Source organism: Hylobates moloch, unplaced genomic scaffold, assembly GCF_009828535.3.
Source record: "Hylobates moloch isolate HMO894 unplaced genomic scaffold, HMol_V3 SCAFFOLD_3, whole genome shotgun sequence".
NCBI lineage: Eukaryota > Metazoa > Chordata > Mammalia > Primates > Hylobatidae > Hylobates > Hylobates moloch.
The window spans coordinates 139,510,769-139,640,848 of NW_026652278.1; the positions used below are offsets into that span (position 1 = coordinate 139,510,769).

The following is a 130,080-nucleotide window of genomic DNA, read 5'->3' on the forward strand; positions in this document are numbered from 1 at the left end:
GATCACTTTCCAATCTTCTTTCTTCTTAATTGACTCATCTTTTAGTCAACCAATGACAGAGATAATGTAGATCATTGCATGCTGATCTGAAGTTATTAGCAAAACTATTTTGGTCAGCCCAAATTGTATGAATTGCTAAGTCATTTGACTGTCATCCTAGAAAAAAGTGTTCAGTCCAAACTGGACAAGGCTTAGGAATTCAGTGAGTTTAATAACTCACTTTATTTGGCAATAAGCTAATCTTTTTCTTTTTCTTTTTTTTTTTTTTTGAGACAGAGTCTCTCTGCGATGCCCAGGCGGGAGTGCAATGGCACAATTTCGGCTCACAGCAACCTCCGCTTCCCGGGTTCAAGCACTTCTCCTGCCTTAGCCTACCGAGTAGCTGGGATTACAGGCATGCGCCACCATGCCCGGCTAATTTTCTATTTTTAGTAGAGACAGGGTTTCTCCGTGTTGGCCAGGCTGGTTTCAAACTCCCAACCTCAGGTGATCTGCCCGCCTCGGCCTCCCAAAATTGCTGGGATTATAGATGTGAGCCACCGTGCCTGGCCCAATATGCTGATATTTAACCTAGAAATAATAGTGAAGTGTTTCATATATACTGATGTATCAGGTATGGATAAAGCTCCTGTGAAAAGAGACTCTCCAAAAACTACAGAGGCTCAAATAGGAAAAGTTGAATTCTATACCACATAAAGTTGAGATAAATGAATGTGGGCCAGAGTGGGTAGGTGTTTCTGCTACATGAGGTCGTTCTCTTGTCTTTTTCTTTCTTTCTTTTTCTCTTTCTTTCTTTCTTTTTTCTTTCCTTCCTTCCTTCCTTCTCTTTTTCTCTTTCTTTCTTTCTTTCTCTCTCTCTTTCTTTCTTTGTTTCTCTTCTCTCCTTCCTTCCTTCCTTCCTCCCTCCGTCCCTCCCTCCCTCCCTCCCTCCATCCCTCCTTCTCTCCTCTCCTCTCTTCTCCTCTCCTCTCCTCTTCTCTTTTCATTTCTTTTGTTTTCTTTTTTTCACTCCTTGCAGAACTCACAGTCTAATACATGAGGTCTTTAGGAAGCCAGGTTCCTTGTTGCTCCCCAGTTTCATAGAGTAATGTCTTTATCTGTATGGTGGAGGCTGCCTTGCCAGCTCCATGGCCACAGTTTTCTATTAAAAAGCAAAACCTTGACTTGGTAATTTGCATTCATTAGTTTTGCTTACATAGCATTAGCCAGAGCAAACCTCAAGAAAGGTTAATTTGGCCATGTTCCCTAATAAAACTAGAATTCTACGATAAAAATAAAAAGGCAAGCATAAATACAGGAGGGCAATTAATGGCTTTTGCCATAAGTGCTGACCAGCTCCACTGGGCAGATAGGTTTGAACCATGGCATAAGATCTAATATTATAGCTAAGGAGAGGTGTAAGAAATGATGAGTGGAGGGCGGGATGCATTCAGGGACTTCAATGCAGTCACTGGGATCTGGATTTACAATCTCAAAATCAAGGGAGGCCATCATTTGCAATAAACAGAGGTGGTGGAATCAGGTAGCTAAATATTCTGGTGAAGATGAGCTGATCTTTCACTGAGCCACATGTTAAGTTTGCAGGACAGGCTAGATTCAATTAGTGGTTTTCTAAAGTGAGAAGAAACATACTCGATTCAAACCAATCTCAAAAAATAATCAGTGAAAGATAACAAGAATTTCAGCTATACGAGATTGATCGGCAGGGTTTGAAATGCAAGAAATACTATTCCATAAAGAGCCAAAAAAATCCACAGATTTTAATCTACACCTGTCACAGGGAGCAAGCGAGTATTTGGGCCTCTGACTGAGTGTATGTTAGCACAGGGGAGAGTGTGCAGGAGGTTACAGTTTCCTTTAGTGTGCCTGCTGCAACACCATCGCACAAGATTAGGGGAGGGCTGCTGTACAGTTGGTCAGTACTAGAACAGCCAGACTCTGTGCTTACAGTCAGTGTCTATTCTCATTGGCTGACACCCATATCTGGCCAGTCAGTGCCACCATACATGGTATTAAACACTGTCAACATTACCCCAGCTTCCATGGGCTGTTCAGAATGTTCTTGAGAGATGTCTGGACCACAAATGGCCAAGGAAAGATTCCTAAGAAAAAAACTAGTAGTTTCTTCCCAAGATGCAAAAACTTGACCATTAGAATGGATACAAAGGAGAAAGAAAGAGACAACACCCAGATTTATTTGTCAACCCCTGTTTGAGAGAAGTGTGAAAGGTCTGCAGAAAGCATACCCTATTCTGCCATTTTGGGTTTATATGCTATCCAGGATTTACTGGCCTTCCTGGAATTTTGGTGACTAATTCCACATTTCCCATACATTCCAAATGCAGTATATCTACTTTACTTGCAGAATGCCAAACACTGATATAGGTTACAAAGGAAGTTATGAACTTCCTACTCTGGAGGAATTTAAAAGTAGGATTTTCTTTGCCTGGGACAGCAAGGAGAAGAATGTGTAAGAAGAGTGATGGAGTAAGGTGTCTATCCATTTGGTTAGCCTTTTAAATAATTACTTTGCACAGAGGAAATGAGATCAGGAAGAAAGAAAGGGCCAATATAGCCGATAAATTGGTGGGCAGTAAAGTACATTGGAACTTGGACATTTTTTGAAAAGTTGCCTGTGTGTCATATACCAGGTATCAGATAAAAGAAGAAACCCAGCAGTGTTTGTCTTTTATAGTAGAAGTAAAGTATGAAGGTTAAAAGCATAGACCCTGGAGCCAGACTTGGCCTGGGTTTGGATCCCAGTTCTGCCACTGAGTAGCTGTGTGACTATGGGTCAATTACTTAAACTTTGTGCCTCAACCTCATCATCTGCAAAATCAGATAACACGGTTTTTACCTCATAAGGTTATTATGGAGATTAACAACCTATATAATGGCTGGCTTATAGTAAACAGTGTTAGCTATGATATTTTAAATATACTGTTAGTCCTAAACCATTTGCTCCGACAGCAGTACACTTTCCTATTCTCCATTCACTTGGCATCTGACCTTATCAATAATTTCTCCTATTTTTTTGTATTTTCTTTATTGGGTTATTTGGTATTCTGGGCTATCTGCCTGGCTTCCTCTCACTAACATTCAGACATATCCTCTTTTGATGTCTCAACCCACCCATTGCAAAACATGCTACTCTTATGGCACAGTTTCATTCCCTCAGTGTTCCATGACATGAACTTGACTTCGACTTTTAGATAGTATTTATAGGGTTCTTTTGCTATTTGAAGAAGTAAACTCTTAGATGGTGTGAAACAGACAATGCTGTGGGTTAACCAAATTTGACTTCATTTTCCTCTTTTTGGGCACACAGGATGGCTACATGTTTCACCCTCCCTTGCATTTAGGTTGGGTCCAAATGATTGAGTCTAGATCCTGGTGTTTTGGTGGAAGCGATGTGTTCTACTTCCTGGACTGGTCATAACCCACCCCCGTCCCGAATGATTGTCCAAGCTGTTTTCCCTTGTCATGAATGCCTGGGAGGCCTCATGTTTAGAATGGCAGCATCACAGTCTGAAATGGGATTGTACTCCTGCATCACCTCTTGGGGAAAAGCTACCAAAGACAGTTGCCTGCATTGCACTGGACTGGGATGTGAGTCAGAAATAAATCTTTACTGTGTGCACCCCGTGAGACATTGGGGTTTATATGTTAATGCATTGCCCTGATTAATTTACATGATACAGAATAATAAAATGGGGACAGAATGTAAGTCTATAGTAAGAGTATTATAGTGAAGTTCGAATGTATTTCTACTAGGCAACTATTACTGAACACATTATGGAGTGTCAAGTAGCTGAGCAGCGTGTCGTGGAGAAAAGAATATGGACTGTAGAATCCCACAGAACCAGATTCAAATTCTGTTCCAAATATGTATAAGCTTTGACTTTCATATGTTCTGCCTCTAGAATCCAAATAATAATTTCTAATAGTATTATTGGATAAGTCAACTAAGACCCATTAGGTAAACTCTTCCATCTCTGTGCACTTCCCAGTACCCCAATATTTCTAATCCAGTGTTTAATTTCCAATCCAGATTCTACATTCTCAACTACTTTTTAGAAGTTTTACTTCATAGGAGCATGGAACTAAAGTCTTGAAAACAAAGGGTAGTAATTTGGTCCAGAAAAAGTACCCATATCCTTAATTTGTGCCCAAATGAAAGAAAATCATTATAAAATTTTATGTGTTGAAAACAGTACTTAGTAGAGAACAATTTTCCCTCTATTTAGTGCATTATTCAGAAAGTTCCCAAGTTAAAAAGCCTATGCCATGCACCACAGCACAATCTTGAAAATATTGTATTTAATTAAAATGGGAATTTCTGAAATGGTTACTATAGCATTTATCTTTCAAAGCCTCACATACAGTTTTTGACCTATAAAATATTTATGAGTTAATTTGCCTTTTCCACATGTTATGGCACACAAGAGCAGCTGAGACCCTGAAATTTCCTTTAACACGAGCTGCCTTTCTTTTAAAAAGCTGTGGTTTTAAGTAGCATATTTCCTCAGTACTTATAGAATAAACTTCTCCTCAGTTTTACTTACCCTGCCAGGAAGAGAAAGAGAGAAAGAGAAGAATCATGACCTTTAATATCATCTTAGTAATAAGAATAATCTCGATTTTAAATTATTGAGGGTGGGCCACTGGCAGAAACTATGCCAACAAAGTTAGAGATACCTAGCGACCACTTAATTGTCAACCTCGCTGTTATACACTCACATACAGTCACCTTCACCACAGTATAAACACAGACTTCAAAGGCACACCTGCAAAAGCTGCCATTGTCACTTGCTGTTTAATATTTAAACAAAGTATTTAGAATTTATGGGATATACTTGGTAGCTTTTTAAATTAAAAAACCAAGTTAACATATGTATTACTTAGTAAATTAACAGATAAATGTGCTTAGCTGCTAACATTTCACATTAGGCAAACAGAGAAAGAGAATTAACAATTCAACAGGTATTGCATTGTAAGTTTACAGACCTTGATTCTACACTGCACAGTAATATTTTTGAAAGATCAGTACTGCAACCAACTAAGCTCTCTGTGGCACAGCTTTCGTTTTATAAAATTAGCAAACTTTTCAATTATCAAATAGATGTCCCTAAAAATTGATAAAGTAGCAATGTGATCTCTCAGTCCTCTTTACCTTTCTGATGCTTGCTCACCATTCCTTCTTTTCTTTTCTCTTTCTTATCATCATCCCAGCCTGTAATATCCCTCAAGGCTCTATCTCAATACCTCAACTTCTCTGCTACTCCCTTAGACCCCTTCCCTGGTAATGTGGACTTGCATTTTAAATAGAGTTTGGCCCTAAAATCATTAAGTAAGGTGAACATTCATATAAATTCAGAAATACCCTGGGGAAAAAAATCCCTTCATTCACTCTTAAAGTATAACATACATGGCTGTTTTTATGTGTCGTATTTGAGGCTTCTATACCATCCAACTCAGCCAGTTTTTCCTCCAGCATTGGAACAGATTGCTGTTTTCTCAGCTAAACACCTGATAAAGTAGTTGGCTTGCATTTGGGGGCCATGTTGTACAAGGAAAAAAATGTATCTTTAAACACTTGAATCACACTCAGCATGGTGAGATGCTCATACTATGAGAGCAATTCAGGAACTGAGACCAACTGAAGGAACATCAGATTCACATCTCCCTTCTCACGCTCCTCTGGGGCATATGCTTTAGGGAACGTGGGACAGAATCACCCACACTATTTACATTCTCTTCTTTCTCTCTCTTCCTGGCAGAGTTAGTATAATTGAGTATGGATGAGAACTTTATTCTATACGTATTGAGGAAATATGCTATTTAAAACCACAACTTAGAAGGGCAGCTCATGTAAAAGGAAGCTTTGAGGTCTCAGGTGCCTTTGTGTGCTGTAACAGAAATTTCCTTTGATAGAATGGAGTGGACGCTTCATAGGTGGAAAACATACAAAGATGAAGAAGACTGCATATCTGGGAGTATGGAGAATGGAGAGAACTGATTTGCTTTATATCATGGTTTTGCAGCCTTGGCTCTATTGACATTTTGGATTGGATAGTCCCTTATTGTGGCTGGCTGTCCTGTGCATCCTGTGCATTGTAGGATGTTAAGCAGCATCCCCGGCTTCAACTCACTAGATGCTTGTAGTAATCTCCCCAAAGTTATGGCAATCAAAAATGTCTCTGGACATTGCCAAATCACCCCTTGTCAGTGTGTGTGTTGGGGGCAGAGGGAGGTATCACCCATGATTGAAAAACACACTCATTATAATAGAGTGAAGAGTTTGAAAGTTTTCAGGGGAAATTCTAAATGGGAGACATGAAAAGGGGATATGGAGTGGGAGTTGGAGCAAGACTGGGCACTATGTTAGGTGAAGGGGCCTTGGAAAATCCTTTAGTCATGGGATGGTTGGAGGCTTATGTAATATATATGTCTAGGCTGGGTGCAGTGGCTCACTCTTGTAATCCCAACACTTTGGGAGGCCAAGGTGGGCAGATCACTTGAGGCCAGGGGTTCAAGACTAGCCTGGGCAACATGGCAAAACCTCGTCTCTACTAAAAATACAAAAATTAGCCAGGTGTGGTGGTGCATGCCTGTAGTCCCAGCTACTAGGGAGGCTGAGGCATGAGAATGGCCTGAACTGGGAGGTGGAAGTTGCCATGAGCCGAGATGGCACCACTGCACGCCAGCCTGGGTGACAGCGAGACTCTGTATAATAAAAAAGAAAAGAAAAAAGGAAAAAAGAAAAAAATATATATATACACAATATATATGTCTAAAATCCCATTTGAAGTTGTTTTCTGTTATATGAACCACCTTCCATTTCTCAAACCTCCAGTCAAGTCTATTGTAAATACTAACATCATATGAGAGCAATTAACCTATGACTATCAAGGAAGAGAATGAGTCCCTGATCTGGGCTGACATGATGTGGAACAGGGACCCACATGGACAGTTTACTTAATTCAGATGAAATGGCGTCTTGGACCCAACTACAACCAACAAGGATGACATAAAAGCCTTTGACTTTCCGTGAGGCATGGACTATGGGTTTGAACATTCTTATCTGGATCTTTGAGGTGTGGAAGCTTCTCAGTGATACCATGAGTGGTTTCATGACTCCATGACTTGTAGCTTCCATAGACCAGGGGTTCCCAAGGGACTGGTACCAGTCCATGGCCTGTTAGGAACCAGGCCACAGAGCAGGAGGTAGGCAGCAGGGGAGCCAGCATTACTATCTGAGCTCCGCCTCCTGCCAGATCACCTGTGGCATTAGATTCTCACAGGAGCATGAACCCTATTGTGAACTGCACATGCGACGGATCCAGGTTGCTTTCTTCTTATGAGGATCTACCTAATGCCTGATAATCTGAGGTGGAAGAGTTTCATCCCGAAACCATCCCCCCACCCCAGAAAAATTGTCTTCAATGAAACCAGTCTCTGGTGCCAAAAAGTTTGGGGACCACTGCCATAGAACATACAGAGCCATCACCAACCCCTGCAAGGGTTAATGTGGGAGGAAAAGAAGATGCTCTTCTCCTCTACCTATATCTCTCATGGGATTAGGATTGGAATTTCTTCCAGAAATGGGAGGTGATCCCTTCTCATTGTGAGGATGATCTTTACTTTGTAAGGTGAATCTGCCCCCAGACACTGCTAATTTTCCTGCTCCTCAAAATCTTGCAGTCTCTTTGACTTTTTCAGCTTAGTTCTTCCTCTATTACCTTATAAACATTGTCCCATAAAGTTGTGTATAAAACATTTAGAACTGTCCCTTTGTCACGCCGCCTGGCCACAGGTATGGCAGGGTTCCACTTCTCTTGGCCCACTCCTCTTTTAGTCCCAGATTCATCCTGTCAAATATGAACTGTTTCCTGAACACATTCTGCTCTTGAGCACTCCCACGCTATTGGCTCAAGCTGCCCCTCTGTATAGAAAGCCTTTCTTTGCCATATCTTCAGGTCTTAATTTGATCTATTCTACTTTAAAATATTGGTCCAGTGATACTATTTCTTTTAGTAAGGTAAACTCTAAACTCACAGAATTTTATTTATGCCTCCTTAAAGGCATTATCATTTTTCTCCATTGTAATAGCTATTTGTGTACATAGTGTACAGAAATAGCTCCTAGACTCAGAGCTGTTTGAAAACAAGAACGATGTCTTAACATAATAATTGGTTCATAACAGCTGTTATGTAGTTGATTTTAATATTTTTCTCCTTTTCTCCAAAAGAATTTAAGGTGGCTTTAAAAGAAGGCACAAAATGTTGGGTAATGACTTAAATTAGAAAAAAAGCGAGGAAAAAATAAGGAAGATATAATAGAAACTTAAGAATAGTAGGTTGTCAGCTGGGCATGCTGTGGCTCATGCCTGCAATCCCAGCACTTTGGGAGGGAGTGGTGGGAGGATCACTTAATACCAGGAGTTCAAGACCAGCCTCAGTATCAGGAAAACCTCATCTCTTAAAAAAAAAAAAAAATTAGTTGGGCATGGTGGTGCATACTTGTAGTCCTAACTACTAGGGAGGGTGAGGTGGAAGGATCGCTCAATCCCAGGAGTTTGAGGCTGCAGTGAACTATGATTATGCCATTGCATGCCAGCCTGGGTGGTAGAGTAATACCCTCTCTCTAAAAGAGAGAAAGAATAGTAGATTGTCAACAAAAAACACTTACTGAAGAAGAAATAAATTTTCCTTATATAAATTTTGTCAGTGGGTCCAATCTTAGAAACAAACTGTAGCTGCTTCCTCATCCACAACTCTTCCCCTAATAGTGATGTCTGGATTTGAGGAAGGGAAAACACAGGGAATAAAGAAGTGGAGTGAGATACTTTTTCACTCTCTATTTTCTGCCTTCCGCAGATCTGGTTGTGCTTTACTTATTGTGTGATCCATTAGGAACTGCTGTCTTTCTCCATGAATTTACCTTCCTGAATACCATGATGCTTTTAGGAATGGGCACTTGGTTCAACCAGGCCAAATAGAATCTTCCTCTTGATTTTTTGGAGCTGAAGAAAGAGGTAAAAGCCTTTTCCCCATGGATAGTGAGCCAGAAATCTGCTGAATCACTCTAGTCCCTGGGTGAAGAAAGCACATTTTCAGGAGAAGAAATTAAAGCCAACCTATACAAAGAAGCAGAGATCAGAAACAGACAATTCTGATAGTATTTGGACCCCTGGTTCTTTTTTCTGAGACCACTCCCAAAGCTTCCTTGCTTTCCAAAGCATATTTGTTAGAGCATCTTCTAGTTCTTATTGGATAAAGTCCAAACTGTTGAGTCTGATAATCTGGCATTTCCAGCACCAGTCAGCCTTATCTTGCTTCTAGCTTCCCAGTCGAGAGTTGCCTTCTCCCAGATGCCATGCTCATTTTCGGTTGTGTGGTTTTCTTGAATGACTTCTTGCCTCCTCTCTCTTAATACTAATTATTACCTTTCTTCAGAGTCTAGTTCAACATCTATCTGCTCTATTAAAGCCCTTCTTGATTGATCTTTTCCTTCTCTGAACTACCATAGCCTTTTTATTCCCAGCTTTTCTACATGGTCTGAAACATGTTTATCTTTCTGCCTTGGTTTCTTTTGCTATGTATTTTGTGTGTAAGATTTTTTTTCGTATGTTTATTTACTTACAAACTTGTACCAGTTATCAGTTATCTTGGGACATAGTACTAACTATAAATGCAATTAAAAGTCTGAGAAGAAAGATAATTGGAGATTGGAAGTCAAATAAGTTTCTTGGAGGAACTCTGTCTCTCGCCAGAATTTGAGAACAAGCAGGATTTGGTAGGTATAGAGGAGAATGGAGGGTGTTTTAGGTGGGAGCAGTGGCATCAAAAAGGACACTGAGATGAGACTCTCATCTGAGATGAGAACAGTTACTTACGCCTTGATTTGTTTACGCATGACCATTTAGGGTAAAGAGTAGAGAAGAATTGAACTGATCTACATAAAAAAGAGAGCAGAATATGAGACTCTTGTAAGCAATCCAGAAGGGAGAAATGAGGACCAGAGTTGGAAGTTTGGGAGAAAGGAGGAGAATGGAGCAGCGAGCACTGGGAGGTTGTGTATAGCCCAATGCGATCATTCTCCATGTTCCCTATACCTCAGGAAATTAAAGCAAACTCATAAAACGCTTGGAGAACATGCCTATTTTATGGAAACTGGTAATAGAGTTTTGACTTGTCAAGGGGGAAAACTGAGGAAACACACATGAATGCACGTGCTGTAGGCAGAGTGGCCATGAAAGATAGTTGCCCTTGGGGATCTGCAGAAAGCATGAGGAGAGTTTCAAGACTTAACTATGTCTAGATTTGGAGGTTCAAGCCAAACGGCAGCATGTCTCAACAATCATCTGGGTTATAAGCGTTTATTCATTTGGTAGTAGGCAAATTACTTTTGCATTCCCATGTTGATGATAAGTCCCATGAGTAGAGTCCATGTTGTCTCTCCTGTCTCAAAGTCTCTCACATTGGGTCAAGCTCAAAGTAACTATATACCTTGTCTCTCCACTTTCCATTGCTTCTCTATATCAATGTTGGGCCGATAACTGGTACAATTTTGCTTTTATCAAGTCGGTTTCCAGATCTATAGAAGAGAAAGAAGGAAAAAGAGGAGAGGGGAAGAGGAGGGCCCTGTAATTGCTCTCTGGATGTTAAACTCCTGATGGTGGCCAGATTCCTCCATTATCTGTCTTCATTCCATTTATCTAACCTCATCTGCTTTTGCCCACATTGTTCTCTTTTCCAGGAATATTGAGTTCTACTCTGTCTACTCACATAGCATGAAGAGTCTCATCTCAGTGTCCTTTTTGATGCTGCTGTTCCCACCTGTAACACCCTCCACTCTCCCCTCTACCTACCAAATCCTGCTTATTCTCAAATTCTAGCGAGAGACGGAGTTCCTCTAAGAAATCTATTTGATTTCCAATCTCCAATTATCTTTCTTCTCAGACTTTTAATTGCATTTATAGTTAGTACTATGTCCAATGACATGCATTATTGTTCTCTTGGTGATTTTATGATGGCCAGTCTTCTCATAATCAGCTTGAGGACTAAAATAGTGACTTGTAGTTTTCATGTAGTAGGTACTTAGTACTTACTCAGTGTTTTCTAAGTCCCTTCCCTAAATGAGTTCATCAAGGACAGGGGCTTTGTTTTGTTTCCCACTCTTCCCCCAAAGCTGGAACTTGCCTGGAAAATTGTGGGTACTCAGTGAATATTTATTGAATGAATTAATGAATGAATAACAGCCTGCCAACCTTTATGAGGTCCAGCAGTGCAGAACAATCTGTTTTCTTTCTCACATATTATTTCAGACTTTTTCATCTCTCCCTTGACTCTATTACAATTCTTTTGTTGAATTTTGCAGCCTTTTAGATAATTTCAAATGCCACTACCTAGCTCCTTCAGTGTGGTACCAGTCAGTCTTAAAGCACGGCACTTATTTCAAATCACATTTGTGCCAAATTTAATCCATTTATACTGAAAGAGAAAACAGGGTAGCCGTGTAGATGCATAGCCTGCTCCTTCATGTCCACACTCCCTTGAGTGTATCACAATACAGAAAACATGGGACTTGGGTATGTATATAGCAAAATGGAATCTCTCTAGAGAGGTACCATTTTCATAAATGGAAATGTTCAATATCATAAAGATATCAATAATCCTCAAATTCATATATAAAAATCTGTTGCAAGTCCTATCAAAATCCCAACAGATAATTTTATTAGTGAAAGTTAATAGATTGATTCCAAAATTCACTTGGAACAGAAGATTGTGAAAAGCCAAGACAGTTTTAAAGAAGAATGAAGGAAAGGCAATTTGGTTTTTCAGATATCAGGATTTATTGTGAAGCCATATTAATTAATTCAAAGTGATGTTAGTGCAGGAATAGCAAACATACTAATTAAACAGAGCAGAGAGCCCAACATACATTTTTATATCTACAGAAGTGACACTACAAATCGGTATAGGGCTGGTGGGCACAGTGGCTTTCCCCGTAATCCCAGCACTTTGGGAGGCAGAGGTGGGAGAATTGCTTGAGCCCGAGCATTTGAGACAAGGCCTGGTAAAGACAGTAAGACTTCGTCTCTACAAAAAATAAAAAAGTTAGCTGAGCATGATGGCATGCATCTGTAGTCCTAGCTATTTGGGAGGCTGATGGGAGGCTAGCTAGATGGGAAGCTTGAGCCAAGGAGTTTGAGACTTCAGTGAGCTATGATCATACCACTGCACTCCAGCCAGGGTGACAGAGCGAGACCCCATTTCTAAACAAAAAAAATTAGCATGGAATAACAGGTTGGAAAAAATTGTGCTATAACAATTGGCTAACTGTATAAAACAAAAGTATATCTACTATATTATATACAAAAATAAAAAATAAATTTCGGATAGATTAATTATGCAAATGTAAGAAGCAGAAACTATAAATACATTCAAGGAAAATACAGATTATTTTCAAGGCTTCAGATAGGGAAACATATTGTAAACAACACAGAAAATGCATAAACCAAGAGAAAAAAGATGAATAAATTTGACTGCATTAAAATTTAAAGCTTATTTATAAAAAGACATCATAAAAAATTAAAAAGCAAGTCACAGACAGAGAAGGTATTTCAACCATATATCTGATGAAGAATGATATCAGGAATATATATATTTTTAAGCTCAATAAGAAAAAGACAAGAATTAAATAGAAAAAAATGGGCAAGGGTATGAATAGGCAATTCACAGAAACAGAAAAATAAATCACCATTTATGTTATTCTCCACTAGTATCCAGAGAACTACAGCATCTAATAAAATTGAGAATACAGATCCCCTATTTTATTGCCATTCTTTTTTTTTTTTTTTCAGAGAGGGAGTCTTGCTCTGTCGCCCAGGCGGGAGTGCAGTGGTGTGATCTCAGCTCACTGCAACCTCTGCCTCCTGGATTCTAGCAATTCTCCTGCTTCAGCCTCCCAGGTAGCTGGGATTATATAGGCACATGCTGCCACGCCCAGCTAATTTTTTGTATTTTTAGTAGAGACAGGGTTTCACCATGTTGCCCAGGCTGGTCTCGAGCTCCTGAGCTCAGGCAATCCACCTGGCTCAGCCTCCCAAAGTGCTAGGATTACAGGCGTGAGCCACTGCGCCTGGCCTGGCATTCTTTTTTAAGGTATATATGTGTATTAGAAAAGCTCTTGTATATGTGAACAAGTAGTTACGTCTCTGGAAGATTGTAATTGTAAAAAATTGGGAAAAACCCAAATTCCCGCTAACAAAGGAATAGATAAATAACTTGTGGTGCTTAAAAAAAAAAAAACAGTTAAAAGTAAACTAATTAGGGCTATATGAGTCTGTATGAATATACCTCAAAAAACATAATTTGAAGAAAGCAAATTGAGTGAATACAGCATTATGCCATTTACATAAAGTTTGAAAACACACAAAACAATATTTTGTATCATTGAAGGACATATGTTGCATAGTATAGCAGACTGGGTTCCCAAAAAAAGTAAGTTCTAAGATAGAGACTATCAAGCAAGAGGTTCTTTAGTGAGTGATTTTGGGAACAACATCTTGTGGAAAGGAGGTGAAGGAGGACTGCACAGAAGGGAGCTTGGGCTGTGACGCAGACCTAACAAAGACCTCAGTCAACCCCTCTATGGGCCTCTGAAACTGGGATTACCCTTCAGGATTGTCTTGGGTTGAGGTGAGAGCCCTTGCCTTTACAGCCCTGCAATGGTGAGTCACTGGATAATAGGAAAATGCATGACCTGGAGGAGGCAGCTCTCCTCTGTCTCTGTGTAATCCCTAGGAACATTCAACACCAATATTCTGTTACTCTCCTAGAAATGTGGTAGCGTTATACTTTCCCATGTCCTTTAAGTTAGAATTGGCCAATGGAATGGGAGCAGAAGTTGCATGGGTCATCTCTAGGTAGAAGCTTTTAATAGTCCAAATGCAATTCTCCAAATTTCCTTCCCACTACCATGGGATCTGTGACATTCTAGGTGGTGGAAGCTCTTCCAGCTGTGTTTCTCAATGAAGATAATGTGGATCAGTGCATTCAGCCATCCTGTAATCAACATGAGGCATGAGCAAAGAGGAAACATTTTCTTTTGTAAATCACTGATATACTGGGGTTATTTGTCACTGCAGCATAACCTACATGTTTGGACTGATACCACCTTTTGATTGCAAATGTCACTTTTACCATCTCTGATTTCTCTTCTTCTTGCCATATGTATTTACTTAACACTCTTTTTTGTCCTGTTCAAAATCAGGATTTCACAAAATGTGTTCTGTAGAAAACTAGTCATGTGAGCTGCTCTCCAAAATCATGGTTTTTATGGTCAACTAAGTAGGAAACCGCATACTTTATCACTCTCTCAGGGATTTATAATTGCTCATTAGCATATTAAATTTCCTAAACACTCTTTCCATTAAAAAACCTGTATTAATTAATCTTAATCTTCCATTTCACAAACTCATTTGACTATAGAATCCTAAAAATAACATCTATTAACATCTGACAGAGAAACACATTTTTGGAAACTATGCCCTAAGCATTCTTCCACTTTCCGTTGCAAATTAAACACATCCAGCGGGTCTACTTGGAAGTGAAGAGAATGGAACTAGGACTTACTTACAATGGGTCCAAGAACTAACAGCCTTTCTACAGGCACAAAATTTCAATAGAATTGACTTATAAAGAAACTATTCAACTGGCTTCAAAATCAATCAACACACATGTAGAATATAGACAATGTGAAACGCAAATATGTATGTTTTGGCTAAGGGGTCCTTAATTACCTAAGGCTGGCAATATGTTTGCAAAGATAACATGCAAACACATAAAAAGCAAAACAATAAAGGTTAGAAAATAACCACTGCCAAATGAGTGAGTATAGACAGAATATTGAGGTTGTCTAAGATCACACAGAGAGTAAAGGCCAGAGTAAGCAGTAACTACGTTCCATATATTGGATCTCAGAATCAAAGATTCACTTAGTCACACATCATTCTTTGATATTATTCTGAATCTCTTGAAGTGTGATGTATAAGAACTTAAATCTTAAGCACAAACAATTAGGATAATTAGCATCTCTGTATATTTCCATCGTGGCATCAGACAACAAAAGGAAACTTGCCAATTTCCCAATCAGGCAAAGTCCAAAAGACGTTTTCCTGCCTGCCTGCCTTATTATTGCAGCAAATTATAGCACCACTTGCTGGCTGAGAAAATGGCTCACTCAGAATGAGGAGGCAGGGCAGACGGCTGCTTGTGCCTTTAGAAAATGTTTGTTGTTTGTTTTGTTTTTTTAAGAATTTAGATAAGAGTTAAAGAATTACTTCTTTCTATTGAAAGCTCTGCATTTTAATAAATTGGAGTGGTGGACAACCTGGAATGGATGGAGCAGAATGTTGCATAATCTCTAATCTCTCCCCTGCTTCTTTTTATATGTTTTGAATGAAGAAAGATCTATTTTAGTTGACAGGAAGAAAAGACAAAAACTTTAAAAAGAACACAAAACTACCAAGGTTTTGTCTTTGCCTGCATGCATAAAAGCTTGAGATTGGAATAAAATTCTTAGTGTAATGTATTAGAGACTCAGAATCCAGATATTTTGGGAGTAGATGGCTCAGCAAAAACACAGATTACTTTTAGACTCAATCTATTATTTATTATTTCAATTTATAAAAAATGCACCCAATGCATCTTCGGGATGAAGAGTTCAAAGTCATTGTGATTGTGTAGTTGGCTTATCTCTCACATATAGAAATCTGCATATTTTATGTTGACTTGAAGTTGTGTTCTTTGAGAGATTGTCATGCCATAAAGACAAAAAATTAATTTTAAAGAATAAAATCACAGTGTCATTGTAGATATATTACTTTTAAGTTATATATCACATAATGATTTCTTGTCAATAGAGGTTTTAGTTAAATTATGAGGAATGGCTGCTGAGATTTGGAGTGAGACATTATTTTTTATCTCTATAGTTAATCATTCCTATTGCCTTGAAGTCAGAATAAAAAAACCCTCCACAGAGTTCAAAGTGGGAACCCCATTATTTATAAAATGAAGTAATTAGGGTTTTTTTATTATCTGTTTACATTAAATTATGATTTCTAACACTTCCCCTTCTTCCTCCCTTTAGTGCTTCCAATTCCCCTCCCTGACCCCACTCTAAAACACTTCATTTTGGTCTGCCAAGTAGACTCAGTTTTCCAGCTTGATAAAAGAGAAAATGGTTATGCTTAGCTCAAAAGATTCTTGTATTATTTTAGTTGGAGATTGATAATGATTCTTTAAAAGTTCTAATTTTGAATCGGAGACTCTCCTTCCTAAAATAATTCATAATGCTGGGAAACAGCATTTCTTATATTAAAATTTAATTTCAAGTGCTACATTTAATTGAAAAAATATTACTTTGAAATCAGTTTCTTGCTTTTCACTTAAAATATACTGCAAGCAGATAAAAAAATTAGGCTGTCTTTAAAAAGCTGTATTATAGATATCTACATACATAAATATTCAAATCTTGAGTCAGGTTTTGTTTTTTACTTGATTTTTTGTTGTTTCTTGTGTAATTATATATATCTGGTGAGTTGCACCTATTTTCAATTAAAGTAGAAGCAATCAAAATCTAGCTATGTACTAAATACATTTTTGTATTGCTCTTTTTATTTTTAAAGGTGAAAAACATTAATACATTCATAAATTCATAAATCAGCATCATTTGGCAAACTTCTTATATTAAACTAGGCAGCATTTAATTATTAAGCTAACTAGTCAAATGAGTGAGATGCTAATTAAAGCCTCAGCAAACAGCCACTCTCCATTCCTGGTTTATAATTCAATGTCCACCAAAAAAGTCAAATAAAGGTCACCATATCACCTCACATCTGAATATTTAGGAAAGGAATCTGCCTGTTCAATCAGCCTCATTAGATCTAAATCTGAATATTTTAAAAAGCATATAAAACAAACAAACAAATATGCTAAAAACTCCATAGACTGAGGTTTCAGAAATGACAAATATATAAGACAAGTTACTTAGAAAAGTACATTTCACGTTTTTGTGCAAAAAGTAAAAGCAAAGCAGTATTTTCAAATAGGTAAATAGGCATTTGTGGTAAATAGAATTTTATTTCTTAAAATGTGTATTATCAACTCAACATTGCTGTAAGGCGTAAATAGGATGAATAAAGCTGTATGGTACAGAAATAGACTCTTAAAATTGAGTTCAAGTTTTATCTTGCTAATCATATGAATGTGAATGAAAATAATTCAAATGCTTAATCTGAACAAACTACTTATCATGGAGAACTTAATGAAATACTGGTTTCAAACAGTTTTTAGGGCATAAACTACAGAATAAAGAACCAAGGATCCTATTACCTATTACAGTGAAGTGTTTCTGAAAGTACTTTACATCTTTCAACCTTCAGTTGATAAAGATGATTGGACCACCTTCCAGAAGGAGGCTGCCTGAGTTCCTATGAGGCTATCCAATTAGAGATTTCAAGAGCCAAATTTATATCATATCAAACGCTGCTGCTACTTTCTCTGCATTGCCTTCAGGAAAGCATAAAGCAACCCACAGGCTATTGTGAAATGCTTAACTGCCCAAAGTATGAGAAATGAGAATTGAAAGGACCAGGTACATTTTCTCTAAGACTTCAACTCTGTATTGTGTTTTTAAAATAGAATTTAATAGGAGTGAAAAATTCGATTAGTCTGTTTCACCTGGTTAATTAAGACAACCTTAGGGTAGAAGGGTTATTTACATTTATTGAATTAATTAGCCTGTGAAACAGTTTTTCAGGGAAGCCAAGCACTATGCTAGGCACATACAATAGCCATGACAGTGAGTTCATGTCCCCTGTGTCCATGCTGTTAGCAATGAGATTTCACAGATCTGTTCATCAAGAAGTGGAATCTATCTCTTCATCCCTTTAATTGGGGTTTACCTCATGATTTGTTTTGACCAATAGAATGTGGCAGAACTGATGATGTGGCAGTACCCAGACTAGCACTTAAGAAATTTCTCATAATATTCTCTTGGGACTCCTTCCTCTGTCACTAGCTAGGGGATAAGACCACAAGGACCAGAACTAAGTCGGCCCAGTTATGCTAACAGAGGCCCCAGACACATTAGAGAGCCCAGCCAAGATCAACAGACCTGACCTAAAGCTGACTTACAGCTAACCACAGGCACATGCAGGAGCCCAGCTGAGATCAGAGCAACTGTCCAGCTGAGCTCAGCCTAAATTGCCAGGAACTAAATAAATAGCTGATACAAGTATATTGTAATCTCATAATACTCCACTGTCCTCAATTAACACTGTGGTACCTGATAGGAGTCAAGAAATTCAAAGCCTGAAGACATGAACACATTAAGCCACATCCCTATATGGACTATCATCTTTCGATTATCTGTTGGACACATTACAAGCCTGTGCCTGAATCAAACTTCATAGTCACTGCCTTTCAGTAACTTTTAAACATTATTTATTATATAAAATCATTTACAGGCCAGGTGCAGTGACTCATACCTGTGGTCCCAGCATTTTTGGAGGCCAGGGCAGGCAGCTCGCTTGAGCCTAGGAGTTAGAGACCAGCCTGGGCAACATGGCGAAACCCCATCTCTACAAAAAATACAAAAATGTTAGACATGGTGGTGCATGCCTGTAGTCCCAGCTACTCAGGAGGCTGAGGTGGGAAGATAAATTGAGTCCAGGAGTTTGAGGCTGCAGTGAACTGTGATAGTGTCACTGCACTCCAGCCCAAGAGATAGAGCCAGAACCTGTCTCAAACCATCCCCCCAAAATTTACATTACTATGTAGAACTATACACAAAGAGTGTTTATGCTTAATTAATTGATTTTTTAAAACTATGAAACAATTTAAAGTTGAGAACCAAATAGAAATGAACCTAACAAGCTTCACATATTCACTAAAAACCAGACAATAGTGCAGGCTTTTGTACAATTAGTGATGTGTGTGTATATGACATTAGGAATGATCATCAATTCTCCCTTCTATCTGGGCATTTCAGATCGGTCAAGGATCATTCTATCAAATTAGAGCTGTGGCCAACAATGAGTAAGGAGATTGAATTGGTAATAAAAGGTTTCACATCAAGGAAAAGACAGGACCTGATGGCTTCACTGCTGAATTTGACCAAACATTTAAATAATTAATACCAATCTTTCTCAAACTTCAAAGCATAATACCAAAGTGTAAGTTATCCCTGGATGCAAGGATGGTTCAACACATGCAAATTAATATATGTGACACAACACACTCACAGAATGAAGGACAAAAACCATATGATCATCTCAATAGATGCAGAAAAAGCATTTGACAAAACTCAGCATCCTTTCAGTATAAAAACTCTCAACAAATTAAGTATAGAATGAATGCAGCTGAACACAATAAAGGCCTTAGATGACAAGCCCACAGCTAACATTATACTCAGTGGTGAAAAGTTGAAGGCTTTTTCTTTAAAGTCAGGAACAAGATAAGGTTGCTCACTCTTGCCACTTCTTTTCACCGTAGTGCTGGAAGTCCTAGCCACAGTAACTAGGCAAGAGAAAGAAATGAGTCATCCAAATCTGAAATGAAGTTAATTTATCTGTTTGCAGACATGATGTTATATACAGAAAACCCTAAAGTCTCCAAGTTACGATTAATAAATGAATTCGGTAAAGCTGCAGGAAAAAAAACAACATACAAAAATAGGTAGTGTTTTAATACACTAACAACGAACTATTGAAAAGGGAAATCAAGAAAGTATCTTATTTACAATAGCTACAAATAAATACTTAAGAATAAATTTAGCCAAGGAGATAAAAGATCTGTACACTGCAAGCTATAAACCATTGATGAAAGAAATTGAAGAAACAACTAAATAGAAAGATATTTTGTGTTCAATGACTGGAAGAATTAATACTGTTAAAATTTCCATACTATCCAAGGCAATATACAGATTCAATCCAATCTGTATCAAAATCCCAATGAAATATTTCACTGAAATAGAAAAAACAATCCTAACATTTGTATGGAATCACAAAAATTCTTGAAGAGCCAGAGCAATCTTAAGCAAAAAGAACAAAGCTGGAGGCATCACACTACTTGATTTCAATATATATTACATAGTTATAGTAATCAAAACAGCATGGGACTGGCATAAAAACAGACACATCAGCCAATGGAACAGAATCAGAGTAGAGAGACCAGAAATAAACCCATGCCATTTACAGTCAGTTCATTTTCGACAAAGATGCCACGAACACACAGTGGAGAAGGAACAGTCTCTTCAATAGACAGTTTTGGAGAAACTGGATATCCACATGCAGAATAATGAAATTAGACCCTTATCTCATACCATGTACAAAAATTAACTCAAAATGGATTAAAACTTAAACATTAGACCTGAAACTATAAAAGTACTAGAAGAAAACAGGAGGAAAGTTCCATAACATTGGTTTTGCATAGGCAACAAAAACAAAAATAGACAAATAGGATCACAGCAAACTAAAAAGCTTCTGCTCTGTGAAGGAAACAACCAACAGAATGAAGAGACAACCTATGGAATGAGAGAAAATATTTCAAACTATGCATCTGATAAGGAGTTAATATCCAAAATATATAAGGTACTCGACTTAGCAGCAAGAAAACAAATAACCTAATTTAAAAATGGGCAAAGAACCTGAACAGAGATTTCTCAAAAGATGTACCAATAGCCAACAAGTATATGAAAAAATGCTCAACATCACTAATTATCAGAGAAATGTAAATTAAATCTACAATAAGCTATCACTTTATGTTAGAATGGCTGTTATCAAAAAATCAGAAGATAACAAGTATTAGGGAGGATGTGGAGAAAAGGGAACTCTTGCATACCATTGGTGGGAATGTAAATTAGTACAAACATTATGGAAAACAGTAAGGAAATTCCTGAAAAAATTAAAAATAGAACTGGCATATGATCCAGCAATTCCACCACTGAGTATATATACAAAGAAAATGACATTAGTATATTGAAGAGATATCTGCACTCCCATATGGATTGTAGCATTATTCCCAATAACAAGATACAGAATCAACCCAAGTGCTGGTAAAGGATGAATGGACTTTTAAAAATGTTATATATATATACACATATATGTACACATATATATATACATATATACATATATACACACATATATACATATATACATATATATATACATACACATATATCACATTGATACACACACAATGGAATGTTTTAAAAGTTTAAAAAATGTTCTATATATAATTTACATATCACATTTATACACACATACACACATACAATAGAATATTATTCAAACTTAAATTTAAAAAAGGAGAAAATCCTGTCATTCATATCAACATGGATGAACCTGAAGGACATTATGCTAAGTGAAATAAAGCACAGTAAGACAAATACCTCGTGATCTCACTTATATGTGGAATCTATAAAATTTGGTTTCTAGATATAGAGAGTAGAATGATGGTTGGGAGAGGAGGGAGAATTGGGGAGATGTTGGTCAAAGGATACACAATTTCAGTTAGGAGAAATAAAGTCAGGAGATTTATTGTACGACATGGTGACTATAGTTGATAACAACGTGTAATGTACTTGAAAATTGCTAAGAGAGCAGATTTTAAACATTCTTACCACACAAAAAATAAATAAGTGAGGTAATGCCTATGTTAATTAGCTGAATTTAGCCATTTCACAATTATGCATGATTCAAAACATCATTTTGTGCGGCATAAATATATACAATTTGTATTTATCAGTTAAAAAATCAACAATGACAAGGCCAGGTGGGGTGGCTCGTGCCTGTAATCCCAGCACTTTGGGAGGCTGAGGCAGGCAGATCACTTGAGGTCAGGAGTTGGAGACCAGCCTAGCCAACATGGTGAATGAAACCCTGTCTCTACTAAAAGTACAAAAATTAGCTGTGGCAGGACAATTGCTTGAACCCAGGAGGCAGAGGTTCCAGTGAGCCTGAGATCACACCACTGCACTCCAGCCTGGGTGACAAAGCGAGACTCCATCTGAAAAAAAAAAAAATCAACAACAAAAGGTAGACACACAAAGTCTCCTCATCCCAAACCATGCACATTATTATAGCTGTAGCCCACTATATATTAATGTCTAAATTCATCATGAGCCATAGAGCAGACAAATGATAGAATTTGGAGTTGGAAGAATCTTCAGGGCTTACTGAATGTAGGGGCAAGAACAGCAACAGTATATAAAGAACCCCATTCTCTTCCTAGCTGTGCCACGCATACCTTCTTTAGCCTAAAATTTTTTATCAGTAAAGTGAGAGTTTGTTTATAAATGCCTTCTTTGTGTTAGAGGGCAATTTAAAAAATTAATTCCTCTCTGCATTCTAAAGGATGGTGAAAAACAGCTGAATTACATAGGACCATAAGTTTTTGAGAAGCCAAGTGGGGAAACAGAAGAAGGAAGATGTCACTAGACAAAAGAAGTCTAGTGGGAGGAATCCGGGGAATTTTCTTTTGCATGCTGTGTGTGTGCCCATAAGCCTTGCCATTCTTTGGGAGTTAGAATATTGGGACAGGTTGGGAAGGTACCAGGGAGGTATTGCAAAGTACAACTAAGTCCATCTAAGGGATCTAATATGCACCAGGAGTGAGAAGAGAAGCTGTCCATAAAAGGCCAGTTATCTTTGGGTTCAATGAGATTCTTGGCGTGTCTCAAAATCTCTGGCTGTGAAAGCTATCCCTGCTTCATAGCACTTATCTTAAATAATAGCTTGCTTTTTTTCTAAATTCTCTCAGAATTTTTGATGAGCCATTTGGAACCTGACTGATATATATCTCCGTGCTATATATAAAGAAAGTATTTGTCCAAAAGAAAAAAAAAATCACACAAACAGGACTATAAAAACGACACTCAATTAAAAAAAACTGCTTGAAAGAGCAGTTTTCAAACACCTTAAATACTTTAAAACATGATTTTATCAATTTTCCTTCATGAAATACATTAAAGTTATGACCAATCATCTAAAATGATGTGTCTATATGTTTTTTCTAATTGTGCACAAAGATAATTGGAAGACATGTCCTTTTTAATGTGTAAATTATAACAAGATTTAGGGAAGTTGGCTAATAATATAGCAGGCTGATTAGATGAATTAGTAAATTAACCCAAGCTGTTACTGTACATATGTAAGTCCTCTGAGATAGGAATTTTTAATTGATTCCTCAAGGGTGCTTGTTAAAGTGGCAAGATGGTTGCTTGACTGTTCATGTAAATAATGAAAAAAGAAACTAACATAAAAAAAGGAGCCAGTTAACCTCCATACTGGTGGTAATGAACTTCATACAGATGCCACAATCACTGAATATCAAAGTTCCAGTTGAAATGCAAGCCCAGATAATTTCATTTGCTCTCTTCCTGCTCCCCTTCCAACTCTCTCCATCTCCAGTCTCATCCATCAGCAAGGGCAGACCCCTCTTGTCACATACCTGTGCCCACACTCCAGTCCCCTCCAGCTCAGTTGTCCTCTTTGCCTCTATCATATATTAGGGATTTGTGCATCATTCTAATGCTCATATCCTATTTCCCCTATAAAGTGCTAAATACATTGAAGTTTCATGTAGTGTCATGTAGTAGAAAGGGAATGGGATTTCATCTGCCTGAGCTGGGTTCAAATCCTAACTACTCAATTTTATAAATGTGCAACTTATGGAAAGTGACTTAACTAGAGTCCATGTTTCCTCATTTGTAATTTGAAGATATAATACCTATTTTGCATGGTTGCTGTGGGAATTTAAGATGATGTAGATAAAGCTCCCAGGATTTAGCACTTCATTAGTAGTGAAAATTATTTTCTTTGTCTGTGTCCTTTTATTGAAATCCAGCTTTACTTCAAGTGACACTGCTTCCACCACAACACTCTGACTGTTGCTCCTATATTTTGGCTTCTGTTTTAAATTTTAAAAATTAAAAAAGAAAACTTTTATTTTAGGTTCAGAGGTACATGTGTAGGTTTGTTATAGGGTAAATTGCCATGTCGTGGGGGCTGGTGTACAGATTATTTTGTCATTCAGGTGATAAGCATAGTACCCGATAGGCAGGTTTTCAATCCTCACGCCCCCGTCTCTCTCCACTCTCAGGTGAGCTCTGGAGTTTGTTGTTTCTTCTTTGTGTCCATGTGTACAAAAGGTTTAGCCCCCACTTATAAGTAAGAACATGTGGTATTTGGTTTTCTTTTCCTGTTTTAGTTCACTTAGGACAATGGCCTCCAGCTCCATCTATGTTGCTGCAAAGGACATTATCTTGCTCTTTTTTATGGCTGTGTAGTATTCCATGGTGTGTATATACCACATTTTCTTTATCTAGTCTGCCAGCAAAAAACAAATAACCTAATTAAAAAGTGGGCAAAAGACACGAACACTTTTCAAAGGAAGAGACACATGTGACCAACAAGCATATGAAAAAATGCTCAATATCACTAAATCATTAGAGAAATGCAAATCAAAACCAAATGAGGGCTGGGCATGGTGGCTCATGCCTGTAATAACAGCACTTTGGGAGGCTGAGGCGGGCAGACCACCCGAGATCAGGAGTTCGAGACCAGCCTGGCCAACATGACGAAATCCTTTCTCTACTAAAAATACAAAAATTAACTGGGCATGATGGTGCATGCCTGTAATCCAAGCTACTCAGGAGGCTGAGGCAGGAGAACCACTAGAACCCAGGAGGCAGAGGTTGCAGTGAGCCAAGATTGCACCACTGCACTCTAGCCTGGGTGACAGAGTGGAACTCCATCTCAAAAAAACCCAGAAAAACAAAAACCAAATGAGATACCATCTTGCACTAGTCAGAATGGATATTATTTTGGCTTCTTAAAGAGGACTTAGCACTATCCTGGTTCCCCAAAACTGCTTTCTGACAATTTTATGTAGTTTTCATCTAAAATGAAGTTTCCTGGACACTTGCATCTTTTACTTTCAAACACAAACATTTATGCAATTATTCTTTTATTTAATCCTTACAAGGATTCCAGGTGGTAGGGAGGGCCCATGTTATTATCTCCATGATATATTCAAGTTCTCGTTACTGTCACCCCTGGGTCATTTCTTCTTAACCGTAAGGACTTTGGAGCTTGGCTCATAGCTTCTCTCTATTCTAGCATCTACTGTCAACTTTAGTGACATCATGATATTTACTGATGAGCCATCAAATGGCCTGCCCTTACACGGACATTTACCTCCATTTCATTTTACCAATTCCATTTACAGAAGTATATTTTGGACTTTTGGATCACTTTTAACTGCTCCTCTGAAAATCTGAATTTTGAATTGACTCTCTCTGCCGGCAACCTTGTATTTTTCTCTTCTCAAACTTTTCCGTTTCCATAAAACCTGTTCTTCTGCCTCAGGACACAGTCCTCCTTCTTGAATCCTTCCTAGTCCACTTCATTTCTTCCATAACCAGCCTGAATTTCCAGCATGTCTTTGTTCTTTCATTCGTTCACTTGTTCATTCATTTATTCCACATTTGTTGAGTGTATTTTGTGTGTCAGACACTGTGGTAGGAACTGTACTAGGCTCTCACCTCAGTCCAGAAGCAGCTCAGGGCAGGCTGGTCAGTCAGTTCTTTCATCATACCCTCTGACACTTTTGGACTCTTTTCTTTCCTTTGTTCCTAGCAGGCAAACTATCTGATTTATTTCTTTCTTTCCCTGTTCTTAGACCCTCTGGCTCTAATCGTCTCTAGGGAACATCTTGTCTCCTTCTGACTCCTTGCCCGAGCTGAGCCTTCAGTGCAAATCTAATTACTCATATATCCCGGACAGTCCTCTTTCTCTGCAGCCTCCGTTATTCCAAAGCTTTACCTTCTCTTCAAACCTGTGGGCACCCTCCACATTCCAGCTCTCCGAGTGGGTGACCCAGCCTGGCTTTACTAAGAAAACAAAGACCATCAGTTATGAACTCCCTCAGTATCCCTCACTGGTTGTCTAGACTTCTTCCATATTATTCTCCTGTTATTTTCCCCTCCACACCAAAAGGTAAGATCAATGCTATGGTCGGACTGTGTTCTTCAAAATGCATATGTTGAAACTTGATCACAATGTGATATATAGTATTAAGAAGTGGGGCCTTGCCAGCACCTTAATCTTGGACTTTCCAGCTTCCAGACTGTGAGAAATAAATTTATATTATTTATAAATCATCCAGTCTCACGTGTTTTGTTTTAGTGGCAAGAACTGACAAAGACAATAACGCAAGAGAAGACATTGTTTTCACAGGAAGAATCTTCATAGGTTCTTTGGTCCCATCTCCTGACTTCCACCTTGATTTCATATATTATGTGTTCTTTCAATCTTCCATGTTGCTTTCTTCAATAGATTCTTACGCTTAGCCTGCAAATATCTTTGGAGTCTTCTTTTCAGCCTCCCTATTCCTCAAGCTTCCACACAAAATTCCATTAACAATCAGCAATCTTGAGGAAGTTGTCTCCACTCATTGCCTTCAGTAATTTGCCTTTTATTCCTCCAGAACTAACAAAATTGCTTCAATACCTACTAGCCAATTTCCAGTGGCCCTTCAGCCTTCTATTTCCTGGGGACAATTGACCACCTCTTGTGCTTATTCTGACCCAGTCTACTATCTGGCCAGAACTTGGCAAGTAGGAGCTCCAGCAAAAATCCTAGACCTTTTTTTTTCTTTATACCTTTTTCCAGTTTCAATTCTCCACCTCCAAGGTTCTGCATTTACTTGGTGTTTGACCTTTTGCTCCATCTTTGACTTCCAGCCAAAAATTATCACTTCAATCTGATGACAGGTTTGCATTCTCTGGCAAATCTTTGGAACATGCCTACAGCGCCAGACAGGGTTCCAGGCACTGTAACCCTACTCTGTGCCTAGTTAGCATATCTGTTTTCCCTGCGGGGTCTGGTCTGACCTCCTCGGCATAAGTGGGAGTCTTAAAGTCTCACCTCCCTTGGTTTTCATGACACTTTCCTCTCCTGATGCTTTTTATACTCCTCTAACCACTCTTTCAAATATCTTGTGAAATCTCTTCTTTCTTCTCTTCTCACTCTATACTCTTTTCTTGGCAGATCTCATCCACTCCATTGGCTTAAATACCATCTCTACATTGCCAGCTCCCAAATTTATAATTCCAATTTTGAATTTTTTTTTAAGTTCTACATATGTAATGCAAAATGCCCGCTGGATAGCTTCTGTAATTTGGACCTCAAATTCAACATAATTAAAAGCAAATTTATCATCTTTTCCTTCTAATCTATCTTTTCTGTGTTCCCTGTCTCGGTTAATGTTACTTTTAACTGATTGTACCAGGGTTCCCCAACCCTGGGGCCAAGGACCCGTATCAGTCTGTGAAACTTCATCTGTATTTATAGCTGCTCCTGGTTGCTCACATTACTGCCTGTATTAGTCCATTCTCACACTGCTGTAAAGAACTGTCTGAGACAGGGTAATTTATAAAAAGGTTTAATTGACTTACAGTTCTGCATGGCTGGGGAGGCCTCAGGAAACTTACAATCATGGTGGAAGGGGAAGTAGGCACATCTTACACGGCAGCAGGTGAGAGAAAGAGAGAGAGAGTGCGAAGAGAGAAGGACCCTTTATAAAACCATCATATCTTGTGATAACTCACTCACTATCTTGAAAACAGCATGAGGGAATCCACCCCCATGATCCAATCACCTCCCTCCCTTGACATGTAGGGACTGTAGGTCCATCCCTCAACATGTGGGGAATACAATTTGAGATGAGATTTGGGTGGAGAAGAAGAGCCAAACAATATCACTGCCTGAGCTCTGCCTCCTGTCAGATCGGCAGAGGCATTAGGTTCTCACAGGATTGCAAACCCTATTGTGAACTGCACATGTAAGGGATCTAGGTTGCATGCTCCTTATGAGAATCTAATGCCTGATGATGTGTCACTGTCTCCCATCACCCCCAGACAGGACTGTCTAGTTGTATGAAAACAAGCTCAGGGCTCCCACTGATTCTACATTATGGTGAGTTGTATAATTATTTTATTATATATTGCAATGTATTAATAATATAAATAAAATGCACAATAAATGTAATGCACTTGAATCATGTCAAAACCATCCTCCCCCACCCCAGTCTGTGGAAAAATTGTCTTCCATTAAACCAGTCCCTGGTGCCAAAAATGCTGGGGACCACTGGCTTACACCTAACAGCTACTTGAATATTATGGTCCCTTTTATCTGTTTTTGTATCAGTTTCTTCTGATGCAGCCTGAATCCTTCCTTGCATTGTCTCTTGCCTGGACTTTTCCAATAGTCTAATACTTGCCTCCTTCTCACACCAGCTTCCCTCTTCAAGTTATTTTCCACAGGGTACAGAGTTTACCTTCTAATAGATAGTTTTGTTTATGTCACTCCCCAGTTTTAAAATCTTTTCCTGGATTCTGCTGCCTGCAGGGTAAAGTCTAAATTCTTTAACTTGGCACAGAAGCCTCTTCATAATCTTTCCACAACTCAATTTTTATCTTAAGATTCAAAGCTTTGCCTATGTTTTACTACATATGCCAGTTACTTTAGACAACTTGTTGTTTCTGAAATGTCATCTAATATTTTCACATCTAAAGTTCTATGTATGCTTTCTCTTCCGTCTAAGGTGATTTTGCTTTCTTTTCTTCCAATTTAAACCTTAATTCAACGTCCATCTCTGCTACCAGAGCTTCTGGAAAGCCTTTCCTAAAATATTCCATTGTGTTTACATGGCACTTACTTTCCTCTCCTGCACATGTGACTCAGGGAACCAGGTTCCTTCCACCTTGTGGCTCTGCTGTCTCTTGGAGCTCTTAGAGAGTTTCACTAGATTTGCTGCATCTGGTTGGAAGATGAGGAAGGTAAAATGGAGGATCACACGTGGGAGAGTGTTATGGCATATATCACTGCTGCTGACAACCCAGTGACCAGAACTCAGTCATGCAGCTGTAGCTAACTGCAATGGAGGGTGAAAAGAGTAGTCTAGCTGTGCCTGGGAGGGAGAGGGAAATGGTTTAGTGAACAACTAATAAAGGTTTTCTACACTGGCACATGGGAGTTGATTAGTATATGTTTATGAATTGAATGAATACATTATTATAGAATAGGCATTAGCTAAGGTAATTCTATATCAGTGTTCTAGCCTTTCAGATTCCTTACTGGCTTCCGACTTTGTAATTCCAAAAAGAAAAAAATATATACCTTCAGGTTTGCTCAGAAAATTGATTGTACTGCTTGACCAAACATTTTCATTAATAACATTTATTACATATAACTTGTACTGACATTATAAATTCTCAGAGATCGAACACTATCAAAGAACAAAAATAGTGTAATGAAGATCACTTAATGTATGTTCCTCCCAATGATTTACAAATCATTCAGAATTACTTCATGGTTTTGCCAGGCTTCAAAGCCATTAAATTCAAATCCATCCAGTTAACAGTTTCCTGGGAATGACAGACCCTGTGCAAAATGCAATCCTACTGTGTGCAGTAGAAAGAACATTGAGGGTGCTAGTCTGACTGCACTGCTTCCTGACTGGGTGTAACTGGTAAATTACTTAGCAAAAATTTCTTTTAAAATAATGGACTTTTAATGGATGATCTCTTAAGCCTCTGGCAATTTTAACATTCACTACTAGGATTTGTTTGAAACTGCTGGTTAATAGAGGATAGGCTGGTTAATAGGCTAATAGGATGGTAGTCAATAGAGTGTTTACTATTTCTAAGTGAGTTAGGTTAAATTAAATTGTGTTTAGTATTAGAAGCGTGTTAGTCATCTTTAAAGGCCAAGGGAAAGTACTGTCTAAAATTATATGAGGACTTCTTTATTGCTATACTTATAATCTGATGAAAGCACAGCAATTATTGGACCCATTTGCAAAGGCTGTTCCCCTTGCCAGTGTTCATGCGATATCGCATACCTGTCATACTGCTAAATGGTCCACTATGAGAATAGCCAATGGCTTTTGTTATCTTAATAGTATCATATCTCAAGATGCTATCATTGTGAAAGAAATCAGTTTGCTTATTGGCAAAGAGTGCTTTGAAATAATTTGCAGAAGGCTTGTTTAGGGACCATGGAAGTAAGATTGACACTGAGGAAATGTGCATTGCTTCTTGGTGGGATGCAGATTGCCCTGCCTATGGCTCAGCTTATACGTTTTCCTACCATCCTATTCAGTATCAGTAAACGTGGCCTGCTTTCATTTTTTTCTCCAGGTAATGCTCGTGAAGCAGCAAAAGAAGATCCACATTATTCCAGAAATTAATGCCAGTGAAGTCAATAGTGTACACCAAGGTAGCACAATTTCTTTCTGATGGTCCTGAAAATATAGGGGGACTTGGAATTAACACCTCTGATGCAGAAACTAATCTGCCATTCATTTGATGTGCCATGTTGGTCAAATATCTTAAGCCCACACTTCCTGACTTGTTCTTCATGAAATGGGAACAATGCATTCATTTGTTTATTGAGCATCTACTATGTGATAGGTACTCTTTTGGGATTGTAGAAATAGTAGCAAACAAACTAAATTACTACCACCATGGAGTTTATATCCAAGTAGAGAAAGCATACAAAGGCTACATTTTGTCATATGGCAAAAGTGCTACGGGGAAAATTAAAGCACAGTAAGGGAGGTGACGGGGAGACTAGGAGATGGTGTACTATTTTCTTCTGAGTAGTCAAGGGAGAATTCTGAATAGGTAACATTTGAGGGAAAAAATGGGGGAGGAAGCTATGTAGATACCAGAAGAGAGTATGCGTCAAGAAAAAGAGAGAACACATGTAAAAAAACCTGAAAAAATAATAATTTCTTTTTTTCGTCTACATTATAGGGTTGCTGTGAGGATCAAATGAAATAATATATGTGATTTGTATGTAGGTACGTGTGTGTGTGTGTGTGTGTGTGTGTGTGTGTATTTAGAGACAGGGTGTCACTCTGTTGCCCAGGCTGGAGTGCAGTATTATAATCTTAGCACACTGCAGCCCCAAACTTCTGGACTCAATGATCCCTCCACCTCAGCCCTCCTAGTAGCTGGGACTACAGGTACACACCACCATACCCACTTAATTTTTTTAATTGTTTATAGAGACAGGGTCTTGCTATATTGCCCAGGCTGGTCTTGAACTCCTGGCTTCAAGCCATCCTCCCACCTCCTCCTACCAAAGTGCTGGGATTATAGGCATGAGCCACCATGCCGGGCCTGATCTATATATTTTTAAGCATTAAATTCATTTTGCTGCTTTTGTGGTTACTATTTTTATAGCTCATTGTTGCAAAGTGAACTCTTTTATGTCTCATTAAAAGAGAGAAATTCTCTGACAGAGAACTTAAATGATGTGTACCAACTGGCCATCATCTTAAGGTTCAGTAGTGAAAATACACTTTATCTGTACTTTCAGAGCACTTATAAATTACTGGAAGATGTCTGTGTAAATAGAGCACAGTATAAGAGAAAATAACACAAAACAAGTGTCAAGTTGATGCAGCAGTCTAGTGAATCATCTCTGAGATTTGAGAATTCAATGATTCTTATGACATAAGAAAGAGATTTCTCTATTTAGGAATTCTTCTTACATCAGGTTTTCCTCTCCCTGTCTCCTTCTCTTTCCTTTATTTCTTGCTTTCCTGGCTTTTACATACACATTTTGTGATGGTTTAGAAGAAGAACACAAACAGTAAATGGTAGTTGAGAAAGAGGAGCTTATAACATTGGCATGAATATAGCTAAGAACTATTTCTTAATGCTATATTCAAACACTATTAGATAATTACATGACAAGTTAAGTGACAGGCAACTTTTATAATTTTCTCAGATAAACAGGGATGGGGAAATCATGGTTCTTTGCTTCTGTTTCTCTAATATTGGGGAACAGCTGACTTGAGTACGGAAACACACTTGCCATCGATTTGTATTTGTTTTTTGTTCTTTGGTTTGTTTTTGTTTTTGAGGCAAAGTCTCCCTCTGTCACCCTGGCTGGAGTGCAGTGGTACGATCTCAGCTCACTGCAACCTCTGCCTCTGGGGTTCAAGAGATTCTCCTGCCTGAGCTTCCTGAGTAGCTGGGATTACAGGCGTGCACCACCACGCCTGGCAAATTTTTGTATTTTTAGTAGAGACAGGGTTTCCGTATGTAGGCCAGGCTGGTCTTGAACTCCTCGCCTCAGGTAATCTGGCTGCCTCGTGCTGGGATTACAGGGATGAGCCACCGTACCCGGGCTGTATTTGTTTTTAAATACAAGTGGAATAAATATTCAAAATCCTTTGTGAAGTAAGGCAGGGTATATAGAAACATATAAACAACACACTTTGGAAACAGGAAAACAGAACTGAAAGAATGTTTATAAAGGTGCACAATGAAAGAGCAATTCCACAGAGGGCTTGTTTAGATTAGTGAAATACCCATGCCTGGGGTGACATAATGCATGTTTGTGTATATGACTATTATATATTTAAAATATCATTGAAAATTATAAAAAATATTCCCCATCCTGGACAGTAACCCATACCATGATCTGAAAATCAGAACCTCTTTTGTAATGATTTGTAGACAGTAAGTTCTACATTCTTTCATTTATTCATTTATTTGTTACCTTAAGTTCAAGGCCTGCAATGCTTTCTGAGCATCTGCTGTATAACTTTGGGGTCATGGTTTTATAGTGCCTGGGAAAAGAAACAGGGCTAGAGATATAGAGCACTGGGGTTTTAATTGCTTTAGTTGGCAAAAAGAAAAGGATTTCTGTCTGAATTCTCCTAGGTCTCTTTTCTCAAGTTTACACCAAGCGCTACATGCCCTGACCTCCCACCCCCTTTAAATAATTCACAAGAGATTCATGATTTTTAAACACTGGGATGCTTAAGGCACACCTGGGGTGCTTGCTACAAATGCAGTGACCCTGATTCAGTATGTGTGGGGTGCTGCCCGGATTCTGTATTTTAAATAAGGACCCAGATGCTTCTGATGCAGGTGGTCTGTGGACCACACTGGGAGAAACACTGTTAAGACAAATTTACTCAAAGGTAAAGAAGTCTTTAGAGAAACTAAATGTTGAAGTGAGTGGCAAATTGTTGCAGGGTGGTTCTGCTTGAGCAGGAGACCTAGAATCCTGCGAAACTGGTGGAGGCAGAGGAAAGATTTTAGTAAGGAATTTTTATAATATTTTAATAAAGAATTATGAGCTGATTTAGTTAGAAGGAGCTATGGTGGGTATTAGAGAAAAGAACATTGGTTGATAAAGTTAGACGGGCCTTGAAGGCAAGGGGACGATTTCTCCCAGGTAGATATGGGGCCCAGAGGAGGGACATTACTAAGAAATGGTTCTGGTTAGTATAGTGGTACACCAAACTACTCTAAAACTAATTAATAGTTGTTTACAATTGTGCCCATGGATTAGGAATGTGGATTGAGCACATGGGGGCTAGCTAGTCTCTGCTATAGGATATTTGAGACCTCAATTGAGAAGACTCAAAGGCTAGAAGTGACTCAAAGGATGGGGTCTGGAACCATCAGCAAGCACCTTCATTGATGTTCCTGACACCTGGCCTGCACTGATTTGAAAATCAGGACTGACGACTGCAGTGTCCACACACTGGGCTTTCTATGTGGTGTGGCTTCCTCAAAATATGGTGGCCTTGGGGTAGTTGGACTTTTTACATGGTGGCTCAAAGCTCTAAGAGCACGAGTGTTCTGGTGAACAACATGGAAACTGCATTATCATAAGAATTATGGTCTAGTCTCAGAAGTCACACAGCCTCACTTCTGCAATGCTCTATTGGTTGAAGCAGTCGCAAGCCCACCTAGATTCAAGGAGAGGGAAATTAAACACTTCCTGTTGGGATAGTGGCAGTGTCACAAAGAAGAGCACATGGTATGAGGAATATTGTTGTGCCGTCTTTGGGAAATAAAATTTTTTTAGAATTTATAAATTTATATAAATATTTATAAAATTATAATGTTATAGAATTTATAGATTATAGAAGGAATCTGGAGAGTTGAGTGATGGGAAGAATGGGAAAAAATGGATCAATCAATTGTGGAAACTGTATTCAATGCAATACTATACAGCAGTGAAAATGAGTTAACTACCACTACATACATGAATGTGGATGAAGCTTAGAAGAAATACTGTGTGTTGTTAAAAGTTTCAAAAAAGTTTCATGCTACCAGTTTTATAAACTTCAAAATAGTTAAAATAAGCAACACAATTTTATCATTTAGGAATACCTATATATGAGGGGTTTTCAAAAAGTTTTTGGGGCTGGTTTACTCTTTCCAACTACACTTTAAGATAATCCCAGGGAGGATGCTCCTTTAAACAGTTTTTAGCCTGACATCTCTCTCTTAGGCTCCAGGATGATATTAGACTCTTCTATTCTGCTCCATTAGGTCAACCCAACATATCCAAAAACCAAATTCAAGAAATTCCTTCATTATTCCAGTTCCTCAGGTTAGGCCTCTTGCCTCTTCATGATTTCTCCTGAATGTCTGCATCTGTGCTTTCTGTTTTATTCTCATTGTCATAGTCCGGAACAGATCCAGGTTTAGATCCAGGTTTAGACTCTCTTTTAGAGAGTGGCACCATGCTTGGCCAGCGGTCATCTTTTGGTGTGTCAAGTTGGTGAATGCTCATCTGCTTGCTTTCAAGCTTCTAAGATTTTGTTGACATATCTAACATACTGTTGTCTGTGCTCCTATTCTTTAAGCCTTAGGAGCTTTCTCCTTTGTGACCCTGTTAATGTAATTTTGTAGAGTTTTCTAAGCAGGCAGAGGTAAATATATGCATTCAACTTGCCATCTTTAACAAAAAGTACCCATATACCCATATACTGTTTGAAATATTTTACAATATTATTAATGACTGCATAGTAACTCCTGCTCTTCTTCTTCTTAAAATTTTTATTTTTATCTTTTAGTTCCATTTTCCACAAGCTTTTTGAAGTCCCCTTGTATGTGGTATGACCCTTAAGAAAATGCAAGCCAATTAAATAAAGAAAACAAAGTTTGAGATAGTGGTGATCTCTGGGTGATAGGGATGGGAAAATGAAAGAACAGAGAAGAACACACGGGAAATTTGTAGGTTCCAGCAGTGCTCTGTTTTTTAGATGGGGGTGGATTCATGGGTTTTCATCCCATTCTTTATTCATTTACTACTATTTTACACATGTTGCCTGAGTGATTAATTTACTTATTCATTCAACAAATATATATTGAGAGCCTAGTATATGCCTGACACGTGTTAGTCAGTGAGAACTGAACGATGAATAAAATAGTCATGGCTCCTGACTTTATGGAAGGGATTTATGGTAAAGAAATACACAGGAGACGAAACAAATAGGGAATGACACACAGTGAGATAAGTCCTTTTATAGGAGGACAATGGCGGTGAGAGGCACATGTCCCAGACTTGGAAGTCAGGAAAGGTCTCTGTAAGGAACACGCATTTTAATCAAGACGTAAAGGATGAATAAAGAAATAGAAGAGTATGTTCAAGGAAGGATTTGAAGGTGAGAGGGGCCTAACATGTTTGTGGTGTTGAACATAAAAGGTGAGATGGGAAATAAAGATGATTTTGGACAGTTAAATAGGGCCCAAGTCATAAAAGTTCTTGGAAGCTATTTGCATTCATGGGGACTCTCGGTGGCAAGCACCAGAAGCACACCTCAATCAACTCAAAAATATTTTAATCATAAATATGAAGCACCATCTATAGAGCCCTAGGACAGGAGTGGGGCTAGTTCACAGGGACATCTGACCTTGAATACCATCAGCACCTGCTCGTCTTGGTTCGTCCTGTGTATCTGTTTTCTTTCTCTCTGCAGACACCTCTTCTAAGGGTCACATAACAGGAAACATGACCACTGACTCTCTTAGTCCCAAGTCCTAAAATCCAGAAAAAGAGACTTGTCAAATATGACAAGATTAATAACACAGCTGTCATGGAAACCACATAGATAGATGGGAGCAACAGCTTGGGAAGAGATCCGTATCTCTCCGCTAAGAACTGGTATCTTTTCCTAAAAGCAGTAAGAGGATGATAATATAACCTGATTTGCATACTAGAAAGATGGCTTTGTCCAGAGTTTGGAGCATGGTTTGGGGTAAAGGGGTGGTGGTGATAGGGCCAAAGATACGTTGGGAGCTTGCTGCAGATGATAGAGAATGCAGTGTGGGTAGTGGCAGTGGGCCATTGAGGGCATGTGACATTCATTTCATTTATTTTCTACTAGATGTGAGTATTCCAAACTTGTGTCATTGACCATTTTCCCAAAAATTCTGGCACCCAGAAATGAGTGGACAATGTTTCTGTGGTCAATGAGATAGCCTTCTACAGGAGATTAATAATGCAAATTAGCATATCAAAGGATCTAAGAAATTGGTTGTTAAAGAAACAAGTTCAATTTTCTTTGACCCAGTTTCTCACATATACTTGTCAGGTTAGATCTTTCATGCAATATCTATGAACAGCCCACAGAATTATGTCTTCACAGTTTGGAAATACCACGTAGAACAATGAAGAGTAAAGAAAAGATGACTGGGGCTAGTTTACTCTTTCCAACCATGCTTTGAGATAATCCCAGGGAGGATGCTGCTTTAAACAGTCTTTAGCCTGAAATCTGTTTCTTAGGCTTCAGGATGATATTAGACTCTTCTATTCTGCTCCATCAGGTAAACCCAACATACCTAAAAACCAAATTGAAGAGATGCCTTCATTCTTCCAATTCCTCAGGTTAGGCCTCTTCCCTCTTCATGATTCCTCCTGAATGTCTGCATCTGTTCTTTTCATTTTATTCTCATTGTCACAATCAGGGGGTAGATCCAGGTTTAAGGAACTCTCTTTTAGAAAAAATGAAGAAATTATAAATGCAAAACTAGGCATGGAAGTTAATTTTTATTTAGGCTGGGAAAAGGAATCATAGCACACAAACATTATAAACATTACAAAATCCATACAAATAGCACAACATTTTTATTAATTCACTGCCTGATATACCTGAACACCTTGATTTTTCCCCGATACTTCTTTTTTGGGGGGGAGGGGGCTGGGTACTTGTTGATCACCTCTTTGTAAGCAAAGGACTGTGTAATATTTTCTGTAGAAAGAATAGAAAGGCAACCAAGTCTTTCTTCAACTTAATGGATTGACATTTTTAAAAACTATTAATGGTTTAGAAAAGTTTCTTGCATCATCGATTCATTGTTGGTAATGTCATAAAATTGTTATCAAATCTATGAAAAAACTATCAAAAATTTTTTTTCATAATAAGCTGCTTTAGACTTACTGTGAGATGGGATCAAAAGTTTGTGTTCTATAAACCTAGGAATTTTATATATATATATATAAAATGTATATAATGTTATATATATATGACGTTTTATATATATATGTATATTTTTTTGAGACAGAGTCTCTGTTTTCCAGACTGGTGTGCAGTGGTGTGATCAAAACTCACTGCAGCCTCAACTTCACCAGCTCAAGTAATCCTCCTGCCCAAGCCTCCCAAGTAGCTGGGATTACAGGAGCACACCACCATCCCAGGCTAATTTTTGTATTTTTTTGTAGAGACGGGGTTTTGTCGTGTTGCCCAGGCTGGTCTCAAAATCCTGGGCTCAGGCAATCTGCCTGCTTCTGCCTCCCAAAGTACTAGGATCACAGGCATGAACCATTGTGCCCAGACTATACCTGTTTTTTACATTTCCAATATAAACAGAAACAAAGTACAGTGTGTCTATTATTATAATGTGGTTATACAGTTATAATGTATATGCTGCACTGTCTAATATATTCCTAATGGGACAGAACATCTGTTTTGATTAGCTGTCAATGAAAACCAAATCATCCACTTCCAATGTTATACATCTGATGGTTGGAAGAATTTTCCACTGACTTGCTTATGGCTCCATACATTCCAAAATAGTTTTTTGCTTCTATCACCCATTGCCTTTGGGGCCTTGGGGACTTAGGTCATGGTATGTTGCAATACAGCCTGTGCCTCAGCATCTTCTGGGAGTTGGCACTGGGGGTTAGGCATATTTCTGAAGCCATTTCTATATAGGTAAAGATAATAATAACCTAACTCTTCAGGGAAGTGACTGCAATCCACATAAACATACCCCACTAAACCAGAACTAGATCTCTCTCCAACACAAATCCCACTAATCTGATTCCCAGAGTGCTCACTGCCACTCCAGAGCACAAAAAAAGAAAAGTGATATTGAAGGAAGAACTAGGGGTGGAAAGAGACAGTGGTCTTAACCAACTATAACATCTTATTTTTGCAAATTTTACAAACCCATGTGACTCTGAGGGTATGTCTAGGGTTTTTTTCTGAGGCCTTGGAAGGGTCCCATGCAAGTTTCATGATACGTTCATCTTTGGCCACATCTCTGGGATTAGCCCATAGCTTACATCATTGCATTAACCTAATGAATTATCTGGATCAAGTCTTCCCTCTCAAACAGGTTGCATAACTGCTGCAATAATCTTTCCCAAATATTACTTTCACCATGACCTTCTTGGCTTAAACAGTGGACATCCATAGAATAAAGTCTAAATCCCTTAGTCTGATACTCAAGGTGTCTACAATCTGGCTGTAACTTTGGTTTAGAAATTTTTATCCTGTGACTTCCTATACCAATATATATGTATAAAAAAGGAAACAATTGGCCAGGTGTGGTGGCTCACCCCTGTAATCCCAGCACTTTGAGAGGCCGAGGTGGACAGATCATGAGGTCAGGAGATCAAGACCATCCTGGTCAACATGGTGAAACCCCATCTCTACTAAAAGTACAAAAATTAGCTGGGTGTGGTGGTGGGTGCCTTTAATCCCAGCTACTTGGGAGGGTGAGGCAGAATAATCTCTTGAACCAGGGAGTCGGAGGTTGCAGTGAGCCGAGATCGTGCCACTGCACTCCAGCCTGGTGACAGAGCAGGACTCCGTCTCAGAAAAACAAAACAAAACAAAACAAAAGCAAACAATCAGTGGGAACCTATGTACTTACAGGCATTTTCCCAAATGTTAATATTTTAAGTCTTTATAACAACCTTTACACATGAGAGAATGCAGGCTCAGAGATAACAGCTGGAATTGGAAGGCAGATGTGTCTGACTCAGTTGTCTCACTCTTTCTACTGCACTATGTGCTTCTCACTCAGTCCTTCAATTTAGATAAAGTTAAAGCCCCCATTTAAATCCCATCCTTTCCGTGAAGCTTTTCCAAATTACTTCCTCAACTATGGGCCCTTCCCTACTCTGAGCTCTCACAATATTTGATACCTGTATTATTCAGTGGGCATATGTTCAACACTGTCTTGCATTTTTCACTTATTTCACCTTTATGTATCCTAATTCTGTCTCAGTTGCCAGCCCTCTAGGGGAAGACAGAATGGCTGATATTTCCGCACATTGCTTGTAACACCTGGCAAAGTTCCCTACCCCATTTAATAGATAATTCCGAAATGAGTATATTTGTCCACCAGTGGGACCCAGAAGATTAAGATAACAAGAGGAGAGGAGCCACCCTTGGATCCAGAAGATTAAGGACAAAGGAGTGGGGAATAGCCAGCATCTTTGCCTCTTGCTGTTTATTTACCCCATTATTAGATTATTAGGGTGTGGAGAGTTGCCACTGGGGTTTGGTTTTCAATTCTTCTCAGAAGTGCAGCTGCTGATTGACAAGACCTTAGAGAATAGGAAAACAGCGTGAGCACCATTTGGCACTAGCTGCCACAGTGATGTTATTCCCCAAAGCACCACTTTGAGGGGTGACCGACACACCCATCAGCTTTCACAGTCATGACAGAAGAAGACAAAAGAGCTCAATTCCCTGGGGTTCTGAGCGCTTTAACTGCAGAAGTAGTTGAAATTTTCCACATCACTCTGACACTTGTCCAGTGTTCTCAAGTAGTTATAAGTTGGCCTTTCTATCATATTTGTTGTCAGTCTTCATTTTATTTTTTTAAAGGAAAGAATAATTTAATGACTTTATCAGAATTACTGTAAAGATTTCTGGTGCAATTTTAAATTAAAATGCAAATTGTGTTTTTTAAATTATACTTTAAGTTCTGGGGTACATGCGCAGAATGTGCAGGTTTGTTACATAGGTATACATGTGCCATGGTGGTTTGCTGCACCCACCAACCCGTCATCTACACTGGGTATTTCTCATAATGCTATCCCCCCAAGAGGCCCTGGCGTGTGATGTTCCCCTCCCTGTGTCCATGTGTTCTCATTGTTCAACACCCACGTATAAGTGAGAACATGCGATGTTTGGTTTTCTGTTCTTGTGTTAGTTTGCTGAGAATGATGGTTTCCAGATTCATCCATGTCCCCACAAAGGACATGAACTCATCTTTTTTTATGGCTGCAAGTGTTCCATGGTGTATATGTGCCACATTTTCTTAATCCAGTCTATCATTGTTGGACATTTGGGTTGGTTCCCAGTCTTTGCTATTGTGAACAGTGCCGCAGTAAACAGCACTGTTTACTGTGCATGTGTCTTTATAGTAGAATGATTTATAATCCTGTGGGTATATACCCAGTAATGGGATTGCTGGGTCAAATGGTATTTCTAGTTCTAGAACCTTGAGGAATCGCCACACTGTCTTCCACAATGGTTGAACTAATTTACACTCCCATCAACAGTGTAAAAGTGTTCCTATTTCTCCACATCTTCTTCAGCATCTGTTGTTTCCTGACTTTTTAATGATCACCATTCTAACTGGCATGAGATGGTATCTCATTGTGGTTTTGATTTGCATTTCTCTAATTATCAGTGATGATGAGCTTTCTTTCATATGTTTGTTGGCTGCATAAATGTCTTCTTTTGAGAAGTATTTGTTCATATGCTTTGCCACCTTTTCAATGGGGTTGTTTTTTTCTTGTAAATTTGTTTAAGTTCTTTGTAGATTCTGGATATTAGCCCTTTGTCAGATGGATAGATTGCAAACATTTTCTCCCATTGTGTAGGTTGCCTGTTCACTCTGATGATTGTTTCTTTTGCTGTGCAGAAGCTTTTTAGTTTAGTTAGATGCCATTTGTCAATTTTGGCTTTTGTTCTCATTGCTTTTGGTGTTTTGGTCATGAAGTCTCTGCCCATGCCTATGACCTGAAGGGTATTGCCTGAATGGTATTGCCTAGGTTTTCTTCTAGGGTTTTTATGGTTTTAGGTTTTTATGGTTTTTATGGTTTTATGGTTTTAGGGTCTTTAGGTTTTAGGTGTAAGTCTTTAATCCATCTTAATTTTTGTATAAGGTATGAAGAAGGGATCCAGTTTCAGCTTTCTGCATATGGCGAGCCAGTTTTCCCAACACCATTTATTAAGTTTCCCCATTGCTTGCTTTTTTCAGGTTTGTCAAAGATCAGATGATTCTAGATGGGTGGTGGTATTTCTGAGGCCTCTGTTCTGTTCTGTTCAGATATCTATATATCTGTTTTGGTACCAGTACCATGCTGTTTTTGTTACTGTAGCTTTGTGGTATAGTTTGAAGTCAGGTAGCATGATGCCTCCAGCTTTGTTCTTTTTGCTTAGGATTGTCTTGGCTATACAGGCTCTTTCTTGGTTCCATATGAAATTTAAATTAGTTTTTTTCTAATTCTGTGAAGAAAGTCAATGGTAGGTTGATGGTGATAGCACTGAATCTATAAATTACTTTGGGCAGGATGGCCATTTTCACAACGTTGATTTTTTCCCATCCATGAGCATAGAATGTTTTTCCATTTGTTTGTATCCTCTTTTATTTCCTTGAGGGGTGGTTTGTAGTTCTTCTTGAAGAGGTCCTTCACATCCCTTGTAAGTTGTATTTCTAGGTATTTTATTATCTTTGTAGCAACTGTGAATGGGAGTTCACTCATGATTTGGCTCTTTGTTGCACATTGATTTTGTATCCTCAGACTTTGCTGAAGTTGCTTTTTGGCTTAAGGAGATTTTGGGCTGAAACGATGGGGTTTTCTAAATATAAAATCATGTCATCTGCAAACAGTGACAATTTGACTTCCTCTTTTCCTATTTTATACCATTTATTTCTTTACCTTGCCTGATTGCCCTGGCCAGAACTTCCAATACAGATGTCGAATAGGAGTGGTGAGAGAGGGCATCCTTGTCTTATGCCAGTTTTCAAAGGGAATGCTTCCAGTTTTTGCCCATTCAGTATGATATTGGCTGTAGGTTTGTTATAAATAGCTCTTATTATTTTGAGAAATGTTCCACCAATATCTAGTTTATTAAGAGTTTTTAGCATGAAGGGCTGTTGAATTTTGTTGAAGGCCTTTTCTGCATCTATTGAGATAATCATGTGGTTTTTGTCATTGGTTTGGTTTATGTGATGGATTACGTTTATTGATTTGCGTATGTTGAACCAGCCTTGCATCCTAGGGATGAAGCCGATTTGATCATGGTGGATAAGCTTTCTGAAGTGGTGCTGGATTCAGTTTGCCAGTATTTTACTGAGGCTTTTTGCATCGATGTTCATCAGGGATGTCCTGAAGTTTTCTTTTTTTGTTGTGTCTCTGCCAGGTTTTGGTAGCAGGATGATGGTGGCCTCATAAAATGAGCTAGGGAGGATTCCCTCTTTTTCTGTTGTTTGGGATAGTTTCAGAAGGAATGATACCAGCTCCTCATTGTACCTCTGGTAGAAATCGGCTGTGAATCTGTCTGGTCCTGGACTTTTTTTGGTTGTTAGGCTATTAATTGCTGCCTCAATTTCAGAACTAGTTATTGGTCTATTCAGGGATTCGACTTGTTCCTGGTTTAGTCTTGGGAGGGTGTATGTGTCCAGGAATTTGTCCATTTCTTCTAGATTTTCTAGTTTATTTGCATAGAGGTGTTTATAGTATTTTCTGATGGTAGTTTGTATTTTTGTGGGATCAGTGATGATATTCCCTTTATCATTTTTTATTGCATCTATGTGATTCTTCTCTCTTTTCTTCTTCATTTGTCTGGCTAGTGGTCTATTTTGTTGACCTTTTAAAAAAACCAGCTTCTGGATTCGTTGATTTTTTGAAGGGTATTTTGTGTCTCTATCTTTTTCAGTTCTGCTCTTATCTTAGTTATTTCTTCTCTTCTGCTAGCTTTTGAATTTGTTTGCTCTTACTTCTTTAGTTCTTTTAATCTCTCAGCATTTGCTTCTCTGTAAAGGAATTTTTTTTTTTTTTTTTTTTTTTTTGACGGAGTCTCACTCTGTCACCCAGGCTGGAGTGCAGTGGCATGATCTTGGCTCACTGCAACCTCCACCTCCTGGGTTCAAGCGATTCTCTTGCCTCAGCCTCCCAAGTAGCTGGGACTACAGGTGCATGCTACCACACCACCACACCTAGCTAATTTTTTTTGTATTTTTAGTAGAGATAGGATTTCACTGTGTTAGCCAGGATGATCTCGATCTCCTGACCTCGTGATCTGCCCACCTCAGCCTCTCAAAGTGCTGGGATTACAAGCATGAGCCACCCTGCCTGGCCTGTAAAGGAGTTTATTTCTCCTTTGCTTATGAAGCTTAGTTTTGCTAGATATGAAATTCTGGGTTGAAAATTCTTTAAGAATGTTGAACACTGTACCCTACTCTCTTCTGGCTTGTAGGGTTTCTGCAGAGAGATCTGCTGTTATTCTGATGGGCTTCCCTTTGTGGGTAACTTGTCCTTTCTCTCTGGCTGCCCTTAAAATTTTTTCCTTCATTTCAACCTTGTGAATCTGACGATTATGTGTCTTGGGGTTGCTCTTCTCGAGGAATATCTTTGTAGTGTTCTTTGTATTTCGTGAATATGAATGTTGGCCTGTCTTACTAAGTTGGGGAAGTTCTCCTGGATAATATCCTGAAGTGAGTTTTCCAACTTGGTTCCATTCTCCCCGTCACTTTCAGTTACACCAATGAAATGTAGATTTGGTCTTTTCACATACTCCCATATTTCTTGGAGGCTTTGTTCATTCCTTTTCATTCTTTTTTCTCTAATCTTCTCTTCTTGCTATATTCCTTTGAGTTGATCTTCAATCTCTGATATTTTTTCTTCTGCTTGATTGATTCGGCTGTTGATACTTGTTTATGCTTCACAAAGTTCTCGTGTTGTGTTTTTCAGCTTCATCAGGTCATTTATGTTCTTCTCTAAACTGGTTATTCTAGTTAGCAACTCATCTAATCTTTTCTCAAGGTTCTAAGCTTCCTTGCATTGAGTTAGAACATGCTCCTGTAGCTTGGAGGAGTTTGTTATTACCCACCTTCTGAAGCCTACTTCTGTCAATTCATCACACTCATTCTCTGTCCAGTTTTTTTCCCTTGCTGGCGAGCAGTTGTGATCCTTTGGAGGAGAAGAGGTGTTCTGGTTTTTGGAATTTTCAGCCTTTTTGTGTTGGTTTCTCCCCATCTTCGTGGATTTATCTACAGGCGCGTGCACTTGGTCTTTCAAGTCGGTGACCTTTGGGTAGAGTTTTTGAGTGGACTTCCTTTTTGTTGATTTTGATACTATTCCTTTCTGTTTGTTAGTTTTCCTTCTACCAGTCAGGCCCCGCTGCTGCAGGTCTGCTGGAGTTTGCTGGAGGTCCACTCCAGACCCTGTTTGCCTGGGTATCACCAGTGGAGGCTGCAGAACAGCAAGGATTGCTGCCTCTTCCTTCCTCTGGAAGCTTCATCCCAGAGGGGCACCCGCCAGATGCCAGCCAGAGCTCTCCTGTGTGAGATGTCTGTCGCCCCTATTAGGAGGTGCCTCCCAGTCAGGATACATGGGGTCAGGGACCCACTTGAGGAGGCAGTCTGTCCCTTATCAGAGCTCAAATGGTATGCTCAGAGATCTGCTGCTGTATTCAGAACTGCCAGGCTGGGACATTTAAGTCTGCTGACGCTGTACCCACAACCGTCCCTTCCCAGGTGCTCTGTCCCAGGGAGGTGGCAGTTTTATCTATAAGTCTCTGACTAGGGCTGCTGCCTTTTTTCAGAGATGCCCTGCCCACAGAGGAGGAAATCTAGAGAGGCAGTCTGGCCGCATTGGCCTTGCTGGGCTCTGGTGGGCTCCTCTCAGTTTGAACTTCCTGGCAGCTTTGTTTACACTGTGAGGGGAAAACCACCTACTCAAGCCTCAGTAATGGCAGATGCCCCTCTGGGTGAGCTCAGACTGCTGTGCTGGCAGTGAGAATTTCAAGACAGTGGATCTTAGCTTGCTGGGTTTCGTGGGGGTGGGACCCGCTGAGCCAGACCTCTTGGCTCTCTGGCTTCAGCCCCCTTTTCCAGTGGAGTGAACAATTCTGTCTCACTGGCATTCCAGGTGCCACTAGGGTATGAAAAATAATCTTCTGTGGCTAGCTCAGTGTCTGCCCAAATGGCCACCCAGTTTTTTGCAGGAAACCCAGGGCCCTGGTCGTGTAGGCACTGTAGGGAATCTCCTGGTCTGCGGGTTGGGAAGACTATGGCAAAAATGCAGTATCTGGGCCAGAGTGCATGGTACAGTCCCTAACGGCTTCCCTTGGCTAGGAGAGGGAATTCCATGACCCCTAGTACTTCTTGGGTGAGGCATCGTCCCACTCTGCTTCAGCTCACCCTCTGTGTGCTGCACCCACTGTCCAGCCAGTCCTGATGAGATGAACTGGGTACCTCATTTGGAAATGCAGAAATCACTGCCTTCTGTGTTGATCTTTCTGGGAGATGCAGACCAGAGCTGTTCCTATTTGGCCATCTTGCCAGCACCCCCCCCCCCCCCCCCAATTCTTAATTTTTTTGTAAGGAGTCCTAAATTCAATTTTGAAGTTTTTTTTCTTTTTTTTTTTTTTTTATTCATCCACTTTTATTGTTAATGGACACTTGGATTGTTTCCAGTTTTTATTTATTAAGAAAAATATTGTTCATGAGCATTCTTCTACATTTATTTTTGTGCACATATGTACACATTTCTGGAGTATAGGATAGGATTGTTGAGTCATGGTATATTTTCTTTTTAATTTAATTTAATTTTATTATTATTATACTTTAAGTTTTAGGGTACATGTGCACAATGTGCAGGTTTGTTACATATGTATTCATGTGCCATGTTGGTGTGCTGCACCCATTAACTCATCATTTAGCATTAGGTATATCTCCTAATGCTATCCCTCCCCCTTCCCCCCACCCCACAACAGTCCCCAGAGTGTGATGTTCCCCTTCCTGTGTCCATGTGTTCTCATTGTTCAATTCCCACCTATGAGTGAGAACATGCGGTGTTTGGTTTTTTGTCCTTGCGGAATGATGATTTCCAGTTTCATCCATGCCCCTACAAAGGACATGAACTCATCATTTTTTACGGCTGCACAGTATTCCATGGGGTATATGTGCCACATTTTCTTAATCCAGTCTATCAATGTTGGACATTTGGGTTGGTTCCAAGTCTTTGCTATTGTGAATAGTGCCGCAATAAACATACGTGTGCATGTGTCTTTATGAAGTTTTACTTCTTATTTTCAACTTCTATTGTAGAACAATTGAAACATACAAAAATAGAGAGAATAATATAATCAACATGTATTCATCACAATCCTTGAAAATTAACATCCCATGGTCAGTCTTGTTTCATCTTCCCTTTAATTCTCTTCCTGCCCCAGCTCTGAATTATTTTGAAGCAAATTGCAGTAATCACATTATTTCATCCTTTACTTCTTTTAAAAATATGACAGAAGTTTTTGACAAAAGAATCTTAATGTGGGGAAATGTAATGATAACACTTTTAACATGACAGTTTTTAAAAATTATGACATTTGATTTATATTTTATTCAATTTTACAGAAAATAGTTATGCAAAGTATCTTTTTATTATAAGAATCCTGCATGTAGAAGTCCCAAGTAATATCAAAGAACACAGTAATCAGTCTTGTCCATCTTGTTCAAACATTGAGAGCTAGCTAACAGGAATAAGATATATAAGGAATACAAATGTTGACCAGGTGTCTTAGCTAAAGAACATTTTCTACTCTGCCTGTCTAATTCATGTATTTATATTTTCCCAATCCAATTTCTTAGCAACACATTTGCAGAATTTATTTGACTCCAGAATGGCTACTGGATTATTGAGATTTCTTGAAGTGAATAGTTTTGTAGAGCTTTGGATAAAATTAGAACAACAGAGTCATATGAAAGGGGGAAGAATATGTTGTTCGCAAAATTCACATTTCTTCTCATCTACTCTCTCCTGATATCAGCCTTCCTCTTCCTGTGATGAAACTGAGGTTCATTTTGACACTCCTAAGAAACTAAGAACGGAGGGCAGGTGAGGAAAGTAAAACAGAGACAACTTAAAAGACATTGAAAGAGACTGTAATGCAACTCATTCAATGTCTTTATCTCCGTAGTTTATGATGTCTCTCATTGTCTCCTAGAAAGGATTTGTGCTCTCCTCCTGGTTCCTATGATGAGACAGATGTGGAACATTTCATTTTCCTGGGTTGTGTAGACTTCAGCTGTCATCTCTACTGAGTAAGTCAGCCTACAAGGCAGCTCCGTTCAGGTCTTTTGTTATTTTTATTTTTTATAATAGTAAGAAAAAAAATGCTGGATATAAGGAGAAACATGCATTTCTAAACCCCAATGAGGAGAGATTCTCAGGTAGAGGGCTACATGATAAGGGCAACCAGAAGTGGCCAGGCTGGAGGAAGGAGCCACACTCTTTGCTAAATCTGAGAGGGAGGTAAGCAAGTGGTCTGGGAGCTCCAAGAGTAGCAGAAATCTCTGCTGACTTCCTCCCTCTTATCTTCCTAGGGAAGTAGGACCCAAGGTGCCAGGTTCCCACCTCAGCAGAACCTCCACCCACTTTTCAGCCCTGAAGCCATCAGGTGACTTGTACTAGGAGAGTCCACCTGTGATGATGATGACCAGTGAGGGCTAAACACCAGGGGTCTCCCAAATGTTCTCAGCCATATACAAATTTCAGGCTCTACATTGGACCTGGATGAAGAGGGGTGATGGAGCCCCAATAATAACCACAGTTGATTTTTCCACACCCCATTGATCAGATTAAATATAATTTAGAAAAATAACCCATGTGGCATTTTTTAAAACCTGAGATGTAAAATAAAATCCATGACAGCTGTACTGTATACTTTGCATAATTTACTTTCTCAGAGGTTTGGAAGGAATGCTCAGAAATATTTAGAGGAGTTTCTTTCAGTGAGATTACTTATATTTATGATATTGAAGATGTCTTTTTTCAAAGTGTTATGTACTAAATTTCATCTCCCACAGCCCCCTTCCCAAATTCATATATTGAAGCCCCCATCCCCATTGTGACTGTATTTGGAGACAGGGCCTTTAAAGAGGGAATTTAGGTTAAAGAAAGGCCATAAGGGTAGAGCCCCAATTCAGTATGAACTGTCATTGTAAGAGGAGGAAGAAACACCAGAGATTCACTTGCCCAGAGAAAAGGCTATGTGAAGACAGAGTGAGAAGCTGGTCATTTGCAAGGAGAGAAGCGTCAGGAGAAACCAAGCCTGCTGACACCTTGATCTTGGACTTCTAGCCCCTAGAATCGTGAGAAAATACATTTCTGTGGATTAAGCCACCCAGTCTGTGGTACTTTGTTACGGCAGCCCTAGCAGACTAAGACACAGTAGTTAACACTTTCATGTATAGGTCTTTATTCTCTGAAAATCTATAATATTTTACTCTAGTAAAAATTATCTTGCTATGTGGAATTTATGGGCACTCTACTAGCTAAAATCATTCACTTTCTGAAAAGAGTGTTGCAAAGGGCTACAGAACATGCTGGATACCATTGACCAAACTAATTAGAAAACTAATGCTGCTCAAACAGTGACTAAAAATAACAGGGGAGTGGGTGCATATGCAGGATGGGGCCCCACTACTGGAGTTAAAACAGCAAGTACCTTTCCCTGATACCATGGTAATGCAAGCATCATGGTAACCTTTGTTAAAATAAATGTGTTGGGCTCATGCCTGTAATCCCAGCACTTTGGGAGGCTGAGGTGGGTGGATCACTTGAGGTCAGGAGTTCGAGACCAGCCTGGCCAACATGGTGAAGCCCCATCTCTACTAAAAATACAAAAATTAGTCAGGCATGGTGGTGCACATCTGTAATCCCAGCTATTCAGGAGGCTGAGGCAGGAAAATTGCTTGAACCCGGGAGGCGGAGGTTGCAGTGAGCCGAGATCCTGCCACTGCACTCCAGCCTGGGCGACAGAGTGAGGCTCTGTCTCCAGAAAAATAAAAATAAAATAAACAAAATAAAATAAAATAAAAGTGCTGAATACATTTTAGTTTACCAGGGAGATGATATTTATTTATAAAAGTTACTTTCCTACACCCATGTACGCCCCCGTTATAATTCTGCTTGAAATCTTTAAAGAATGAGAGTCAATCTGCTTTATATTCTAGAGGCCTCTAATATTGCTAGTTAAATTTTATATGCTGTCAAAAAATAAGGGAAAGCAAGAAAAACACAAAGACAAGGAATATATATTACTGAACTATAAATTCCTAAAAATCGGGGATTTATTTTTTCCTTGAGATCATCAAACACACTGTTTTGCACATCATTGGCATTTATGATTGGTTTAATGCATTGTAGCTCTGAGACAAAGAAAAGCATACAGCTAATATGACTAGAATAAAGACTAAATTTTGCATACTGCATGAGAAATCAATTGTATCACTTTACAATCATACATTGTGTATGTGTAAAAATATACGAGTAGATTTTAGTTTATTATAGTAATATGCTAACAAAAATCTAGATATTTCTAAATATCTAGACATTTCCAAATACCTATGGTATTATATATTGTGAAGAACAGACATATTATTTTTCCCAATTGGTCACTTTTTATGCAATTTCCTTTTTGTAAAAATATTTGATATATAAATTTGCCTCCTATGTTTAAGAACAATTAAGAACAAACAAGAACAAAGATTAACAGTGTCCAAATTTGTTAAATAGATCAAGCTGGTAATGTGACAATTTCATTTGCAATTTATCATGTTAGTCATTAAAACACACACACAAAAAACCATTAGTTTTACATATCAGACACACATAGGATTCTACCAAAAGTCAGTGAGAGTAGAACAAAAGTATGTGGTTCTATGTTGTTATGACTAAGTGCATGGAAAACTTTCCTTCATTAATCTTCCACTCCACCTCTCTGACACACACCACAAAGTATCCACCACGTGTTAAGGTATAATTGGAACATAGGGCAGGGAATAAAGAACCCGGGAGCCTGGGTACATAGGAGTGACCTACCTTTGAATGCCGCCACACAAGTCCAGTGTGTCTGTGTTGGCTGAGTTTTAGCTGTGCTCTCTGCGGGTTGCGCAACCTAATCATAATAACAATAATAACAACCAAAAGCATTTATTTCGTATAGACAAAACACATAATCTTGTGCTAGGTGATTTAATTCATTATGTTTAATCCTAAGAAAAACTCAGGGCAAAAGCAAAGCCGTGTCTAACTTGGCTTCTGCTCATAAGGAAAAGTCCAGCAATAGGGACTTCCTTAACCAGATGGTGTGAGGACTAGAATTGTCATGGTCATGGATATCATGGATCAACTCAACCATTACCTAAAGTGACTTCCTTGAGGTGATTATGGACCTTAAATGATGACTCTAAATTTGTTATGAGGAGAAATGCTGAGCACTTAGGACAGAGAGAACAGATGTTGAAAAGGATGTAAGCATGATGCAGCATGACACATTCAGGGATACAGCATGAGATAACATGACACATTCAGGGGTATAGCATGAGACAGCATGACACATTCAGCGATATAGCATGAGATAGCATGACACATTGAGGGATATAGCAAGATGTTGCATGACACATTCAGGGACATAGCATGGGATAGCATGACACATTCAGGGATATAGCATGAGGTAGCATGACACATTTCAGGGACATAGCATGATGTAGAATTAAAGGATATAGCATGAGATAGCATGACACATTCAGGGATATAGCATAAGATAGCATGACACATTCAGGGATATAGCATGATGTTGCATGATGCATTTCAGGGATATAGCATGAGATAGCATGACACATTCAGGGCTATAGCATGATGTAGCATGATACATTCAGAGATATAGCATGAGACAGCATGACACATTTCAGGGACACAGCATGATGTAGAATGACACATTCAAGTATATGGCATGAGATAGCATGACACATTCAGGGATATAGCATGGGACAGCATGACACATTCAGGGATATAGCATGAGATATCATGACACAATCAGGGATATAGCATGATGTAGCATGACACATTCAGGGATATAGCATGAGACAGCATGACACATTTCAGGGACATAGCATGATACAGAATGACACATTCAAGTATGTGGCAGGAGATAGCATGACACATTCAGGGATATAGCATGATGTTACATGACACATTTCAGGGATATAGCATGAGATAGTATGACACATTCAGGGATATAGCATGGGATAGCATGACACATTCAGGGATATAGCATAAGATAGCATGACACACTCAGGGATATAGCATGAGATAGCATGACACATTTGAGGGACATAGCATGATGTGGAATGACACATTCAAGGATATAGCATGAGATAGCATGACACATTCAGGGATATAGCATGAGATAGCATGACACAATCAGGGACGAATTCAAGCAAGCCTCAGAGTTTGTCAGATTCCCAGTATATCTCTTTCTTTTTGAAAAGAGAAAACAAAAATAAACACCTCACTAATGTAGTATGTTTTTTAAAAAATTGAATCCTTTCTCTCACCTGTTTGATGTGGTATTATCTTTCTCTGAGGCCTCCAGACGTTCTGGTTTGTAGGACTGTTGGTGGGCAAACTCTTCTGTTCTGTCCCAGAAAGCCTTAGTTAAGGTTTTTATAAATCTGGTATTCTTATTTGAAAGTCTCTTACAGTCTACATTAAAAAAATCAATATTTATACATAAAAAATAAACACAATTAGAGATACTTTTTATTCCTCTATATAGTTAATTTATTTTCATTCTGTAATTTGCACAAGTACTAAAGGATAGTAAACTTTGGTCCCCAATCAGCTTTCTCATTTTTAACAAAACAAGCAAAATGAAATGATACTTTGACTTCTGAGGAAGAAAGAAAACCTTTTTGTGGTTATATGTGTGGATTACTGGTTTTGTTTTCTAAATCCAACAGAGATAGTAGCATCCAGATTTAAACTCTCTAATATTAGCACACTAGCTGGATGTGGTGGCTCATTCCTGTAATTCAGCACTTTGAGATACCAAGGTGGGTGGATCGCTTGAGCTCAGGAGTTCGAGACCAGCCTGGGCAACATGGTAAAACCCCATCTCTAAAAAAAAAAAGAAAAAAAATTAACCAGGTGTGGTGGCATGTGCCTGTGTTCCCAGCTACTCAGGAGGCTGATGTGGGAGGATCACTTGAGCCTGCAAGGTCGATGCTCCAGTGAGCTGAGATCACACAACTGCACTCCAGCCTGGGTGACAGAGTGACAGCCTGTCTCAAAAAAAAAAAAAAATAGTATTAGTACACCATAAATAATGATGTGCATTTAATAAAGAATGTGATGACTCAAAGTTAAAACCAATAATTTTGTTATTCTATATTAGAGAAATGCTCACCTTCATCCTAACTTTCCATATGAACAAACCTCAATAACTGCAATTTTTATGTGAAGTCATACTGTTCCCAAAGCAAGTATAGGTTGGCAAAAGGCTGAAGACAGGAGAGTGGAGACTTGTTTCTTCTGCATGCAATGTGAGCATATCTACTGGTCTTAGACTGAAGCAGTAGGGTACAGTTGCAGCAACTTTGCAGTATTTCGCTTCTTGGAAGAGCAGGTTTTTAGGGCACATGTCCCAGTAAGGAGTGGCTGGTTCAGTTAATTGCATGGGTGAGGTTTTGCCCACAGGATACTTTGTTTTTGACTCATTCTCCTTGGTCTTTAGCATCTTTCTCATCCCCAGAAGGCTCTGCCTGGAAAGAAGGATACTGTAGGAACCACAGTGGACTGTACTTCCACAGTTCTGTTTCACAAAGAGCGTCAAGGTCAGTTTCTAGCTATGAAGTATAGAAGCTGACCTCCCAACCAAGAGGAAGTACTAGCTTTATAATTTGTCCAGGAAACTCTAATCTTAATATCTCAAAGATGTACATGCTTGATAACCTTTTAAACATCAACTAGGTCAATGATGTATTCAGTGGTAACTACTTTGCATGTTTCTACAATGCAATGTGCTTTAAAAATTACTGAATCAATGGAAAGAAAAGATCACTATCATTTAAGGAGAATTTCATATTGTGCCTCAGAATTCAAGACTGATTTGGCCCACAGGGAAAGGTCAACATATGTCCTGATTTCCCTAATAAAGTCTTGAAATGTAGCAAGACTATTAGTTTAAATAAACTTTCACGTAAATACAGTTACCTAGGTTATGCCCCAAAAATTGTGTTTAGTTTTCTTGGCTTAATCAATTTCTTTGCTTCTGCAGTTTATTTGTGGCTCCAACTCTACAAGCTGGAGAATGTATAAGTTATGCTATGGGTTTTTGCTGGGGAAACCAAGTCATTTCCAGAGTCACAACATGGCCTGAGTGATATGGATTCAACAGATACAAGCTACAAAGCACTTTTTGTGTTGTATATAACCATGTGATGCATTTATTGCAGAACTTCCCAGAGTCTTTTGGTCCTAACATGCTGAAAATTGTCTTGCATAGTAAACTGGAGTAAATGGAATAGGGTACACATAGTGAAAGAGCCAGGGGCTCCAGCTTCCCCTTGCTCCTACCCAGAAGCCTGAGGGCTAAGAGCGTTAACTTCTTGGGACACTTATAATCTATTCATAGGCACATGGTTGATTTATTTCAAGCTACTTCAATAGATCATCTGCAGTCCACTAATTGGCCAAGTACTTATCGCCTGCAGTCAATCACCACGTTAGAACTGAAGAGGACCAAAGAAAACATTTGGAGTGACCATTGAATTCACAGATCAGACAACTAAGGGAGAAAGCAGTAACATGATAGAGCAGGGAAGGGAGGGACTTTGGAAAGATAACTACTGTTTCATACATCTATAATCTTAGCCATGCTCTAAGCCACTCGAAGTCTCCATGTCCTCATCTACAAAATAGAGATAATTATACCTATCTTGCTATAATATTTTAAGATTAGAGATAATGTATGTGAGTTGCATACCTAGTACAGTAATGTGATACATAATTAATTGCTAATTTGCTAAGTGACTTTCCCCATGTATAGAGTGAGAGTTCGAGCCTCAATTAAAAATCTGTGCCTAGTTCCCAGTTCAGAGTATTGTTTATCTATTGTGGTATCTTGGATATTTCAAACTATTTTGACCCTTTCCTTCAATGTGCTTGAGGCTACTGATGTTGTAGCTTACCTCTTTAGTGGTTATCAATTGCCTTGCAACTTTATCTCAGCAAGTAAGTCTGGGGAAAAAGAGATTCCCTTGTAATAATCCTAAAAGCAACCAGTATTTGTAGAGCACTTACAGTTACAGCATGCTTTCACAGACTTGAAACCTCTGAATAACCTTGAGGAATTTCTACAGCCTGTGTTTTCAACACCCTTAATATACAGATAAGGCAGCTTCAGTCAGTTGTCTGGCCAAGGCCTACTGAGTCTGTGTGATGAACTCGGAGATCTGCTGTTCTTGATCCTGTGTTTTCATTGCTCTGAGTGTCTCACTGCTGCATCTTGCAGTTGACTGTCGATGGATATGCTGATGGTTCAGACGCCTAACCATACTTATTGGAGCAGGATTTTAAGTGATTAGAAAAGCAGGAATAAGGCATGAAGTGATGGTGGAGAAGGTAGTTAAGAGGTGTGGTGAAAGCAGATGCAGGAAGAAACTGTAGTGCTGGGAGCTAAGAAGTCTTCTCCAGATGTTTTCAAGCCATCCAGCATAATTTTAATTTTCTAAAAAGAATAGTGTGATCTGAGGCCTCTGTAAAGTGGCAGGATGCCACCTAACAGTATCACACTTTACCTCAGGCACGGACCAAGTTTTCTAGTGTTTTGATAAGGTGAAGAAGTATTTTGCTAAGTATTGTTTAGCTCTTAAACTCTAAATAAAGTTGAAGTGAAATATACAAAAAAAGTTGAATTGATCCAGTTCAACTAATAGTGTGATCTAAATTAATATATGTTATAATTATTTGAAGAACTGATTCATCATGTAGGGTTTCTAAGTTTATTTAGCTTGTTTTGAATACAGGAGCTGAAAAAAAATAAGAGGTTAAGATTAGTATTAAAAAGAGATTACATATTAGCTTTGTGAGGCCTAAGAAAACATATGTTGAATTACACCAAAATCAATGTGCAATTAAAAATAGAGGATTAATCCTGTGAATTCTGCCCTCGAATTCTTCAGTAGGAATTGGTACAGACCCCCTCTCTCCTGGAAAGCACGACTTTTTGATCCTTCAACAAATCGCTTGTTCTTGCTAGGTTAATTTTTTCGAGTTATAAGAGGTTGCACTAGTCTTTGGCTTGACATTTTATTTTAAACTTACATTAGTAGAATGGTCTAGGTAACAAATGGTAGAAATAATCTCAATTTATTGCACCTATAATATATATCAAATATTCTCCTGGACTTTGTGTTCAGGTGTGCACATTTTCTCCAATCTACATGACAGAAGTCCACCCGTTATCTGCGGCTTTGCTTTCCAAGGCTTCGGTTACCTGCAGTCAACAATGCTCCAAAATATTAAATGGAATATTCAATTCCAGAAGTAAACAATTCATACATTTTAAATTGCTTGCCATTCTGAGTAGAGTGATGAAATCTCCCACCTGGAATGTGAATAATCCTCTGTCCAGTGTATCCATGCTGTATGTGCCACCTGCCTGCTACTGTAGAGAAAAAAACCCACCACATATGGGGTTTGAGTCTGTCCACGGTTTCAGGCATCCCGTGGGAATGCTGCAATATATTTTCCTCTGGTAAAGGTTAGGGGGAGGATTACTGTACATCCAGGCAAAGTGAGCATTGTAAGTCTCATTTTATATAAGAGGAAACTGAGGCTCAGTTCATTGTGATTGGCTTAGAGTAGAACCCCGCCTTGTCTAACTCAAAAGCCCGTAAAGAAGGATCTTTCACCATTCACATGGTGTAGAGATGTTAACATTCAGGAATCCAGTTTAAATACACAGTTTAAGTACACTCATTTATTCCACAAATACTTACTGAGATTTTATTAAGTTCCAGGTATTGTTATGAAAACTGAGTCTACGTTGATAAACAAAACCAATAGAGGGCCCCTATTCTCATGGAGTTCTCCTATCTTGTGGGGCAGTTACGTAGTTAACTACTCTTGTAAGGAGAAATACATAAATGCCTGTTATTGTAAGTCCTCAAAGTTTACTTTAAGAAAAGAAAAATAATAATTATAAAAAAATTAGAACAGAATGCAGCCATTTGCATTCTTGCATTTTGTCTCTAATGAATGGTTGCAAAGATATTTCTTATAGAGGCATACTTTCAACCCCATCTTCAAAAGATAAAGTCATTCCTCCCCAGTAGACTTAGTCCCTGAAGATTCTTTCTGAATACTCACCAAAAGGCATCTCCTAACTCCCCTGTCTCGGAGTTAGGATCTCTGACTGCAGAAAATAATTACACTGAGAATGAAAAATAGCTAAGATTATTTTCATCTTTGTAATGAAGCCACTTAAAATACTGATTGCATGAGAAACAAAGGTATGCTATTTCCAGGAACTGACTTTTTTATGATTCATATTTCTAACATTGTTATTAGTCAGCAGAGAATTAAACATGATCTCTGAGTGTTTATTTTAAGAAATGCAGACTAATGAAGAGTAACATTTATGTATCTAATTAATAGTTAACATTGCAGTCCCTCCTCAATATATGCTTTCTTTCATTATAAAACATAATTAAACCATCTACTATTTATTGTCCTAGGTACCAACTAATGAGATTTGTGGTACTTAATCTATACTTGATCTCATCTCTCTGGTAGCCTCTCTGCCTTATTCACATTAATTTTGGTTCCAACAGTCACTACAGATTCTTCCATTCATTACTAACCCCAACTTAGCTTGGATGCACCTGTTCGTGTTACAAATGCATCTCAAAGTGAAAGACAATCATACTCAATTTCCACTCTTCCTGAGAGTGAAATATCTGTCAGTCAAGTGGAGAACTTCACTGTGGAATTTTCAGTTTCCTTTAAACTGGGCTTAATGTAACTAGAGTTGCCCAGATGTGCCTGAGAAAGAGTGTCAAAAGGAAAATATCAAAATACAGGCACTAATGAAGCCAAGAATAGTTGCTTATTGTTCTTGACTCTTAGATCCTTTTTTTAATGACATGACAGGCTGACAAGAATTTAAGTGCTTGCCTTTCTTGACAAAGGCTAACTAAGTGTGTTGACATAATTGTGCAAAAATACCTTACTGAAGTGCCAAATACAACAACAAGGTATAAGACCCGATTGATGTTGCATTGACAAATACAATTCAATCTTTCTTAAGATTTGGCAGGTAATAAAAATTATTCCTGAGAGATTTTAGAAATTCACACCGTGTGAGACAAATCTTGCCTTCATTTCACTTGACATTTTCATGTTTTATGCTTAGCTGTCTTTTGGACATCATCTACTGTGGTATCAACTTTCCATTATTTACTCAACTCTTATTGATATTTTTATTCCTCTTTTTACTCTATTTTACTTATAGCCTGAGGTCTGTAGGACTGGAAGGAAACCTCATATTCAGAATTTGCAAAAGAGAAAGGTCATTTAAATAAAACTTTCAATAGCCCAACTTCCTGACTTGCGGGTTGGAAGTTATTCTGCCAACTTTCTCCAAGTACAAGAAGTGACCTCAGATGGTAGAGCCCATTGCCATCACATTAAATAGATGACTCACGCTTTGTGTATTTCCAGGATGGAGAGTTATTTCCTCCTGCGTTGCTTCCCATGTAGGCAGAGCAGAGAGGTCATCTTCTCACTACTCCCTGACTTCAAAGGAAATTATAAATTTCAAAGTAAATATTATGCATGCACATACATATAAAAATTTATTTAGATTTCTGTATCTAGATTTCCATATAAATCTTATCTACATTACTACATATGGAAATTTAAATAAGAAATAGATAATAAAAACTTACCCGGAGACATCTATCTATATCTTGAAATTTTGAAAAAAATTGGCAGTTATTCAATTCACAGTGTAGAAGAACAAATACTGAACTGTAAGTTAGAAAATCTGGTCACTTACTAGTCAAAGGTCCTTGAACAACACATGAAACATCACTAAACCCAGAGTAGTTTACTCATTGATATAATAATGATAATAACTCCTGTCCTATGTACTAGGTTATTGCAATCATAAAATAAAGTAATTATATGTAAAAGTGATTTAAAACCCTTGAAGCCCTCAGCAACAGTAAAGTATTATTTTTTTTTATTATACTTTAAGTTCTGGGATACATGTGCAGAATGTGCAGGTTTGTTACATAGCTATACATATGCCATGGTGGTTTGCTGCACCCATCAACCCATCATCTACATTAGGTATTTCTCCCAGTGTTATCCCTCCCCTAGTGCCCTACCCCGTGACAGGCCCTGGTGTGTGATGTTCCCCTCCCTGTGGCCATGTGTTCTCATTGTTCAACTCCCACCTATGAGTGACAACATGTGGTGTTTGGTTTTCTGTTCTTGTGTTAGTTTGCTGAGAATGATGGTTTCCAGCTTCATTTATGTCCCTGCAAAGGACATGAACTCACGCTTTTTTATGGCTGCATAGTATTCCATGGTGTATATGTGCCACATATTCTTTACCAGTCTGTCTTTGATGGACATTTGGGTTGGTTCCAAGTCTTTGCTATTGTGAACAGTGCTGCAATAAACATACGTGTGCATGTGTCTTTATAGTAGAATGATTTATAATCCTTTGGGTATATACCCAATAATGGGATTGCTGGGTCAAATGGTATTTCTGGTTCTAGATCCTTGAGGAATCGCCACACTGTCTTCCACAATGGTTGATCTAATTTACACTCCCACCAACAGTGCAAAAGCATTTCTATTTCTCCAGATCCTCTCCAGCATCTGTTATTTCCTGACTTTTTGATGATTGCCATTCTAACTGGCTATGGTTTTGATTTGCATTTCTCTAATGACCAGTGATGATGAGCATTTTTTCATGTGTCTGTTGGCTGCATAAATGTCTTCTTTTGAGAAGTATCTGTTCATATCCTTCACCCACTTTTGAATGGGGTTGTCTTTTTCTTGTAAATTTGTTTAAGTTCTTTGTAGATTCTGGATATTAGCCCTTTGTCAGATGGATAGATTGCAAACATTTTCTCCCATTCTATAGGTTGCCTGTTCATTCTGATGATTGTTTCTTTTACTGTGCAGAAGCTTTTTAGTTTCATTAGATGCCATTTGTCAATTTTGGCTTTTGTTCTCATTGCTTTTGGTGTTTTGGTCATGAAGTCTTTGCCCATGCCTATGGCCTGAATGGTATTGCCTAGGTTTTCTTCTAGGGTTTTTATGGTTTTAGGTCTCACATTTAAGTCTTTGATCTATCTTGAGTTAATTTTTGTGTAAGTTGTAAGGAAGGGGTCCGGTTTCAGTTTTCTTGCATATGGCTACCCCATTTTCCCAACACCATTTATTAAACAAGGAATCATTTCCCCATTGCTTGTTTTTGTCAGGTTTGTCAAAGATCAGATGGTTCTAGATGTGTGGCATTACTTCTGAGGCCTCTGTTCTGTTTCATTAGTCTATATATCTGTTTTGGTACCAGTATCATGCTGTTTTGGTTACTGTAGCCATGTAGTATAGTTTGAAGTCAGGTAGCATGATGCCTCCAGCTTTGTTCTTTTTGCTTAAGATTGTCTTGGGTATACAGACTCTTTTTTGGTTCCATATGAAACTTAAAGTAGTTTTTTCTAATTCTGTGAAGAAAGTCAATGGTAGCTTGATGGGGATAGCATTGAATCTATAAATTACTTTGGTCTGGATGGCCATTTTCATGATATTGATTCTTCCTATCCATGAGCATGGAATGTTTTTCCATTTGTTTGTTTCCTGTTTTATTTCCTTGAGCAGTGGTTTGTAGTTCTCCCTGAAGAGGTCCTTCACATCCCTTGTAATTTGTATTCCTAGGTGTTTTATTCTCTTTGTAGCAATTGTGAATGGGAATTCACTCATGATTTGGCTCTCTGTTTGTCTATTATTTGTGTATAGGAATGGTAGTGATTTTTACACATTGATTTTATATCTTGAGAATGTGCTGAAGTTGCTTATTAGCTTAAGGAAGTTTTGAGCTGAGATGATGGGGTTTTGTAAATATACAATCATGTCATCTATAAATAGACACAATTTGACTTCCTCTCTTCCTGAGAGAGGCATCCTTGTGAGAGATGGCATCCTTGTCTGGTGCCAGTTTTCAAAGGGAATACTTCCAGCTTTTGCCCATTCAGTATGATATTGGCTATGGGTTTGTCATAAATAGCTCTTATTATTTTGAGATACACTCCACCAATACCTAATTTATTGAGAGTTTTTGGCATGAAAGGGTGTTGAATTTTATCGAAGGCCTTTTCTTCATCTATTGAGATAATCATGTGGTTTTTGTCATTGGTTTGTTCATGTGATGGATTGTGTTTATTCATTTGCATATGTTGAACCTGCCTTGCATCCCAGGGATGAAGCTGACTTGATCGTGGTGGATAAGCTTTTTGATGTGCTGCTGGATTCAGTTTGCCAGTATTTTATTGAGGATTTTTGCATTGACGTTCATGAGGGATATTATCCTGAAATTTTCTTTTTTGTTGTGTCTCTGCCAGGTTTTGGTATCAAGATGATACTGGCCTCATAAAATGAGTTAGGGAGGAGTCCCTCTTTTTCTAATGTTTAGAATAGTTTCAGAAGGAATTGTACCAACTCCTCTTTGTACCTCTGGTGGAAATCAGCTGTGAATCCATCTGCTCCTGTGATTTTTTTGGTTGGTAGGCTATGAATTACTGCCTCAATTTCAGAACTTGCTATTGGTCTATTCAGGGATTCAACTTCTTCCTGGTTTAGACTTGGGAGGGTGTACGTGTCCAGGAATTTATCCATTTCTTTTAGATTTTCTAGTTTATTTGCATAGAGGTGTTTATAGTATTTTCTGATGGTGGTTTGTATTTCTGTGGGATCAGTGGTGCTATCCCCTTTATCATTTTTATTGTGTCTATTTGATTCTGCTTTCTTTTTTTCTTTATTAGTCTGGCTGGTGGTCTATCTATTTTGTTAATGTTTTCAAAAAACCACCTCCTGGATTTACTGATTTTTTGAAGGGTTTTTTGTGTCTCTATCTCTTTCACTTCTGTTCTGATTGTAGTTATTTCTTGCCTTCTGGTAGCTTTTGAATTTGTTTACTCTCGCTTCTTTAGTTCTTTTCATTGTGATATTAAGGTGTCGATTATAGATCTTTCCTGCTTTCTCCTGTGGGCATTTAGTGCTATAAATTTCCCTCTAAACACTGCTTTAGCTGTGTCCCACAGATTCTGGTACATTGTGTATTTCTTCTCAATGGTTTCAAAGAACTTACTTATTTCTGCCTTAATTTCATTGTTTATCCAGTGGTCATTCAGAAGCAGGTTGTTCAGTTTCCATGTAGTTGTGCAGTTTTGAGTGAGTTTCTTAATCCTGAGTTCTAATTTGATTGCACTGTGGTCTAAGAGACTGCTTGTTATGATTTCCGTTCTTTTGCATTTATTGAGGAGTGTTTTACTTCCAATTATGTGGTCAATTTTAGAATAAGTGTGATGTGGTGTTGACAAGAACGTATACCCTGTTGATTTGGGGTGAAATGTTCTGTAGATGTCTATTAAGTCTGCTTGGTCCAGAGCTGAGTTCAAGTCCTGAATATCCTTGTTAATTTTCTGTCTCGTTGATCTGTCTAATATTGACAGTGGGGTGTAAAGTCTCCCACTATTATTGTGTGGGAGTCTAAGTCTTTTTGTAGGTCTCTAAGAACTTGCTTTATGAATCTGGGTGCTCCTGTATTTGGTGCATATATATTTAGGATTGTTAGCTCTTCTTGTTGCATTGATCCCTTTAACATTATGTAATGCCCTTCTTTGTCTCTTTTTTTCTTTGTTGGTTTAAAGTCTGTTTTATCAGACTAGGATTGCAACACTTGCTTTTTTTTTTTTTTTTCTGCATTCCATTTTATTGGTAAAGCTTCCTCCATCCGTTTATTTTGAGCCTATGTATGTCTTTGCATGTGAGATGGGTCTCCTAAATACAGCACACTGATGAGTCTTGACTCTTGATCCAATTTGCCAGTCTGTGTCTTTTAATTGGGGCATTTAGCATGTTTACATTTAAGGTTAATATTGTTTTGTGTGAATTTGATCCTGTCATGATGCTAGCTGGTTATTTTGCCTGGTAGTTAATGCAGTTTCTTCATGGCGTTGATGGTCTTTACAATTTGGTATGTTTTTGCAGTTGCTGGTACTGGTGTTTCCTTTCTATATTTATTGCTTCCTTCAGAAGCTCTGGTAAGGCAGGCTTGGTGGTGACAAAATCTCTCAGCATTTGCTTTTCTGTAGAAGATTTTATTTCTCCTTCACTTATGAGCTTAGTTTGGCTGGATATGAAATTCTCGGTTGAAAATTCTTTTCTTTAAGAATGTCGAATATTGGTCCCCACTCTCTTCTGGCTTGTAGGGTTTCTGCAGAGAGATCTGCTGGTAGTCTGATGGGCGTCCCTTTGTGGGTAACCTGACCTTTCTCTCTGGCTGCCCTTAACATTTTTTCCTTCATTTCAACCTTGGTGAATTTGATGATTATGTGTTGGGGTTGCCCTTCTCGAGGAGTATCTTTGTGGTGTTCTTTGTATTTTGTGAACATGAATGTTGGCCTGTATTGCTAAGTTGGGATGTTCTCCTGGATAATATCCTGAAGTATGTTTTCCAACTTGGTTCCATTCTTCTCGTCACTCTCAGGCACACCAGTCAAATGTAGGTTTGGTCTTTTCACATAGTCCTATATTTCTTGGAGGCTTTGTTCATTCCTTTTCATTCTTTTTTCTCTAATCTTGTCTTCATGCTTTATTTCATTAAGTTGATCTTCAATCTCTGATATCCTTTCTTCTGCTTGATCAGTTCAGCTATTGATACTTGTGTATGCCTCATGAAGTTTTCATTCTGTGTTTTTCAGCTCCATGAGGTCATTTATGTTCTTCTCTAAACTGGTTATTCTAGTTAGAAATTTGTCTAACCTTTTTTCAAGGTTCTTATCTTCCTTGCATTGGGTTAGAACATGCTCCTTTAGCACACAGGAGTTTGTTATTACCCACCTTCTGAAGCCTACTTCTGCCAGTTCATCAAACTAATTCTCTGTCCAGTTTTCTTCCCTTGCCCTGGAGGAATTGTGATCCTTTGTAGGAGAAGAGGCATTCTGGGTTTTGGAATTATCAGCCTTTTTGAGCTGGTTTAGCCTCATATTCATGGATTTATCTACCTTTGGTCTTCGATGCCGGTGACCTTCAGATGGGGTTTTTGTGTGTGGATGCCCTTTTTGTTGATGCAATGCTGTTCCTTTCTGTTTGTTGGTTTTCCTTCTAACAGTCATGCCCTTCTGCGGCAGTTGTGGAGGAGTTTGCTTGACATCCACTCCAGACAGTGTTTGCTTGGGTATCACCAGCAAAGGCTGCAGAACAGAAAAGATTGCTGTCTGCTCCTTCCTCTGGAAGCTTCATCTGAGAGGGGCACCTACCAGATTCCAGCCGAAGCTCTCCTGTATGAGGTGTCTGTTGACTCCTGTTGGGAGGTGTCTCCTTGTCAGGAGGCACAGGGGTCAGCGAGTGACTTGAGGAGGCAGTCTGACCCTTAGCAGAACTTTAGCACTGTGCTGGGAGATCTGCTGCTGTCTTCAGTGCTGGCAGGCAGGAATGTTTAAGTCTACTGAAGCTGTGCCCACAGCTGCCCCTTCTGCCAGGTGCTCTGTGCCTGGGAGATGGGAGTTTTATCTATAAGCCCCAGACTGCAGCTGCTGCCTTTCTTTCAGAGATGCCCTTCCCAGAGAGGAGGAATCTAGAGAGGCAGTCTGGCTAGTGGCTTTGCTGGGCTGTGGTGGGCTCTGCCTAGTCTGAACTTCCCCTGCAGCTTTGTTTACACTGTGAGGGGAAAACAGCCTACTCAAGCCTCAGTAATGGCAGACGCCCCTCCCCCCATCAAGCCAAGCATCCCAGATTGACTTCAGACTGCTTTGCTGGCAGTGAGAAGTTCAAGCCAGTGGATCTTAGCTTGCTGGGCTCCCTGGGCATGGGATCCACTGAGCTAGACCACCGTGCTTCCTGGCTTCAGCCCCCTTTTCAGGGGAGTGAACGGTTCTGTCTCACTGGTGTTCCAGGCACCACTGGGTATGGAAAAAAACTCATGCCGCTGGCTCAGTGTCTGCCCCAAATGGCCACCCAGTTTTGTGCTTGAAACCCAGGGCCCTGATGGCGTAGGCACCTGAGGGTATCTCCTGGTCTGCAGGTTGAGAAGACCATGAGAAAAGCATAGTATCTTGGCTGGAATGCACTGTTCCTCAGGGCACAGTCCTTCGTGGCTTCCCTTGGCTAGGGGAGGGAGTTCCCCCACTCCTTACCTTTCCCCGGTGATGCAACACCCCACCCTGCTTAGGCTCACCCTCCATGGGCTGCGCTCACTGTCTAACCAGTCCCAATGAGATGAGCCAGGTACCTCAGTGGGAAATGCAGAAATCACCTGTCTTCTCTGTTGATCTTGCTGGGAGCTGCAGACAGGAGATGTTCCTATTTGGCCATTTTGCAGCCACTGGTAAAGTTTTATTATTAAATATGAAAGCTTCTTTTACTTCCCTGCAGTGGTCATAGACTTAGTTTAAGTTCCTTGAGGGTCTCGTCTACAAAATCCTATTGGAAGCCAAAGGAAAACATGATTTTATGTATAACAATATTTGTTTTATCTATAAGATACAGCTACAGGAACAAGAAATGCATTTGGGTGGATAATTATGCATAGAAGAATATTTACAAGTGAGGTTAAAAAAATGTTAGCATTATGCCCTAGTTGAGGGAGGAATTACACATTTCAGGGTGAAAAGCGTGAGCTGCAGAAGATCTCTGTTCGCTGGTGCCAGGACAGCTGTGTGTTTATCTCAGTAGTCTGGCCAACTGGTATCAGCTCTGCTATCACTGATCCCTACCTCTCCCTCTGCTGTTCTCTGAAAGCCATACAGAATCTCAGCATGGACTTATAGCAAACTGTAGTTTGAATCTTCTCCTACCAAATACATTGGCAATCGGAAATGACCAATTAAACCGAACACTGAGGCAGATTAAATCTGAACTGATTTGGGTTCACCCCTTTAAGACATTAGGATTAGTACCTATTTTCATGCCTGTTAGTTCATGCCACACTTGATTCACTAGTAAGCACAAGGCTCTATCTCTTGAAATAACCAGCACACTTTGTGTTCAGTTTTGTTTAGAGCCATTCATCTTAGCTTTCCTTTTTTCCTACATTGGCAAAATAAACCAAGGTATGTTTGATGGTATTTTTACATTTCCATAATCAGCCTGCACAAATGTGCACTGCCTACTGGCGACACTCTCACACCGGATGTTCCCAGATAATCCCAAACACCACCTACAATGATAAATCACATGCCGTTTTTCAGGGCCCAGTTCAGAATGGCCAAGTGCTACTGTGCCTGTTAGTTTGTCCATGGCAGCTGGTTGGTGCTATGTTTACATACTGGTGTGTTTGCTGAAATTCTGCCCAATCTCTGAAGGTGGTGTTTTTTCAATCATAATTTCTAGGTCATATACTATGTATATGTTTAGGGCTTGCAGCAGAGAAGAATTCTTGATATTTTTATAGTTCTGAACTACCTTCTCCAAAATCCAATACTATTTTAGTATTACTCAGTCACCATGTCTCCATTCCAAATATTTTCATGTCTCTTTTTTTGAAAGGAGGTAGCAAAAACATTTCTGTCATAGGTAAGTGTGTAGAGACCACTGGAATAAATATGCGACATTTTCCTGCCAAGATGTGGCATATTAAAAGTTTAATTGAGATTGAATGAAGTCATTTTAAAATGAAGAGAATAGCAGCAAGTAATAAAATTATGGTAGTGTTTTCACACATATTCTGGTATTCATATATTCACAGGTCTACCTTTCACTTGCTGAAAAGGAAAATGGTGACTCTATCTGTGATATATTAATTATATTTATGTTTCCTAGAACCACAAATTCAGGTTCAATTACACTTGGTTAAGTCTTACATCTTTCTTATAAATAATTTATATTTTCAAAAATTTCCTGGTTAGAAGTTTTGCATAACATTTGAAAGATGAACCTCTCTGTTTCATCCATGATTAAAATGCAGTGGAAATTTTCAGAAAGGTTGCATTCCATCTTAATGTTCATGGGTAGAGTTTCTGGAATGCTGCCGAATATCTTAAGAAGTATTTCTTACAAACGTATTTAACCTTATACATTTAGAAGAATTTAGCTTAGTGGCAGTATTAAATATTTAAAAAAATTCTTAGCTATAAAAATGTACCTTTATGCAATACTTGCATTCTTGAAATTTGCCTTTCCACATTTCTAGAAATAGAATATTTTTGAATGACTTAAAACAATTTCAAAAATATATTTTCATACAGATTTATTTTTCAAACATTATAAAAGTAATCTTTCAGAAGGTGATGTCTCTTCTTTGCGGATTTTTCTTCCAAAAGTCTACAATAAATATGAATTGCTTTTGTTATGAGAAAACATTTAATTTCTTATAAATTTTATAAATTTCAAGCAATCTAAATATCAAACACAAGATTAAACTGTTACATCTTCATACAGTGAATTAATATCCAGTAATTATGAGTTTTAATGGCAGAGGCTATTTAATGACACAAAATGTTAATAATATATCACATGATAAAAGCTTATTGCAAAATAGAAAAAAACTGAATTTTGGAAAGAAAACATACAAAGGTACACATAAGTAAAGAAAAAATACACAATGAATTGTTAACTGTAGTTGTCTCAGAGTGGTAGAAAGGTGGATGATTTTGCTCTCTTTAAAACTTTCTAAATTTTCCAAATTTATCTGAGAATTATATATTATTTTACATATAGGAAATACATATTTTAAAATAAAGCAGTATATATGTAGCACTTATATATACATCTTTTTTTTTTTTTTTTCACCCAGGCTGGAGTGCAGTGGCGCAATCTCAGCTCACTGCAACCTCCGCCTTCTGGGTTCAGGTGATTCTCCTGCCTCAGCTTGCCGAGTAGCTGGGACTATAGGCACGCACCACCACACCCAGCTAATTTTTTGTATTTTTAGTACAGACAGGGTTTCACCATGTTGGCCAGGATGGTCTTGATCTCTTGACCTCGTGATCTGCCTGTCTCAGCCCTCCAAAGTGCTGGGATTACAGATGTGAGCCACTGCGCCCAGCCATATACATCTTCAAGAATTCTGTATTTTTGCAGGCATGACAAGGAGAGTGCGGCTGATCCAGGCATTGGGATTCGAACAAGCAAATTCACAGAAGTGTGAAAGAGGACAGCACATTCAGTGAATGGCAAGCAAGTCTATAGTGCTGAAGACGCATATGGGGCTCGATCATATAAGAGGACATGAGCTATGCCAAGAAATTTAGTCTCTACGCAGGGTGACCATACAGACTTGTTTACCTCTGAGAGTCCCACTTTAGTCCTATTATGGCTGTATAATTGTTAATAACACCAAATTATCAAAATTGCCTGGATTCAGATGATAAATTAAGTGGTTACCTTATTTAGCCACTGGGAAACCACTGAAGAGTTATTACCAGGGGATTAACACAGCCAGACTTACATTCTGGAAAGAGATCTTGGCTGCATCCTGAAAAGTGCATTTGGGGGGCTGCAGGACTATAGGAAGGAAGATCAGTTAGGATACTGTTGCACAGTTTATGGGAAATAAGGCAGTAGCAATAGAGTTAGACTAGAGACAAGAAAGAAGATGAATATGGAAGAGCAGGTTTGGACATTCATATAAGATAAGTTTGAGGCATTTTAAGGTAGAAATGAGTTGATGCCATTTGTAGAAGGTTCTAGAGCAGCACTATCCAGTAGAACTTTTGGCATTGATGGAAATGTTTTATGTTTGTTCTGTCCAGTATGGTAACCAGTAGCCACATGTGGCTAGTGAGAACTTCAAATTAAGTTTTAAGTTATATTAAGTATTAATTAACTTAAATTTAACGAATAGCCGTATGTGTCTAGTGGCTTTTGTATTAAACAGCACAGCTCTAGATATTTATCTGCTAGGATATGAGAGAGATCTGGGCTAAAGTGTAATTTTGTGAGGGATCAGTTAGGTGCCAACTTAATAGATGCATTGGCCAGAGGAGCTTGGATATTGAGAAAAGAGCAGGGTACCATATTTAAGGGATTGATAGAGGAGGAGAAGACTGCAAAGAAAGGCTAAAGATTAGTCAAAGGGTTGGGAGAAGGCCTAGGAGAGGAAGCTGGTTTGGTAATCAAAGAGACTGATAGTGTCAAGGAGTGCTTAACAGTGATGAAAGATTTTATGCTGTATGTACTTATCAAGTAAGATGAAGACACTTTGGAAATATTGAAGTAAAGAGATTATAGAGGTAGAATTATATATATATATATATATAATATATATATATATATTTTCATCTTTTAATTGCCATTTAATAGCTCCCCACCACAGCTGCCCTCCATCCTTACCTTTGATGATGACATTTGCAGGCTTCAGGGCAACCAGGGAACAAAGCTGGGGCCTGGCAGCCCCACTACACTGCCAGCTGGGGAGAGCAAGTCACACTTACAAATTATCACAATTAGCCCCTGTACTTGGGGGATCTGCAAATATAAGGAGGTCCCAGCTCCTCATTGTACAGGGGTCTATTTGGCAGTGACCTTTCTCTGGAGATGATATTCCTTCAGCCTGAGGGAATTGATGTTGATGAACCCGGTGGAATCAATTGGCTCATAATCACCCTGCATGTTCATGCTCACCAGCTCCTTGTTGTAGAGAGACAGTGGAGACTCCCAGCTAAGGATGTACACCTGGCCCTTGAGGACAGACACCTGCACTTTCCCTTCCACTCGCTCCTCGGACTTGGCGATGCAGTGGTGGACAAATTCACACTCAGGGCTGTGCCAGAAAGCAGTATACATCAGCTCAGCAAATTTCAAGCTCAGGCCTTGTTTGATTTTGCGCACTTCCCAGTCCATGGTGAAGGCCTCGATATCTAAATAGGTGCGGTAAAGGATGGTGCTTGCTGGGGTCTCGTAGATACCTCGAGACTTCATTCTAATGAAGCGGTTCTCCACGACGTCAGTACGGCCCACACCGTGCTTGCCGGCGACTTGACTCAGGTACATGAAGAGCTCCAAGGAGGTCTGGTGGGTGGTGCCATCCTTAACATTGGTCTTCTTCACGGGGACCCCTTTTTTGAACTCGATCTCGAGAATGTCAGGGACGTTGGGGGCATTGGCCAGGTCCTGGGTCTTTGTGTAGAGACCTGGAGGCGCTTGGTTCCTGGTATTTTGATGGGCTTCAGCATTGACTAAGAGGAGATATTGTAGGTGAAAACTTTTCTCTGAGAGTAAAGTTATACAGACTCTATAAAGGTTGAAACATGAAAACTCAGCCTCATTCTGCCACCTTCTAGCATGCCCAAATCCTTAAGGAACTGCATAGCTGACTTCTTGATGCAGCTATTTTCCTAAGAATTGATGGCTTGTGCCAGCCAGGAAGGAAACCTGCTTCACAGAGGCAAGGAACTGCTTCCCCCCGCCCTCCCTCTTGGTGATGTAAGACAAGAACCTGGAAGTTTGTTCACCATTTCAGTAGGGCAACTGTAGTGAGGGGCCAGCAATGAAAGAAAGGTGGAACCCAAGAAAGGAAGACAGAATCAAAATATCCTCTGCCCTTCCCATCCCCAAATAAGAATAATCATTGAAGCAAAACTTACAGATAAAAGTTTATTTTAGGAACATTAGGACTGGAAAGATGCAAACAGCTCTGTGTTGATCTGTAAACTTTCTTTTGGAGGGAGGGTCAATATGATGTGGTGGAATAAGTAATTGAACTGGATTTCCATTCGGTAGACTTGAGTTCTAGTGTTGTTTCTATTGTTGATAAACTAAGTGACCTCAGTATGCATGCCACTTAATTATTTGGATTACAGTGACTCGTAAAAGTAGATTAGTGTTCAAGTTTATGTTTTTTTAACTTTAAAACTCTATTAGGGTAAAGGCCAAGTTAAAATGATATCTAACATGCTAAAATAAATCTGGATGCATGAAACCCATGCCAAATTTTGTTGACCTGCATGATAAAATTTTATTCACTGTTTCAATGGATGCATTTTAAATGACTTTATAAGAAACCAGTGTTAAAATGGATAGTATGGAGATACAGTTAGTTATGCAAAGAGAAGTAAAATGCATAAGGAATTATTTTCAAATTTTTTTTTAAAGCCACTCCATAAATAATGAGGTTGTTTCCAGGCTGAGAACCTGTATGACAAGTTTCAGTTCAAAGAAACTATTGAAGGTTTCTTAATGGTGCCTGGAGGGGTAGACAGTGTAGTAGGTTAAAGTATGCAATATTTTTAATCTTTGGTTTCAAATTTTATTCCATTTAAAAAAAAAGAAAGAAAAATATTAGTTTTCCAGAGAAACAGAACCAATAGGATATATAGAGAGATACATAAGAGGGGGTTTATTATAGAAATTGGCTCATGGGATTATGGAGGCCAGAGGTCCCATAATTGACTGTCTGCAAGCTGGAGAACCTGGAAAGCTGGTGGTATAATTCAGTCTGAGTCTGAAGGTCTGAGAACCAGGTGAGCCAATGGTGTAAGACTCGGAGTCTGAAGGCTAAAGAACTTGGAGTTCTCATGTCGGAGGGCAGGAGAAAATGGACATCCCAGCTCCAGAAGAGAGAGTGAATTTGCCATTTCTCTACCTTCTGCTTCTATCTGGCTCTCAAAAGACTGGATAATGCTCACCCGTATTGGTGAGGGCAATCTTCCTCACTTGGTCTACTGACTCAAAGTCTCACCTATTCTGGTAACATCCTCACAGATACACACACAAACAATGTTTTACCAGCTATCTAGTTATCCCTTAACCCAGTAAAGTTGGCACAGAAAAAAGATAAAGAAAGAAAGAGAGAGAAAGAGAGAGGCAGAGAGAGAGAGAAAACAGAAAGAAGGAAAGAAGGAAGGAAATTTGGAAAGAAAAGAGAAAAAATGAAAGAAAAAAAGAAAAGAAAAAGGAAGAAAGTAAAGGAAGAACGAAGGGAAAATAAATTAGTTGTGTATTGTTTCAAGAAAAGTTTGGCATGGTAGAACATAATAACTAGAGTTTTAGTACTTAATCCTCCATTAACTGTGTGACCTTGTATAAGTAATTACACATCTCTGGGCTTTTTCTCATCAGATGAGGGATTTGAACCAGAATATTTTTAGAGTCCCTTCCAACTCTACAGTGTTACAACATAGACAGTGTAACTCATATGGCCCCAGACTGTTGATTTGTGTTGTTCAGAAAATGCCAAAAAAAATACAGTTATGTGCCACATAACAACATTTCAGTCAACTATGGATGGCATATATGACAGTGGTCCCATAAGATTACAATGGAGTGGTAAATTTCTATTGCCTACTGATGTCATAGCTGTCATAATGTCATCATGCAACACCTTACTCATGTGTGTAGCGATACTGGTATAAACAAACCTACCATGCTGTCAGTCATATAAAAGTCTAGCACATACAATTATGTACAGTAGATAATTCTTGATAATAATAAACAACCACAGTACTGGTTTATGTATTTACCATGCTTTTTATTGTTATTTTAGAGTATGCTCATTCTACTTATATATAAGAAAAGTTAACTGTAAGACAGCCTCAGGGAGACCCTTCAGGAGACATTCCAGAAGAAGGCATTGTTATCATAGGAGATGACAGCTCCATGCATGCTATTGCCCCCATAGACCTTACAGTGGGACAAGTTGTGCAGGTGGAAGACAGTGATATTCATGATCCTGACCCTGTACAGGCTAGACTTGTGTGTGTTTGTATCTTAGTTTTTTAACAAAAAGTTTAAAAAGTGAAATGAAAAGTTAATACAAAAAAGTCTATAGAATAAGGATGTAAAGAAAGAAAATATTTTCGTATAGCTGTACAATGTGTTTGTGTTTGTTGTTGTTGTTGTTGTTTGAGATGGAATTTCACGCTGTTGCCCAGGCTGGAGTGCAGTGGTGCGGTCTTGGCTGACTGCGACCTCCACCTCCCGGGTTCAGTCGATTCTCCTGCCTCAGCCTCCCGAGTAGTTGGAATTACAGGTGCCTGCCACCATGCCCAGCTAATTTTTTGTATTTTAGTAGAGATGGGGTTTCACCATGTTGGTCAGGCTGGTCTTGAACTCCTGACCTCGTGATCTGCCCACCTTGGCCTCCCAAAGTGCTGGGATTACAAGCATGAGCCACTGTGCCTGGCCCAATGTGTTTGTGTTTTAAGCCAGTGTTATTATGAGAGTTAAAAGTTAAAAAAAATTAGTTTATAAAGTAAAAGAGTTGCAGTAAGCTAAAGTTAATTTTATTGTTGAAGAAAGAACATTAAAAAATAATTTTACTGTAGCCTAAGTGTACAGGGTTTATAAAGTCCACAGTGGTGTAGAGTAATGTCTTAGGCCTTCACATTCACTCGCTGACTCACCCAGGGCAACTTCCAGTCATGCAAGCTCCATTCATAATAAGTGACCTATACAGGCATACCATTTAAAAATTTTTCATCCTGTATTTTTTGCTTTCTCTTTTTTTAAGAAATATATTTGTAGGTTTTTTTGTCCTTCAACTTTTAAGTTTGGGGTACATGTGCAGGATGTGCAGGTTTGTTACATAAGTAAATGTGTGCCATGGTGGTTTGCTGCACAGATCATCCTATCACCTAGGTATTAAGCCCAGCATCCATTAGCTGTTCTTCCATATGCTCTTCCTCCCACAACCCCTCCTCTGAAAGGTCCCACTGTGTGTTGTTCGCCCACATGTGTCTATGTGTTTTCATCATTTAGCTCCCACTTCTAAGTGAGAACATGCGGTGTTCGGTTTTCTGTTCCTGTGTTAGTTGGCTGAGGATAATGACTTCCAGTCCATGAATGTCCCTGGAAAGGACACACTCTCATTCCTTTTTATGGCTGCATAGTATTCCATGGTGTATATGTATCACATTTTCTTTATCCAGTCAATCATTGACAGGCCTTTAGGTTGATTCCATGTCTTTGCTATTGTGAATAGTGCTGCAATGAACATATTTATGCAATGAAAATATTATGTATCTTTGTAATAGAATGATTTATAATCCTTTGGGTATATACGCAGTAATGGGATTGCTGGGTTAAATGGTATTTCTGCCTCTAGGTCTTTGAGAAATCACACTGTTTTCCACAATGGTTGAACTAATTCACACTCCCACCAGCAGTGTGAAAGCATTCCTTTTTCTCCACAGCCTCACAAGCATCTGTTGTTTTTTGACTTTTTAATAGTAGCCATTCTGACTGACGTGAGATGGTATCTTAGTGTGGTTTTGATTTGCATTTCTCTAATGATCAGTGATGTTGAGCTTTTTTTCATGTTTGTTGGCTGCATGTATATCTTCTTTTAAGAAGTGTCTGTTCATGTCCTTTGCCCACATTTTAATGGGGTTGTTTGTTTTTTTCTTGTTTAAGTTCCTTGTAGATTCTGGATATTAGACCTTTGTCAGATGGATAGACTGCAAAAATTTTCTCCCATTCTTTAGGTTGTCTGTTCACTCTAGTGATAAGTTTCATTTGCTGTGCAGAAGCTCTTTAGTTTGATTAGAGTTGATCTGTCAATTTTTGCTTTTGTTGCAACTGTTTTTTGCATTTTCATCATGAGATCTTGCTAATGCTTATGTCCTGAATGGCATTGCCTAGATTTTCTAATAGAGTTTTTATAGTTTTGAGTTTTACATTTAAGTCTTTAATCCATCTGCGTTAATTTTTGTATAAAGCATAAAGAAGGGGTCCAGCTTCAATTTTTGCATATGGTGAGCCAGCTCTCCCAGCACCATTTATTAAATGGGGAGTCCTTTCCCCATTGCTTGTTTTTGTCAGGTTTGTCAAAGATCAGATGGTTGTCGGCATGTGGTCTTATTTCTGAGTTCTCTATTCTCTTCCATTGGTCTATGTGTCTGTTTTTGGTTACTGCAGCCTTGTGGTATAGTTTGAAGTCAGGTAGCATGATGCCTCCAGCTTTTTGCTTAAGATTGTCTTAGCTATTGGGGCTTCTATTTGGTTCCATATAAATCTTAACATACATTTTTCTAATTCTTTGAAGAATGTCAATGGTAATTTAATGGGAATAGCATTGAATCTATAAATTACTTTGGGCAGTATGACCATTTTCATGATATTGATTCTTCCTGTCTATGAGCATGGGATGTTTCTCCATTTGTTTGTGTCCTCTCTGATTTCTTTGAGCAGCAGTTTGTAGTTCTCCTTGAAGAGGTCCTTCACTTACCTTGTTAACTGTATTCCTAGGTATTTTATTCGTTTGTAGCAATTGTGAATGGGAGTTTGTTCATGATTTGGCTCTCTGCATGCCTGTTGTTGGTGGATAGGAATGCTAACAATTTTTGCACACTGATTTTGTATCCTGAGAATTTGCTGAAGTTGCTTATTAGCTTAAGAAGCTTTTGAGCTGAGACAATGGGGTTTTCTAGATATAGGATCATGTCATCTGCAAACAAAGATAGTCTGACTTCCTCTCTTCCTATTTGAATATGCTTTGTTTCTTTCTCTTGGCTGACTGCCCTGGCCAGAACTTCCAGTACTATGTTGAAGAGGAGTGGTGAGAGAGGGCATCCTTGTCTTGTGCTGGTTTTCAAGGGATATGCTTCCTGCTTTTTCCCATTCGGTACAGTATTGGCTGTGGGTTTGCCATATATGGCTCTTATTATTTTGAGGTATGTTCCTTCAATATCCAGTTCATTGAGTTTTTAACATGAAGTGATGTTGAATTTTATCGAAGGCCTTTTGTGCATCTATTGAGATAATCATGTGGTTTTTGCCTTTAGTTCTGTTTATGTGATGAATCACATTTATTGTTTTGCATATGCTGAACCAACCTTGCATCTCAGGGATGAAGCTAACTTGATCGTGGTGGATAAGCTTTTTGATGTGCTGCTGGATTTGGTTTGCCTACTGGCAATAAAGTACTTTCATTGAGGATTTTTGCATTAATGTTCATCATCAATCAAAGATATTGGCCTGAAGTTTTCTTTTTTGTTGTATCTCTGCCAAGTTTTGATATCAGGATGATTCTGTCCTCATAGAATGAGTTAGGGAGGAGTCCCTCCTTTTCAAGTTTTTAGAATAGGTTCTGTGGAAATTGTACCAACTTTTCTTTGTACCTCTGGTAGAATTCAGCTGTGAGTCCATGTGGTCCTGGGCTTTTTTTTTGGTTGGTAGGCTGTTTAATACTGCCTCAATTTTAGAGCTCATTATTGGTCTATTCAGGGATTCAATTTCTTCCTGGTTCAGTCTTGGGAGGTTGTATGTGTCCAGGAATTTACCATTTCTTCTAGATTTTCTAGTTTATGTGCATAGAGGCATTTATAGTATTCTCTGATGGTTGTTTGTATTTCTGTGGGGTCAGTGGTGATATCTCCCTTATCATTTTTGATTGTGTTTATTTGACTCTTCTCTCTTTCTTCTTTGTTAGTCAAGCTAGCAGTCTATCTATTTTGTTAATTTTTTCAAAAAACCAGCTCCTGGATTTGTTGATTTTTTTGAAGACTTTTTAACTTCTCTATCTCCTTCAGTTCAGCTCTGATCTTCGTTATTTCTTGTCTTCTTCTAGTTTTGAGGTTTATTTGCTCTTGGTTCTCTAGTTCTTTTAGTTAAGATGTTAGCTTGTTAACTTGAGATCTTTCTAGCTTTTTGACGTGGGCATTTGGTGCTATACATTGCCTTCTTAACACCGCTTTAGCTGTTTCATAGGGATTCTGGTAAGTTGTCTCTTTGTTCTCATTAGTTTCAAAGAACTTCTTGATTTCTGCCTTAATTTCATTATTTACCCAAAAGTCATTCAGGAGCAGGTTGTTCAATTTCCATGTAATTGTGTGGTTTTGAGCAAATTACTTAATCTTGAGGTCTAATTTGATTGCACTATGGTCTGAGAAACTGCTTGTTATGATTTCAGTTCTTTTGTATTTGCTGAGTGTTTTACTTCTAATTATGTGATCAATTTTAGAGTAAGTGCCATGTGGTGATGAGAAGAATGTATATTCTGTTGTTTTGAGGTGGAGAGTTCTGTAGATACCTATCAGGTCCACTTGATCCAGAGCTGAGTTCAGGTCCTGAATATCTTTGTTAATTTTCTGCCTCAGTGATCTGTCTAAATTGTCAGTGGGGTGTTAAAACCTCCCACTATTATTGTGTGGGATTCTGTCTCTTTATAGGTCTCTAAGAGCTTGCTTTATGAATCTGGATGCTCCTGTCTCTTTGTTCTCATTAGTTTCAAAGAACTTCTTGATTTCTGCCTTAATTTCATTATTTACCCAATATGAAATACTTTCATTATTTACCCAATATGAAATACTTTCATTATTTATTTGGTGAAATAAATTTACTCTAATGTAAAGTATTTCATTATTTATTTGGTGCATATATATTTAGGATAGTTAGCTCTTCTTATGGAATTGAATCCTTTACCATTACATAATGCCCTTCTTTGTCTTTTTTGGTCTTTGTTGATTTAAAGTCTGTTTTGTCAGAAATTAGGATTGTGACCCCTGCTTTTTTTTTTGCTTTCCATTTGCTTGGTAAATTTTCCTCCATCCCTTTATTTTGAGCATATGTGTGTCTTTGCACGAGATAGGTCTCTTGAAGACAGCATACCAATGGGTCTCATTTCTTCATCCAGCTTGCCATGCTGTGTCTTTTAGTTAGAGCATTTAGCCCATTTACATTTAAGGTTTGTGTTGTTATGTGTGAAGTTGGCCCTGTCATCATGATGCTAGCTGGTTATTTTGCAGACTTGTTTATGTGGTTGCTTCACAGTGTCACTGGTTTGTGTACTTCAGTGTGTTTCTGTAGTGGCTGGCAATGGGTTTTCCTTTCCATATTTAATGCTTCATTCAGGAGTTCTTGCAAGACAGGCCTAGTGGTAATGACTTCCCTAAGCATTTTCTTGTTTAAAAAGGATCTTATTCCTCCTTCATTTATGAAGCTTAGTTTGGCCAGATATGAAATTCTGGGTTCAAAATTATTGCCTTTAAGAATGTTGAATATGGGCTCCTAATCTCTTCTGGCTTGCAGCGTTTCCACTGAGAGGTCTGCTGTTAGTCTGATGGGTTTCCCTTTGTAGGTGACCTGGCCTTTCTTTCTATGTACCCTTAAGATTTTTTCTTTCATTTCAGCCTTGGAGAATCTGATGATTATGTGTCTTGAGGCTGATCTTCTCATGGAGTATCTTACTGGGGTTCTCTGCATTTCCTGAATCTGAATGTTTGCCTGTCTTGCTAGGTTGGAGAAGTTCTCCTGCATGATATCCCAAAGTATATTTTCCAACTTGTTTCCATTCTCCCTGTCTCTTTCAGGTACCCCAATCAGTCATAGGTTCAGTCTCTTTACATAATCTTATATTTCTCAGAGGTTTTGTTCATTCTTTTAAATTCTTTTTCTCTATTCTTGTCTGCCTGTCTTATTTCAGAAAGATAGTCTTCAGTCTCTGAGATTCATTCCTCCGCTTAGTATATTCTGCTATTGATACTTGTGATTGCATTGTGAAGTTCTCATGTTGTGTTTTTCAGCTCCATCAGGTTGATTATGTTCCTCTCTAAACTGGCTAGTCTGTATGTCAGCTCCTGTATTGTTTTATCATGATTCTTAGCTTCTTTGCATTGGGTTACAACATGCTCCTTTAGCTCAGCGAAGTTCGATATTACCCAACTTCTGAAGCCTACTCCTGTCAATTCAGCCATCTCAGCCTTAGCCCAGATCTGTGCCCTTACTGGAGAGGTGTTGTAGTCCTTTGGAGGAGAAGAGGCACTCTGGCTTTTTGAGTTTTCATCATTTTTGCATTGATTCTTGCTCATTTTGGTGGGCTTATCTACCTTCGGTCTTTGAGGTTGCTGCCCTTTGAATGAGGTTAGTATGTGGTATTGATGTTGTTTTCTGTTTGTTTGTTTTTCTTTTAATAGGCCACTCTACCATAGGGCTGCTGATGTTTGCTGGGGGTCTGCTTTGGTGGCCTTGGTTTTTCCATACCTGGAGGTATCACCAGTGAAAGCCATGAAACAGCAAAGATGGCAGCCAGCTCCTTCCACTGGAAGCTCCATCCCAGGGGGGTACTGACCTGTTGCTAGCCTGAACACACCTGTAGGAGGTGGCTGGAGACCCCTTTTGGGAGGTATCCCCCAGTTAGGAAGAATGAGATTAGGGACCCTTTTAAAAAAACAGTCTGGCTGCCCTTTGGTATAGCAGGTGTGTCGCATTAGGGTGGAAGTGGGACCCTTCCTCATCCAGACTGTATTCTCCAAGCCAGCAGGCTAGGGAGGCTGAGTCAACTGAACTGCAGAGATGGCAACTCCCACCCCCTACTCCCCTCCATGCCAGGAGCTCTGTCCCAGGAAGACATCAGAGCTCTATCCATAGAACCCTGGCTAGAGTGGCTAAAGCTCCTTCATGGAGGTCCCACCCAGTGAGGAGAAATGGATCGAGGTCCTTCTTAAAGAAGCTGCCTGGCCATGATCTGGCAAGGCAGCTGTGGTGTGTTGTGGGAGACCCTTCCGTCTTCAGATGATTTGTATTCTTCATAGTTGGCAGGCTGGAATGGCTGAGTCTACTGAACCCCAGAGATGTGGCTGACTCTTCCCACCCCCTCCTTTTCTTTTGAGACGAGATCTCACTCTGTCACCCAGGCTGGAGTGCAGTGGCACAATCCGGGCCCACTGCAGCCTTGGCCTCCTGGGTTCAAACAATCCCCCCACTGCAGTCCCCCAAGTAGCCGGGACCGCAGGCATGTGCCACCACACCTGGCTAAATTTTGTACTATTTTGTAGAGATGGGGTTTCTCCATGTTGCTCAAGCTGGTCTTAAACTCGTGGGCTCAAGCAGTCTGCCCACCTTGGCCTCCTGAAATGCTGGGATTAGAGGCATGAATCACTGCACCTGAGCTTCATACTGTATTTTTACTATACCTTTTCTGTTTTGATACACAAATCCTTACAACTGTGTTACAGTTGCCTACAGTGTTCAGTACAGTCACATGCTGTACAGGTTTGTAGACTAGAAGCAATAGGCTATCCCATCTAGCCTAGGTGTGTAGTAGGCTATGCCATCTAGGTTTGTGTAAGTATGCTCTGATGTTTTTCATGAGGATGAAGAATGTATCCTTATCTTTAACTGATACATGACTGCATTAGGAAAACCTCTCCTACTCATAATTTCATTTTATGCTTTCATTCAGTTATAGGAAAGTATTTTTAGCAAGACTAAGGTATGAAAAAAAGTTTTTACAATTGAAAACTTTCCACTATTCCAGCTAAGATGGAATGGGGTTGCCTAGAATTACTAAATCTGTGCAGGGGAAGAGTCGTGAGGATTCACCTCACCTATTCCCTCTGCCACCCCTTCCCCAACAGCATGAACTCTGGGAAGACCTGCTCATCTCTGCTGCAGAGGACAAAGGCAAGATTCTTTGCTAGAGAAGGAATGTAAGGGGAAGCTAAAATGTATCCTGAGACACTGGACTGGTTAAAAGTCATTTGTTTTCTGAAATTAATGTGTTGTCAACAACAATTTTTAAAATAAATAATTAGACTCTTTATATTGAAATAGTTTGATTATTCCTTTGAAGCACTAAGGTTACTCTGTAGTAACCTGAGAAATATCTTCATTGAAGAGATAGCTTGATCTAGTTTTTTGTGCCAATCTCCTTCCTTATACCAAAACAAAAAAAGGCTTGCTTTTAAGATACTGCAAGTGTCCAAGACATAGAACTTTTTCCTGGAAGAAAGAGTCTTCTTTTAAAAATCTCTTTTTGGTGCAGGATTGGGCAATAGTTTCACTGTCAGAACGGTTTTAAACTTATCAAAGTGCTACCTGAGATTCTGGAATTAGGATGGTCCTTTATCTTTGAGGTTCCCAGAAATCACATAATGACAGAGTGAGGGTAATAGGAGTTCACTGTGCTCGGTTTCCCAGGGTACACATTACTTCTTTGTTTCATGTAAACATAGCTAAAATGATAGAGTATAATGACTCCTCTTAGAATTGTATTTTTCTTTTATTATAGAGATTGGTAAACACTTTAAGTGATACAAAGAGCCAGAAGAAAAGCAGTGCTTTTTTAAAAAATGTAAAGCCTTGTGGGACTTTAAATGTCAGGTTGAAGGAAGACGGGGTTGTTGTTCAGATTGTAATGTCTGTGACCTTTGGGTGTTAGGCCTGGCTCACCTGAAACTGCTTAAATTGTTTATCCTTTTCACATCTTGATTGGTAAGGCTACAGTTTAAAACTTTCCCTTTTTTCACACAGAGACATTTCAACATCTCTTGACTACTTGGTACCACAGCTATTCAGCACAGGCATTCCTTTGAGATCAGTAGAAACAGCCCATTACCCACATTTTCTAACTACTTACTTCCTCATTAACATCTCCTACTTTACTGAAACTTCTGTCTTAAATGTTAAAGCCAATGGTCTTAATCAGTACTCATTCTCCAAAACCGCTATTCAAATTGGACATGGCTGACCAACTCTTCCCTCTTCAAACTCCCCTTTGACATGACTGATGCCATCATTCTAGTTCTACCCCCTACTTTTCGCCTTTCCTATTTTATTTTTGTTGCTAGTTATTTCCACTTTCCTCCCTCTTTAACTTGGTGCTTTTCACTCTCCATGTTTTTCTGAAATATGAGCTTTTTCTTATGGCTTTATCTACTATTTCCAACCTGGTAACTGAAAATCTAAATCTCTTGCTCTGATTTGATGTCAGAGTTGCACTCTAGAGTATCCCAGTTGCTGCCTGTATGTTTATCACTTGTGTAATTAGTGCTAGGTGAAGTGTAAGTTGTGTTTCCCATGAGTGAGTTTTATTGTAAAGTTACTAGGAGCTTTTAGCTTCTAGTGGAGACAGACATTCACTTTGGAACAGATCTTTGCTTTCTTAAGTTATACAAATATAAGGCTGATATTTAATCTTGGGGTGGTTCTGAGTGATAGTGAAGTTATCTGTCACAGAGATGCCAAGTGTTCTGCTTCAGAAGATAAAAATGTTCTTTTGCATCTGTGTGGATACTGCAGATAAAATTTTATGACAATAAATTTGAAAATTCAGATGAAATAACCACAATTTATGAAAACTGGTGCAAGAAAATAAAGTCTGAATAGAATAGTTATATTTAAGAAATTGAATCTCTCATTTAAAACCTCATTGGAAATAAACATCTAGGTCCAGTGAATGCTCTAAATATTTAAGGAGGAAATATTACTAATAGCCAATTACCAGCTCCTTATTTAAAAAAAGGATCAACAGGCTAATCTTACTCATGAACATAAAGGCAAAATCCTAATACAGTATTAGTCACAAGAATCTCACAGTATGTTAAGCATACAAATAATATCACCATACAAAAAATAAATGCAAAATAGATTATGGGCCTAAATGAGAAAGGTGACCTGATAAACATCTAGAAAATAACATGCAGAATATTTTAATGACTAAGATATTCTTAAACGGGCAAAGATTTCTTAAATAGGACATAAAAAGCTCTAATCATAAGCATATAGATTGATAAATTGGACTACATTAAATTTAGGACTTTTATTCACTAAAAGATAGCCTTAAGAGAGTGAAAAAAAATGTAAAGCTGTAGACTGTAACATAAAAATCATGAAGAATGGTGTAGAAAATATTTATGTTTCTATGACCCAATGTAAGAAGAAATGTTTATATGATATATATTACATAGATAGTTACTGCCTGCTGTGTCTCTTGTTTACCATTCTCTAATCTAATTACTTGCCTCCTCTTTCTATCCCCTAGGGTTAAGCACTTTTCTCAATGTTGTGTTCATCTTTTCCCTGCAGGTTTTTATAGTTTTATAAGACATGTACTTCCAAATAATCTATAATAGTTTAGTAGTTGGGGTCCCAACAGGAAAGTGATGACACACTCAACTGGGTAAATGGAGAAGTGTTTATAAACATACTATTTGCAAAGGTGTGGTATAGTACGGAAACACCAAAGGAAAAGGTTAGACTCCAGAACTAGTGGCTTTGGAATTTCATCACCATCCCTATGTCTCAAGAGTAAGAAAAGGTACTTAAAGAAAGAATGTGGTGAGAGGAGCCCGCCTGGCAGGAGCTGGGACCTTTGGTCAGGACAAACATCAGTCTGCGAAACCTTGCAGGGAGGAAGTCAAAAGAATGGACTCTGATCTCATACTCTTGCCTTATAGTGCTCTGCATTGGCAGAACTCAGCTGAAATGCAGAAAGCAGGTGAGCCCAGTGATGTAGAGGACAGAGTTCAGCCTCCCAGAGTACAGAGTATAGAGGAAGAGGAAGAGTGCAGCTGACAGAGCTGCACGCCTCTGTCAAACATCCAGCATTAATGCTGTTTGCATGTTATGCCATCATATTAAATGTATCATGCACTCTTTCTATCCTTTGGCCACTTGCTTTCTCCCTAATTTTCCAGAACTTGTTCTGGACTTAGTATTTTTACTAATATACTTTTTGTTTCTTTTTTTCTTCCTAGACAAATACTGATTCAGATGCACATTTTGCTCTAGTCAATCTGGTCTTTGTTAAGGTTTTTAGTTGCAAACAACAGAATCCACCTTTACTATTTTAAACAGAATAAGAATCCACCTTTACTATTTTAAACAGAATAAGACATTTTTTAGATAGTGGGTATGTCATAAAGTCTCTGCTGCCACGTGTGATGGATTGTGCTTACATCCCAGTAATGTGGGAGGTGGAGGTAGGAGGATCATTTGAGATAAGAAGTTCATGGCTGGGCTTGGTGGCTCACACCTGTAATCCCAGCACTTTGGGAGGCCAAGGTGGGCGAATCACAAGGTCAGGAGTTTGAGAATATCTTGGCCAACATGGTGAAACCCCGTTGCTACTAAAAATACAAAAATTAGCCAGGCATGGTGGCGCACACCTGTAGTCCCAGCTACTCTGGAGGCTGAGGCAGTAGAATTGCTTGAACCCGGGAGGTGGAGGTTGCATTGAGCCGAGATTGTGCCACTGCACTCCAGCCTGGGCTACAAGAGTGAAACTCCATCTCAAAAAAAGAAAAAAGTTCACAATCAGCCTGTGCAACATAGGGAGACCCTGTCTCCAAAAAACAACCTAAAAAAAAACCAGCCAGGTGTGGTGGCACATGCCTGTAATCCAGGAGTTGAGGCTGCAGTAAGCTATGGTCACAACACTGCACTCCAGCCTGGTGACAGAATGAGACCCTGTCTCTAAAAATTATGTTTAAAATAATAAAGTCTCTACAATAACCACAGGATTAAATTTGCTTACTTACAGCCAGGAACAATCTTCAAATTCCAGTGTGGCACTACTGTACTAGACAGCTTGCTGCCAAATATAGAGGCTGAGAAGTTTTCAGAGGATACTAGAGCTCGGACTACTGTCACGGCAGCCTCTGGCACTGACTGTCCTTGCTGCCCTTGCTGGCGTCAACTCAACACTGTGCTTTCTCATTCACCTCATCTACTTCTGAACTCATGTCTCACTTCAGTGCATTGGAGAGGCCCAGGTCATGAGTTCCAAGAGAAGCTGGGAAAGCAATTTTTTAGCTTCTGCTTTGGGGAGGCAACAATTCTCCAACATAGGAAGGATTAGAAAGCTCCTGGACAGCAAAGGAAGTGTGACAAATGTCTATCTATCCCTGACAAGCCATCACTTTCATGCTAATTCCTGCCTCGCCCAACTACAAGGCCTTGAGCCTGGGTCCAACTGTGTACTTCTGGTCCATTTTCTGAGAGTACTTGCTTTTGAGTGAAGCACCTGGACTTCTCAGAATACTTTTGTCTCTGGGTTTCTTTATCACTAATTAGTGTTGCCATTCAATTAGCCATTGACTTTGGCTTTTAAGTGATATTTGTGATTTTGCTAAACTAGTATAAGATAACATTTTATTATTGGCCCTTTCATATTTTCATTTTATTATTTGGTCTTATTGCTTCATAAAAGTTTTAGGGATCCTTGGCAAGGGGAGTGACTTTTCTTTTCACAGGAATTAGCATACTGCTGTGAACCTAGGAGGCATGAAATAAGCACTTGTTTTTATTGTTCTGTGGTTTGAGCCTTGAGGGATAGAAATTACACTTAGGTAATTTTTAACAAATATGTACATTTTTAATCTGCTGTCCAGACCATGATGCAAAGCAATTTACACAATCCCAGTTCCTAGTTCTCCAGAAGTATATGTATTTCTTATGAATACATTTTAGAGTTTTCTCCTCCTCTCTTTCAACTTTGTCTTAGATTATACACATGGTGAAGGCTGGCAATTACGTGGTATTTATAAAAATCTAAGGGGAAATGAAACTTGGATAATATAATTTTTAACCTTTTTGAATCCAAATTTATAAAACCAGGAAGACCTTTTGTGGAAGAATTTATACTGAGCAAGAAATATGAAGTTGAGTAGGTAGAATCTGTCAAAGAACTTTTGTGGTAGGACTCTATCAGTAGCTCTCTTTGAGATTTCTAAAATACAGTCTTGGGAATAATGAACTGACCAACAAATCTCTAAGATGCTTGATGCTTGATATTCATTACCAGAAAGTAGGCAAATGAACAACTGTGTTTACTACTCATCTTTTTTGGTGTCTTGCCTCTAGCTGATGTGGTGTGCTGATGAATATTGGTGTTTGAAAAGCACATGGAGAGAGCGAGCACGAGGCAGTGTGTCACGCCACAGACAAGCCTCCTAAAATCCATGCTGTGATCCTGTACCTGCACTCCTAGAATACATTTAGGGCACTCAGGAAAGATGCTAATGAAACATATTAAAAGCTTGGCAGAATAAACATAGGACCACAGGACTGTCATAAGTCTAGGAAGAGCAAAATCATATTCCAGCTTGCAGAAAGAAAGCAATGTAGCTGGTTATTTTGATTGGCAATAGAGAGCTGAAAGCAATCATGATTTTTTGTTATGTAAGTCATGTGGAGATCCAAGAGATCCAGCAAGCAGGAGTGGGAATGGACTCAATCAGAAGTCCAGCATAAACTGAGGGTTTCCAGAATGCTGACCTGTCTATCAGCATTTGTTAAACACTTACTAGGTGCAAAACAGTAGTCTAGGTAATATTAAGGAAGAGATGCTATCCCTGCTCTGAAGTGGAAAAAGAAACAGGCATACAACAAAGTTCCATTGTGGCAGTGACTATGAGTATTGCTATATTCCCAGCGCCTAGAACAGTGCCTCATGCTTCAATAAATAGCCAGCAAATATATGAACAAATTATTTCTTGAAGAGTTCTATTAGATCCTCTTGTGAGTGATATTTAACTTTAAATAGGTAAGTCAGACAGTGAGGGCCTAAATTAGCTAGTGTGTGTATTTTCTTACGGAAGCACGTGGCTTTGAGACTGGGCAGGTGTAGAGAATGTATGACAATAGGATACTCATAAAGTTGTGTACTAAGTAAAGGATGGCAAGCAAAAATAGTGAGCAGAAGAAAAACTATAAAGATCTCACAAAGTGAAACTTCATATGATTCAGTGTAATTCTGGAATTCCAAGTGAAAATAGGCAGAACAGGTTTACTTGCATTAGTTAGAAGAAGTATAGCTATTTATGAATAATGGTAATGGGTAGGTATTATTTTAAATAGTGCAGTTACAAATAGCTGTGGGCGCTGCAAATACGGCTACAGCTGCCAACCATAGAATACTCTTTATATGTGTTTAGTGTGGAAAGAACAGTTGGTCAGGCAAAGGTTTTTTCAGCCACACCTGTTCACTCAGATAACAATCGCCACCAGTAGTGTTATCTCTCTATATAAAGATAAATGTATATTTTATGCAATCTATGTCTATAACTACACACAACTTATAAATTAAGTGGAAGTTAGATCGGCTGATTTTGTTCTTTTGAAAGAAGAATATAATCCATTTTAGATACTGGGTAGAAACTGACAAATTTAAATTGCACAGAGAGATCTCTTAGTTGAGATGAATCTTTCTGAGTCATTAGCATGGTTTCATTTATGAGTATAATACCAGTAGAACCTTGTTATGAAATGACTCATTAATTATGTCAAGTCAGTTATATCATGGGTCAAATCACATCTCCTGAAGTATAACAACCACATATAATAAAGCCTGAAACAATGCAATTGGCCCATTAATCATTCACTCACTCAATAATTCATTCATTCACTCATTCAGCAAATATATATCAAGAGCCTCCTAAACTGGAGGGATTATAGGCAATACAAAGATGAGTAATTCATAATCTTTGTCTGTAATTATCTTATGAAAACTAGTTTTAACTTGTGAGATTGGTATCCTAGAAAAATCCTGTTGAGTTTTTTGTGGCAATATTCTTTTATGAAATATTTTCATCCTAGGTTTTTTGAGAAACTTCTGTGGCATCCTTCTCAAAATAGTTTTTAGGACATCTAAAACATTTTATTAGCAAAAATAAAATAAAAGGTCAGTAATAAGTATCAGTGTGCTATTTGGATTTAAAAAAACCTCACTATGTGCCTTCATTACAATTACCAAGTTTAAAGATGTGTAGCTTCAGGGTGAAAACTCATTAGAGCTGCTTGCTCTACTCAGAATTAATCCATGCTGTTAACTGTGATTGAAAATCAAGATACTTAATTGTTATGATTTAATATATGTCTGTTCACTCTAAAACATGCTTAAGTATAGTATGTTTTTCTGAATAAAGTCACAGAAGAGGTAAAGTTTGCCTGCTGTGAGGTTCTCTTCATATATCAGGGATATTAAATGATTTCTTATTCTAGAAGGTGGTGACGTTAGTTACTTATTGTTGCATAATAAATCATCCCAAAACTTTGACTTAAAATAATAATCATTTAATTTGATGACAACTTTCTGGCTCAGTTGGGTGGCTCTTCTCTTCTGAGGCAGTTTTGTTAATATGTATAATCAACTGGCAGCTCGAACTGTGCCTGGATAGTCTAGGATGATTTCATTTGCAAGTCTTTTGGATGGAAGATTGGTTAGATCTAGGGCCCTTAATCTGAGATGGTTCATTTTTGTCCCACATGGTCTCATTCTCCAGCAGGCTAACCTGGGCTTGTTCATATGGTGGTGGAAGATTTCCCAGCAGCAAGAGTGTCGGCTCCAGCCTACAGCGCTTGTCAAGTCTCTGCCTGCATCATTTGCATCTTTGACCAAACCAGGTAAAAAACCAAAACAAAAAAGTTCCTAAAATTCAAGAAAGGGGGTAAAGATTCTCTCACTTTTTGGGAGGAAAAGTCACATCACATAGGCATGTGCTTCCAGAAATACGAGGAATCTGTAGTAATTTATTCGTGATGTACCATAAGGTGTTCTACAATATTATACTTCATTCTCCTCTGTCAATGAGTGTCAATGAACATAATATCATGTAAATATTAGATGATCTGTAGATTGATTCAGGTTCTTGAAATTAAAGAAAAGAAGCAAATGTATTGACTTAGCTCCCTTAGGAGCTATTTTTGAGAAGTAATGTTTACTTACAATTAAGGAATAAGAAACATTCATCAAGAGAAAATAATAAAACATTTAAAAATTATTTTGAGTGGAATAACCAGGGTGAATTGATAGGGATAAAGAAAGGTTGAATTCTACCTTAGCCTTACCCCTTTCAGCCCCACTAAGTAAAACACTTACTATCGTTTAGTTGATATAATATGTACAGGTCTTTGTTTTGTTTTTGTTTCCCTTTTCTCCATTTTTTCCTGTTTGTTTCACTCCCTACGGGCTATGCCTTTATCTGCACCCACTTATATTATCATGACTCCCAGTGTATATCTCCGGCTTTGACCTGTCTCCTGAGTGACAGACCAATTTAATTCACTTCGTGATGACCTCTATGAGGATATCTCTTAGCATGGCCACATATGAACTCATTGTCTTCTGCTCTAATCCTTTCTTCCTGCTATAGTCTCTAACAGTGAGAGGTAATGCCAACGTTCATTGTGTGTTCAAACTAAAATTTATTTATTTACTTATTTTGATACAGGGTCTTTCTCTGTCACCTAGGCTGGAGTGCAGTGGTGCTATTGTGACTCACTGCAGCCTCTGCCTCCTGGGCTCAAGTGATACTCCCACCTCAGCCTCCCGAATAGCTGGGACTACAGGTGCATGCCACCATGCCCAGCTAATTTATTTTTATTTTTAGTAGAAATGAGGGCTCCCTATGTTGCCCAGGCTGGTCTCCAACTCCTCCTGCCTCAGCCTCCCGAAATGGTGGGATTACAGGCATAAGACACTGTGCCCAGACAAAAAAGATAGCATTTTATTATTATTATTATTATCATTATTATTTAGAGGCGAGGATATCAGTATTTTGCCCAGGCTTGTCTTGAGCTCCTGGGCTCAAGTGATCCTCCCGCCTTGGCCTCCCAAAATTCTGGGATTAGAGGAGTAAGCCACTGCTATTCCTTCCCATCATTGCTCTCCACTCACCAATCTCCAAATCTGTATTTCTTGCCCCTTCAATATTTCTTGATATTCAGCTCCTCCAGTTCAACAGCTTCTATCTTAATCAGACCCCATGGCTTATTTATCTGCTTCACATTTTCCCCAAATTTCTCCAATCCATCTAGAGCAATTGTCTAAAACATAAAACTTATCATGTCATTCCAAGGCTTCTGTCAATAAATCCTCATAACCTTTAGGATATGATCCACTTCATTATCTTGGCATACAAGTCTCTTGATGGTCTAACCAATGATGTAACTCTCAGCCAGAGGAAACTCCTTTCTTGTGTCCATCATGACATCTCTCACCTCTTTGTCCAAAGTGAACCCCTGTTCTTATTATCCTTCCTGATCCTCTTCCTTCTCAATGTGGTTAACTCTTACTCATTCTTCCAGAATTAATACAAAAAAAATCTGCTTGGGAAGTATTCCTAAGTTAACACCAGACTTAGGTGAGCAGTCCACTACTTTCCCTTATAGTATGTAACTGTCCTAAATCACATTCCATGGTTTTTAACTGGTGATTTACTTAGGCCATCTCCGTCATTGCTTTGTGTGATGTTAGCAGTTAACTCCATCCCTGACACACAGTAAGCTCTCAGGACTCGAATGATGACTGAGATTGAACGAATTGACTCAATGAATGAGTGAGTAGAGGAAGGATGTGACAGGAGTGTAATTATATTACCATTGGCCATGTATCCTGGCTGCATCTTACTCAATGCATGCACACGGCGGAACTGTTTATTACTGAGAAGTAATTTAGCTAAGCCTGGGTGTTGGAAGGAATGCACTTGGAGTTTAAGTCAAGTTTCAGCTCAAGGTAGGAGTAAGATCTTGTTGACAACACAAACAGCTCTAGTTCTGAAAATTTAGGGATCATTTATTTTTCTGTAATTGGAAAAAAAATCCACTCTGTTAGAAGTTTGTCTCCTTAAGCCCAGGATTTCAAGACCAGCCTGGCAAGATAAGACCATCCTTGCTCCCTACTTCTGAAAAAAAAAAAAAAAAAAAAAAAAAAAAGAAATTTGTCTCAATACTATTGTGGGGATTTATTCTCTTTGTCATTTGTTGCTAACTGTTAGTCTGGATTCTCTCTAAATTCTAATCATTTTCTAATCCTTGATATCACTGAGTATTTTCTCAGAGAATTTAAACTAGTTTTAATATTTGCTTAAGTGAAGCCAATTAACAATGTAAATTTAATGTAAATACTTATGTTTTTCAGGACGTAATTTAAATCCTTTTTGAATATCTGCTGTTTTAGATTATTCAGATCAATGCTTCTAGCATCCAGCTGTGGATAATGGAATTGGAGATGATAGTAAATTGAAGCTGATTCTCTGAATTTTTAAGGAGTTGGGTGGCAGTGATGCTTTTTCTAGATTCTCATTCTGGAGTATTCTGCTTTGAAGGACAGATTATTCTAATATAGATGAAGTTCTTTTTATTTGAATCTTTATAACACATCAAAAATGTTGTTAAAAATATTTCTATCGTTGGTGCGTGTGTGTGTAATAGTGGTTTCCTATTAATTTAAGAATACCTACTCAGTGAAAAGAAGTACTATATCATTAATATTTTGTCCTACTTTCTTTCCTAGCCACAGTGATCTCCTAGTCAACTACCCTATTCTGTCCAGCAGCTCATTCCTTCACCACTCATCTTGTATTTCTGGCTGCTCTATTTCCCCCTTTATGTTCAGGCAGTTACTTTTCCTTCCTATTTCACAAGAGACCATGTTCTTGCACTTTCTACAGACCTCAGTAACTCTCCATCAGCATGTAAACACACTCAAGATTGTCCCATTAAAATCTCTTTTAAGAACTCAAACAATTCAATAGTAACAAACAACCTGATTAAAAAATGGGGAAAGAAACTGAATAGACATTTCTCAAAAGAAGACATACAATTGGCCAAGATATATATGAAAAAAAAAATGCTCAACATCACAAACTATCAGAGAAATGCAAACCAAAACCACAATGAGATATCAACTCACACCTGTTATCATGATTATTATGAAAAAGGCAAAAGATAAGGGTTGGTGATTGTTGGTGGCAATGTAAATGTGTATGGACATTATGGAAAACAGTATGAAAGTTCCTCCAAAAAAATAAAAATAGAACTGTCATATGATTCAGAAACCCCACCTTTGGATGTATATCCAAAGGAAATAACACCACTAACTCAATGAGATATTTACATGCTTATGTTCATTGCATTATTATTCACAACAGCCAAGATACGGAATCAACCTAAGTGCCCATCGAGGATGAATGGATAGAGAAAACGTGATGTATACATACAATAGAATATTATTCAAACTTTAAAGAGATGGAAATCCTGTCATTTGTGACAACATAGATGAATCTGGAGGACATTATGCTAAGTGAAATAAGCCAGGCACAGAAAGACAAATACTGCATGACCTCACTTGTATGTGGAATCTGAAAAAGTTGAACTCACAGAAGAAAGTAGAATGGTGGCTGCAAGGGTTGGGGATTGAGTGGGGTGGGAAAAATGGGGAGATGTTAGTCAAAGAGTACAAAGCTTTGGTTATGCAGGATAAATAAGCTCTGGAGAGCTATGGGGACTATAGTTAATAATACTGTTTTGTATATTTGAAATTTGCTAAGACATTAGATCTTAAATATTCTTACCACACACATACACAAATGCTAACTATGTGAGGTGACTGATATGGTTTGGCTCTGTGTTCCCACCCAAATCTCATCTCAAATTGTAATTCCTATGTGTCAAGGGAGGGAGGTGATTTGATCATGGGGGCAGGTTCCCCAGTGCTGTTCTCGTGATAGTGAGTGAATTTAAAAATTACCCAGTCTCGGGTATTTCTTTATAGCAGTGTGAAAACAGACTAATACAGTGATGGTTATATTAATTAGCTTGATTATGGTAATTATTTCACAATACATACATATATCAAAACATCATGTTGTATATCTCAAATATATACAATTTTTATTCATCACTTGTACCTCATAAAGCTGAAAAAAAAAGAGCTATAAGTTCTAAGGCTGAAAACTCTCATCTTTTCTCTGGAGCCAGTTCCTTGAAAGGGTTGTATATGTTCATTGTTTCCATTCCTTTGCCTCTGTTCTACCTCCTATTTAGTCTACCACTGATTTCAATCTGGATTCTGACCCATCTCTCTACTTAAACTTATCAAGTTTCTATTATCTTTGTGCCTAAATCCAGTGGGCATGTTGAAGTTTTCATTATATTGTCTTCTTGAGTATTCAATACTGCTAAACATCCTCTGTCTGCAGAACCAGATTATCCAACAGGTAGATGAAGCAAATGCTTGAGGCTCTGGCAAAATCAAGGAAACCCTCCACGGGTACATCCAGATGATGGACTATTACTCAGTACTAAAAAGAAATGAGATATCAAGTCATGAAAAGACATGGAAGAACTTTACATGTTTAACATATTACTAAGTGAAACAAGGCAATCTGAAAGGGCTACATACTGTATGATTCCAACTATCTGACATTCTAGAAAAGACAAAACTGTGGAGACAGTAAAAAGATCACTGGTTGCCAGGGTTTAGAGGGGAGGGAGGGATGAGTAGGAACACAGAAGGTGTTTAGGGCAATGGAATTCCTCTATATGCTGTAATGGTGGATATATGCCATTATAAATTTGTCCAAGCCTATAGAATATACAATATCAAGAGTGAACCGTGATATAAACTGTGGAGTTTAGGTGATAATGATCTGTCCATGTAAGTTCATCGATTGTAACAAATGTACTGCTCTGGTGAGAGATGTTGATAGGTGGGGAAGCTGTGCATGTGTTGGGGACAGAGGATAAATGGGAACTCTCTATACTTTTTGCTTAATTTTGCTATGAACCTAAAACTGCTGTGAAAAATGAAGTCTATTAAAAAAAAACCCTCCAGGATCTGATTTCTCTATACTTCTTTAAAATAATACCTTCTCCGTTCTGTACTTGCTGTGTTTTTTCATATGAAATTACTCTGATTCTTTGAATTAGCCATGTTCTTGTTCATCTCTGAGTCGTTGCCCATCTTTTTTCCTTTACCTAGGATTCTCTGACTTTTTCTATTCAGTTGCTACCTTCTTCTCATCTTCTATCATTTATGGCATTTTATTGTTACTGCATTTTCACTTGTCTGTCTTTACCAGACTCTAAGTTGGGAGTCCACCTTTCTTACTCTAGTATCTCCAGTGTCTTGCATAATGCTGGGCAAATAAAGAACCAAATAAATGAATATTTGTTTATTTATTTATTTTATAAATAGGCGATTTAGGGTATGAAACACATTTCTCCCAATCTTACCTAGACCTGCCTTGGTTTTGTGTTCAACTGCTCTGAGCTCTTACGTCTCTAAAAATTAATAATCGCAGGCCCTAGGTCGCCAGATTTAAGAACAACAGAAAATACAGAGAATCCAAATAAATTTTAATTTCAGACAGACAATACATAGTTTTTTAGTACAATATAATCATGTCCCCAAATGTGTAATACTTTTATAATATTTAATTTATTATTTATGTAATATTTGGGAACATACACATAGTAAAATTTGATTCATCGTTTAGGATTCAAATTTAACTAGGCTTCCTGCTTTTTTATCCAGATCCTACTCAGGCTCCAATAACTGCTTCCTGGTTACTAGAATCACTTGTTTAAACACAGATAATAGAAGCAATAACTGCCTTCATTTTGAGTTATCTGCAGCAAATTTCTTCGAGGGAACTTCCTTTCCCTTTGCAAATTTTTATTTTTTAGGGCTGTGGCAGATCATTTCTATACCTGCCCATGGAGAAAGTATTTGCCATCCAAGGAGGAAAAGCTTTCACCTTTAAGCTATTTCCTTTTCTTCTGAAATGGTTTTATTTACAGATAATTCATATACCATAAAATTTGCCCATTTAAAGTGTACCAGTTGATGGCTTTTAGTATATTCAGAATTATGCAACTGCCACCACAATCGACTGACATTTAATAATTAATAGATAATCTATTAATAATGCATAATTAATAGATCGTCATTAATAATTAACAATTAATAGATTATCTTTTAATAATTTTAGCACATTTTCATCACTTCAGAAAGAAACCCTGTACCTATTAGCAATCACTCCCTGTCTGCTAGCCACCCTCAGCCCTAGGCAATGGCTAATCTACTTGCCTTCTAGATGGATTCACCTATTCTGACCATTTCCTGTAAATGGGATCAAACAATATGTAGTCTTTTGTGACTTGCTTCTTTCTTTTAGCACAATGTTTTTAAGATTTACCCATGTTGTAGCATATACCAGTACTTCCTATTACTGAATAATAATCCATTGTATGGATATAGTACATTTTATTTATCTATTAATCAGTTGATGGACATTTGGGTTGTTTCCACTGCTTTTTTAAAGATTAGCATTCTAAAATAGATTTTTGTCAATTTTGTGTTTGGTCTGCTTTAGAAAAAGGAGAGAAAATATTCTCCTTGTTTTGATAGTTGTAGGATTTCATTTTGCTTTTGAAATTTCTATGCATCTCTTGATCTATCTCTGATCGTATCTAAATCTTTCTTTCCCACATGAGAATTACTTAAGCCAATAAAAGAATTATGTCGAATGCTGTGATATGCAGCTGCAGATATTGCCAGGCTGTACCATTCTAAAATGTCACAGAAACTTTAAATATGTGAATCCATGGTGCAACAAGTCTGTCCAATGTCACATTTCTCGTGACTACAGGGAATATCATAGATTTAAGCATCTGAAACGGATTATACTCTTTCACTGGCACACATGTGTAGGTTATGGTGGGAGGCTGGGGTTTTTATGTTATATAATGTTTTTGAGTAAGATATTCTGGGGCCAGGTGCCATGGCTCACGCTTGTAATCCCAACACTTTGGGAGGCCGAGGCAGGCAGATCACTTGAGGCCAGGAGTTTGGGACCAGCCTGGGCAACATGGTGAAACCCTGTCTCTACTAAAAATACAAAAATTAGCCGGGCATGGTGGTGCATGGGCCTGTAATCCCAGCTACTTGAGAGGCTGAAGCACAAGAAGCACTTGAATCTGGCTGCCAGAGGTTGTAGTGAGCCAAGATTGCGCCACTGCACTCCAATCTAGGCAATACAGCGAGACTGTTTCAAAAAAAAAAAGGATTTTCTGATCTGGGCTGCAGATGACTGCACTCAGGGTGGCAAATCCCAAATATAAAACCAAAATGTATGAAAGCAATAAGGATGCTTGCATTTTCCTAGGCAGTGAAATGTCATTTTGAAAAGAAACAGCCTCTTAGAGAAGATGAATACATGACCGTCAACACTGATCATTGTGCTATTCAGACATATTAGTTATGTTGTGGTGAGTCACGTGGCTATGTTTACTTTAATCCCAAATAATGGAAGCTTTGTAAAGTTAAATATAAACTTACTGCGCTTCTGTTATCACTGCATGGATTTCTTTTTTTTCTAAAAAATTGTTTCCCTCACCCCAAAAATCATTAAAAAATGATTTCTATCCAGTAAACTGTTTGTTGGGTAGAATGAACAGTTTAGTTGTTGTTTAAAGGAGCCATTATACCCTGTGTATTTTTGCATAAATATACAAGGTAGTGAGTACAAGGTAGTGATTTTCAAAGTCAGGCTTTGTGATGACCTAGAGAATATATAATTATTTCAAGGGGTGTGACCAAATCTCAAAATATGGTGAGTATATATTTACTTTAATTTTAAAAAGTACATGCCTTAATGCTTGTTTAAAAATATCAAAAAGTAGGCTGGGCACAGTGGCTCGTGCCTGTAATCCCAGCACTTTGGGAGGCTGAGGCAGGTTGATCACCTGAGCTCAGGAGTTTGAGACCAGCCTGGGCAACATGGTGAAACCCTGTCTCTACAAAAAATACCAAAAAATTAGTGGGGCGTGGTGGCGCACCTCTGTAGTCCCAACTACTTGGGAGGCTGAGGCAGGAGAACCACTTGAACCTGGGAGGCTGTGGTTGTAGTGAGCTGCGATTGCACCACTGCACTCCAGCCTGGGCGACAGAGTGAGACTCTCTCAAAAATAAATAAATAATAAATTAAATAAAAATTAAAGAATAAAAAAGTAGGCCAGGTGTCATGGCTTATGCCTGTAATCCTAACACTTGGGAGGCTAAGGGAGGAGGATCACTTGAGTCCAGTAGTTTGAAACCAGTCTGGGCAACACACTGAAACCTCATCTCTATAAAACATTTAGAAAATAGCCTTGCATGGTGTAGTCCCAGCTACTTGGGTGACTGAGGCAGGAGAATCCCTTGAGCTCAGGAGTTCCAGGCTGCAGTGAGCCGTGACACCGCCACTGCACTCCAGCCTGAGTGACACAGCGAGACCCTGTTCCAAAAATAAATACATAAATAAAATAAAAATATCACAAAGTGAAACAAAAACTGCTAGGACGTGAACTCTTTCAAAAGCTTGAGTGATGTCTTCATCCATTGATATAACTTTAGAAATTGTGCTTTAAGCATTTGAAGCCCCCTCTTTTTTTAATCACGCATATCTTGTTTATATCTGCCTTTATAAATATTATTAGAGTTGATGCTCAGGGACTAAACATCCAAGAAGCCAAATAGATCTCTGTGGTCCATTAAACTGCGCACAGTCAGTCCTCCACACCTGTTGGTTCTGTATCCCCAGATTCAACCAACCAGAAATGAAAAATATTTGGAAAAAAAGCAATAAACATAACAGTACCACCATAACACACAATTTACCTATATAACAAACCTGCACACATACCCGGAACCTAAAATAAAAGTTTTTAAAAAAACCAATACAACTGTTAAAAAATACAGATTAGAAAACTATATAGTATAATTATTTTCATAGCCTTTACATTGCATTAGGTATTATAAGTAATCTAAAGATGATTTAAATTATATGGGAGGATGTGCACAGGTTATATGGAAATACAACATCATTTTGTATAAGAGATAAACACTGAGGATTTTGGTATCTGTGGGGGGCCTGGAACCAATCTCCCATGAATACTGAGGTACAACTGTACTTGTTGTCTGACTTACCATCAGAACATACTGAATATTCATTGTCTAGAATTCAATATGTTACATTTCTGTGAATCTAAGATTGCATTGATTATGTCCCACCAAGCAAGAAGAAAGAGGCTAATTAATTGTAACAAATGGTAGGATGTATCCTGATGTCAGAGATGTGAGTGTGAGGGAAAACGTCCATTTTAGCATCAATAAAAAGTATTGGCACTATGGGAAGTATCCAAATATACTCAGAAGGAAATCGCACACTAAAATATGTAAAGTAGTGGCCTATTTCCTTTAGCTAAAAATTAAAGCGCTTAATATAGGCCTAGCTCTGGGCTAACTCCTGGTCCAATAATTGGTTTGGAACTATTTGATTATCTAGCAATTTCTATTTGTTAATCCTCTTCTGTATGCACCCCATTTTAACAGATATTGTAGGTAGCTGCTCATGAAATATAGGTTAAAATCTGCGCAAAAAGTCTTTAATCTCAATATTGTCTTTGTGATGCAAGAAAATTTCTTGTGTTGTGTTCCTTTGGACTCACGTCCTTTGAAAATGTGCACATTTCTGGAAGCATGCATTGAGTATTTTTATCATAAACTTGCCAATATGGATTCATCGATTACATTTTCCTAATGTAATAGCAACTGAGGGTTTTTGCCCTTCTACTGATGAGAATCCGAGCTTCAGAGAGCTCATGTAACTTGCCAGAGACTGCACAGCATAGCTGGTTGAACTGGGCTTTCAGTTCTGCTGTTTACTGGGTCAGACTGCCTTTCATGAATACCTCAACTACATAGAAATGAGGCCTGCAATTTAGCTGAGCTTTTGAAAGATAAAAGGATAAACAGACAAATTGAGAGCTTAAGGTATTGCCTGAGAGGATCAACCTTAAGTGGGGACTGTATTGGAGGAGAAGATGGTTTGGGCAGTGAGATGGGAAAATTTCTGAATGGGGAAGTAGAAAGATGCCAGAAATAAACTGGTTGGTTCACAATTCCCCCACCTGTTCTGTGCTTATGCCATAATTACTGATTCCTAGAACTAAGCTCAACCTACCTTTCACATTTGTTGGGTTTGCTTCAAATCAGTATTTTACTGTGATTCTTCAGAAAGACTTTAGGACTTACTTAGGCATCCTGGCAACATTTTTGTCTTGAACCTAGAGCTGAAATTGTACTTTTAACCCAACATCGAGTATTTAAGACTTTGGGGAGGGTGTCCTTTCTTCACTTTTTCTATGATTGGGATGGGAAGATAATTGAGAATTTGCACAAAATGCTGGGGTACAAACATTGGAACATACTCCCACACCCACATATGTTTTGTAGCGGAATCTTAAAGGCGGTTAATAAAGAACATGGAAAGGCAAGAAATACTAATATCGTTTTTTCTTAACATAGATAATATGCATTGTCTCTTTGCCCTTCAATAACACTGAAGAGTAAGCCATAGATTTTGATATAAACACAAGGATGACATGTACTATTATTTGTGCAATAGATCCTTGACATGCATAAATGGTACCCGTGCAAACCCTTAAGTTTAATCATCAGATTAAACTAACCAGAGTTCTTGGTTGGAAGCTCTAAGAGGAAAATAACAGAGCTGTTGACATTTGTTCATTCATTTCACAAATATTTATAGAGTTCCTATTCTATGATACTTATATGTGCTTTTCTAGGAGATGAATATATAGCAGTGCATTTTCAGACAAATCTGCTCTTATTCTAGAGGAGGCTAGACAAGCACAGTGAAAACAAGCCCATAGACTTAATTAATTAATCAATTAATTAATAATGCAAACTAGCCTTTGCATACCTTGGAAATGTCTCACCCAGACTTTCACTAATTCCTCTTCATCCTTTAGATCTCCATGTAGACAGCGCTTCCTCTGGAGGCAGTCCTTGACCACTCAGGTTAAATATACGTGCCCTTCTGGGTACTTTCATGAAACTTTGCATTATTTATTTTTCAGCTCTTCTACTACATTGTTTCTTTTGTATATTTTCTCCACCAGATTATAAACTGAGACAGTAAGGACCACGACTGTGTGTCCTTGTTTGTCTTTGTACCCCCAGCTCCTTGCACTGTGCTTGGCACAGGATAGTAACTACTTATTTATCTTCTCAGTGAATTAATGATATAGTGAAATGTCTTGTTCCCACACATCAGTCACAGAGTGTAATTTGAATTCATACTTCCTCATCTTGCTTATATTAGATGGCTGTTTTGGAAGAGTCAGCCAAAGATGTGAGATTCCCCCTTTACCAAGTCTACTGCCTTGGGTTCCTAGTCAATGTTTTAGTGTGGTACAGTGGCTGACAAGATTTTAAAACATTCCTGCCTGACGTGTGTGTGTGTGTGTGTACATGCATGCATGTGTGTGTGCATATGAATGTGTTTGAAGACATTAACTCTGATTTACCACAACTTAGTAAGTTTGACTTAGTATGTCAAACTTTGAACTGTACTTTATAGTTTAATACCCACAAATATACAGCATAAAAATATTTAGGAATGACATGTCATAAGAAGCAGTGACATGGGGAGATGATAGTAACAATGATAGAATCATTCATTTGTTTATTTTTCCTATATGTCAGACAGTGCTATAAACACTTCAAATATATTCACTAATTTAAATTTACCCACAATTCTATGAGAAAACTGAGGCTCAAGAAGGTTAAATAACTTGACCACGTAGTGAATAAACAGAAGAGAATGTGAACTCAAAAGCTTGGCTCTGGAGTTCATCTTTTTAACTTACGTGTTCTACTCTTCTGATTTGAAAAAGAGATTTACTGATCTGATAAAACCAAAATGAAGAAAATTAAAAGAATATAACAGCTAAAGAAACACCACTCGTAGTGGACCAAGTCATTCTCTTGATGTAGTAAAAACTGACATATTAAAAACTACCACTGATGCCCATTTATTTTTGTCAAGAGAATTAATTGCTTGTTAGACAGATGGAAGAGTTCAGGTTGGGGGGAAGTGCTAAAGTACATAGCCTATGGGAGAGAAAGGGCAAGTTTTTCATGCAGTGATATGCCAAAAATACTTGCAAAAATATGTCAGCAAGATAGCAGGCAGGTGACTAGCATACCAAAGTCCATATGATGAAGACCAACATGGGAAGTGAAGGGAAAAGAGAGATGACAGGTAAACAAAAACCTTTTATCTTTTACAAGAAGCCTTGTGCAATGAAATAGAAGAAATGAGTCACAGTGTTGTAATTAGATAGGTAGAACATTGTAAATCACAGATTATTGGTAGAATAAAAAACTTTAATGACAACCAATTAATATCAAATGAAATTTTTGAATAAAATAATTTTTGATGAGCACTTGACAGCACTAAAATAGATGTATTAATAACCTAACCACGTATATTGAGGGCTTTTTCACAGTCCAAGGCTAGATGAGGTTGTGGGAAAAAGAGGGGAGGTTTGTAAATGCCTCGGGGGTGATCTTAGAAACAAAGATGTATGATGTATTGAAGCTTGAACATAAGCAATGTGATTTTTAGAGTAAGGATGAAATTTTTTATTGAGAAAATCTAAACTAGAAAACAAACATTTTTTCTGCTATAGTACGATGTATGCTTTTCTAAAAGAAAAGAAACCCCTTATGTTCTGCAACATCATGTCTAAAAAATAACAGAATGAAAAAAATAGAATTGGGATGGGCCACTCAAACCTGTAAAACTTTATTGCCAGTGCATGAAAAAAAAAAATAAAGTCCTAATTATTAACACTAATTCGGTTAAAAGGACATTTACTGTGGCCTTATTTTAAAAAAATTTCTTTAAAATTTAAATTATTTTAAAAAAAATAAGGCCACAGTAAATTTTGAATATTGCCCTTGGGGGGAAAAAGGTGAATGTAGTTAGATGATAGTGAATATGAGAGGTGAAGCTTCTGTCTACAGCCATACCACCCTAAACACGACCGATCTCGTCTGATCTTGGAAACTAAGCAGGATTGGGCCTGGTTAGTACTTGGATGGGAGACAATGAAAGCTTCTGAGTTAAGAAGGTTAAGAGAAGAGAAATAAGTTGCAGATGGAGGAAAAACAGTTGCAGACTTCATATAAAATGCACAAAAGGAGAAAAACCTCTCTCCAAGCACTTCCAAGACAGTACTTGTTTCATTGAGGATAGGACTATGTCTGTTTGCTGACTGCTGCAGTGAGCTGTGTTATTGTATTGTGGTCAACTGCTTTTCTTGATGGTGCAAAACATTAAGGGGCTAGAAAAATGCATGTATAACCCAAAATGCCTTTTGCATATTAGCTGCCACACTGTAGAGAATCATAATAATCACAACTTTGTTTCTTTTTCTTCTCTTTTTTTTTTTTTTCCCAAGACGGTGTCTTGGTCTGTTGCCCAGGCTGGAGCTGCAATGGTGTGATCTCAGCTCACTGTAACCTCTGCCTTCTGGGTTCAAGCGATTCTCCTGCCTCAGCCTCCTGAGTAGCTGGGATTACAGGTGCCCATCATCACACCCAGCTAATTTTTTGTATTTTTAGTAGAGACAGAGTTTTGCCATGTTGGCCAGGCTGGTCTGGAACTCCTGAGCTCAGGTGATCTGCCCACCTTGGCCTCCTGAAGTGCAGGGATTACAGGCGTGAGCCACCGTGTCCAGCCTATAACTTTGTTTCTATCTCTGTCTTTCTGTTTATCTCTCTAGTTAGCAATGGGGGATTGAGGCTGTTTCTCATGCACGTGACACTGCTTCTATTGTTAACTTTAGAGGTGAGAAATCATGTTGATATTTTTTGGATTCGAATATATTAAAAATTGATATTCTCAATTCAAAAATTGAAAAATCTTCAAATGCTCCCAATTCCAATAAGATTATTCTCTAAAATTAAAACAAACCTTTAAAAAATCTGTCAAGTCTGAAATATAGTTATCCTATAAAATTAAAGTAAACACCAGCAATTTTCTCCATCGTATTGAACTAAATTGCTGTTAGTGCTTTTTCAGTTCTATTTTGGTAATGAATACTAGGTTATATGAATTATTATTGCATGCTGCTTCCTTTGCAGTGGTAAAAATCATTTTGAGTGAAGAATTACTTCTCTCAGTATAGGTTAATTATTTCTGAGGAGTTGGCAGGTGAAACACATGACAGGAATATTATTGCTTGTGTTTAGCTTTTAGCATATTTAACATGTATAGCTGAGATAATTCGAATGAAAAGAATGCTCATTTTATTTAATGAATTAATGGAAGGGGCATCCAGAAATTGTACTGCAAAAGTTCAACCAAAGCTGCTTAGACCTTCTTCCATAAATCAACTGAGTCGATTCAGTAATTTCGTAGCCAATAAGACAATGTCTTCCTTTGTCTTGCTTTTATTTTTTGCATTAAAGTTATATGCACACACTCACTTGATGTACAACTTTACTTTTTAAGTTTATATAAAAGATGCAACATAATTTTATTCTAAATATGCACTTGACAATATGGATTCAAATTTAATTCACTGATGTGCAACCTTGCGTGTGATATCTGAAACCAGAAATTGTCAAATGATGTATCAAAAAGGTAGATTAGCATTTGCTCAGTGCAACCTGACATGACAGATGGGTAGGAGGAGGGCTGTTATCCCTGAGAAGAGACTAAATATATTATAATTTGGATGTACACACAAACTGGATAAAACTTTTATAAAGGAATTTTAATGCAAAATCTATTTTTCAAACTCATAATAATTAGTTAAGTCCTCCCTTTACTTACCTTTTTCTGTGTGTCTATGAAATGCCTTGCAAAGCATCCACGCATGAACATTATTTTATAGGGTTTACATTTATTGAAAACCTACTAATTTCAAGACACTATGCTAGTGTATTAGGCTACTACTAGTAGGAGCAATAGTAATACTAATAATAGCTAACAGTTATTGAGCACTTACCATGTGCTAGGCATTGTTCAAGGGCTTTACAAATAGCCTTATACTCTCACACAGATACACACACACACACACACACACACACGCACGCACGTCAACTAACAATAAATGATGAGTGATGTGGACAATATTAGTTCTTGAAGATTAGGAGAGGCTTAACCCCTACAGGGCCACATGGAGAAGGTTTAACTGAGGTAGGACCTAAAACAGGCAAGGGTTGGATGGCTAGCATGGGGAGGAGAAGACATTCACTTTTCTCTGTGAGCAAAAACTTAGAAGTAGGAGACTGTAGTCCAGATGAAGGAACAGAATTTGCATTTTATTAGTTAACTTAAGTTGACAAATAATAATTGTATGTATTTGTTGTGGACAGCATATTTTGAAATATGCTTATATAGTGGAATGGCTATTAATAACATGCATTTTCTCACATACTTTTTTGAGGTGAGAATGCTTAAAATCTACTCTCTTAGCAATTTTCAAGGATACAATACATTGTTATGAAATATGTTTTCAGCGGGTGAGGTGGCTCATGCCTGTCATTTTAGCACTTTGGGAGGCTGAGGCAGGTGGCTCACCTGAGGTCAGGAGTTTGAGACCAGCCTGGCCAACATGGTGAAATCCCATCTCTACTAAAAATACAAAAATTAGCTGGGTGTGGTGGCTCACGCCTGTAATCCTCCTACTCAGGAGGCTGAGGTATGAGAATTGCTTGAGCCCAGGAGGCGGAGGTTGCAGTGAGCCAAGATCACACCACTGCACTCCAGCCGGGGCAAGAGAGTGAAATTCTGTCTCAAAAAAAAAATGTTTGCAATGTTGTACAATAGATCTCTTGAACTTAATCTTCTGGTCTAACTGAAATTCTATATCCTTTGGCCAATACCAAACTGGGGAATGGTTGAGAAGACCTTATTTTAGACCGTATGTTTTTACTGATCACAATAAGTTGCTTGATCTTGTCAGTTGTCTATATTCTGATAGTTTTCAAGTAAGTTAGATTGTCTGGGGAAAAGTAATCATTTATATCTCTAGGCTGTCAATAATGATATGGGCAATAGATAAAGAAAAAGGACATGACGCTATTGGGGATTCTTTATATTCCTAACTTTGAGAAACAAAATAATCTAACAGGCCTAGATTTATTTAATAATCTGCTTAAAACTGCTCTTCCCAAGGAAGCCACAGAGTACACAGAGGCTAGTGTCAAACTATACATTCAGTTTTTGAGAAAAGGCTTCCTGTTCAAGAGGCTTTTAGCTTTTGTTTGTTTAAATTCTTACAATTTTAAAAGGAAATATATCTTGTTTATGACTCTTGGGATATTAATAAACTTAAAAGCATCAAAGTATTTTTATATACTAATAATTAAACTCAAAGTGGGTAACATTCAAGTACTAGTGTTTCCTAGAAAAATCCTATTTTGCCAATCTCAACCAAATGACAAAACAAAATGGAAAAAGAGTACTCTTAGGAGATACACCTTTAATTTCCATGATAATTGGTGACGAAACTATAAGCCTGTGCAATAAGGTAGGAGGGAATAGCCAATTGTGGCGATTTAAATTTAAATTAACTAGCATGAAAGGAAGTTAAAGGTTCAGTTCTTCAGTGGCCCTAGCCTCATTTCGAATGCTCAGTGGCCAGCACAGATATAGAAACTCTCCATCACCACAGAAAGTTCTATTAGCTAGCACTAGGATAAGCTATAAAACCATCGAAAGCACAGCCTGGTGTCATAACCAGATGTGGAGTGCCATATATAGATAATAATTTCATTTTAAAGGATCCAGCAATATTTCAAGACTGCTTTTGTGTTTGTTAAATCTTGTTACAATGGGGCTTATTTGCTCTACAGTCCGGGGTCAAGTTTTCTTTGATAGTATAAATCGATTTTGCAAATAGCTACAAGCAGTTTTCCAAACAACTATGAATGGGAGTGAGGGGTAGAGGAAATAGCAAAAGGAGATGTTTGGAGAACCTGAAAGCATTAATCCTGCGGGATAGAGCAGGGTATTGCTATGTCTGTTTCTCCTTCCAGCTCTTTTCACTTGAGTGCTCCCTGTGTTCTTCCTCTGTATGGAGAATGAAGGCTCCCTGTGAGCGTTGAAGGTGAGTCTGTGCCTGGGAACCCCAGGGTCACCCCAGCACATTTTACAGAGTAGCTCAGCGATGTCATGGTACTGTGGATGGGAAGGAAGTAGGCAAGTTAGCATGAATGGAAGAAGCAGGGATGGGAGATGTAAGAACAGGGGTGTTGCCTATTTTAAAGCAGAGATTATTTTGTTGGGTAGCAAAAAGGGAGAAGAGCCCAGAGTGGAGCATGGATGTGACACAAAAGCCACAGCAGCAAAGTGGTGAGTGCATTTGTAAACTTTGTACTCCATGGTTGCATGAAATTGTGGAGTAATGGGATAATCTAGATACGTAGCAAGGTATAAATCACAACATAAATAGTACTGACTGAAAAGAAGATGTATAAAAGGGGGCATGAGGAATGGACATTTCATGAAATCATTGCATCTGACTTTCTAATAGTTGTCTTGGTTTGGGTTCTCTTGACAATAGAATCTGAAATGTGTCATTGGGATAGACGGTAAATGGAGGGGTGATCTCAGGAAGCTGAAGAGAAGGAGTAAGGAGTAAGATACTGGGGAAAAAGAAGACAATACGTACACTATTGTGGTTGCCACTGTGAGCAAGCGTTCTCGATCTGGTTAGAACCTCCAGATTTCTCCTCCTGAAAAAGAAGACACTGGCTGCTCTGCACCATTTGTTGAGGTTGTCTCAGAGCTCTCACCTCCCCAACATTTCTGGGCTGCACTTGTAGCTGGGCCAGCAGTGCTCCCAGGACCTGGGGCAGAATGCAGAGGTCAGAGGCGCATGCTCGAAATGGGATGCTGTCAGTGCATCTGAGTCTATGACTCAGCATAATAGAGGCATCTGCTACAGCTGCTGTTCACTGAGCACTCATTATGTGTCCAACACTGTGCTGGGGCAAAGCACATATGTTTTCTCCTTCAGCCACAAAGCCACCCATGAAGAGTGTTACATATCTGCATTTTGTAGATGATATGGAGACTTAGAGAGGTTAAGTAACTTACCCTGTGTCAAGGACGCAAATATATCAAATGTCTCAGATCACACATTGCTGACACGAGATCCTCACCCTGGCCCATGTTGCCCATATCCTTAGCTCAACTATATAATACTTCATTCTTCCTCAATGACTCTGAACTCTGCTGTCTTCTTTCTATGTTTTTGTAATGCTTCCTCCAACACTATATTTTCCCCCATTTACTTTTTTGTAGTGTAGTATTCTGCAAGCTTTGGCAAACATACAGGCGTGTAACCATAGCCGCCACCGCCACCGCCACCACCACAATCTAGAGAACAGTTCTAGCATCCCCAAACTCCCTCATGGCCCTTTGCAGAAAACCCGCTCCCCATTCCCAGCCTCTCACTACCGCTAGATTTGTTTTGTTTTGTTTTGTTTGCATCCTTTGCAAGAATGTCGTAAGCAAAATCATACCATAAGCCTTTTGAGTTTGGCTTATTTTCTTTACAAAATAAATTGTCACCCAAGTTGTTTTAAGTACCAATAGTTCATTCTTTTAACTTACCGAGTGATATTCCATTGTATGGCTGCACCGCAGTTTGTTTCTCCATTCCCTAGCTGAGGAACATTTGGGTTGTTTCCAGTCTTAAGTAATTACAAAGAAAGTCATTATAAGCATTTACTGAGGTTTTATGTAAATATAAGTTTTCATTTCACTTGGGTAAATATCTAGGAGTCTTATTTTAAGTGTGTGTTTACATTTATAAGAAATTGCCAAACTGTTTTGGCAATTTTCCATTCTCACCATTAATGCTTTGTCTCACATTCTTACCAGCACTTAGAATTTTTTTTTTTTTTAGTCATTCTAATAGGTGGCTAGTAAGATCTCATTGTAGGTTTAATGTGATTCCTTAAAGATAGATGATCTTTATAAAGACATAAAGAATGTCTTTTTATGTGTTTACTTGCGATCTGTGTATCTTCCTTGGTAAAGTATCTACTCATTTGTTTTATTGAAACTTTTGCTTTTTTAAATTAACTTTTGAGAGGTGTTTTTACTTTTTATGCACACAATTTTTAAAAAAATCAAATATGTGTACTGCAGATATTTCTCCCAGTATGTGACTAGTCTTTCCATTCTTTTCCTAGTCTTTTGAGAGCAGTTCTTAATTTTTTGGAGTTCAATGGGTCTATTTTTTTCTTTTATGGTTTGTGCTTTTGGTGTCATACCGAAGAACTCTTTGGCTAATTGAAGTTCATAAAGATTTTCTTCTAAAAGTGTTAGAATTTTACACGTAGGTGTATAATTCACGTTGAGTTAATTTTTTGTGGTATGTAAAGTATGGATCAAGACACTGTATTTTGATAATATGGAAAGCTAATTGTTCCAGAATCATTTATCGAAAAGGCTGTCTTTTTGCCATCGAATTGTTTTTGCACTATTACTGAAAACCAATTGACCATATATATGTGTAGGTCTATTTCTGGGCTCTATTCTCTTCCATTGATCTATGTCAGTCATTTCTCCAGTGTCATACTATATTAACTACTGTATCTTTATAGAAAGTCTGGAAATAAGACAGAATTATTCATCCAAATTGCAAAATAGTTTGCAGACTTATTTTTTCAAAATTAATTCTGCTATTTTAATGACTTTGCCTTTTCATATACATTTGAGAGTCAGCTTGATAATTTCCAAAAAACCAATCCTGCTGGATTTGTATTGAAATTCTATTAAATCTATTATCATTTTTGGGGAAAACTGGTATCATAATAATAGTCCCCTTATTACCAGTTAGTAGTCACATAGAGGGACTGTACATAAGCACTATAATTAAAGGAAGGCATGTTTATTAAAGTGTGATTGCTAAGTAGTCAGGAAATTATGAATACTTCTGTCTCCCAAGTTTTCATATAATATAAATAACAACAAAATAATACTGCGTTATGTTGTTGACTGGGAGAAGAGTACTAGTTGTGTTGATTTGGAAATAACAGTGATAGCTGAGGCTTGTTATGGCCCCCTCTAAGTTTTCTAGTTTCCCTTTTTGTGTGACTGAAATATGCATATCTGCTAAGGGTAATTTATATATCATTTGTAGGTCTTTAGGAAATCCCAAACGTTATTAAAGCAATCATAACTTAAAAATATATTTTAAAAATGAAATATTCTCTGATCTTAAAACCAAAAGTTGAGGTTTTTATAAGAAACAAATTCAGTTGTTTATTATTATTATTTTAAATATATAGAATAGGCAAGCAGTGATCAGATTTAATGCAGGTCTCTAACACTGAGTATTTCAATATTTCTTGGGTCTACATATTTTAGTGCCAATTCTAGGGAGTTACTGAAATTTTCTGAATGTCTGTGCATAGTTCTTAATTGATAACTGAAAAAAGCATAAGAAATCAGCTGGGCGCGGTGGCTCACGCCTGAATTCCCAGCACTTTGGGAGGCCGAGGCATGTGGATCACAAGGTCATGAGATCAAGACCATCCTGGCTAACACAGTGAAACCTGTCTCTACTAAAAATACAAAAATTTAGCTGGGCATGGTGACACGCACTTGTAGTCCCAGCTACTCAGGAGGCTGAGGCAGAAGAATCACTTGAACCTGGGAGGCGGAGGTTGCAGAGAGCCAAGATCGTGCCACTGCATTCCAGCCTAGGTGACAGAGCAAGACTCTGTCCCCACCCCCCCCCCCAAAAAAAAAGCATAAGAAATCATTTTGCTACATAAGGAGTAGCTTTCTTCAGTTGCCACCTTTACTTCTGAGCTGCAGTTCTCTTTTCTGTTGTTCATGTCCCAAATTCAACTTGCAGAACTCTGCTATTTGGCAGCTCGGATTTTTAGCCTTCCACAGCCTATTGCTGGCTTCTTGGCAGAGTATCAAACCTGTCGAAGCAGGACGTCAGACCAGTCCAGATTAAACTAGCTTGATCTAAGAAACAAGCCAGTGCAAAACAGCAAGATACTCGTTAATTTTAATTAACAGTTCCAAACAGAGTTGCACAACAAGGTCATTTTCCCTCAATGAATTATTAGAGATAATATAAGAAATAGACTTCTCCAAGCAGTATTTTTAAACTGCAGGTGTTGGCAAAAATTGTCCCAGAGAATATCTGCTTTTCTAAGTCAGTCCACTTACAGAAGGTTGACGTAAATGTTCATTGAAAACACTGAAGTCATTGCCTGTAGCTGTTATTCCTCCCTTTTTCATAAGACTCAAATTATAAAGTTCAAAGCCTTTCAGAGAATGATACTGCTTCACCTGGCAAAAAAAAAATCTTAGAAAAATCTAAATAGATCTGGAAATCAACTTTCCTATAAATTAAGAGTATATGCGATCTTCCAGGGAACTCTAAATAATGTCATTTCTAGTTGTTTATGTGCATATTCATTTTATTGACTCTTTTGTTTATTAAAAGTAAATAGGGTACATTTGTTATAAATTAAGGCCTTTGGTTTTTTCACTAATTTTGTCTTTCATGTACTTGTGTGTGTGATACCTTAATACTCTCAAAAGGTAAACAATAATATCTCTATGAAAAAGGCTTCAATTTATGATAAAATGTAAAGAGAATAATATTTTTCTAAGCATTTGGGATCCCACTGTTATTGAAATATAATCCAAACATCAAAATAATATTATCAATAAAAAATGCTGAAAAAATCTAACTTGGAAATATAAATATCAATCTAGATTGTCAGTTTTTCAAATTTCTCTATAAACTGTCACACATCCTAATCATATGCCTAGATAAATATAAATACATATAAATATTGTTGGCTTCTTTGGCAGCCTGATATTCTTTTGAAGAGATAAAAGCTCTTAGCTTAAAAGTTTATCTAAGAAACTCAGTTAGATTCAGAGTTACTGTATCAATTTTTGTGAAAAATCAAAACACTGCCAAAAGCAGCTGAAGCCGCTGACCTAGCAGGCTGATTCCAAAAGAGGCATGCACTAAAAGCTGTAGGGGTTGAACTAAACATATGGTATCGGATTACTGTTAATCTAGAGAAACAGATCATCAGCAAATTAAGAAAAGAATCTCTTATTGCAGTGGTTTGTCAAGCCTTTGAGATTTCATCCTCACTCTTCCTTTCTGATTTGTCTTCTGGTGTTTGCCTTATTTTCACGTAGGGATCATGGTTTTCATAATGAATGAGTCCCCATGCAAATACTTATATACATCTTCCCAGCAATGAATGGTCAGATTTCAAACTGACACTGACATATATGCACAGGTATATACCTGTAGATATAGATATAGCTATGTACATATAATATTATATGTATAAATATATACATTTTTATGTGTATTATATATTGAATATATTATACATTTATTTCTATATTTTATATATGTATATAAAGATGCAATCTTTTTTTAACCTTATGTCTAACTTATTTAATAATTTGTTAAAGGTGAATTATAATAGTCTATACAAACTGATACAGTTTGGTGATCATGGTTGTTTCACCGTGCAAATTGACGTACCGACGTGTGAGTAGAGTAAGTTGATGATACTGTATCTGTACTTCTGACTTGATTGGGTGCAAATGTTTGGGTAAGCTTTTGAAACACAGAGATATATAAAGATGTAAGAAGAAAAGAACAGTTTGTTCGCCTATTTTGGTGTAAGATGACTTAGAGAAGACAAAGGCTAAATTTTATTAAGAACAAAATAACCTGATCGTTGGTTAATGTGGTTAACATAGTCAAACCAACAAATAAATTTGTCCCAATACATTCAAAGATCAAGTCAATCAGAGTGGGTTCAACTAGTAACTCTGCAGAAATAGTTTCATTTAAATGTGAGATATTCCGACCTGATAATATGTGTCCATTCTTTAAACCATCATAGTATCCAAAATTTACATATCATATTCATTACCGTATTATGTTGGAACACACTGTTTTTGTGTTTGTGTCCCCCATTAGACCCTTGAAAGTAAGAAAAGCCTGTTCCCCCTTATGTTTCCAGTAATTATCTCAGTGCTTAGCACATTGCAGGAAGATTTTGTATAACTGGCCACTGAGAAAGGTGGCAAGTAGAATGAGCAGTGAGTTGTTGGAAGTGACTGAAATGGGACACGTGTCAAATACCAGGGGCTGCAACACTGGAGAGATCCAGGTAATGCCAAGGCCTGCTTTTCCAGCAGGGCTTCTATATGAATACTGAAATGAAGTTCTTTGCTATAACTGTCTATGACTCCAATTCCCTCCACAATTCCCCTAGACTTATGAATCTCAGAACCTATGATGCAATTTTACCGTGAATATAATTTCTCTCTTATTCTTTTTTTCTATGCCTTAAACTATGGTCTTTGAAAATGTGAGAGCTTTGGCCGGGTGCAGTGGCTCACGCTTGTAATCCCAGCACTTTAGGAGGCCGAGGCGGGCGGATCACGAGGTCAGGAGATCGAGACCATTCTGGCTAACACTGTGAAACCCCATCTCTACTAAAAAAATACAAAAAATTAGCCGGGCGTGGTGGCGGGCACCTGTAGTCCCAGCTACTAGGAGAGGCTGAGGCAGGAGAATGGCGTGAACCTGGGAGGTGGAGCTTGCAGTGAGCCGAGATCGCGCCACTGCACTCCAGCCTGGGCGATAGAGTGAGACTGTGTCTCAAAAAAAAAGAAAAAGAAAATGTGAGAGCTTTAAGCAGGGACCTATACAAATTCCTATCAGTCTTATATTTGATTATAAGCCACTACTAAGTGAGCATACACTCTTCTCTACAGGATAAGTAAGTAGGAAAGTCTTCTTACTTAGGAAAATAAATTGTTAAAGCTCAGAGAGAAAGCAGAGGGAAGCCATTATGGAAGAGAAAAACAATCTATGATGTGAAAGTATTACATGCACATGGAAAACGTCATTGTTTAATTCATAAATAGAGGAGTTAAATAGTAGAAGAGAATCTGGTGAAAATTGAACTGATTTAGTGAAAGATTAAATATGCTCACCCAGAATTCAGAGATTAAGACGAGAAAAATATGAGTGGCATAGATGACTCATCCACGAGATTAACCTACATAAAATAGGACTTCTATGAATAGAAAACAGGATGAATCAACAGCAGTGGTCAAAGGAAAAAGGAAAACACCACCTGAAAAGAAGGATGATTTCATCATGTCCTTTGCAGCAACATGGATGCAAACTGGTGGCCATCATCCTAAGTGAATTAATGCAGAAACAGAAAACCAAAAATCCCACATTCTCACTTATAAGTGGAAGCTAAATCTTGGATACACATGACTGAGAACAACAGACACTGGGGATTCCAAAATGAGGGAGGGAGAAGGGCAGGGCCTGAAGAACTCCCTAGTGGGTACCATGTTCACTATTTGGGTGATGAGATCAGTAGGCGCCCAAACCTCAGCATCATGAAATATCTTCTTGCAACAAACCTGCACATGTACCCCTTAAATCTAAAATTAAAATTAAAATTTAAAATAAAGGATAATTTCAGCCTCAAGAGCAAGAATGTACATTGAAGTAAAGATCAACTTTATAAAAATAGAACCACGCCTAGACATGTCCTTATGTATACCTTAAAAATCCAGCATCTCCTAAACATCAAGAAAAACAAAGAACAGCAACAACAAAAAGTTAATCTAGGTTTACTGAGTTTCCAACAAAGGACATTGATTGTCTTTTAATTTCTTCACTATTAAATGCTAGAATATAAAGGAAGAGGTTAATGGTCAAGATTATGGAGAGACTAGAGCCAGACTGCCTGGTTTCAAAACCTAGCTCTGCTGAATATTAGTTATGTAAGCCTGGGAAAAGTCCTAGGGCTCTTTGTGCTTCATTTTCATCAACAAACAGTGTAGATAATAAATGTACTTGCATATGGTTCTTGTTAGATTAAATGAATTAGTGTATTTAAAGTACTTAGAAGAGTACCTGAAATGTAGTAAGCAAAACATATATTTTTTTTAATTCTGCTTCTCCTCTTCCCTTTTTCCTCCTCCTCCTCCTTGTTGTTTTTAATTCAGAGCTTTGAAAATGTTTTATACCCAGCTAAGTTAACAATGTGTGAAGGCAACAGAAAGGCATTCTTTGATACACACAAATTCAAAATATGCTATTCAGACAACTTGAATAAAAATTTTTAAATACTGAGTTATACCAACACAAGTTGCGTTGAGGATCAGAATTCTTGGCAAAGGAACTAGTGGCTGCAAAGGACCACTAGTTTAAATTATTAGTAAAAATTATATAGACCAACATTAGTCTACATAATTATTAAAGTACCACTTGGATTATAAAATTTGCTTTCCCTTTAAAATAAATGACTTATTTTTTAAAATATTGACAAATGAAAAATACAGAGTTGATATCCTAAATTAAATTAATGTATAGAGATTGGAGTGGATTCAAAAGCAAAGACACAAGCATTTTCTTTTCCATCAGTGGTGGCTGACAACAATTACTTTGCCCTTAACTCTTCTGGCTTGCTTAATGTAGTATTAAGACTGTATTTGGAAAACTTTACAGTAGTCACTTAAGAAATAAATGGAGTTTCTTCTTTCCAAACTAAAGCTAATAAACAGTAGCAAAAAATCAAAACCCCCCAAAACAAACAAAAACAACCCAACCCCTGCAAAAAACCCAAAGCACACTCCTCCCCCACCTCAAGTAAACCCCTCTATTCTGGCAAAAAAGATAGGAAAAAGCCAGCCAGAAAATATTTTTAAAAGACAATATGAAAATACATATGAAAGCATGATAGAAGCATGATGAAATACTAGTTAGACTATCAAATGTATATTTGTTAAATACCCCAATGAAAGGACAAATCCAGAGATACACTACTTTGAGTTTCCTCACCTAAAACACATATGTTTGGAAATATTGGCAAGTAAATACAAGGCAAATGCAAATTTTAAAAACTAATATTACTATTAGATAAAGCAGAATTTAAGGCAAATTTAAGTCCTATAAAGAGAGTCATTTTAATCAAAAGAAGGTAAAATCAGCTGGGAACAGCAGCTTGCACCTGTAATCCTAGCACTTTAGGAGGCCAAGGTGAGAGGATTGCTTGAGGCCAGTGGTTTGAGACTACCCTGGGCAACAAAGCAAGATCTCGTCTCTACAGAAAAATTTAAAAATTAGCTGGGGCCAGGCATGGTGGCTCACGCCTGTAATTCCAGCACTTTGGGAGGCTGAAGTGGGCAGATCGCCTAAGGTCTGGAGTTCGAGACCAGCCTGACCAACATGGAGAAACCCTGTCTCTACTAAAAATAGAAAATTAGCTGGGTGTGGTGGCACTTGACTATAATCCCAGCTACTCAGGAGGCTGAGGCAGGAGAATTGCTTGAACCTGGGAGGCGGAGGTTGCCATGAGCCAAGATCATGCCATTGTACTCCAGCCAGGGCAACAAAAGCGAAACTCCATCTCAAAAAAAAAAAAAAAAAAATTAGTTGGGCCTTATGGCACATGTGTTTAGTCCCAGCTACCTGGGAGGCTGAGGCAGGAGGATCGCTTGTGCCGAGGACCTCAAGGCTGCAGTGAGCTACGATCACACCACTGCACTCCAACCTAGGCAACAGTAATGAAGACAAAAACACTAAAAAATCCTCATATTCAGAATAATATAATATCACTAATACAGAAGGTGAAAGCATTTGGAAATTCAAAGGAGTTTTAGGAAAATTTAGTTACTGTGAGATATTTTAACTACTGACTTAGCTCAATTAGACCTATAAGTTATTAAAAATATGAATAATTAATTTCAGCATCATTGGAATGAAAATTAAATTAAAATGAGATACCTTTTTCCATCAATCAAGCAAAAATTTTTTGAACATATAATAACCAATGTTAACAAATGCGTGTTGAGATGGATGCTCTCATGGCTAGTAGTTATATAAATCAATACAATTTATATAAAAAACAAGTTGGTCTTATCTTTCAAGAGCCGTAGTAAAGCTCATGTTTTTAATCAAAGTATTTTTGACTCTTGGAGACAGATTGTGCAAAGATTTCTATTTGCACATTGATTGCAGAATTATTTGAATAGACAAACAATGTAGATAAAATGGTTAGATAAGTTATTTTGCCATATACTAAAATAGTGTGTTTGAGAATATCTATAATAATTTCTTGAACAATCCTTATTGATATAAGGCAAAGGAAAAATAACAATATATGTTAGTGTTACAAAAGAGATTATTACATGGTTTAATAAATAGCATAGTCCAATTTTTGATTAGTAAGTGTATAGAAAATACTTTAAAATAAATATGACTACATGTTAATTGTATTTGTGTTTGGGTGGTGGTACAGATAATATCTCATGCCCATTTTTGTGTATTTTCCAAGTTTTTCATTAAATATTGATGACTCATAATAAAAATAAATTTTAAAAAGAAAGAGCAAGGAGAGAAATGCCAAACAAATGTGTAGAATAGAATGCTTTGAAAAATACATTTTCTGAAGTTTTCTTTTTGTTTTTTGCTATGAAAGAAATAATATCTGAAAAAAAAGTTAATCTATTGTCTTCCTCCCTGAAAACTGAGTATGACTGAAAAATTGGAATATCAGCCAAATAAATTGAGAGATTTTTTTGTATTAATAAATATTAGTATTTGTATAAATTAGGAAATATTTTCATAGTCATTATCATATTTAGCTTTTGCAACTATTTTCTGAAGATGACAACATTATCCCCAATTTACATATGGGAAAACTAAGAGTCAGAAAAATTTCCTTGTCCAAGGACACATGGATGAAATCCTGAGCTCTTTCCAGCACTCCACCTTTATTGTTTATGCATACTGATACTTGGAACTACAATCTGGGGCCTCCTTCTCTTTGAGTTTTTATTAGGATCTTGGTATCCCTATGGTATTACCATCGTGTCAACCTAAGCTAGATATAGAAACATTTTATTCCTAGCAGTAACATGTTACAAAAAAGCTAACTTAATGAAATAAAATTATAGTTACCAAGAAAAATTAATAATAATTTTGTTTTCATTAGGTTACTAAAGGCACATAAAATAAACCTGTCATTACAGATTTGCACCTATGACCTTGATGTCTCCACATGCTGCAAGTCACATTGGACGGTTTGTAGTTTTGTGACTGAATCTAACATTAAGTTTATTAGGGACTTTGGTCTACATGTAAAACTCACCTGGATGTTAATGGAAGAGCCGCTGGGTATTGAAACAGAATATATTCAGCATTTTGTCTGGTCTAGAAGTCAATCAGAATGCAATTATTCATTAAGCCTCCTGCAAGCAATAGTCACTGTGCTGTGCCAACATTCATCAAGTTAAGGGCCAGGAAATGTGAGTGCCAGGGGCAGATCTCACAGAGAAAGCACAAAAGTCAGCTCGTCTCAATTACAACGCGGCAATGGCCTTCTTCCTTGAAACTGCATTGTCAGAAGGGAATCTGAGAGGCAGTTCAGAACTTTTTCACTGGGCTCACTCTCAACAGGAATACCTGATAGGAAACAAACTAGGAGACTTATTTTCCTGTTCTCGATTTTCACAAGAATGTTTGGACTATAGTGCCTATGACTGACTCAAGAAATTGAAGAAGCAAGAATTAAGAGGAACAGTGAATGTTTGGTGCTACATGGAAGGAGAATATTGAAGTGGGAACACTTAACAGCTTTTTAGGAAGAAAGTTAAAATCTTAGCTGTATCTCTTGCTTTACATTTCTAGGCAAGTTCTTTAATTTTTCTAGATGTAAGTATCCTTATGTATAATCTACCTACTCCACAGGGTTATTGTAAGAAATACATAAAATAAAGTAACTGAAAACAGTGCACAATAAATGAAGCTATTATGATGAAGGCAAAATATCACCAAGATTATAATATTCCCTTTCATTTGGAATTGAGGGGTGGATAGCTATGTTTTTAACAGTCAGATAAAGAGTTAAACTTTGGACGCAAATGACAGTAATCAAGAAGGTAAAATAAGGCCTAAGAACTCCTTAGAAAATCTTCAATTCCCATAGGTCTCATTATCAGGTAAGAATGCTATATGCTTCTCACAGAAGCCTGGAAAGATGTTCGAAGCTCACTTGTCAGCCTGGGGAGACATCCAGAATAACAAATGATGGTTTTGCAAGTCCAAGATGTTTGGAGATGTTTTGACAGTGGAGGAAATGCCTAGAAGCAGGTTTGACTCTTTGTAATACTCATTCATCTACACGGTTTTTCTCTCTCTGTCTTTCTCCTCCTCCTCCTCCCCGCTTTCTGTGTGTGTACTACTTAATTTCCCCAGAATAAATATAAATATGTTATAGTTCTTATAAATTAAAATTATGTAAATATGATCATGTGAATGCCATTATCAACATATTAACATACTTTGTATCTATTTTCACTGTGATTTACCATGCATTAGTAATTGGCAAAAGGCCCTGTATCATTCCTGGAACAGTCCCATTGCAGTGAGAATTCTAGTTGAGCTCATGCTGTTTCTACCACCATGTGTGAGGAAAGCCCACAGCACAATTCACCATCAGGGTTTCCTCTTTCACTCAGAAGCCTATGGCATGCAAGCCTGTAATTCTGGTATGCGTGACTCCATGGATGAGGAATTGGAGTCTTGCTTCAAGGGTTGGGCTCAAAGTTACTGTACGGCACATGGCATCTGTGTTACTGAGCAACTGGGTTTGTTTTCTCATTGCTGGGATTCCCACTTTGCTCTCATAGATGCGTGTAACATAATTTATCTGTGTGGTGTGTTCTAATTCTGTGTAAGGTGGGCTGCTGCCAGCAACCCAAGCTTGGCAAGGGTGGGACTTTGGTTATATAACATTTGCCTCTTTCAGTTTTTGTCATAATAAATTTTCCATTATAAAGATGAGCTTTATTGATGCTATTGTCACACTTTTGCTTGCCACCACCTGTTCAAAAATCTTCAACCACTGGCCCTTGTCCCACTCTTCTGCTGATGTACTAAGTTTTAATCTTGAGAAGTCTGCGTGAAAGTAGCTGAGAGAGGATAAGGGAATGACGTACTTGCCAGTAAGGATGGCGCTTACTGGAAGCGTATTTCAGACTAGTCTGACAGGAGGTGCTTACTGGTTCCACGCGGATGTGACAACATTCTTTAGAACATTGGTCATTTCAGCCAAAAATATACAAATCCAGACCTACTTTCATACACTATCCTGGGGGGATCTGGAGCTATTTCTACATGCTGTGATAGAGGTAATTGTGGCTGGAGACAAAAATGATTAGAACTTCATACCACCCAAGAAAAGCAGCATCACATCAATGGAAAATTACCACAATTGTCTCTTCCTGTTGCATTGAATGTACTATAAATACTTCATTCTCCCCTCAGATTTCTATGCTTGTACAGCAACGTTAATAAGAGGTACCTCTAAACCTCTTTTACTCTCTCAACTTCTACTCTTCCTCAACCTTCTTTTTAGTGGTTTGAAAAATCTTTATGAATACATTTTCGTATGCTGAGATTAATAAAATCTTGCCTTGCTCATGCATTATGTATTAGAAATATAATAAATTTAAAGTTAGTAAGGGCCACTAGATTCCAGCTAAAGGAAGTAATCTAAAGCAGAATTTCTCCATGTCCTATGTAAATGCTGAGTCTGCTAAACTGTGGTGTGCTGGAAAATATTTCACAGTTGTCACTGGAGGGTAGGTGGTCTGGATTTGTAGTGATTGCTGATTTCCATAGTGTAAATAGTCCCACTATGGCTGATCTTAGGCTACCAACCTGATGTCACTGAACACAAAGTTGGGAGGAATTGTGCATAGGCAGATCTCACAAGCTGTACAAGCTGGCTCCAACACCATGGCTGCTAGATGGTAATAGGATTGTGAAGAAAGCATTCATTCTTTAAAAAGAAGTTGGGAAACACTGGGTGAAGTTAAACGTGAAATTTCTAACAACATTTAAAATACAAATTTGCATTTTGAAGTTGTATGATGTTCTTTATATTGGATTGGTGCAAAAATTATTGCTGGTTTTGCTGTCACTTTTTATTATACTTTAAGTTTTAGGGTACATGTGCACAATGTGCAGGTTAGTTACATATGTATACATGTGCCATGTTGCCGTCACTTTTAATGGAAAAAACCGCAATTCCTTTTGCACCAACTGAATACCTTTATTTGACTACTAAACATTTTAATTAGAACACCAATGAACATATTGTGGAATACTAGTGTTCTGGGAGACACAATTTTTAAAATGCTTAAGTGAAAGTCTCACTTTTTGTGTTCTTCATCTTTTGAACTTTATAATTATTTTAAGTTACAAGAGCATATGTAACTTAAATTAATGTCAGCAATACAAAAGAATTTTAAAAAGTTAAATTCTCTACAAAAGAATTTGAAGAAGTTAAATTCTTCCTTTTAATAACACGTTCCTGAGTTAATCAATGCTAGAGATTAATGCCATTTTACACTTTCATTATATAAATATACAAAATGTATACATTATTATACATGTGTCATGTATGTATAATATATGTATATAGTACATATAATATGTAACACATATATTATGCATATATAACAGAAGTTCCTTGTCGCCTTTCTGAAAAACATACTACTCTGCACCTTTAAAAATGTGTTTTAACATTTTTTTTTCAAGAGATGAGGTCTTGCTGTGTGACTCAGGCTGGAGTGCAGTGGCATGATCATAACTCACTGCAACCTTTAACTCCTGGGCTCATGTGATCCTCCTGCCTCGGCCTCCTGAGTAGCTGGGACTACAGGCATAATCTGGAAGGATTCTCAAAAAAAGCTTGTTGGGCCCATCCTGAGAGTTTCTGATTCCGTAACAGTAGACCTGGGCTGAGATCTAAAAATCTGCATTTCTAACACGTTGTTGGATGATGCTGATGCTGCATAACTGGGACCACACTTGGAAAATCCCTAGCTTAATGAATTATTTATAAGAGGAACGGGTTTATAAAGGCAATGCAGGTCAAGAAATAGGACTTTCCTGCCACTCTAGAAGACTTTTCCTGTGGCCCATTCCAATAAGAGTTCTCTTTCCCTTCCTAAGTAACCACTATCTTGACTTTTATAACAATCACTTCCTTGCATTGTTTTGTGTTATCACTTAAGTGCTAATCCTTAGACACTGCAGACTAACTTGTTTGTTTTCTCCTTCCATTTTTAAAGTGTCTGTTGAAAAGTCTTTGCCATTTAATCTGCAGACTTTCCATAATCTGGATCTTGTTGATTTCATACTCCTGGAGAAGTTTACAGTAATTTGTTCTCCGTCTTTCCTTCAAATTGGCGGCTGGATCCAAAGCCTTTACCAGACTCATATCCAATAACTTTGGCAAGAGTGTAGGTGATTTTGAGCTTCTTTAGCAGGAGGTACATAATGTCTGGATTTTGCTCTGTTTTTAAATCAGTTTTCTTGAAGTATGATTTATATATGATAAAATTTACTAATTTTAAATGTGATATTTGATGAGTTTTGATAAATACATATAGTGAAGAAACTGTCACAATGATGATATAGAACGTTTCCATTACCCCCAAAAGTTCTCATATGTTTCTTTGTAGTCAATCTCCTCTTGAGCTCATCTACTATCTCCTGAAAACCACTGATTTCCTTTTTATCACTATAGTTTTGCCTTTTCTAAAATTTCAGTTAAATGGATTCATATGATATATGGTCTTTTGTGTCTGGCCTCTTTCACATTGCATAGTGCTTTTGAGATTCACCTCTGTTTCTACGTGGATTGGTAGTTTCTTCCTTGTTTCATTACTAAGTGGTATTTCATCATGTAGACTTAGAACAATTTGTTAATCCATTCAACAGCTGATGCACATTTGGGTTGTTTCCAGTATTTTGCTATTATGAATAAAGCTGAATGTGTCTGGCTTTTGGATAAATTCACTGAAACAGGAACCCAATACATATTACTCCTTTCCTCCTACCATGGATTTCCCACCAGAATCTGTCAGCCTCTGTTCACTCAGCAGTGCTTTAAAGTAGCTACTTTTTATATTATTATATTCAGAATTTATAGTTGTTTCCTAGTCTACGAGGACCTTAGTTTCCCATTGCCCGAAGCACTTGTTCCCCATATAGTGACGTTATATTATTTTATTTTATTATTTTATTTATTTCACTTTATATTATTTCATAAGGAGACAACTCCCACATCTACTGTTCAATTACCCATAGGTACAGTTCATATGGGAAAGGCAGAATAAATGCTTCATTCTTTTCTTTTTACTTAGTTTTCAAGAAAATGATTTGGTTTCTAGTCATTTTTAGAAGGTGACCAATTAATGTTCTTAAAAAATGTAATTCTGATCAATAATTAACACCTTCCAAAGCAGAAAGCACAAAACTCAACTGGGTTCACTGGTGAGTTAGTTCTACCTAACATTAAGAAAGAAATTATAGGCCGGGCACCGTGGCTCACGCCCGTAATCCCAGCACTTTGGGAGGCCAAGGCAGGCGGATCACGAGGTCAGGAGATTGAGACCATCCTGGCTAACACGGTGAAACCCCGTCTCTTCTAAAAATACAAAAAATTAGCCGGGCGTGGTGGCGGGTGCCTGTGGTCCCAGCTACTCGGGACGCTGAGGCAGGAGAATGGCGTGAACCCGGGAGGCGGAGCTTACAGTGAGCAGAGATCGCGCCACTGCACTCCGGCCCGGGCAAGAAAGCGAGACTCCGGCTCAAAAAAAAAAAAAAAAAAAAAAAAAGAAAGAAAGAAATTATGTCAATTCTTTATAATCTCTTCTAGAAGATAGAAACAGAGGGAATATTTCCTAACTAATTCCATGAGCCAGCATCACCGTGATAATAAAACCATACAAAGACATTTCAATAAAACTACAGACCAATATCTCTTACGAACATAGATGCTAAAATTCCCCAAAAAACATTAGTAAATAATATTCAGCAACATATAAAAAGAATTATACACTACAACCTAGTGGGATTTATCCCAGGTATGTAAGGCTGGTTCAGCATTCAAAAAAGAATATAATCCATCACATTAACAGGCTAAAGAAGAAAAAGCACATGATTATATCATATCGATAGATTCAGAGAAAGCATTTGACAAAATCCAACACCTATTCGTGATAGAAACTCTCAGGAAATTAGGAAGAGAGTGGAATTCCCTCAATTTGGTAATGAACATCTACAAAAAAACCCTACAGTGAATATTATACTTAATGGTGAGAAACTAGAGTTTCCTGCAAGGTCAGGAATAAGGCAAAGGTGTTCCCTTCTAGTGCTCCTTTTCAATATCATACTGGAAGCCCTAGCTAATGCAGTAAGAAAGCAAGAATATAATTGTAAAATCATGGATTCAAACATGCTGTATTTGTTGAGTTTTAACATGGTGTAATTCTTATTCTTATTGAGGTTCAAAATTTTCATTTCTGGATTGAGAATTTTCTTGAAGCTTGTTTCTGAGTCTTGTTTTGTTTTTGTTTTTTAAAATATTGCCCTAAGAGTTTTTAATAGGTTCTATGACATCAGGTATGTCAAGGTATTTCATACTCATTTTGTTCATTTCCTCTTTCTCAGACCAGAATCAGTTGTTGTCTCCAGGAAACACCCCTTCCATCTTCGCTGGGAAATAGTATTTCAAGACCACAATCAGGTCTCTATGGATCTTCATTGCTATTGGATTTATCATTGTTTCTAGGCATTTTCTCTTATAGAATTAGGATATAAACACACTTTATAAACTACCTCATGTGTTCTTACTGATATATCCAGTTGAAGTTTAGAACTACTGGATTTTTACTTAACCTAATCTTTATTACACTGCTGTGTCCTTTTTACATTCTAAGAATTCTTCCAAGGTATAGGAACTGTTACAATTAAAATATTTCAGGCCAGGCACAGTGGCTCATGCCTGTGAGAGGCTGAGGTGGGCAGATCACTTAAGGTCAGTTGTTCCAGACCAGCCTGGCCAACATGGTGAAACCCCGTGTCTACTAAAAATACAAAAATTAGCCAGGCGAGGTGGCATGTGCCTGTAATCCCAGACACTCAGGAGACTGAGGCAGAAGAATCTTGAACCCGGGAGGCAAAGGTTGCAGTGAGCAGAGATGGGGCCACTGCACTCTAGCCTGGGCAACAGAGCGAGACTCCATCTCAAAAAAATTACATAGTCATTAGTTTTATTCCACGTTAAAACAGTACCATAACAATACTATCACTAATTATAATTACAGAAAACAGCTAAAACTTTTTAATATGGTACCCTAATCTATCCCTTTTAATGGTTTTAATATATCTAACTGTGAGATTATATAATCTCTTTGTTTTTTATTTTTATTTTATTATTTTTTATTATACTTTAAGTTCTGGGATACATGTGCAGAATGTGCAGGTTTGTTACGTAGGTATACACGTGCCATTGTGGTTTGCTGAACCCATCAACCCCTCATCTACATTAGGTATTTTCCTATTGTTATCCGTCCCCTAGCCCCCCACCCCATGACAGGCCCTGGTATGTGATGTTCCCCTCCCCGTGGCCATGTGTTCTTATTGTTCAACTCCCAACTATGAGTGACAACATGTGGTGTTTGGTTTTCTGTTCTTGTGTTAGTTTGCTGAGAATGATGGTTTCCAGCTTCATTTATGTCCCTGCAAAGGACACGAACTCATGCTTTTTTATGGCTGCATAGTATTCCATGGTGAATATGTGCCACATATTCTTTATCTAGTCTATCTTTGATGGACATTTGGGTTGGTTCCAAGTCTTTGCTATTGTGAACAGTGCTGCAATAAACATACATGTGCATGTGTCTTTATAGTAGAATGATTTATAATCCTTTGGGTATATACCCAGTAATGGGATTGCTGGATCAAATGGTATTTCTGGTTCTAGATCCTTGAGGAATCACCACACTGTCTTCCACAATGGTTCAACTAATTTACACTCCCAACAATGGTTTAACACTGTTCCTATTTCTCCACACCCTCTCCAGCATCTGTTGTTTCCTGACTTTTTTATGATCACCATTCTAACTGGTGAGAGATAGATCTCATTGTGGTTTTCATTTGCATTTCCTAATGACCACTGTTGATGAGCTTTTCTTCAAATGTTTGTTGGCCACATAAATGTCTTCTTTTGAGAAGTGTCTGTTCATATCCTTTGCCTACTTTATGATGGGTTTGTTTGTTTTTTTTCTTGTAAATTTGTTTAAGTTCTTTGTAGGTTCTGGATATTAGCCATTTGTGAGATGGATAGACTAAAAAATATTTCTCCCATTCTGTAAGTTGCCTGTTCACCCTGATAATAGTTTCATCTGCTCTGCAGAAGCACTTTAGTTTCATTAGATCCCATTTGTTGATTTTTGCTTTTGTTGCCATTGCTTTTGGTGTTTTAGTCATGAAGTCTTTGCCTATGCCTATGTCCTGAATGGTATTGCCTTGGTTTTCTTCTAGGGTTTTTATGGTTTTAGATTTTACGTTTAAGTCTTTAATCCATGTTGAGTTACTTTTTGTATAAGGTTTAAGGAAGGGGTCCAGTTTCAGTTTTCTGCATATGGCTAGCCAGTTTTTCCAATACCATTTATTAAATAGGGAATCGTTTCCCCATTGATTGTTTTTGTCAGGTTTGTCAAAGATCAGATTGTTGTAGATGTGTGGTGTAATTTCTGAGGCCTCTATTCTGTTCCATTGGTCTATATATCTGTTTTGGTACCAGTACCATGCTGCTTTGGTTACTGTAGCCTTGTAGTGTAGTTTGAAGTCAGGTAGCATGATGCCTCCAGCTTTGTTCTTTTTGCTTAGGATTGTCTTGGCTATGCAGGATCTTTTTTGGTTCCATATGAAATTTAAAGTAGTTTCTTCTAATACTGTAAAGAAAGTCAGTGGTAGCTTGATGGGGATAGCATAGAATCTATAAATTACTTCGGGGAGTATGACCATTTTCATGATATTGATTCTTCCTATCCATGAGCATAGAATGTTTTTCCATTTGTTTGTGTCCTCTCTCATTTTCTTGAGCAGTGGTTTGTAGTTCTCCTTGAAGAGGTCCTTCACATTCCTTGTAAGTTGGATTCCTAGGTATTTTATTCTCTTTGTAGTAATTGTGAATGGGAGTTCACTCATGATTTGGCTCTCTGTCTATTATTGGTGTATAGGAATGCTTGCAATTTTTGCACATTGATTTTGTATCCTGAGACTTTGCTGAAGTTGCTTATCAGCTTAAGGAGTTTTGGGGCTGAGAAGATGGGGTTTTCTAAACATGTCATCTGCAATCAGAGACAATTTGACTTCCTCTCTTCCTATTTGAATACGCTTTATTTTTTGCTCTTGCATCATCCTGGCCAGAACTTCCAATACTATGTTGAATAGGAGTGGTGAGAGAGGGCATCCTTGTCTTGTGCAAGTTTTCGGAAGGAATGATTCCAGCTTTTGCCCATTCAGTAAGATATTGGCTATGGGTTTGTGATAAGTAGCTCTTATTATTTTGAGATACGTTCCATCAATACCCAGTTTATTGAGAGTTTTTAACATGAAGGGCTGATGAATTTTATTGAAGGCCTTTTCTGCATCTATTGACATAATCATGTGGCTTTTGTCATTGGTTCTGTTTATGTGATGGATTATGTTTATTAATCTGCATATGCTGAACCAGCCTTGCATCCCAGGGATGAAGCCAACTTGATCTTGGTGGATAAGTTATTTGATGTGCCACTGGATTTGGTTTGCCAGTATTTTATTGATGATTTTTGCATCAGTGTTCTTCAGGGATATTGGCCTGAAATTTCCTTTTTTTTGTTGCGTCTCTGCCAGGTTTTGGTATCAGGACGATGTTAGCTTCATAAAATGAGTTAGGGAGGATTCCCTCTTTCTCTATTGTGTAGAATAGTTTCAGAAGGAATGGTACCATCTCCTCTTTGTACTTATGGCAGAATTCATCTGTGAATCCATCTGGTCCTGGGCTTTTTTTTGGTTAGTAGGCTATGAGTTACTGCCTCAATTTCAGAACTTCCTATTGGTCTATTTAGGAATTCAACTTCTTACTGATTTAGACTTGGGAGGGTGTATGTGTCCAGGAATTTATCCATTTCTTCTATATTTTCTAGTTTATTTCCATAGAGGTGTTTATAGTATTCTCTGATGGTAGTTTGTATTTGTGTGGGATCAGTGGTGATCTCTCCTTTATCATTTTTTATTGTGTCTATTTGATTCTTTTCTCTTTTCTTCTTTATTAGTCTGGCTAACAGTCTATCTATTTTGTTGATCTTTTCTAAAAACCAGCTCCTGAATTCATTGATATTTTGAAGGGTTTTTCGTGTCTGTATCTCTTTCAGTTCTGTTCTGATCTTAGTTATTTCTTGTCTTCTGCTGGCTTTTGAATTTGTTTGCTCTTGCTTCTCCAGTTCTTTTAATTGTGATGTTAGGATGTCAAATTTAGATCTTTCCTGCTTTCTCTTGTGGGCATTTAGAGCTATAAATTTCCCTTTAAACATTGCTTTAGCTGTGTCCCAGAGATTCTGGTACATTGTGTCTTTGTTCTCATTGGTTTCAAAGAACTTCTTTATTTCTGCCTTCATTTCATTATTTACCCAGTAGTCATTCAGGAGCAGGTTGTTCAGTTTCCATGTAGTTGTGCGGTTTTGAGCAAGTTTCCTAATCCTGAGTTCTAATTTGATTGCACTGTGGTCTGACAGACTGTTTGTTATGATTTCCATTCTTTTGCACTTGCTAAGGGGTGTTTTACTTCCAATTATGTGGTCAGTTTTAGAATAAGTGCGATGTGGTGCCGAGAAGAAGGTATATTCTGTTGATTTGTGGTGGAGAGTTTTGTAGATGTCTATTAGGTCCGCTCGGTCCAGAGATGAGTTCAAGTCCTGAATATCCTCGCTAACTTTCTGTCTCATCGATCTGTCTAATATCCACAGTGGGGTGTTAAAGTCTCCTGCTATTATTGTGTGGGCGTCTAAGTCTTTTTGTAGGTCTCTAAGAACTTGCTTTATGAACCTGGGTGGTCCTGTATTTGGTGCATATATATTTAGGATAGTTAGCTCTTCTTGTTGCATTGATCCCTTTACAAGTATGTAATGCCCTTCTTTGTCTCTTTTGATCTCTGTTGGTTTAAAGTCTGTTTTATCAGAGACTAGGATCACAACGCCTGATTTTTTTTGCTTTCCATTTGCTTGGTAAATCTTCCTCCATCCCTTTATTGTGAGCCTGTGTGTGTCTTTGCAAGTGAGATGGGTCTCCTGAATACAACACACTGATGGGTCTTGACTCTATCCAGTTTGCCAGTGTGTGTCTTTTAATTGGGGCATTTAGCCCATTTACATTTAAGGTTAATATTGTTATGTGTGAATTTGATCCTGTCATTATGATGCTAGCTGGTTGTTTTGCCTATTAGTTGATGCAGTTTCTTCATTGCATCGATGATCTTTACAATTTGGTATGTTTTTGCAGTGGCTGTACTGGTTGTTCCCTTCCATGTTCAGTTTTTTTTTTTTTGTAAATTGTTTTTTTTCTTCCTTGATGATTTAGAAGGACTATCTTCAAACCAGTATAAACATTTTATACAAAATTCCTGGCCATATACTAACCAATTGAGTAATTTGTTGCAGCATAAAGGCAGGCCTGGTGATGGTAAAATCGCTCAGCAGTTTCTTGTCTGTAAAGGATTTTATTTCTCCTTCACTTATGAAGCTTTGTTTGGCTGGATATGAAATTGTGTGTTGAAAATTCTTTTAAGAATGTTGAATATTGGCCCCCACTCTCTTCCGGCTTGCAGAGTTTCTGCTGAAAGATCCTCTGTTAGTATGATGGGCTTCCCTTTGTGGGTAACCTGACCTTTCTCTCTGGCTGCCCTAAACATTTTTTCCTTCATTTCAACCTTGGTGAATCTGAAGATTATGTGTCTTGGGGTTCCTCTTCTTGAGGAGTATCTTTGTGGTGTTCTCTGTATCTCCTGAATTTGAATGTTGGCCTGTCTTTCTAAGTTGGGGAAGTTCTCCAGGGCTATATCCTGAAGAGTGCTTTCCAACTTGGTTCCATTCTCCCGGTCACTTTCAGGTACACCAATCGAACGTAGGTTTGGTCTTTTCATGTAGTCCCATATTTCTTGGAGACTTTGTTCGTTCCTTTTCATTCTTTTTTCTCTAATCTTGTCATCAAGCCTTATTTCATTAAGTTCGTTTTCAATCTCTGATATCCTTTCTTCCGCTTGATTGATTTGGCTATTGATACTTGTGTATGCTTCACGAAGTTTTCACATTGTATTTTTCAGCTCCGTCAGGTCATTTATGTTCTTCTCTAAACTGTGTATCCTAGTTAGCAATTCTTCTACCTTTTTTCAAGGTTCTTAACTTCCTTGCATTGGGTTAGAACATGCTCCTTTAGCTCGGAGGAGTTTGTTATTACCCACCTTCTGAAGCCTATTTCTGTCAATTCATCAAATTCATTCTCCATCCAGTTTTATTCCCCTGCTGGTGAGTTGTGATCCTTTGGAGGAGAAGAGGCGTTCTGTTTTTTGGAATTTTCAGCCTTTTCACACTGCTTTTTCCTCATTTTCATGCACTTATCTACCTTTGGTCTTTGATTTTGGTGACCTTCGGATGGGGTTTCTGAGTGGATGTCCTTTTTGTTGATGTTGATGCTATTCCTTTCTGTTTGTTAGTTTTCCTGCTGAGAATCAGGCCCCTCTGCTGCACCTCTGCTGGAATTTGCTGGAGGTCCACTCCAGACCCTATTTGCCGGGGTATCACCAGCAGAGGCTACAGAACAGCAAAGATTGCCGCCTGTTTCTTCCTCTGGAAGCTTCATACCAGTGGTGCACCCGCCAGATGCCAGCCGGAGCTCTCCTGTATGAGTGTCTCCCTGCTGAGAGGTGTCTCCCAGTCAGAAGGCACAGGGGTCAAGGACCCACTTGAGGAGTCAGTCTGTCCTTTGGCAGAGCTCATACACTGTGCTGGGAGGTTCACTGGTCTCTTCATAGCCGGAAGGAAGGGACATTTAAGTCCGCTGAAGCTGTGTCTACAGCTGCCCCTTCCTGCCAGGTGCTCTGTCCCAGGGAGATGAGGGTTTTATCTATAAGCCCCTGACTGAGGCTGCTGCCTTGTTTTCAGAGATGCCCTGCCCAGAGGTGAAGAATCTAGAGAGGCAGTCTGGCTCCAGCAGCTTTGCTGAGCTGTGGTGGGCTCCGTCCAGTTCAAACTTCACTGCGGCTTTGTTTACACTGTGAGGGGAAAACAGCCTTCTCAAGCCTCGGTAATGGTGGACCCCCCTCCCTCCACCAATCTCAAGCATCCCAGGTCAACTTCAGACTGCCGTGCTGGCAGCAAGAATTTCAAGCCAGTGGATCTTAGCTTTCTGGGCTCTATGGGGGTGGGTTCTGCTGAGCTAGACCACTTGGCTCCCTGGCCTCATCCCCCTTTCCAGGAGTGTGAACGGTTCTGTCTCGTTGGTGTTCCGGGCGCCACTGGGGTATGAAAAATAACTCCTGCAGCTAGCTTGGTGTCTATCCAAACAGCCACCCAGGTTTGTGCCTGAAACCCAGGGCCCTGGTGGCATAGGCACCCAAAGGAATATCTTGGTCTGTGGGTTGTTAAGATCATGGGAAAAGTGTAGTATCTGGGCCAGAATGGACCATTCCTCACAGCACAGTCTCTCACGGCTTCCCTTGGCTATGGGAGGGAGTTCCCCGACCCCTTGGGCTTCACGGGTGAGGCAATGCTCCACCCTGCTTCAGCTCACCCTCCGTGGGCTGCACCCAGTGTCTAACCAGTCCCAGTGAGATGAGCCTGGTACCTCAGTTGGAAATGCAGAAATCACTTACCTTCTGCATTGATCTTGCTGGGAGCTGCAGACTGGAGCTGTTCTTATTCGGCCATCTTGCCAGCCACTCAGCCTCTTTGTTTTGATTCTCATCTAGAATTAGTTTTATGTGAATTTATATATTTATTTGTTACCCACTGATACTTATTTAAATGCCTCTTTGGTCATTTGGGTTGCTTTAAGCTACCTTTTTCAGTAGATTTTTCAAGAAAGATTCATGGGAACGCCATTCCCTAAATTATAATGGTTCATGCTTTTTATTCTTTAAGACCTGTTTCGCTGGGTAGAAAATAGTGTTTCACATTTTCCTTCCTTGCATACGTTCAATATATTTATTTTCTTCTGGCATAAAGATATTACATCAAAAAGTCTGATGATAATATACTTTTATACCCTTTATAAGTTATGTGTTATTTTAAGTACTAAAGAGTTTTTATTTTCCTTTATAGTCTAGCAGTTTCACTAAAATAACTTGGTATTGGTCATTC

General features: G+C 38.2%; 1 protein-coding gene across 1 annotated transcript; it reads right to left on the minus strand.

Moving 5' to 3' along the window:
- Positions 1-68,968: 68,968 nt before the first annotated feature.
- Positions 68,969-120,113, minus strand: LOC116481234 (argininosuccinate synthase-like). The gene is made up of 5 exons (XM_058437038.1): positions 119,936-120,113; positions 117,823-117,911; positions 108,970-109,092; positions 83,656-83,803; positions 68,969-69,636 (listed from the first exon to the last, which is right to left on the minus strand). The coding sequence occupies exons 1-5, from the start codon at positions 120,111-120,113 to the stop codon at positions 68,969-68,971; spliced, it is 1,206 nt and encodes a 401-aa protein (XP_058293021.1).
- Positions 120,114-130,080: the final 9,967 nt, after the last annotated feature.

Bases quoted from the DNA above. Each gene is read 5' to 3' on its own strand.
- LOC116481234 (XM_058437038.1), bottom strand. From the start codon at position 120,113: ATGAGTCTGGTAAAGGCTTTGGATCCAGCCGCCAATTTGAAGGAAAGA. The intron at 83,804-108,969 runs GTAAGTGGACTG...AGTTGACGCCAG, and splicing joins AACATTTACGTCAACCTTCT to CAAGGGCAGCAAGGACAGTC. The intron at 69,637-83,655 runs GTAAGTAAGCAA...ATCTCCTCTTAG, and splicing joins TTTGAAGATTGTTCCTGGCT to TCAATGCTGAAGCCCATCAA.